Source organism: Leiobunum rupestre, chromosome 7 (genome assembly GCF_980474605.1).
Source record: "Leiobunum rupestre chromosome 7, qqLeiRupe1.1.hap1, whole genome shotgun sequence".
NCBI lineage: Eukaryota > Metazoa > Arthropoda > Arachnida > Opiliones > Sclerosomatidae > Leiobunum > Leiobunum rupestre.
In genome coordinates this window covers 37955317-38094773 of record NC_143390.1, presented here as the reverse complement: position 1 = coordinate 38094773, position 139457 = coordinate 37955317, and the positions used below count along the sequence as shown (strand labels likewise).

Below are 139457 nucleotides of genomic sequence, written 5' to 3'. Positions count from 1 at the left end.
AAATGGTCGCCTCGCTTTATGCCAGGGAATATGAAAACTTTACATACAAATATATATATATAACTTTATATATTTTATATATTTTATATATTTTATATCTATAATTTAATTAACAATATCGTTTTGCTGCCTATTTTCGGGAGCTTTAAAGTGTCAAAGCAATGCCGACCTACAAAAACAGCTATGCCAGATACAAAACCACAATGCCTTATAAATAGTGATTCCACTCCTTGGTTTACTTGCTGTAGTAGCATCGTTTACGGTAGGAAATCGACCTATGCCGGAATTATGCCAACTATGCCACCTATGCATTTTAGGGAGTATCGGAAAGGTCTTCAAAACGCGGGCACTGGCCATGCACTGGTACAAGGTTCGTAGAGAAAAATCTAGAAAAATACACCATTAGGTAAGGTTGGAGCATTCCCGCTTCGCTAAAATCGTCGAAAGCCGGTTTTTGTAGTCGGGGGGGGGGGGGGGACGTTGTGCCCCGATTTTGACGTCATCCGTGGGCGATAAACGGTAGTCGCGGTTTTTTTTATTTTTGGCTATTTTTTACGGTTTATAGTATAGTATATTGTAAAATAGATATTGTTTAGTAATGTTTTAGTGCTTCTCTTAAGCCTTTACCCGGCATGAAAATGTTTATATCAGGCTCAGCTCAGCTGTTACCGAATAGTGTTGATAATTTTTCCTAGCAGTTTTCTTTAATTGGCAAAGTAGATTTATTTATATCGTTAATTAATATATTTATTTTATTTTATTTTATTTCATTTAATATAATATTTGTATTTCTTTTAGGGTTTCGGTGATATAACTACAACATGCCAGGAATGTGTTGGGGTGTAAAAATTGTGTTGGGAAAACCAAAAATAAAGTCTCATATTTCTGTTTTCACAAGGATAAAAATTTAAAATCTCTTTGGCTTACAAGAACTTCAGTTTCAATTAGAAATGTGAAAATCGCAAGAATCTGTTCAGCTCATTTCACAGCTGATGAATACGAAAATAATCTCAAATCGGAAGTACTCAACACAAAAAACCCGCAATTATTTGGAAAAAAAAACATCAGTTCCTATTCTGAATCTGAGGTTGTGAAACGTTATTAGAAAATAATTCAGACAACTGGCTGTCACGCAGGAAATTTAAAACAATAACGGATTATCTTCAAAATACAAACAATGCAATAAGAAATCTTCAATCAAATCCTATCAGATTTTCGGGAATTTTAAATTCTAGTTATATTACTGTAACTTAAGACGTTCCTAATATTGTGAATCTTATCAAAGTTCCTAGAATTTCAGAAACCAACAATGTTACGTATGAAGTTCCTAGTATCACAGTTATTTTAGTGTCCTCGCTTATGATATTATTGTTGTGTTGTAATAAAGAAATACACGGAGTAGAGTCTGGAGATAATTTTATTTTTACTTTCCCGTTTTTAAAACCCGTCTTAACTTACCGTTTTTTATCCCTCGTTTTTTATTAAATTCTTCCACGCGCTCTTATTACTCGCGAGTTTAAATTATATCTCTCCTCGTGCTATTCAATTTTGTGATAGGCTAACGTTGAATAGAGAATGTTACACTCCTCCCTTTACCAAATAAAGAAATAGTAAATAAAACAAAATACACAAATAATGAATTCAATCTGTTTTTTTAAGTTGCTTTCCATCATGGCTTCTTAATGGATTCACGTGGTCGGAGGCTACGCCGATAATTTTGACTGCCTTGCTGCTTTCCTGGTGGGTTATTGAGTGGTGGTTGATTGTTTCCCGGTACGTTGTTAACTTGGGGTTGGGGTATGGCTGGTGCGTTGTTGAGTTGTGGTGTATTGTGTCCAGGCGCGTTGTTGACTTGTAGTTGGGGTATGGGTATGGCTGGTTGTAGTTGGGGGATGGCTGGTGCGTTGTTGCTTGGTGGGGGATGAGTTCTCGTTCTGTGGTCATATACGTTATTATAAATATCTTCCGCGTTTCCAAGTTCACGTTCTTTCTCTTGACCAGCGTTAAACGGTTTTAAGAGAGAGCAATTTCGCTTGAACTGTTTTCCTTCCTTGTTTTGAATAGTTATACTGGATCCTTTGACCGCATAGAGCGGATCAAATTTATTACGTTGAATCAACCTTGGTAAAACTTTATCTCCAAATTTGATTTTGTGATAGAAAGCGCGGCGCTTCTCATCCGAATAACTCTTCATTGCGGTTTTCTTATAATGATCTCTCGTGCGAACTTCATTATCATGTGGGGAGGGCGGTAAAATAGCAGGTAATTTGGTTTGGATGGATCTATTGAAAAATAGAATTGCTGGCGATTGTCCCGTGGTAGGGTGAGTCGTGGCTCGGAAATTCATTAAATAGTTAGAAAGGACATCTTGCCAGGTCGTGTGTTCCAGGAGTGCGGTGCGTATAACTTTAGCCAGCGTGGGCATTTGACGCTCGATAAGTCCGTTAGCCTGTGGCCATCGAGGTGTTACTTTATGATGAATAAACCCGTATTCGAGAGCAAATTTTTCAAAATCGCCTCCGCTGAATGGAGGACCGTTGTCAGTCTTTACATTCGTTGGTACTCCAAACATGGAGAAAATGTTGCGCAGCGCTTTTACGTTAGAACCGAACAAAGTGGACCACACCGTTGCTGCAATGGGATAACGGCTCAATTCATCTGCAACGGTTAAGATGTATTCTCCAGTGGGCGTTGGTCCAAAGTGATCGATAGCCACAGAGTACCATGGTCTTTCGGGTAGAGGAGTCATATGCACTGGTTGGTGTTGGAAGTGTGGCACCGTGGCTTGGCTGGCTATACAAGCACCGATTCGTGCTTGTACTTTATCATTGATTCCGGGGAACCAAAGTTTGTCGCGTATAGTCTGTTTCGTTCGAACTATGCCAGGGTGGCCCTCATGCGCTATTGTTATCGCTTTATCAACGAGCGAAGGTGGTAGAATTATTTTATCCCCACGAAAAATCAGTCCATTGTCTTCAGATATTTCTAGACGTACGTTTTTGTAGATATTCCACTTTAACAAGTCTGTCTCGGCAGGTTTATGCATCTCCCAAACTCGCGAGTTTAAATTATATCTCTCCTCGTGCTATTCAATTTTGTGATAGGCTAACGTTGAATAGATAATGTTACAGTTATCACGGAAACATGCAAAGTTTCTAGTACTACTGAAAACAACCTGAATAATCGAACTTCCTCCAAGTTAAATAGTAAAACTTCTGCCACTAGTTTTTCTTCCAATTTAAACAGTTCAAATATTGACTAGTTTTTCATTCAGTCGAAATAACTCGTCTAGCTTTTATCCAACCTGAGTGTTTCAACCTCATGAATTCAACGGGTGATGGAGATAGTGAAAGATGGAAAAAAATGAATGTTTTTACAAAAGCATCTCTGGAAAAACAAAGTTCTGATGCGCGGCAAAAAGTACGAAAACCATTACAGCAACGTAAGAAAACCACTAAATAAGTTCAAAAACAAAATTTTAATAACACGGCTATCACTCGAAAGAATCTCTAGTTCCAAATTAATAAAAGATGTGATACGACTTGGCCTAGGAAAAACTAAATTTGAGAAGCTGTATTATGGAAGCCGTTTTACACAAAGTTTTTTTGCCAAATAAAGCAGCTTATGGGGAAAAAGAAGGTTTACTGGAATAATACTTATGAGAAAAATGTACCTTAACGTCAAGTATTATTAAAAATTGTTATAATGAGTACTCGCTAGGTGGCACCACCTGACTAGAGAAAGAGGATAGAGAAATTGTATAGGAGGAGCTACGGACAGAACTAGCTCTAGCTCTCCTTGGCTAAGATGATCTCAATAAATGCTCAGTATTAATCCTAGTTAATCGTATTAAATACTTAAAAATATAATAAAAATGACTGATAACTCAATCAAATGTTCTCAACTTTATCACATGTATTTTTAATTAAGAACTGTAATTGTGTAAATGATTGTAATTGGAAATTAGTACATTTTTAATCCTATAGGAAATGTTTTGTTAAGTCATTTTACCATCTTCTTTGATTGAAACGTACGCTTAAATTAACAGTATTTTTAAAATTGTTAAAGATTTAATATTATGATTATTGTGATGAGCACAACCATTATGTTTTTATATTAAAATGTACTCTTGATTAAAAGGATATTAAACCAAAATATATTGAACTCAAGCTTCATATGTAACCATACCATAAACTATCTAATAAAAACCATTAGATATTTTAAAATTATTTAGGACGGTATAGGTAAAATTAAACATAAAAATAAATAGTATATAATATATAATAAAAAGTAAATAATATACATAAATAGTACATAGTATATATATAATTGTTTCGTGTGATTATGTTACATATGCTTTTACAGATTTATATTAATTAATATAAATGCTAAGAATAACTATAATACATTTCATATTATATATTAGGTTAAAAATAAAAACGTAGTTATAATTTACAATAAATATAACAGTTGTTCCTAATAATAATGTGCTTGAGCCTCTGCCTTATTATTTGGCTTTTGACAGACGCTCTTATAAAAAAAAATAGGCTACCCCATAAATGTGAGTCGCCCACGTATGACGTCACTATCTCTCTCTCTGAGCCGTTTCGGAAAATCGTCCAAAACGCGTATATTGAATGCGCCCCCCTTGGCACTGGTATAGAAACGAGAGGGCGGCATTACGGATTTTTGAAATCCAACAGATGGCGGTAGTATGGGGAAAATAGGAAGCGGGAATTTTCAAAGTTAAAATTTTGTTTCAAACTAAGCCTTAAAATATAAATGTAATTATGAAAATATAACAAAGTACTTTATCACTTAAAGCATTTTTGATTGCGAAAATATCACCAAATACTTTATCAGTTAATATATTTGATTTTAAAAATATTAAACAAGTGAATAGAGTGAGTAATACAAATACGCTGAGGTTCGTCTAAGTTCAAGGTAACTGGTTTATTTTCATTGTCATTAGGAATCTTCTCTAAAATTGTCCGTTCCCATTTCCGTCGAAGTTTTTCATTTTGAGGAAATTAGGGTGTTTCAAAAAGGGTGGTATGAGCGAGGGGTAAGACACTCTGCGAACTCGGTGTACAGTGCCGTACCTTTGACAGTGCTAAATGGAACTCGCGAACTCTTGACAATATTACCTTTAAAGGGAATATAACCTCAGGTATTTGGTGTGGAACACAAACGTTTGCAGCTCTGGCCGCTCTTGCCTTTAGATATGTTTGGCGCTACTGTACAGGGTAATTTGAAAAATTGAAGGGGTCTTCCATAAAGATCGCTTTGCGGGTTATATTCCCTTTAACAGTGCTAAATGCATGAACTCGGTGTACAGATTATCTGAGACTGTCTTACCCCTCGGGTATGAGCGAAGACCTACGGGTTCTACAGATTATTTTAAGACGAAAATGTTCTATGACATTTTTTCGTTTTGGGCCGCCGTTTAGAAGTTACGAAACACTTGATGTATGGATGACCCCTAATTTTAACGCTAGTTTTAATAAAATAATCAACGTAAATAAATAGTTTCATTCGTGGCTCTCTGCCCGCGCCCACCGGTGTTTTACTGAACGGCATTTTAATTTCGGGTATTGACGTCACGATAGTCATCGGTGAGACACCGAAGTCACCGAAAGAGATAGTCGGTTTTTCCGATGACTGACGTCATTACTGATGTAAAACTACTATTAATGCTACGCTATTTTAAAAAACACCGATGACTGAATAAAAGCGTTCAGCAACTTACGACGTAATTATGACGAAAAAGCTCAATACATTTTCTATTGCTTAGTTTCTAAAATATTTGAAGTAATTTGTGGCTTGATTGCGTTATATTTTTCTTCCGGTTATTTTTGCTTTGAAGCCTGATAGATTGAGTTATTATTATATATTTTCTATGGGTTATTTTTGCGTTGATGGATGATCGATTGAGTTATTATTATATATTTGTTTATGGGTAACAATAATATGTTCAATTTTTAAATTTACGGCCCGCTTTCTTATTTTTCTTTTCTAAAAACAAATTTATCGCCGTTGTAACAGTTTTGATTAAGCGTAGTTATAGTGTTGTAAGCCGAATAAATCCACTCCGAGGAGAGGTAATATTGTGGTCTTGATCGACTTGTTACTTCACACAATGGTTAATTACTAGGACTAGACTTCCAGCCCTCCCAATGGAATACGAATTTTTCTCGGAGTCACTTTGCTTAAAAATTGCTCTTTTTTGGTTGCCCCGTCCCTCGAGTAGGGGCAGCTCGGATCAATCCGCGAGGGAGCAACAGTGCCAATGGAAGACGTGCCTCCTTTTTGGAGTTGCCCTTTTTGTCCCAATGGAACACGTTTTATATTTAGGAGCGCTCCAGGAGCGCTCAGAGGACTCCAATGGAAAACGCCATAAGTCTAATTATTTCACCGACAATAACGGCACCATTTTGTCAAAATAGAACGTGAACGCTCCAGCTTCTCCATGAACCTACGCCGGAAATCGACTTCAGTGACGCCAAGTTTGTCCACATTGAACTAAAATTACCCGTAATTTTTCTATTCTCAGTATTAACGCGTGCTTTTAAAAGCTTAAACAGTGAGTCCCTTTAGATTCTTGGTCCATGGACATTCCAAGTGTATACTTCTATAGTTTCCTGGTTTAACGCTTATAACCTCATCTAGCGGCAAGATTTGGGTATTTATTTTTCATCTTTGAAACGATGGTTATTTAAAAAACTAAAACAAAACTAAAAACAAATGAATTAAAAATAAAATATTAATATTACCAGATATTACCTTGGTTTAATTTAAAACCTTAAGGCCAATGTAAAAAAATGTGTGAGGATTCAGCGGCAAAACTCCTCCTTGCGGTAAAATCCGTGCTCGCAGAATTACGTAGAATTGTATAAATGTGGGATATTCATTTTTTGTTATCACCCAGTACTGATTGTATAAACACCAAATACGTATCTTATTACTTACGTCTTCTCCCCAATCCAAATCCAAGAAAAAGGCTGGGGTCTCAAAAAATGGCAAATCATTTATTCTGGAGCATTTTTGGCTTTTAGAAAACGTTTAAATTGGCTTGCCCTTCTCAACGCTCTAGCAACTATCAGGGCTACTATGGATTTCCTTTGACCTATATTTTGCAAAGGTTTTACTTTAAAAAAAGCCACTTTTAATGCCCTTTAACACAGAAATCTAGCCGCTCTAGCAGTCGTAGAACGGTATAACAACTTGAAATAGACTGTTCAATAAAACATCTTCAAGGAAATTGCCAAGAAGTAATATTTTGCAGAGCCAGGACCTGCAAGCTACTTTTTAAATAATGCTTGTTAAAATAATGGACATTTTTCACCTATATTGTACAGAGGCGTACGGCTGCCCCATGGCAAAACCTTTTAACCAAAAATTTTTTGAAAAATTTGATTTTTACGCATAAGTATTACTAAGGCATGTACAAAAGTACTGTAAAAGTTTCAGGTAAAAGTCATAAATATTTAACTATTTATGACTTAAAAACCACATTAAAATCTTATAACTTACGTTTTGAAAAAGTCAAATATCTCAAAATTACGATCGTGTTGCTTAAAAGGTTTTGCCATGGGACAGCCGCGTAGCGATAGGGGTGCAGAGGGGGCGCAGCTCTACAGGTCTTCTGGGGGAGCACCAAAAGGCCCAAAATTATTCCAAAGTATATACGTCGCAAGAACTTAGTTATAACGTTTTTTTATGACAGAAAACTGTCAAAGGACGAACTCATCTGGATTTCTTTGAGAATTTTATCAGTATATAATTATCAGTAGAACCATAAGTTCATAATAAGGTATGGTAGAACATAACCAGCCTATAGTGCGGCGAGCATTTTTACGAACCTTGATAACCAGCGAGGTAATATGTAAGGGATAAAATAAAATGTATTCCTAATATATTATATTAATGACATACATCGCGGGCACCGTATCAAAATTTTTAACCGGGCACCACAACGACTACAACCCCTCGGTACGCCACTGGTACGGTATACAACAAGTGTTTCCTTTTAACCAGTTAGTTTTTTGACATATTAAAGCTTAGCAAAAACACAAAGTTCTGTTAACAGGTGAAAAGTTTCCATTATTTCAACAAGCACTATACAGGGTGTCCACTAAAAAATGAACCAGGGTGAATATCTCAAAATCTGTTTTAGGTACGATTTTGAAATTTTCAAGTCGTATACCACATGTAGGGGGAAACCTACTGTGAAACTTTCAATGACCTTGAACCATGTCTTCAAGGTCATCCTAAAACTAACTCGAGAACCGTAAGTGTTAGAAAGTTGGTTCCAATTAGAAACGGGTTCCACGTGACTTTTAAGTACAAGTATGTTTGACCTGATCGGATTTGACCAATAGGAAGCCGAGAAATTCTAGATGAAAAACCAGAAGGTCGTTAAGTTGATAACGTGTCGAAAGCGAGGTTCGGGAGCTGATAACTCTAAAGATACTCGTGTTAGAGTACTGAAATTTGCTACACATCCTCATCAAGATTGGGGGTCTTTAGTTTAAATATTTCAATGACCTTGAACCATGTCTTCAAGGTCATCCAAAAACTAACGCGAGAACCGTAATTGTTAGAAAGTTGGTTAAAATTAGAAAAGTGTTCCACGTCACATTGTAGGTCTAATTAGCTTTGATTCGATCGAATATGACCAAAAGGAAGTCGAGGAACTGTTTTTCAAAATCACAATGGTCGTTAAAATGACAATTGAAAGAAAACGCACATAACTCGAAACCAATTCGTGTTACATCGATATTTTCTAGACAAATTCATTATGGTGGGAGTTTTTCAAGTTTGTAAAATTGGATGACCTTGAAGACGTGGTTTAAGCTGATTCAGTTTCAAGTTATTTCTCAAGGTCATTTTTTAATGTCTTTGAAGACATGGTTCAAAACTACTTTGACGAGAAAGTGGTGATCAGCAAATTTCCTAATGAAACCTAGTTTTTAAACCCAATCGATCGCGAGATAATGTTTTCTAATTGAAACCAACTTTCTAACACTGACGGTTCTCGAGTTAGTTTTTGGATGACCTTGAAGACATAGTTCAAGGTCATCGAAATTTTCGCAGTAGGTTTCCCCCTACAACTTGTATACGACTTAAAAATTTCAAAATCGTACCTAAAACAGATTTTGAGATATTCGCCCTGGTTCATTTTTTAGTGGACACCCTAAGTATAAACAGTAACTTGCATTTCCTGGCTTTTGGAACTATTACTTCTTGAAGATTTCCTTGAAGATATTTTATTTAAAGGGTTCCATCACAGAGATGAGGGAAGTGAATTTGCGCTACTTTCTTTGGTGAACGGAGCAGTTTTAATGGCCAGAGATCTAGAGTCCATTTTAATCATCATAAAGCGCTTACATGTAAGATTAACAGATGCATTAAAAAGTTAATTTAATATTGGTCCTTGACATTTATACTTACAGAGTTACCGAGGATTGAAAAAACACGTAGAATAAAAACTACTTAAGTAGTTTTAGAGTAACGAACTTTCAAGATGGCGGCCAATCCTACTGGAATTAGGTCCTTCTCACATCATAAACCGTGCACGAAGGGAATATTTTTACTATTGCGCAGTAGCTATAGCGGCTATCCTACCCGATCTCATTTAGAGCCGCCCCGAGGCAAACTTAACGTATTCTTTAGACGTGAAATTATCCTTGAGTGAAAGAGAATTTTTTCTTCCCATTTTGGAAAAGTTTATTTATTTATTGATTCATTGCATGAATGTCCAGGTTCAGCTACTCATGATGAGTTGCTAAAACCGAGGGGTTGGTCACTCCGCGAACTCGGTATACACGGTCGTACCTCTGACTGTGCTAATAAGAGTTCGTGAACTCTTTAAAATCTGTACCTTTAACAGTACTAAGTACGCGAACTCGGTGTACAGGTCACCCGAGAGTGACTTACCCCTCGGCTGAAACTGTCTAAATGAGTAATTTTGAGGAGCTTTTGTTCACTAGAGGAATTAATAGCGATTTCAACTGGGAAGCTCCGAGAGCGCCCCGAAATCGATTTCGACGTCACAGCTCGTGTCGAGATTTCCAAGGATCGCGGTCGAGCGAGTCTCCCACTGAAATACAACCTCGTTTTAAGAGCAGCTCTCGGGGCGAGTATTTTCCAGCGAAATACGCGGAAAGTCATGGCGGACAATAATATTGTATTCCATAAACTTTATTAATCATCCATGGTTAGGCCTAGGCGTAAAGAAGAACTTACTTCATTTTCAGAGTAGGAATAAATCACATCCTCTATTTATCATATTATTTTAGGCCTTTATACTATTTCCGGCGTTTGCCTTAAAAGAATTGCCTCTATTTCTTCGTCGGAACTATCCGAAGACGATTCTATAAACAAATAAGCAGCCCGAATATTTATTGTCCTATCTAGTTCCGCCATTTTTAAAAATCACGAAAACCGCTCGAAATCTGTCGAGTGCTCTGAGAGCGAGATTTCCAGTGGAAGACACAGATCTCGCCACGAGCTGCTCTCGATTTCCCAGTGGAGGACGAAATCTCATCACGAGCGCTCCCGGAGCGCCCGAAATGCCCCAGTGGAAATCGCTATTAGAAATCGCCCGGATAAAATTAAATCTTAATTAATGTCACTATAAGACATCTTTCACTTCAGTAAGAATTAGATAACCACAAAGTCTATAGCGTAAAATATCTATTTGCTAATTTTTTTCCATTCTGATAATAATAATTAGTGTTGTAAGTCGGAAAATTTTCATTCCATGATTAGTCTAATAGCGATTTCCACTGGGAAGCTCCGAGAGCGCCCCGAAATCGATTTCGACGTCACAGCTCGTGTCGAGATTTCCAAGGATCGCGGTCGAGCGAGTTTCTAAGTGAGCAACTCTCGGGGCGAGCATTTTCCAGTGAAAAACTTGTCTAGGTTAACGGTAATAGTTAGTGTAGGGAGCTGTTGGCTCGATCTCGTGGCATGCAGGGCTTGCCACCACCCTCCTACGAATTGTAACCCGGCCACCTGAATTAAGGGCTTCAAAAGTCGCATGATGACTTAGTCCTAAGGTGGTACCTTGGGTATTAGCCTAGCTGATTATTAAAAAAAAAAAAGTCATGGTGGACAATAATATTGTATTCGATAAACTTTATTAATCATCCATGGTTAAGCCTAGGCGTAAAGGAGAACTTACTTCATTTTCGGAGTAGGAATATACCACATCCTCTATATATCTTATTATTTTAGGCCTTTATACTATTTCCGGCGTTTGCCTTAAGAGAATTGCCTCTATTTCTTCGTCGGAACTATCCAAATACGATTCTATAAACAAATAAGCAGCCCGAATATTTATTGTCCTATCTAGTTCCGCTATTTTTAAAAATCACGAAAACCGCTCGAAATCTGTCGATCCGTCGAATTTCTCGGATCAAAATTTTCGCTCTCAGAGCGCTCGCTGTAAGAGCGAGATTGCCAGTGGAAGACACGGATCTCGTCTCGAGCTGCTCTCGATTTCCCAGTGGAGGACGAAATTTCATCACGAGCGCTCCCGGAGCGCCCGAAATCCCCCAGTGGAAATCGCTATAATATATTGTTTGCAAATTGAAATAAAGTGGTATTTTCGCCTCATTTTTTCGAATCTGAAAGTAAAACTAAACCTCTAGACTAGTTTAAACTGATTAACAATGTAACACTATTAATGTTTTGTAGTATGTTTGCTGATATTAGACATTTTATATCGATAAAAAGATAAAAACATTAAAAACCCTTAAAAGGTATTTTATTTTTCCGATTTGCTGAAAATTTTCCGGAAACTTGTCTGGAAAATTTTCCGCATTTAATTTTTCCGGAAAATTAACAACACTAATATTAAAAATAATAATAAAATGCTTTTTATTGGAAACACCTTTTAAGTTTAACTTGTTTACAAAAGGGTCCGGATCCAGTTAGTTAAATTAAGTTACATTACATAAATAATAAATTATAAGTTTACAATTCTAAGCCCTGCATATATAAATATATTATATATGATCTTGAAATAAGAAACACGAGGACGAGCGGCTTTTGTTATCACAAAGTGTCATAAAATACACGAGCAGGTAGAATAGTCCATAATGAAATGGGACAAAAAAGCTACACCTTGAAGGGAAACGCAAGTGACCATGTAGGGGGGTGCTTGATTTGGAACTACGTTTTCTTCTACAAGTCGTAAGTTGGTTTTCCAAGGAGGATTATAACCGCGCGGAAACCTTATTCTCCTTGGTGTAGACCCCTGGAGTAATTTCGATCTCATTCGCAAATTTTTCGAGTTTTTTTAGCTCAACACCAACGGACCGAGGATTTTAGGCTTAGCTTAATTAATTTATTATGGAGGAAAGAACTGAGTTAGTTTCCGAGAGTTTGACGTTGATATTTTACGATTTTATAATTTTTTGAAAAAAATTATTTGTTAATTGAATATTTTCCCAGTGCCTCACACACTTGAATCTGTTCCTTTGCGCCGAATCCCATTCGACCGAACCCAATCCCATTCGACCGAAAAATCCGCACTTTGGCGGATTTAGGATTTGGTTTTATCCGTTTCAGCATCTGTCAGAACAGCATGCAGTGTTACCTAACCTAACCTAACCTAACCTAAAATATATTAAAACGCTTTCATAAAAAATCAAAAGGAGTAGAAAGAAAAACTATTTTTTTGCGGTCGCTCAATTGTGAATATTGCGTCGGTCGATTAGAAAAATACAAAACCCGCCTTTGGGCTAATTTCATCAAAAACATTGGCGGAATTCGGTCTAATGGGAATCCGGTCGAATGGGATTCGGCGCATTGGGAAGATACCACACACTTGGCCTTATATCCAGTCTCCCTTGACAATTTTCATATCATTATACATCGACAGAATCTTTATCTTTGTTTTATTAATTTTTTTGTATAAAGGATCCGATTTGTTGATAACCTCGAAAACTTCACTTTCCTCGGAATCAGTGTTGCCAATGTTCGAGACTCGAAAATCGCACACTTTCCATCTAAAAACTGCCCAATAGCCATACCGCCTTCCATTCATGAAAACTCCTCGGAAAATAGGCACAAGGTTTTGAGACAAACAAATAATTTTTGTTTTACTTAAAAAAGGTAATTATTTTATTTAATATTTTAGAGCTATGCAGTTCAAAGTGGCGTGGTTTGAAGGTTTGAAGTTGGAAAAGTTCAATTGAGCACTCGAAAATTCCTAAAAAATGGAAAATCCCATGAAACCCTTCAAATTTGTTAAAAAATCCCTTTATCCCATTTCCCAAAAATAGCCATTAAAAATCCCACGATATGGGCTTTATCCCACGATTTGGCTCGGAATGCATGGATTTTGCTATCGCATAAGAACCGTGAGAGGCGCATTTATACACTCTTTTACGAAGTCGGCCATTTCATTACAGGCTTAATTTAAAATAGTACAGGCAAGGGCGCCTGCAAGTGCTCATCAGCGCGAGACGTCGCGTGCACTTGACCACGTGAAGCGGCCTTGCATGCACTATTTGAAATCAGACCTGTAATAAAATGGCAGCTCTCGCAAATAAGGATATAAAAGAGTGTATAGAAAATAAATTCGGCTAATATGGTTCTGCTTTTTTACTGAGGGAAAGGCTATGGCAGATCGGTGCCTCCGATATTATTAATAATATACTTTGAATAGAGAGCGTCCTGGGGATTAGGGTTTTTTCTTTTTTACACCTTGTCCCTTTTGCGAAATCACTTGATATCAGTGACCACTGATCGTAGAGAAAGGACCTAGACCTTCGGTGGTCGGACTTGTCCCAGATAACGCGCGTTTCTTCATTTCGTTTTCTACTCCTGAACAAACAGGTAGTTCTCAATTTCGATTATCTTCCAGTCAAGGACTAACTTTACCAAACAGCCTTTTTAAAGGTTATTTAGCTGTTTTAAGCTAATTTTTAAACAGCCTTTTTCAAGGCTAATTAGCTATTCTAGCTAAATTATTCAAAAAGCTTTTTTCAAGGCTAATTAGCTATTCTAGCTAAATTATTCAAAAAGCCTTTTTCAAGGCTAATTAGCTATTCTAGAAAAAATATTCAAACAGCTTTTTTCAGGGCTTTGATATAGCTGGTATTATTAAAAAGTCTGTTTGAAGACTACATAGCTTTAACTAAGCTTTATTTTCTTAAACCTTTTTAAGGTTATTTCGCTATTAGTATATAATAGCAAGAACTAATTTATGTATAAGAACGATCTACTGTAGCTTTGAAGCCTGCTGCACTCATGTACGTTGTAGCTCCACCCTTTTTTTTAATTTTAAGTACAGACCGCCATCTGCCGAGCCACTGTGAAACTATTAAACAAGATTTAACATGGAGGAATCCGTTACATCCGTAGATACTTTATTCCGTTAACTTCGGCTTTATCGTTTCTTTTCATAAAAGGTGATATCTGTAATGTTGAGTTAATTCTTATTAGTGAAATTCCAAACAATTCCGGGATTATAATAAAAACTCGGTGTCATTTTCACTTCCCTATGGAAATCAGAATATCGCGGGTTCGCGCCCGGCTCCCGACCGAACAGTTTTTAGTGTAGAGTTTTATTAATTCAAATTTTATAAAACAAATTTAACATTGTTAAACATAATATATTTTACAGAATTATAATTATGAATTATTTAGAAGAGTTAAATTTCAGTTTTGTAAAATTTAATTTTAAAAACTCTATAGTAAAAACCGTTCCGCCCGGAGCCGGGCGCGAACTCACGATCTTCTGATTGCCAGAAGCGTGTGCTCAGTAACGAATGCCTGTGTCACGGCCCACTGCGCATGCGCTCGCGTTCTCTCGCCCCATATGGGGCGAGAACGCGAGCGCATGCGCAGTGGGCCGTGCCTGTGTGGAAGGCGGCCATAATTCCTCAGTAGATGGCGATGTCGAAAGTCCAAATACGAAACTCCGCCCATAAAATAAAAACAACTAGTACTTGACGCCTAGAAAATATGGCTCCTTGTTCGTTCTTATACATAAATTAGTTCTTGATAATAGTAGCATTTTGAAATATGAGGACCAGAAAATTTTTATCTGGGTCCCAAAAACGAGAAAAACGGAAAAGGGCAGATAGTTTCGTTAGTAGTCAGAAAGATGCAATGGCACGTTTTTTGAAATCGTCGGCGCAAAGCCATAACTATAGTTCCGAGAAAAACCTAGTCAAAGAATTGGGAAAGGGTTTAGAATCCTTGGGGACTGATAACAGTCACTGTTTTAGTAATACTGCTGAAGTTCTTCCAAACGTCAGTACTGATATGGAAATGGAACTAACTCATGAAGGAGAAATTGCAGAAGTAATTGCAAACCCCAACTCTAACCATGCACAAAATACATCAAACAACGTGTCCAATTCAAAAGAAATGGGCTTACACGCGTTGAATAACTTGGATATTAGTCTAGATAAAGATTGACTTCCAGTTCAGCCTAAACTAAATCCTTTTCCTAAAAGATTAATTGCCGGTAAAAATCGAGGTTTCAATTCTTCTTGGTATGACAAATATCAAATGATTGAATATTCGGTTGCAAAGGATGCAGTGTATTGTTTTTGTTGCCGTCATTTTTTAGGCAGTAGAAACACTGCATTTCTAAAGGGATTTTCGGATTGGAAAAACATGGGGAGACAATTCGAAGAACACTTCACTTCCAATAAATCTTCTCACCAACTAGCCTACAAAATGTACTTAGACTACATGGAATCCAAATCCCGTGGATCAATAGTTTGCCAGGTTAACGACCACCATAGACTAGACGTTATTAGAAACAGAGAGGTCCTATCTACACACGTGGAAGTTATTATTTTATGTGCCCAACAAGATTTAGCACTTCAGGGGAACACTTACACATCCGCCGACAATATTTGGATTCGGGGAAACTTTATTGCAATATTAGATCTTTTAAAAAGAAAATGTCCTGATTTAAAAGCCAAGTGCGATAATATGCCGAATAATGCCAAATATTTGCACAGCACCATACAAAACGAAATAATTGGCATTTGTGCAAGTTTAGTGAGAAAAATTATTGTTCAAGAGGTCAACGAATCCGATGGATTCTACTCTGTAATAGCTGACGAAACACGAGACAACGCGGGAGTAGAGCAGTTAAGTCTTTGTATTCGATATACTCAAGCAGAAATAGGTGTCGTAGAACGATTTATAGGTTTCACAGATTTACACAAGTTTGATTCCGAGAGTATCAGCTTGGCAATTATAAATCTTTTAAAAGAGGGTGGTTTCAAACTGGAGAATTGCGTTGCACAGACTTATGATGGAGCTAGTGTAATGAGTGGACACGTAAAAGGAGTAAGGGTTAAAGTAGAAGAAGCAGTAGGTGGCCATTGTCCGTACGTTCATTGCTACGCCCACCGCTTACATTTAGTTTTAGTTGACTGTTGCTCCAAAATATCGACAGTTAGGGAATTACTTGGTTTGGTTCAAGCCATTTACAACTTTCAAAGCAATTCGGTTATTAGAAGTGAATATTTTGAAAACTCTCAAAAAGATCTAGGGTACGACATACTGAAAATTCCACAAAGCTGCGACACTCGATGGTGGAGCAAAAAAAGGGGGATTCACTATTTCAGAAATAGACTCGATTCCGTAGTTTTAACTTTAGAGAATCTGATTGAAAACGGAAAACCCGATGAGGCTGCTGAGTGTCGTGGGTATATATCCCAATTACATAACTTTAACCTGACCATTAGCTTTACGTAAACGTAAAATTATCCCTAACAGGAGATTAAAACATAGTGTGGTAACAATTACAACGGGGACCAGGGAAACTGAAGCAAAAACCCTAATAGACCAGATGAGGTCCACCTATTTCGAATTAATAGAAAAATTTATTTCTGAAATGAAAATCCGGCTATTAGAAAACTCTGGTCTATATAATGGTATCATGGCGTCTGACCCTAACTCTGAGAACTTCCTAAACGAAATCGATATCCTAACACATTGTAACACATACGATAGGTTTCATTTCGACCTTGACTCCTTAAAAAGTCAAATTAAAATTGCGAGAAATCTAATTACCCCCAAAAAATTTAACAGCGTAAGCGACTGCTTCCACTATTTAAGGCCCATGGAAGATGGCTTACCTGACCTTGTTAAGTACTACAAGGTTGTTCAATGCATTCCTATCGCAAACACCATCTCAGAAAGAGGTTTCAGTTCCCTGAAAAGAATAGAAACACGTCTTCAAACAACTATGGGAGAATTTGGACTTTAAAATCTGGCTACGTTGTCCATTAATCGGGATTTGTCGAATTGTTGAAAAGAAAACCCTAATTTAGTGGTTGATGAACTTGGTAAAAGCTCTAATCGAAGAGTATCATTCTTTGATTAAATTGCGAGGGCAGAAAATTTTATCTTTCCTAAGAAAACGTTTAAATTAACATATTAGTGTCATAATTTTAAAATTTTAACTATAGTCGAGAATATAGATGGGGGGGGGGGGGGCTTTAAATCAGACCGGCCCTGTGTGTTAAAAATTCCTGGCGGGGGTACTGCTCCCTGGAACAAAGTTGGGCGTGATTGGTGAACTGTTTTTTGTTTGTTCTGCTTTCCACACCGTAACATTTAATTATTAATTTGTATACCCCCGTCCCGCTAGGCACTACGGGGGATACCACTAGAATTACAAATTAAATTTGTAAGGAATAGTTGAATGAATGCATAAGTCCCACTATTTTTCTTTTTTAATAAAGATAAAACCTAAACAGGGCAAGCCTGGACAACACTTATAAAAGCCCAATGAAAGGGCAAGAAGATAAAATAAAATAAAACGGCAAGTGTAGAATTAAAAAACAATAAAAAATCAGTCATCAACCTGGACATAAGTCCCCGAAGTGACTGATTATAAAGCGCATGATATTCTCGAATACAGTAATCTTGTCTGTGAGTTTCATATCTCCGAAGTTGGCTCTAGGGACCAGATGGAGTGTGAGAGGACAATTAGCTAAGTAGTGCTCAGAATCGCTTGTATCTGACCCACAGACACAGGCAGGACTGAGCACATGAGCTAAACTATGTAAGTAACTAGGAAATTTACCGTGACCACTAAGAATCTGCGTTGAGAAGTGGTTAGGGTTGACACCATTGTCGCCCACTCTAGGAATAAAATTCCTAGTAACAATGCCCTTAGTGCTGTCGCTCCAACTTCTCTGCCAATACCTCTTGGTAATGCCCATCAAAATACTTTTAATACTACCCTTTTCGGGTTTAATAGAGTGGACCACCTGATTTAGTAATGCGCCCTTGGCCAAAGCATCCGCTCTCTCGTTACCCAAAATACCACTGTGTGCTTTAACCCAATTAAGGTTGACTTTGGTGCCATGATTAAGAATCAAATCCCTTATGTTTGCACACATACCATTAGGGTTGGAAGAATTTCCAATGGCCCGTAGAGAAGATAGACTATCAGAAAAGATAGCTACCTCTTTATCGTGGGGTCGCTCCCTAGTGAACCACTTAATGCACTCCAAAATGGAGTAAAGCTCAATATAAAAAATACTAGGTTTATAACAGGTGTCTAGACGAAAAGTCTTAGACACCAGTTCCAAACCTTGGTAATAGACCACGAATGCCGCAGCTGCGGCATTTTCCGACAGCGAACCATCGGAAAAGATCTCTAGTCCTGCATTAGTGGGAAGAGCGTCTCCACGAGAAATCTCTACACGAGAGGCTGGATGACGGATCCAAGGGTCGCTCGGGTAAAGAAAATTTCCACCTACAACATTGTAATCGCAGTGTTTAGCTCCCATCTGTTGGTAAAATGACCTAAAAATGGTTGCTTCCTCACTTACAATGTACTCTATTGGGGTTAAGTTGGTAATTACCAATAACGCATCGGTAGAGATAGTACGATAAGCACAGCAGACTCTTAGAGCTGCAATTCGTTGGATTGACCTGAGCTTTCGAATCATTAAAGAACTCTCCACCTCACGCCACCATGCGTCAGCACCGTAGGTGACAATACGCTCAATACAACCTTTATATACCACTCTCAAGGCTCTATAATCCAGACCCCACTCAACCTTTGCAAAGCAGGCAATGGACTGAACAAGACGAGTAACCCTATTCTTAACCTCCTCTAAGTGAGGCAAGAAACATAAAGTTTGGTACAAGGTAACGCCCAAGACCTTAACAGTCTTGACATTAAGGATTCTCTCGTTGTTGAGAGAAAAAATTGGAAGCCGCTCCATCACCTTTGTCTTAGCAAAAGTGATAGCAACGGTCTTCTTTGCACAAAACTTCAACTTATAAATTGTGCTCCAACTATTGAGAATATCCAGAACTTCGTTACTGAGGACCTCAAGACCATGTCTTGAAGAACTCCAGACCATCGCCTGTAGATCATCCGCAAAGGCCTGAATAGCACTCGCAGCCGGGTATACCCGACTCAGAGCGCCATCCATCACTAAATTAAAGAGTAGGGGTCCGCTACAAGAACCCTGTGGGCACCCCTTGGTGAGCGACTTACTAAGAACACTACCGCCTATATCAATTGAAGTGACTCTGTTACTTAGAAAGCTCTTGTACAAATAGTACAGATTTTTCGGACAAGCAACCTGTTAAAGTCTCGACAGAACACCCGGAACCCAGACATTGTCAAAGGCCCCCTCTATGTCAAGAGAGATTAGACTGGAGTGCAGACCATTCTCTTTGTTATGCTTAACATTCTCGACGATGTTATATAAGACATGCGTCGTAGATCGGCCATGTTTGGACCCCATATTGGGCTGAGTTCATAAGACCTCTCATATAAAGAGAGTGGTACAGTCTTCTTGACAAGAGTTTATCAAGAACCTTACCCACTACTGAAAGTAAGGAGATCGGACGGTATGACCTTGCATTCCGCCTATCTCTCCCCTCCTTATAAATCAATGCAATCCTAGCCACCTTCCAAATTTTTGGGAAGTGACCAAGAGTCAAACATGCATTGTAGAGGCGCACGAAAACCAAGGGACAGACCAAGAACATAATCCTAAAGAATTCGATAGTGATGCCATCGAAACCCGGGGCTTTACCCCTTTTGAAGGAATCGATGACTTCAAGTACTTCCTCTTCTTTAAACTCAACATCGTCTGACTCGATGTAAGGAGTTTCGACTGACTCTCGGATTTCCTTGTGTAATTCAAGGTCATAGTTATGCGAGTCGTCCTTAAAAAGATAATTTAGAATAGTTTCATATGTTTCAGTGAGTCCCTCTGTCAGCGTGCCATCCTCTCGTTCCACAGTGGAGACAGCATTTCTACGTTTGGCCTTGCCGGTTGCCAATTTATAAGGAAGCGAGTAAGGATCCTCCCTCGACACAGAAGAGCAAAAATTCTGCCAAGACTCCAACTTAGAGGAACTGATTAGGCCCTTGTACTCTCGCTGGAGAGACAAGTAGTCTTGTTTGTAGCGTTCCCTCACCAAAGGATCCAAAGTCACCTGCATACGTTTTCGCGCTGTACGTACTAATTTTGGCTTCATACTAAAACCCTCGTTCCACCAGGGAGCCGAGTTATATGTCTTAGTATTCGGCTTACGTTTATTGCTAACCTTACTAGCATCCTTGAAATTGTCCTCAATGGAGGAAGCAACACCATCGATCTGATCTCTAGTGCCAAGAGTTACCTTACTTAGAGTCTCAAGAGGAAGACTGATCTGATCGCGAAAACAATCCAAGTCCAGATCCTTCAGCGTAACAGGCTTATCAAACTGAATAGCACTCGGGGCGCAAATGTTAAAGAAGATATAATTATGATCACTATTGGTAGTTTCATCTGAGACACACCAATCAGTGATCGTATCATAAAAATTCAAAGTGGAGAGAGTAATATCTATCCAGCTTACCCCATTCGTACTAGAAAAAGTTGGATCTGAACCAGGTTCCTTAATCACGCCCGGATCCATAGACTCAACGAATTCAACACAGGCAGCACCTCTAGGACAATTGTCCCTTGAGCCCCAGAGAGTATGATGAGAATTGAAATCACCGCCAATAACCATATTCCGCCCCGAAAATTTACGAATATGCTCTGTTATATTATTCAGGTGTTCTTCCAAGACCTCCGACGGGGGAGGAGGTATATAAATGGAAAACACCAAAAATGAGAGCACCCCCGCCTTTATGCCAACAATGGTCATATAGTCTTCACAGAGATGATTGATGACCTGAAATTGCACATTGAATATGGCGACAGCGGTTTTCGGGTTCGCGTCAGAGCACACCACCCTGGCCGAAAGCAGGAGACCCGCGACCCTCCTGTCCACCACATGAGGTTCCCGAATTATTGCGATATCTATTCCGCCCTCTTGGCAAGTTTGCCTGAGAGTAGAAGTGGCAATTATACTCTTGCCAAGGTTGACCTGGACTAGTTTGATGTTGTTGTCCATCAGGCTAAGATTTAAAATCGGTCCTTGAACGCAAAAATTGCAGTTCCCTCATGTAAAGCGGACAGAGGTTGTTCAGGGAGGAGTGCTCCGAGTTGAAATTAGTCTTTTTATCCCTATTGCTTTGGACACAGTTCACGCAGCCTCTAATGTCATTGGTACATTACTCGTACCCGTGTTCCTCGGAACCACAAAGAGAACTTAACTTTTTTTTCTGCTTATCGCAGGTTACCACTACGTGACCTATGCCCATACAGTTGAAGCATCTCGGGACAAAAAGATACTCCTTCCAACCGTGAATCTGCCACCCAATGCGCAATTTCTTTTTACCCTTCTTAAGGGTGTTGAGCACGGCATTCGGGACTTCGAGTACCCAATTTTTCCCGTCGCCCCGATCTATAATTTTTTTTTGTGTGGATGGAATATTTGACAGTGATTTCATCCTCCCCACACTCAAGACGATTACACTCGATTATCTTGCCAATGAGCTCCTCCTTTGAGATCTCAGGATCTACTTTAAAAACTAAAATTCTAGGTTTCCCAGAGTCTTCAATCGTTTTCTTAAGTTTTTCGACCTCCTCCACGGAATCGAACTGGACAACCATGCCCTGCCCCTTACACTCGAGGGATTGAGATCCTTCTCGAGTCTTCGCCTGAAATGGTCAGAAGTTTCCTCCTTATCCTTCGGGTACAGTAGGACCACATTCTCCTGCCTAGGAGGAATTTTGATTTTGGAAGCCTTAGGCTTAGAGGAAGCCGATGGTTTCCTAGACTTCGATTTGAGGCTATTCATCAGTATAACTTCCATCTCCGAGGAGAGGCTCAACAGCCGATCTTCAATACGGTCTTCAACTTCATTAACTTCAACTTCATCACCCTCAGTACGAGGGCGTTTACGTTCATTATAACCATAATTAACTTCTTCTCCCGTAGGAGATAGGGGTGTCAGTAAAACCTCTGACTGGTTATTGAGAGTAGCCATGAAAAAAGACTTAAAAATTCACACAATTCCCTTCCCACCCACCACGGAGCCCAACAGGGGACTTTCAACGAAAGCCACAGATAGGAAAAGTGCATACTCGGCGCCATGAACCCATCATGGACACCGATTGACCTACTCCCCCGCAACAAAATTACAAAGGGAGAGCCGCTTGATGCAGTACCGGCCAGCACGCACCATCTGTCTCACTACAGTCCGGAACCAAAGAAGCGTGTTGCCGAAGATTGCTCCGCAGAGCAACTTCCGCTCAACTTTCAGGGACTCCATTCCGTAGCTTACAGAATGCCTTTCACGGCAAACGAAAGGGCGAAAACAGCAGGTCCAACCAATTGCCTGAAAAACAGGACGTCAAGAAGAATAACCAAAAATACGGTTCCAAGGAAGAACTTCTGTCACACCCGAAAGGCGAAGCGAAAAAGTGTGTTCATAATTATTTGAACTCCCCATGAAATACTCAAGGAAGGGAGCTGCCATCAACAGAACTTATGAATCCCCCTGCGTGGACTTTCAGGGATGAAACGGTTTCATAATTATTTGTACTCCCCATGAAAAACTAACGAAGGGAGATGCCAACAACAGTACTTCATGAATCCCCCTGTGTGGACTTAAAGGGGATCAACTTAGGGCCAGACCAGCCACAAGCGACGACACTTCGGCGGAACCAAAAAATCCTAACACTAAGGCTCAAGAGCACCATACACCAAACATAAGCTTACAACACCCACTCCAGGAGGGTTGGAACCCATTGTATCCCGGAGGGTAGCCTTGTTGTAACTTCAACGAAGATCTCTCAACTTAAAAATAAGTCCCCAAACACAAGCAAAACCGCTGGGATGTCCGTGGACATAGAGCTACCTAAAGCGGAATGCAGACGACCTGGTTCCCCCCTAACGGGAACTACTAACTCCAAAGAGTTAAGGAACCTATGGGCCGAAGCGACTTACCTAACAGACCGAACATGCAGTTGGTCCCATAAACACATTATGCGGAGGGCACGACAGTTTACTGAGATGCTTAGCTGAAAAATTTATCGAGTAGATAACTCTACTCTAGATCCGCCAGTTTAGCTAGAGAAATTGTTTTCTCTACCCGGAGTCACCTCGGGAGGAAGCAGCATCAATTGATGACTACCCTGGACGGTCTTGGTCGAGGAGAGGCTTAAGAAGTATTCGCTTCACTCAGACCCTACGATAGAGGGTATTACCCGTCAACAGATGAACAAATGGGCCAAACGCCGTGGCAGACGATAGCCAGATCTCAGCCAATCAGAGCTCAAAGAGTGGTTCTGCCAAGAATTTAATGTCACCAGAGAGAATGACGTCACCTATCTCCCGCTATAGTAGCGGATCCAAGGAGGATTATTATCCTCCTTGGCGGAACCACTCTACAGCTTCTCATTGGCTGAAGGTTCAAGGCGAACTGGCGTCAAGCTCGGCCGTAGGCGGCAGCATTCTAGTTACCTATGAGATTTCTATGGGTAGACCTTCGTGTAACTTGAAAAATTCTAAAGGGAATTTATTCAATGGGCAACCGTTTTGCCATGGCAACGAAAAAGGTTTTTGATAACAACAAATGGAAATTTTCCCATTGAAAATAACATGGGATTCTGACCAATTCCTAGGACCCCCCTGTGAAAAAATTTAATAAATTTAAAAATTTCAAAAATGACAAAAATTTCAAAAATTGATAAAAATTAATAAAAAAACATCAAAATTGATCAACTTTTGAGCAATTTGAGGTCAAAATCCCATGTTATTTTCAATGGGAAAATTTAATATTTTGTGTTGTCAAAAACATTTCTCGTTGCCATGGCAAAACGGTTGCGCATTGAATAAATTCCCTTTAGGATTTTTCATGATACATGAAGGTCTACCAATCCCCTGAGTTTGAACAAAATCGGTGGGTTACACCATAGACAGTATATATCCCTAAGGGGACGAGAAAACGGTCTGATTTTTAGACCCTATCACAGTCGCTTTGCGGCCAGCTGCAAGAGTTCGTGTCGATGCTAGGGCCTCAACTGAATAAAGACGGCCGTACTTTAAAAACGGGAACTTTCAAGGTCATTTGAAGCGCTTAGAAGCTTACGTGTTTCCCCCCCTCTTTCAATAACAGAGCGTCAGTGAGAGAAACAGCGACGTTAATGCAGTGGAAGGTAGGCGATTTCTCGTCCCCTTAGGGATATATACTGTCTATGGTTACACTTCTGGATGTTATTATTATCCTCCTTGGCGGAATCACTCTACGGCCTCTCATTGGCTGAAGGTTCAAGGCGAACTGGCGCCAAGCTCGGCCGTAGGCGGCAGCATTCTAGTTACCTATGAGATTTCTAATGTCACTACATGTACCTTGCTGATGTTGGTGCGATGGTCACGCTGCCACATACACCAAATAAAATTTTTATTATATTTTGAAGAAAAAAAATTGCGGGGTTTCAAAACTTTCACCTGTTTCAGCAACTTGTGAAAATGAAAAAAATGCGAACTACGTCATTTCCATGAGTTGCTGAACTGTCTATTTGCTTCACCAAAATCCAAAAGGTGAAATAAGTTATAGACAAAACTTCAACAAAAACATTTTAATTTCCAGTACACAACAGTTAACAGAAAAACAGCACCATTGTAGCAACTACAAATTTATCTACTTAATAAAATAGACTTATTTTCATTTGTGTAAGCATGTTTTTTTAAACAAATTAAGACAGCGCTTTTGATTTTCAAATAAAAAATCACAGATAGAATTTTCTCTCGACTCTGAAAAAACTGTGCCTACAATGAATCACATTTTAACGAGCGTTACAAGAAACAATACTCTTAAATACGAAATGTAAACATGGAAAAAATCAAGGGGTGGTCACTTATTTCCATTGATTTTTTATAACTTTTCTATGATTTTTTTAAATGAATTATCCTGATTTGTACACCTAATTATTTCAGTGACTCCCCCCTCTGGAAAAATGCATTGATAGGGAAAAAATTAACAGGGTTTTTTTATGTTACCCATAAATAAAATATTCCCAGACTTGCGGTTACGGATTAAAAGCATAAATGGATGGTTTACAACAAACTCTGTAGGTATTATTGCACATCTTAATTTTATAACAACCGCAGTTGCCGCAGCAGCTTCCGTTCCTGCTTCATTGACTTCAATGAAGGATTTGTGGATAATTGTGGAAACGCTCAAGAGACGATTTCCATTTATTCCAGACAAATCTGCGTTGCTGTCAGAAAAGATGTCCACTATACCCATTTTTGATAGAATACTCTCTAAAGTTATAGAGGATTCAATTTTTAACTTCGGTAGATATACCTAAAAAAAAAATTATTTAATAAAATTATAGAGATTTGTTTAAAAAACAGCTTATTACTTGCACTTCGGAACGTTTGTACATAGAGTTTAATAGCTTCGTTAAAAGCTCATAATTCATGTTTTCCTCAAGTTCTTTCAAGCCATCAACTTCATCTGGCAATATTATCATCATCGAAAGGTTATCCCCCACATAAGGCAACTCAATGCAAGAGCAATGTAAATCTGGACAGTTAAGGTAATTAAAATCAGACGTAATGTGCATCATGTCCACTTCTGTGGTTTCATTGGAAGATACGTGAAACGGAGATTTAAAGGTGCGAGTAGGCTCGAAAGGTTGACTCCACAGTCCTAGAAAAATGTAAAATTTGTTATTTCTTTCCAAATAAAATGTCCTCAATAAAAAAATTATTATTCTTACCTTTAAAATAAACTGCATTAACAAGCACCAATCTTGTTAATGAATTTAACGTGCCACTAGCCAACAAATTCTTAATTTTATGGTTTGTAACTTTCTCAACCCAATTATTAATATATTCTCTCGACTCATCATTGCTAAAATCCACACTTTTCTCTTCAGCTAGGAAACATTGCTTCAAAACTGCACGGTATTTCTCCAAAATATCAAAGTCCTTTTGTAAGAACATGCCATTAGCGACTTGCAAAGCGCAAGTGGAAGTTGTGGATAATGATTCTTTGATTAAAGAATGACAAAATTGTTGGAGTTCTTCATCAGTGACATCTGCCATATTCAACGTGTTTAACATTTGGGTTTTGGAAGCTCCATTGGCTCCGATTGCTGTCATTGCCAATGCTGTTGAAATACTAAATGGTGAAAAAAATACGTTTTCGCTTTCTGAGGATCCGCATTGTTTCAGCAATGAGAAACTGAAGTTGGTAGTCGCAGGAATTAACTTCTCCATTTCTTGATTGACAGTTATATATTCTGTCAAGAAAGAGTACACCCACTTCGTCTGGTATTATTTGCTTATAAATTTAACTATAAATGGGCTAGGATAATATTTAAAAACGTCAAGTATCCCCCTTCAACTCACCGGCGGCGTTTGGCGATATGCAGCCAACTCCAAATCGAGAGAAAAGTTTCATCGTCTAATTTGGGGCGGAACGTCGATGATTCATTACCGAACAAAAACGATATCGCAGTTTTAACACGTACATATCTTTTCGTAAGCTCTTTATGACTATTTATTACTTCGAACGATTGTTAAGACGACAAATATGACAGGTAGACCTAAACAATGAAGGCATTGTGTGCATCATGATTGAAAGGTGAAAACGGGGGTGGAGCTTAAAAGTACCAGCCACTGCCACTAGATGGCACGGCATTATTTAGTGCGCCAAAGTTGAAATAAAGCTACTTTGCGATTGATTTTGAAGGTCCCTGTAGGCTCAGGCTGTAGCTTCTATTATTAATCCAAAATAGAAGGTTCATAAGTAAATCAGAGGGGATGGTAGTCCCCACAGCAAGGTCCGGGAAAGTGACTATCTTTCGAGACCGAGCTAGTATTATCCCGAAGCAACTAAGGGCCGATTTCAGCCCCTTGTATCTCCTCAACCACTCAGAGTAGCAAAACAAGCAATATACCATTGGAAAGACCAGGCGCACACCAGGGCCGGCGTTAGGGGGGGGAGTAAGCGGGGCAAAAGTACCCCGGGCCAGTGGCGTAAATAGCGCCCCCGCAGACCCCGCGGCGCGGGCGGGGCCCCCGAGAACTAGGGGGCCTCCAAACGTTTCTGATTAAAATCGGTGCTATTTAAAAGAGCTCCGAGTAGTTTTTCGCGGGGGGGCCCGGAGTTCTTAGTTACGCCACTGCCCCGGGCTAAGGCCTCCGAAAGGGGCCACCGGAACGGGTGCCTAACTAAAACTATCTGACTACTTCCAAAAAAAAACAAATTTTGGAGTAAAAATTATCTGGGGTCCGAAAATCCTAGCGACAGCCCTGGCACACACGACAAACATACAATAAAACTATAAATCTAGGGCTGTTATGCTAATAAAGCTTAAACCCTCTATTGTCTCAAAATTATTTAATTTGGGATGTAGAGGTTTTAGGATCAGATTTCCAAACCACAAAGAAAATTCTCTCGCGTTGTCTAATTCTTTTCTAAAGGCAATCTAGGTCCCAATTTCCCAAAGTGTCGGGATGATTGTTTGTAGTTTCTTATGGGAATTTGTTTTTTTTTACAACTAAATTTCCCGACACAAATATGCTTATAACTATATAGTATAATTTTAACTATAAATCTACCGGGGTGGAATAGTGGTTAAGGTGGGGTGGCAGAGGGGTTAAGGTGGGGTGGCAGAGGGGTTAATAGTTCCAAGAAAAAATAGATCTTGCAAATCATGAAAAATAAGGCCGCGCAAGGTCTAGCGTATTTGATGTCAAGTAGCGTGATATGCGGGCTTTTCTTTACTAAGAGTGATGAACAGGCCCATATAGAACTAGTCCATATTTCAAATTTAAGACCTTGCCCATGGTTTGATTTCACTACGTTCATGGGCTGAGACATAAGGACGTAGTGTTGGGCAGAGGACCTTGCGAATTTTCACCTTAAGGTTTTTGGCCAGATTTAGGTTTTCTGTAGGTTATTCTCCTTCCTCGCGCACACTGGCTTTCAATAATTTGCAGTGGCGGACTGGGTCTAATATTTTGGGCTGCCAGAAGACAAAGGGCCCCAGCTTTAACAACTATAACGCTATCATGTTTGAGGGGCCCACTTCATGAACGGTCCGTGGGGCCCACCTGCCATTGGGCAGGTTCACTCTATGGCCAGTCCGCCGCTGATCATTTGACTGATTTGAGTGGCGATGTTGTCAGAAGCGTAAATAGGGCCGCTCGCAGACCCCGCGATACGAGAAGGCCCCCGGTATCTTTTTGAAAATTAAAATTAAAATGATAAAAAAAACGACAATATTGAGGTATATTTTTACTAAATCTATGCGGTTAAATGGGCGATACTCTGTTTTTGCACAACTTTGAGAGGTGAATTCGGCATATCACTTAATAAGTATTATAGCTTTAAATGACCAACTTTCAAACCAACTGAACTGGTAAGATAATTTTTTATTTTATTTTGGGATAAGCGGGTTTTTTCTGGGGTGAAAACACCTAGAGCATAGGCGCTTTACTTAATCCGGCTTCTAGCTGGGTCAGTCTATAAAGATTCCTAGTCACGCTACCATTTGGTTGAGTAAGAGTGACAGATTTTAAATTAAAATAGTAATAAATGCATTACTGGCAAAATTTTTAAGAACCCCGCCAAAAATAAAATTAACTCATGAAAATCTCCCACTGTATGAATAGTCCAAATTCCCAAAAAAGTTATTTTTATTGCACATTTTTTTCAATTTCAATCCAATTTTTACAAATAAAAATGTGCAATTTTAAAAAAAAATAATTGAAAGATATGTCTTCGGGTATTCGAAAACTGCAAAAATTATTTTTTTGAAAGTTGGACCACTTCACATAACCAATAGTTTATGGAGTAAGACCATATGTAACATAATTGCTCATAAGTATGCCACTAGCTCTATTTCTTCACTAACGGTTTGTTTCACAGATTATGAGATATTGCGTCATCCGTATCCGACGTAATATTTGACGTCATATTTGATGTCATATTTGACGTCATCGAATCTCAAATGCCGATAATGCCGTCGCCCAATTAGCTCTACGACGGCCATTATTTTAGCATGGACGAATCAACTACTACTTCATTAATTTGAAAATTAATTACATTAACAGAACTTGACACTATATTGTAGTTCATTTTAGCTCTTAAGCCTTGGTTGTTCAAACCGGTTTGCTTACTAAAATCATGGACGAATCTGATTCGTCCATGATTTTAGTAAGCAAACCGGTTCAAGTTCTGTTAATGTAATTAATTTTCAAATTAATGAAGTTCTCGGAGACTCACGTTCTAAAATAAATTTGCATTGTCAAATAAAAGAAGCAGGTTTATTGGAAATAGTTGAAATTCAGGTTGAGCTTTTCTGGCGCATCTACAAGATTCTTTTGAGCCTAGGCCTAACTCTTCTACGCTTGATATGGGTTTTAATAACGCTGGTGGATTATTCCACTTCGACGACTTGTTCAATTTTCGGAAAGCGATCACTTATTGGTTATTTTCCCCATCCCTTTATTTTTCTAAATTACTCATAATTTAACTTCATCCGCACAAACCGAGCGAGTTTATAAATTTCAATAAAGCTACATTGGGCTGACTAAAATTCCGACGCAAAAAATTCCTTCTCACTTTAGAGGTTTCCCATTGGCTTAAATAAATATGTTACTAGCCAATAGTGTGATGAATAAAAAGATTAAAATCTAACGTAGTCCACCTTTTTACTGGTTCGTGGTGAAACAAACCGTTAGTTAAGATTTTTGAATGGAATAAAGGTACAGTGGCATACTTATGAGTAATTATGTTACATATGGTAAGACCAAAACCAGATAGCCAAATTCTTTATCGCATTTTACTTCATAAAATGAAATGTACTTACGGGCATTATAATTGGGGGATCTTAAAATTCATTTTGCACGGGAAAATACGCCGCCATGTTAGGGTATAAAAGCGGGTAAATAAGCCTGCTATACCTCACAATGTAAAGGTTCTGTCACGCGCAAAAACGTAATTTTGAGATCAGTCAATAACAATAATCAGCTAAGCTAATAACCAAGGCACCACGTTAGGCCTAACTTCCTAAGTCATCGAGCGACTTTTAAAGCCATGGTCGAATTTTCTCTGGCACGAGAAAAGGAGAAGACGTCAAATTAATGGAGTGGCGTAGAAACGGGGTGGTACAGGGGTACAATGTAACCCCCTTAAAAAAGGGGCGCTAAAAGACGGTTGAAGAGGAGGGTGCCCAATTCATTATACAAGTTATACCCCCTGGATCCAAAAAGTTCCTACGCGCGAGCCTTTTCCTCTCGACCAGCTCCAACATGAACTTGAAGTTGAAATGAGTTAACTGATAATATAATTAAAATTTTATTAAAAAATATTGCCTCAAAATTCACGTCTATTTTAAACCACTGTGTTAAAACTAAAACTAAAATAGAAAATTTCTGGATATTCTGTTTCAGGGTTCATACAACTATTAGCAAACCGATTTCCCTGATATTTAAATTTTTTCCCACTGATATTTTCCAGATTTTTCCAGGTGCAAAGGCACCTAATGTTGTAACATAACTTAGGTTTTATATTACTACTAGCCTTTTGTACCCGGCTTCGCCCAGGGAGAGTCTCGATAAATACCTTTGTCCAAAGATACCGTTGTAAATACCGTTGTTTTACTGAACGAAAATCCATAACCTTTGTAGAAACGTCTGTTGTTTCTGGGAAAGTGATTCGCAACTTCGCAAGCGCTTCTCAAAATAGCCGAGCACGTGGCGCAAATTTCAGCATCCTACCTATCGTCGTTTAAAAGTTATTAATGGGACATACATACATACATACATACAAAAGGACAAACATTGAGAAATATAGTATAGATAGTATAGATATAGTATAGATGTCGCAAACCCTGACCTAGTGTAAATCTCCATGTGATTGCTAACTCAATCAATCTTTTGACGAAGGGGTAAAGGGTTACTCATTTCATGATTGACATTTAAACTAAATTGGTTCTATATAATAATATATAAGAGAAGTAATAAAGTTCAATCTTTATAAGGAAACATTAGGGATGTAAATTTGTACTCTTTAGGGCAACTATCTGAACCCTCATAAATGTCCCTGATTTTTTCTAAATAAAAAATTGGAATTTCCCTGATTATTCCAAAAGATGGTAATTTCCCTGTTTATTGCAAAATATGGTAATTTCCCTGATTATGGCAAAAAAAATTCCCTGATCATTGATAAATATTGGGAATTTCCCTGATATTTCCCTGATTATTTCTAAAAATGGGAATTTCCATGATATTTCCCTGCTTGTTGCTAAAAACGGGAATTCCCCTTAGTATTGCTACAAAATGGGAATTTTACGGATATTTCCCTGATTATTGCTAAACAATTGGAATTTTACTGATTTTTCTAAAATATGGAAATTTCCCCGATATTTCCCTGATTTTTCTGTCCAGGTATTTCCGGTCTGTACGAACCCTGCGCGTGGAACAAAGGGTGGAACAGAATATCAAACTCTAATTCGCGAGGAAGGGCAACTAGGCGTATTCGCGTCTAGGCTCGCTTGTTTCGTCCATCCCTTTTAGCCGAGCTTCGACGATATTAGTGGGGAAAAGCGGCCCTAGATGTCGCTCTAAGTACGAGAGAGCGCGGAGGGAATTTGAAACTGGAAATGAGTCGGATTTGCGCGTCGCTGACTCGGCCAGCACACCGTAGTTTGTCACGAGTCAAATTCACAAGCGGCCCGTCCGCCAAAGACGACGTACGCGAATTGTTGTGAGGGACAAAATTAACGCGTATTAAACTGAGAAGCATTACTCTCTTTTTACGCGCCGCCGAAAAAGGCACACTAGACGATATCGCCGAAATAACTCGAGATAAAACGGGAGGCCGATATATTATATCATTCTTGGCGCAAAAAGATTGTAATCTCCGTTAGCGCGCATCTCCGGATTAAAATTGATCCCGACGACGGCGTCGGCTTCCTTTCATGTAGTTTAATTTTTCCTCCGCCGCGGCCAGAACCCAAAACCAGCGAATAATGATGCACGCGCTCGTCGTTGGGGCGAAACCCGCGCCGACGATTACCACCGAGGTCGCTCTCTCGGCTTAACACCGACGAACCGTTCGCGCTTACAATTATCTCTCGCCAAAAGAGACGACTTATTAATTGTAAATTGACATTTACATCTTGATCGCGATTCGAACATTATGGATAAGTTGAATCGAAATACGAAAACATTTCTCTTCGTTCTCGCGTTTACGAACTTCGTTTGGAGACCGGTCTATTCTCAGGTAAATAAAGTTATTGTCATTCATTTTTATATTTAACTATCTAAGTATAAAACCAGACTCGTGAAAACCTAACGATTCGTCGCGAGACTTCGATAAAAGTTTCTTAGACGGAAAGAAATTAAAGAAACGCCGCCAGACAAAACTTTATCCGTACGCTGATTCAACAACTAACAATAGCCGCGTTCACACTACGCACTTTGGAAACGTTTTGAAACGGTTTCGAAAGATCAAATTCAACATTTTCGGAGTCAACTGTATTAGTAGCCATACGATAAATACATTCGACATCCAAATTTTACAATTTGATATTTCGAAACCGTTTTAAAACGTTTCCAAAGTGTCTAGTGTGAACGCGGCTTATTTGAGTTCAAATAGCGGATCCCTATCGTCAGAAACGTTTACCAAGTTGAAACTGGTTTTTAAGATATTTAAAGCGAAAAGAAATATAGCAAAAAATAAAGAAAATACGACCCCAAAAAATATCAAGTACTATTTGGAGACAATATCTGTATCTATCGACCACTTACCATCGGTTTATCCAAAATCGTCATCTCAACGAGAAATTACTTAATTAGGATTTTATCGGATAATGTTAATTATTTTTTCATTTAAATTAACATCAAAAATCTAAATTAGTCAAATTATTTCATAATGTCTTGAAAGATTCAAAGGGTATTTTTTGAACTGTTTAAAATTATTATCAAGATGAGATCGAAGGTAGTTTTCGTAATCACAAATTAATTGGTAAAAGATCGAGATAATTTAAATTAATTTTCCAAATATAAAATGTTTCTTAAAACCAAGCATTGCATCTGCTAAGTGGTTCTAAACTTGTTAGACCCCTGGCCAGTAGCAATGCTAGCTTTTTAAATTTTATAATTGCAAATTTAAGGAAGTAATTTTATCGTTTAGCGCGATTGAAGGTATATAATGAAATTATTATTATTATTTAAAAGTGAAAGTTGTATTTAAAAACTTCGAATGCAAGAATACTTGTTTCATTGTATTTGTTTCGCAAACACAAATAGCGAAGTAAAGATAACGAATGAAAACACTCCGCGAGAACTTTAGCGAAACACCGTGAAATTCGTCGAGAAAGCACCACCCTGACAAGCGACTGAATATATTTCATTCTCTAATTGCCAGGGCACACACACACTCACAAAAAGGGGGGCCAATTATCGAAGTCGTCCTATAGGCCTTGACTTCACCCCGCGCAGTACGCTCGTCGGAACTGAATTTGGGCCCTGAGAAGACGCAAACGTTTTGGGCGGTAAGAAGTTCGCTAGAATTCTCACGGAGGGAGTGGCGAGTGCAAACCATTGAAAATTTCCGAAAGAAACGACTTCGCCGAATGTCAGAAGAGTCAAATAAAGGAATAAAAAATGAGCGCGCGCCACCCCTTTCGCGATGAAGAGAGGGAGGATAGCCCTAATCATAAAGAAAGGAGCAACATCTCTCGGAATGTAAAAACGAGCATTGTTCTTCGGAAAGGGTCCTGGATGGATGCTTAATACAATGCGGGGTGTTGAGGAATTTCCTTCAAAGCTTGGAACGCGGATTCTTCTGGAGCTGCCTTTCCGAACGGAACTCGCTGGTACACGGCCTTACTTGTTGTAGCGTAACGGACGGAGTGTTCTGCGTTTTGTACAAAGATTACATCTGCGTATCTTCCGTAAGGGCCGCAGGACAAAAGACTAACTCATACACAATGAAAAATGACATTTGAGTTTTCCGCAGTCGCGCGTACGCCAGTCCTACCCCCTGTATCTGCTTAATCGCGAAAGACATTTGTTCTTCGTGGGCCTTTATATATCCCGCGCTAGGTTTCTCGTCTAAAATCCCTGACTTTTCCAGGTTATCCCCGACCAATTATTGACAATATCCCTGACCTTTTTTATTGTTGGTCATTTTCTTAGGTGAAAGAACTACTTATTACTAATAAATAAATAAATATAACATTAAAGCCCCATTTTCATGCTCGCTGGTAGCGGGTAAAAGTCGTCAAAATCCGCTTCAGCTATACACTTTTTCACTTTCCGCGTCGATCTGTTTCAAACAGATATTTTAGCTTTATTTTCACGCCTGCGAGTGGCGGAAGCGAATTTTAACGATTTTTATCCGCTACCAGCGAGCATGAAAATGGGGCTTTAAGCCCCATTTTCATGCTCGCTGGTAGCGGGTAGAAATCGACAAAATCCGCTTCAGCTATACACTTTTTCACTTTCCGCGTCGATCTGTTTCAAACAGATATTTTAGCTTTATTTTCACGCTTGCGAGTGGCGGAAGCGAATTTTAACGATTTTTATCCGCTACCAGCGAGCATGAAAATGGGGCTTAAGAGATGCTATTCAATTTTTGCTAGGGAAAAATACACGCGAAGTATGGTTTGTTTGATAAGAAAATCAATGATTTATCCCTGATTATTCAGGTCCCTACGCACCCTGTGTATATGTGTAGTATGTGTCCAACATTTTCCCTCCGTTTTAAATTCTCATTTTCCTAGATTAATTTAGGTGTGGTAATTAGAACTAAAGAAAATTAGTAAAATATTTAAAAACCCATTAAATATTTGTACTGAAAATTCTGGCCAAAAGCTGGTAATTTTCACTGATAACACAAAAATTAAATAATTTATCAAATAACCTCATGAATAATTTATTACCTACAATAAAGACATCAATTTCAATACAACGGGGTAAATTGTAAATAGTATCCGTAGTAACGCTAATGTTAGTCATTAGCCGACACAAATTTCACATTTTATACCAAAATCACGTGCAATAATGAAGATAATGTCGTATATTTTCGCGCAGGGGAGGAGCGGCCATATTTTGGGACTTGCGGAGGCCCCGCGGCGACCGTGAACGGCACCTAACCCCCAACCCTATCACGCTCGACCCTCAACGGGCATCATCGCTAACGGTACGGAGAAGGTACAGTCGGCGTTGTCATAGCCGCGGCGATGGTCTGTTATGACGTAACATTCCGTACGACTCATCACAGCGGTCGGGTTGAATAATAAAACGAATTAAATGAATTACATTAAAAGTATTAGACCTAATAATAAAGGACGCCTTTTTCCACTTTCTTCAAAAGAAATATTTTGACTGATACGTTATGTATAATCTAAAAGGCGTAATTAGAATAAAAAAAGTAATTAGTAGCCCTTAATTACGTATTTCTAACCCAAATTGTTTTAAGGGAGAAATATATTGCATAACGTGGATACGCGGACATTTCGCTACTGGGAGAAAATGAAAATTTAAATTTAAAAAAAATGAAATCCGATTTCCACTTTCGTCTAAAATAACGCGTCAATAATAGGTTTTCGCGATCTTAGCTTCACCCGACGCGTAATAGAAATTCGATTTATTTTTATCATGTAAAAAATTAAAATACGTTTCATTCGGATTGTAAAAAATGGTAGAATTTAGTTACGTCCAAATTTAGATTGGAATAACCAAAATTTCGCGAGTTCCGCGTTACGTTCAAATATAGAGAAAGTAGAAGTAGTACATTTAAAAATTGTAGAATACGAATGTTTCTCCGAAACGAATTTTAATTATTTTGGAACTTATATAATTAAAATTCTAAGGAAATTCAATCTGGGATACGTCCTCCCAGATTCAATCGCGACGAAGTTACCCAGCGTTAATAAACAGGGAAAGTAAAGAATTTGAAGCGTCAACAACCCCTAAACGTATTTTGTTCGCGTTTCTTTCGTAACTAGACGCAATCAACACTCGATCAACAGCGCAACTTTAAAAGAAACGCGTTAATCTTAAAAATAACCACGACCACGAAGAGAGCGCGCTTTAAAACATTGTTGCCACTCAATGGAGTGAACCAGGGAGGGGGGCTGAATCCAGAGGAAATTCAATACCCCTAACTTGGAAAATAATAAAAAAAAAGCTCAAGACGGGAGAGATTGCGTAGACCGATTCGCAAACTGCTTACAGGGAAACAAATATTTAGAGCAAAGCCCTTAGCGGTTCGATTTTAATGCTTTTATTTGTGGCAGATGGCGCCAAATTAAACGTTTTGTCGCGGAGGGAATCAATAAATACTAACTTCCAAGGCCTATTTTAGTGGGTAACTCTGTCGTATTTCAATCGATCTAAAATTGAGTGTTACCCAAAAACCTTTAGTCTGGCAATCATTTTGGGTATGGTAAAATCGCTTTTGACAACAAAAGTTTTACAAATGCGGCATAATTATAAATTTTACCCTAATTTTGGTTACTTTTGGTTAATTAAAATAGACACTGTCAACTTCTCCCAACAGCGTTTTAAACGATATTGTATGCAGTGGCGTAGCAGGGGGCACAAGGGAACGGTCCCCCCTGAAATGTATGGTTATATGCATTTTTTGCATTTTTATTTATTTTATTGGAAGCCGATTAAAAAAATTCGGACGCATCTAGAATTTAGCCAATTCCGTATACGCCAAGATTTAGCCAGAGTATTCGGACACGGTTAGAGTTTTATTTAAAAAAAAAACGTAGCGAGCTTTCGAGCCGTGGCTGCTCATCAGAGTTGGCACTTTTTGTTTTTTTTAATAAAAATCAAAACAATCGATTTTTTTTATTTAAATTTTTTTTAATTTTTTTTTATTTTTTTTATTGATTTTTGTACAATTTATGGCATTGTATAATTAACTGATATTCTACTTTTAATCTTGAATTAAATGAAATTTTAATTAAATTTAATTACTATTTAATATTTTAGTCTGCTCAGATTTTCTTTGTATTTTAATTTTTTAAGAACCATTTTTTACCAATTTTTATTTCCCCATTGAAATACATTGTGTGATTTAAATCAACGATTTATAAAAAAACACTTGATTTAAATGTTGATTTTAATCACGATTTAAATAACTTGATTTAAATGTTGATTTTAATCACGATTTAAATCACTTGATTTAAATGTTGATTTTAATCACGATTTAAATCACTTGATTTAAATGTTGATTTTAATCACGATTTAAATCAATTTGATTTAAATCGTGATTAAAATCGTCAGGCTGCTTACACTGCTTTTATTGTTTAAATAAATTTATATCTTTTAAACCACATAGTATCCGTCATGTATATTTAACTTTCATCATTAAAGTATTTCAGTTTCACACTGTTGGCGCCATCTGTTATTTAAAAATTAGGTCTTTAATGGCGTTGCCCCTGTAAAAGGACTCTTCTCCCTCGTCAAACGCGTAAGAGTCTTATTGTTAGGACCATTCCTGGCAAGAAGAAACGTTAGACTCGTAGGAAAACAAACCCTTATCCGGCAAATGCCCACCCGACAAGAGAGAGGATTTAATGAGTTCGGAGTGCCCCCCCCCCCCCCTTTGAGGTAACCCGCGCTCTGCCCCTCCCTCCTTCCTCCCCGTCTCGGAAAAAGCCATTTTTCAAAATTAAGAAAAGACAAAAGGGAGTCTTGTTTCCTTGGCAGTCGCGAATATGACCGCGTTCACTCGACATTATCTGACGGTTAAACGCGAGTAGGGAGTAATAGGCTAAGTCTAGTCTACGTAACTATCGGGTAAGGGTGAACCGACTGTATGGTAAGCTCGTTGGTCGTCATCAGGCTCCCCGGACTCATTAATTTCTCCGTTCCTCAATTCCCCCGTTGACGACTATCGCGCGACTTTGAATGTATTAAAAGAGCGAGGATGTCGGCGTCTGGCAACACCGCTCGTTCGCCTTCCCGCGGCGTTCGTGATACGGTCGGCTGGTAGCGCCGCGTCGTCGGGAAATTCTCCGATAGCGGAGATGGGCCACGTGATCGTGTCGGCGGCGGCCGTCTTTGGAACGAAGTCTACTGTCGTCAAAGACACGTTGTTTAAATGTTCATTAGACACGTTCGCGGCCGCCTTCGGTTTGTTTAATTGGCCCCGTTTCTTCTAAACTCTCGAGTTAATTTTAGATATGGCCATTGTCCCAGTTATCCATTCTTTCGACCTATACGCGCGAAAAGGGTTTCCATACGAAACAAAACCAGCGTGACAGCGATTTAATACTGCCATCTATTGTTCAAATTAATTAGATATTCTGTAATCAGAAGGCTATAATCAACCTCCTTTCGGAAAGGAAGTGTCTAACTCTCTGTTCTCGCCATGTCACAAATAACGCGAATCATTCGACCAGGGGACACTTCATGACACAAATAACGCGAATCGTTCGACCAGGGGACACCATGTCACAAATAACGCGAATCGTTCGACCAGGGGACACCATGTCACAAATAACGCGAATCGTTCGACCAGGGGACACCATGTCACAAATAACTCGAATCGTTCGACCAGGGGACACCATGTCACAAATAACGCGAATCGTTCGACCAGGGGACACCATGTCACAAATAACGCGAATCGTTCGACCAGGGGACACCATGTCACAAATAACGCGAATCTTTCGATCAGACGACACCATGTGACAAATAACGCGAATCGTTCGCCCAGACGACACTACCAGAAGCTTATAAAAAACCGTTTTTAGAGTACGTATATAACTACACGTTTTCCTAGTAACATTCTTTCGACGCCGCCTTGCGCACTTAAAAAGATCGAAAAACGGCACAAAATAGTGCGTCAATTTTAGCACATTTTCCGTTTTCTCGACGCGTGCGCGATGAACAATTCAAAGTGACTTTTTTGGTCTTTGAGACTGCGCGGTTAGTTAGATACTTTTTAATAATAATAATAATAATACGTGACGTAAATTACCGCGAAGCGACTAAAATTGAAACACTGTCAATAAGTTGTATTGCATTTCTCTTCCGTCCGGGTTGCCACAATATTATCAGATTCAAATTCCCTGACTATTCCCTGCCCATTTTAAGCCCAAAATTAGACAGTTTTTTAGCTTTTACATTTATCAGAAGTTAATAAATTTAATCAACTTATATTTCAGTACAAAAGTTATTTCAACGATAAAAAACCTTTCAAGGATCTAAATAATAATAACAGAATTTGTCATAGATCTACAGACAAAAGTGTCAAGATAAAACTGAATTCCATGACTTTTTTCAAATTCTTAAAATTCCCTGACTTTTCCCTGTTTTCCCTGACGCAGTGGCCTAGCTAGCATGAGTGGAACCCGGTGCGGATATCATGGTGCGCTACTTACTAGTCAAAACGTGTAAAAATGTTTTTTCGAATTTCTCTAGTTTGGCAACCCTGTCCGTAAACATGAACGTTTAGGGTTTAGAAATATGTATTTTCTCAGACCATTAACCCTAAGTACGAGTCTTGAAGACATCACAACAAGTATATTTCGGGAAATTCGATAAAACGCTTTTAAAAACTGTTTATAAAACTTTGAAACGTTCCTCGTGAAGATTGGAGAAAATAATAATCATAAGCGAAGACTGATTCGCTCTGGAGAAATGGTCGCTAATAATAAAGTAACGTAAACTAACTTCATTCATTTCGAAATATGGCGTGCGCTGATCCTTCCACGGTGGTCTTTCATTTCTTAATTTATAAAGTTATTAAGCCGAAACGCTAATTACAGTTTAATTACTACCGGTAATTTAAAATTATGCCAGTTCATTCAAAAAATCCCACGTAATAGCGCGTTCAAGGTAAAACTCAGTCTTTAAAATAGAAATGACATTTGGATTTTTATATTTTTAACGATCAATAGGTCTACGCAAATAATGGGCCTCCGGGTTTCAAAGAAAACAACATCGACATTGAATACGTAATCGCTTCAAAAAGAGAAAAAAAACTAAGCCTAATCCTCTACAAAAATATTTATCCAGCTTCTCCGATTCGAACTAGAAAGTGGGCGAGATCTATAGAAAATTTTTACCATAATCAAAAAGTGCTTCTGGGGTTGATTTTTTCCTCTGGAAACTTTTCCATGTTTATTTGGTCTGTGTTGGCAGAGTCTAAACAAAGATGGCGCATTTCTCCTTCCCTAAACATTTTATAAGGAATAAAGATTAACTTTATAAAACCATCTTCGCCGAGAAAAAGCGTACGTACTATAAAGACGCAGACTGATTTTCCGCATTTAGATTGACTCGATCCAGTTAACGTAAGTCCTTCGACGAGGCCGTACTTTTTATAAGGACTTATCTAGCTTAATAAATCGACTTGATGACGTGGAAACTTTCACCGCCGCTTGGGTAAACACGTTAAATATATTTTTAAGGCTTCCTAATAAACTGGGCCAATTTAAATTAACTGATCGCGTACCGTTTACTAGTTTTAATGGAATCGGGACGATATTTCAAGGCCAAACAATAACGTCGGACTAAAATTAACTCCGGCGTAGGGCAAACGCGTTGGTACGGAATCATAAGCTATCTCGACTGAAAAATTAACGGGCCTAAGGAAAAACTTCAGAATTCTTTTTGGTCGATTTTCTTGGGGTCCCAGAACACGGCGGGTTGTCCATTTCCTCGTGAAAAATGTGTCCGCGGCCCCTTCTTTTCCCAAATATTTCTCAGGGTTTCGAGATTCCCCAACACCTCGGACGTCCCAGCCGTTTATAGCCTCCCTGCCCCCGTTGTAAAAATAACTATAAAAACGGAGACCAAATAACATAATGCGAATGAACGAAGGTACTAGCGCTTATTATCAGGAATCCACCGTAAGAATGGAATGCGAGACTACGTATAACAGATTCACGGGCTTTTTCTTCAATCTAAAAAGTGCGAGGGTTGAAGTTCATAGGCTTAGCAGATGTCTGGGAAAAGCCTATTAATCTTCACATATACTTGGACGTATTTTATTTCCTTAGCTTCGTTAATATTTCGGATTAAAAGCTGGTTTTCACTAGGGAAAAACATCTCGACGGTGATAGTCGACGCAAAAATTAGGTATTAGGCCTAAGGGATACTTTTTGCGTCGACGCAAAAATGAGATATTAGGCCTAACGGATACTTTTTGCGTCGACGCAAAAATGAGATATTAGGCCTAACGGATACTTTTTGCGTCGACGCAAAAATGAGATATTAGGCCTAACGGATACTTTTTGCGTCGACGCAAAAATGAGATATTAGGCCTAACTGATACTTTTGGCGTCGACGCAAAAATGAGATATTAGGCCTAACGGATACTTTTTGCGTCGACGCAAAAATGAGGTATAATGCATTTACGTGCCTCAAAACGTTTGTAGGCTACGTCCCAAATTTGAGTGACACGCCGTTACGCGCTCTATTGGAAACCAAGTAGAAAAGTCCATAATAAAAAGGGGGCAAAAAAGGTTAACCCTAAAAAATTTAAAGTAGTGATAAAACTTACGAAATACTCATTACTTTCAGTTTGTTAGGGTTAAACTTTTTTGAGCCCTTTTTATTACGGACTTTTCTACTTTAACTTACGACGTTAGTGGAAACCAAGCCTTAGGCCTAACGGAGATTTTTGGCGTCGACGCAAAAATATCGTATTAGGCTTGCCATCGTGGCGTTTTTGCCGGATTAATAAAATGACCAGGGTATGGTTAAACTTAAAGTATAACGGTTTACGAAAATAGGGGGTAGTATTTTCATTTCAAATCCGAATTCACAATTATATACATATATCCTCCACTAAGGTAGGAGGATCACGCGAATTTTGCAAAAGGCGGTAGGAATAGAGGCTCCTACAGACTTTTCACCCTAAAGGTCAATCAAGAGCGTTCCTTTCGGCAAAAACATGAAATCCGTGGCTCGAAAAAATCTATTGTATACTTCCTTTAATAAATCGGGATTAGAAGTATCGGGGATCGTAATGGTCTGAAACAGGGTCGATCGAGTCGTTGCAAATATCTTTATCCAACAGGGCGGTCTGCTGGAAATCGGGAGGGGAGACTGCTGTTTTTACAATAAATCCTTATCGAAACAAGATCGTTTCTGGGGGAGGGGACGCGGGGAGGGAAGTCGATCTGCCGAAAAAGGCGGCTTTCTTCAAGTTTCTGGACATCGCGCCGCGCATAGCCAAAAAAAGGCGTTCGGAAATTTTTAGCAATGGAATGTCGACGCTGTTTTTCAACTTTTAGTGTGGTTGCCGGTTTTTCCGCCGCTATTTCCAAGCAATTCAGAACCCAAAATAGCCAAATATCTTACCACCCAAAGGAGGGTTCGCCGGAAAATAGAAAAAATTTACTTTTTCAAAGTATCGTCGATTGAATTTCAACCCAAAACGCGGCTTTTAAGTGAAGTAAAATTCCGGTCAGTCGTCTAGCTTCCCAATTTATCGTTTTAGGCTTAGTCGCGTCGTTTAGACTCCTATAGGTAGCGCCGTATCATTCGCCGCCATCTGTTCGCTGCCACAAACGAGAAAAATAGCCAATTGGGCGATAAACTAGAAATACTGCCAAACGTTCGGTTTTTGCGGGGCTCATTTGAGTAGATATACGTTTTTCCCAGGCCGTACCCCCGACTGGGACGTTTTTCGGGGAGCCTTTTCTACCCATGAATGGTATAATTCATCAGCGCGGAATAGGGCACAAAAATTCACGGTGGCGTCTACGCAGAGAGAGAGTGTAAAAATTTATCGCTCGCTGAAATCTCCGATGAAGGGTGTAAAGAAACGCGGAACAATTTCCCAGCAAAGGAAACCTTTCGTAATTTGTTTTCCTATCTACAACACATACACGCTCGTCACTCACCCTCCGAAAACCACCGAAAGAATGTGGCGGATTTCGCGCTTTTCGCCACGATCTCGGAAAGGAGACTTTACCAATTTTCATCGCTTACATTTCAGTGTTGGGTAACTGAACGTTTCGGGGCTACAAAAACGTGCTGATTTGGGAATCTCGCGTTGCGTGTTGGGACTTATTTCAATCGTAAATAATTTGACGGATACGGAGGTCTGAACACCCTGGAGAATACATGGATGTCACGATACAAACGACTCCTCGGATCCAATCCATACTTAACAATCGCGTTCGTTAGGGAAGATTTAGAACTACAGAGTTCTCGTTAAGTTTCTAGGGGCATCACGGGAGTTTGAAATTAACACTCATTTTATTGGTAGAAGAGCCTTTTACAGGGGTATAACGCTATAGATAACGTTTTTTAAATACCCCAAGTGTTACCAGATGGCGTCAACAGTCTGAAACGTATTGATTTTAAATTATCTAATACCTAAACTCTAAAAAATATTTATTAATTTCGTTTTTTTTTGCCTTTTTTTTCCTAAGTAGAATTTTGGAATATAGGTGGTATTCACGAGAAGATGGCGGCCATTGCTCTAAGGTAGATAGTTATGGGGGAAAGGGGGATGACACTAGCCTTCCACTACAGCGATGATGACGTCACGAGAATACACCCTTAAAAATAGCTTAAGTTTAGTTTAAATAGTTTTAGGAGCTAGTTTGATTCCCTTTCCGGCGAAAAGTGTAAATTACCGGCATTTCTTATAAATAAAATTATAAAAATCGAACCTCTAATGGCTTCCCCATGAAATGTTTGTTTCCCTGTAAGCTTTTGAGAATGACTGCTTGATAGTATATTTTATAACAAATTATTTACATCTCAAGTTCTTAGATAACAATAAAACATTTCTACTGTATTTCGTATTATTCTTAGTCATAGTCGATGAGTAAAAAATCGTAAAAACAAGTTCGGTTGAACGGCATAAGTGAATCAACACTATAACGAAGATGAATCAACATTCTCAGAATTCAAGTGGAAAAATATCCGAGCTATTCTTAAAATTTTCGCGGTTTTATAAAAACGTTCTCCTATTAATAACTTCCCCGGAGGAGGAAAGCGAAGAGCGGAAGTTTAAAAATATTCTTCTTTTCACGATATACGAAACACCACCCCAAAAATGGTAAACAATTCGACGTAAAACCAACTCAATATTGAGTATACAGATAGCTCCATTTATAAAGAAGAATAGCGGGAATTATCTGACAACGAAAGCTAAATTTCAAAGAGCAAGCGCGTACCCACCGCCCGCCCTTCCGTAAACTACAAGCTAAACCGTAACTCAACTCTCTTAAAGAGGATCGTATCACGTCGGATCACTTCCGCGTAATTTCGAGTGTTTTATTTCTCCGAGAGGCGAGAGGGCGCTGTAGGTAGCTTTCGCGTGAAGTCATCCTCTCTAAAGCGAAAGGCTCGCGTCACGTCCATCATACATCGACGCAGCGCCTTCGAATAATGGCCGTCATCTTAACCAAATTCGGGAAGAAACCTTCATAAAAGTGACGCTTACACCAGAACGAATTTCACGTTGAAAAAGATTAAATGCCAGGGCAATAAATAATAAACCGAGATTGGAAAATGATTACACGCGGGGTATTAGAAAAAAAACGCCTTGTTCGCGCTAAAACAAATCTAAATAACGGAATTTGCCGAAAGATTAGATAAGTTTAGGCGAAAGGTAGCGCCTCCGCATTGAGGCCCGCGTGTTCAAATCAAAATGTTTTATGGCCGTTATAAAAGGTGAGTGGAAGAACCGGGAAAAAATGGAATGGCCTCGACGTGTCCACACCTCTCGCTCCGATGAAACCGATTTTTTTCTTCAATTATATTTTGGGGCCCAGTTGATTTTTAAACTGAAGGGCTATCTTCTCAAAGTACTCTCATGTATATCATCCTTACAGAGATGAGGTTTTGCCGGGTTATGAAAGATGAGGCTCTTCATTAGGTTAAGCTGGCGCTACAAAACGTCTAAGAGAAACTTGTAGACGAAGCTTTATCGTGTACAATCTACGCTCCTACAAGTTTCCCGCCACACGTTTTAGAGGAGTGGCTTAACCTAGGACTCAAAAATGAAAATTTACCTTCGAAGGCTTGATCAGAGGTGGAAATTTTTTGGAGGGGTACATAAATACAAACCCATTTGGATATTTTTTCCTCGTGTACTCTGCTTTACCACGAAATAACTGAAATCGATTAAATTTCTTGGTTCAAACGTTTATTCTTTCCCGTGTTTCCTCATTTACACAAATGTTTCGATAATTCGAATATATTTGGGAAATTATAAACAGAATAGTGTTCCCAAAACAGTGTACCCCCGTCGGGAATATGGGGAGGCTCATTGTACCACTGTATCCCCTATTTCACCACCACTTGGCTCGATGCAGATTACATTTCAATAAATCGCGGATGCATCACGGCTCAAAACTTAGCACGTGCTTTACTTACTATGTTAAATGGAAAAATTGCACTGTGTAATAATACGTACTTATAACATCATAAATGCAAAATTGCACTGTGTAATAATACGTACTTATAACATCATAAATGCAAAATTTAACCATGGTTAGTTTAAACTAGTAAATAGTATATTACTTACTATTTACTAGTACTTATAACATATTGAACCGAAAATATTCGTAATGTATTTTCTTTTCTAGCCCAATATGGCGGGATTCTGTTGAATGAGAATTTTATATACTGATTACCTTTCGTAGGTTCGATTTCACCTTTCCCTAATGAATTTGGGTGCGAGAAGTTAGGAAATTGGTAAAAGCGCGTTTGATTTATAAAATGTAATAGCGTTTTCCATTTTGATTGCTCGGAGCGTCTTCTGATTTGGCTTCTCGCTCGGAGGATCCGACGACCGACGTCGGACCCATGGGTGGACCGAGGGGTTAGTCACTTAAGAAATCTGGTGTACAAATAGTGAGAAATCGAAATAATTATTTCCGGAAATCTAGAAATACAGGATAAATATTAGAAATAATTCCGATATTTCTGAAAATCTTGAAATACAGGATAAATATTAGAAACATTTCTGATATTTCTGGAAATCTAGAGAAATCCAAAGAAATATTGGAAATACAGAGAAATCCAAAGAAATATTGGAATATAGAGAAATCCAAAGAAATATTGGAAATACAGAGAAATCCAAAGAAATATTGGAAATACAGAGAAATCCAAAGAAATATTGGAATATAGAGAAATAAACAGAAGTATTTTCGATATTTCTGCAAATCTAGAAATACATTAGAAATATCAGAACTCTAGAGAAATCCAAAAAATATTAGAAATCTCGAGAAATTCAAAGAAATGTTGGAAATCTCGAGAAATTCAAAGAAATGTTGGAAATCTAGAGAAATAAATGAAAATATTTTCGATATTTCTGGAAATAGGGAAATCCAAAGAAATGTTGGAAATCTAGAGAAATAAATGAAAATATTTTCGATATTTCTGGAAATAGGGAAATCCAAAGAAATGTTGGAAATCTAGAGAAATAAATGAAAATATTTTCGATATTTCTGGAAATCGGGAAATCCAAATAAATATTGGAAATCTCGAGATCCAAAGAAATATTGGAAATCTCGAGAAATCTAGAGAAATAAACGGAAATAATTTTGATATTTCTGGAAATCTGGAAATATTTAAGAAATATCGGATATATTTAAGAAATATCGGATATATTTAAGAAATATCGGATATATTTAAGAAATATCGGAAATATTTAAGAAATATCGGAAATATTTAAGAAATATCGGAAATATTTAAGAAATATCGGAAATATTTAAGAAATATCGGATATATTAAGAAATATCGGATATATTTAAGAAATATCGGATATATTTAAGAAATATCGGATATATTTAAGAAATATAGGATATATTTAAGAAATATAGGATATATTTAAGAAATATAGGATATATTTAAGAAATATCGGATATATTTAAGAAATATCGGATATATTTAAGAAATATCGGATATATTTAAGAAATATCGGATATATTTAAGAAATATCGGAAATATTTAAGAAATATCGGATATATTTAAGAAATATCGGATATATTTAAGAAATATAGGATATATTTAAGAAATATAGGATATATTTAAGAAATATCGGATATATTTAAGAAATATCGGATATATTTAAGAAATATCGGATATATTTAAGAAATATCGGAAATATTTAAGAAATATCGGAAATATTTAAGAAATATCGGAAATATTTAAGAAATATCGGAAATATTTAAGAAATATCGGATATATTAAGAAATATCGGATATATTTAAGAAATATCGGATATATTTAAGAAATATCGGATATATTTAAGAAATATAGGATATATTTAAGAAATATAGGATATATTTAAGAAATATAGGATATATTTAAGAAATATCGGATATATTTAAGAAATATCGGATATATTTAAGAAATATCGGATATATTTAAGAAATATCGGATATATTTAAGAAATATCGGAAATATTTAAGAAATATCGGATATATTTAAGAAATATCGGATATATTTAAGAAATATAGGATATATTTAAGAAATATAGGATATATTTAAGAAATATCGGATATATTTAAGAAATATCGGATATATTTAAGAAATATCGGATATATTTAAGAAATATCGGATATATTTAAGAAATATCGGATATATTTAAGAAATATCGGATATATTTAAGAAATATCGGATATATTTAAGAAATATCGGATATATTTAAGAAATATCGGATATATTTAAGAAATATCGGATATATTTAAGAAATATCGGATATATTTAAGAAATATCGGATATATTTAAGAAATATCGGATATATTTAAGAAATATCGGATATATTTAAGAAATATCGGATATATTTAAGAAATATCGGATATATTTAAGAAATATCGGATATATTTAAGAAATATCGGATATATTTAAGAAATATCGGATATATTTAAGAAATATCGGATATATTTAAGAAATATCGGATATATTTAAGAAATATCGGAAATATTTGGAAATCAGAAATCTGGTGTACAATTTTTTTTTCTAAGTGGCTACCCCCTCGGGTTGGACCTCTCAATGGACTACCAAAATTTTAAGGAGCACACTTGATCAGATACGCATCTCTCATTTCATTAGCTGCCATTTTTAAAGCTCAAATAAAGGGCACTTTTTTGGCGCCTCCGTCCCTCGAGCTGGTGCAGCTCGGAGCACACCGCGAGGGGGAATCAGTTGCTCTTTTTGACCGAATGGAATACTTCAGCAGTGCTCGGAGGTCCACAATGGAAAACGCTATAAGCGGGACCAGAGTTCAAAATACGGGTTTTAGGTGGGAAAGTTGTTATCTTTATGGGAATTTGGTGTTTCTCATTGGTTAGTTAGGTTAGGTTCTAAGGTTAGCTTTGTATGTTACAACAAAATAAAAAAACACAAAAAAATGCATTCTAAGTTTATTTCAGTAATACATATTACATAATTAAATGGTTATGTTATTAGCGATTCTCAACATTTTAAATTAGATTGCAAATGAAATGGGTTGACATAAATCATACATTTATATACTATGCAAATTCAATATGACGCGGAAAAGTCGAAAAATATTTTTGTTTTTAACCAGAAATGATCCCGATGCAAACGAAACCTTTCCTATTATTAAATTTAATTAAAACAGCCCAAAACGCGATTTTTTTCTAGAAATTTGTACTGTACATTATACGTGCCGGGGGACACTTTCTACTAAAATTGCATTTAAATCGAAAAATATTTTCAGGTTTTTTGAAAATTTAAATTTTAACCGCTAGGTGCTATAAGAAAATTGTCAATGAGAAAATTTTAGAGCGTCACCGAAATAGCGTTGGTGCGAAAAAAATAGACGTCTTTTTCACTGAAAAAATACGACTTCAAAAAGTGACAAGTTGGGCAAGCTAAAACAACTTTTTTTGAATTCCATTTGAGAGTAGTGTAACTTTATTAAAGTCAGAAATTTGTTAATCTGGTGTTTAATGCAATAAACACCGCTGAAAAATCGAGGAGACAATGGTGAAGAAGGTATTACACGATTTAATTTCGTAGGATGAAAAATGCGAATTTTTTGAAAAAACAAAGAGACATTTTATTCATCTACTTACAAACAAAATTTATAAGTACGTTTCTGGTAAAGATAAAAAAAAAAATATTTTATTTTATTAAAATTACCTATATGTTCAAATGATTCGCCATGGTTTCGCGAGATATTCTTCTTAGAACACTTCTGCCGCGGTAAATAGGTCAATTTTAGACCAAATTTTATTTACACAAATAATTTAATTCCACGTTTACCACCTTCCTCTACTTACCATCCGATTGAAGTCCATTTGCAAATAGTAACAGAGCCATCTTTTGTACAAAATTGTAGGTTTTCTTCTAGATTTTAAATGAAAGGAAATCGCAAAAATTAAAATCACCAGGAAAAAAAGCTTACACTTTTTCCCGGTAGATGGCTCTGATATAAAAAAACGTGGATATTCATAACGTTAAAGGACTGAATTAATTAAACTGACCATTTTAAAGCAAATTAACTAATTGCATAATGTAAACAGTACACCACGAGAATTGTACATACTGTAGAGACATGATTCTGAAGCGAAGCAAGCTAAAAGGGTAGTTTCAATCAACTGGTCTTTTTGTATATTTCGTAATATAAACGTAATAATTCTTATATAGCACATTACCTGAGTGTAAAACATCATACCTCGAGAAATATAAGTTTTGAGAAATTTAAATGTTTAAATTCATGTCAAGTACCATTGACCTTTATTAACTATACCCTTAATCGGTGAACCTCTTACCTCAAACATATCCGGTCACAGATTGAATTTCAAAATTTAGGCTTCGTCATTAGCTAGTACCTGGATAGTGCCAATTATAATAAAAATTTCAACAGAATTCGCACACTACACTCGCTTAGCTTCAATCATTTCTGAATACGGTGAAACTAAATTCGCATAGTGCGAACTTAACTAAATCGCGTGTTCAACAAAAATTGCGGATAAAACAAATGTTTTACTTTAAATACCGCGAATAGATATAAAAAGAAACTCGTTTACCTGTAGAAAAGCGTTCGAGTAAAGGTTTATAATCTGGCTATAAAATCTGCGGGAACCCCTGCCATAAGAAATAAGATAATACAGTTATCGAGGCGATAATATAAAAAGTGGCCCAAAATTATATACATTTTAGGTGTGCCTCGTAAAGCGAGTCTAGGCGCACCACCAGCCCCCCCCCCCCCTCTATGAGTCGGGGGTGGTTTCCAAACACGTATGCCACTATTACCAAAAAAAAAAAATGTAAAATAAGCTGTTACCGCCACAGTCTACCGCAACAAAAAGACCAAAATCGCTACGCAGACAAACCCAGATATGTTTATATTTGAACACTAAACTAACCAGAGTGTAAACCGCGTTAATTTGCCCGCGCGATTTACCTTCCAACGTAATATCAGTTGAGTTACCTTTTAAGCGTACCGTGGCGACCACGCATACGAAAGCGATACAATGGCCAAAGTGTGAAATGTTCTTCGCGCCGCACGATTTTTGGGGAAAAGACTATTATTATTAGGCACATGGCGTCGCCATGTTTAAACTGGCGCTCAGTAGCGCCACCTACGCGCGGCGCCTTTAAACAGCTCGGAGAAAATAAAAAAGACATAAATTGCGACGTATTAAGTTTTCATGGCGGCGAAAAGTAACAGGAAACCAAACTGAATAATAAAAAGATTTTTTTTTTCTTATTCAAAGACACGTGCACATTTTTTCTCGCCGGTCGCTTTTATTCAACCTCCGCCAACGATTTTGGAGTACAATAGGCAGAATTGGACATGGTGGTACCCCGCCTTCACCTTAAATACTCGCATTTCGATATAAAATGGGTTTAAATACAAAAGCACGATTTTAGGGCAAATCTATAAATTTCAGGTATAAAAGATGTATTATAAAAAGCGACAAATCCGCTGAAACGATTTGTATGGAATGGAAATCTTTGAGCTAAAAATAGCCTCAAAAGATTCATTTTGCAAAGAATCAGCATCGAAATCGCTCACCTTATTGGCCTTGAATTATATGGAAATTATCTCTTTGAAAATTAATTGGATATAATAGAAATAAAAAAGCGTTTAAGTTTAACAATGCGCTTCAAATGGAAATTATTTTAAAAGTTATTTTAAGTGGCCAGTTAATTAAAAGTCAAACAATTACTTTATACGACAAAAGCGTGTGATGTTAATTTCAAAAAGACAATTAACCAATTATTTCGCGCCTTTTCAGTTACTCTGTAATTTAAATATTTCTATAAAAAATGGGTTGCGCGAATCTATTGTTGCCTTGAAGATATATTATTAGAGAGGTTTAGAACGCCCTAGAAAACCCGTAGGGAGAACGGGTTGAGAAAACAGTCTGTGCCAAAGGAGTACGCGTTTTATTAAAAAGTTCCACGAGACATTTGGTCAATATGGCTACTTGATGGGGGAAACAAACATTTAGGGGTTTAATTTCAATGCTTTTATTTATAATTTTAGAGCCCGGTGGAGAGACGTTTTTATCGCAAATTAACAGGATTGCGTTTTGTTTATTTGGCGAGTGGTCTAGTGCAGTCACTAGCCGCCAAAAAGTGCCCCACAACAATGGCGAATTATGTCCCGTTAGCCACTTTGCGATGAGCTCGGGAAATAAATTGAGAAGTAAACGCTCTTGAATCTAATTTAAAAAGATAAATAATATATTACGATAGGTCAGATTCTTGGAATTTGTTGGAACGTGAGTTGCTAGCTCATTATCGCTTACGGAATTTTTATTTTTTGACATACGCTTGTCAGAGCCAAGGCCCAATCTTGATCACGATTCACGAAAGGGATTAAATACTTATCGATGTATTCCAAAAAAGAAAAACTCTAACATTATCTTATTTTATAAAATAAAAACTGTTCGTAACTTGCTCTTGGGTGTGGCCTATTTTCGTTACCATGGTAACAGGTTTCTGTCGGCCATGATATTAAGACGCCCATTATGGCCATGTTTGTTATTTGCCAAAACAGACTTGCCTCGTGTTCGGTGACGTGAAAATTCTGAGCAACTCCTTCGGCGTGGAGTTTGCAGGTTATCTTCCCACTGGTTGATGATGTTTTCCCCGAGTTCTTCGGATTCCCCTTTCCATTAAAAGTTGATGAGGTTAACGGTAATAGTTAGTGTAGGGAGCTGTTGGCTCACGTGGTGTGAAGGGCTTGCCACCACCCTCCTACGCACTGTAACCCGGCGAACCTGATTTAAAGGCATTAAAAGTCGCTAGATGACTTGGGCCTAAGATGATGCCTTGTTCTTTAGCCTATAGCTGATTACTATATGGTCATAGCGGCTTTTTAAGGCGTGGCTTAGCTACGACGTATGACCTACGATGACACGAGCAAACTTTTTTTTTTAAAGAACACAAATGGTGTCGGCATGAAGCCTTAGACACCACCAAACACCGAACACAAACTAAAGACACGAGAAAACACAGAACACAAACTAAAGACATGAGCAAACACAGAACACAAACGAAAGACACCACCAAACACAGAATACAAACTAAAGACACCACCAAACACAGAACACAAACTAAAGACACGAACAAACACAGAAAAAACCCAAGAAACGTTTACATTTTTCGCGGTTTTTGAAGTGTTGTTGGCGCCATCAGGTGAAACTTCGGATATTTAAAAATTGGCATTTAACGTATTATTAAAATTTCTAACGTTTGTTCCTCGTATTTTTCTTTTTTATCCGCAGTTCCCGATATCGTCCGGCTCAGACTCTGGTCAACCGAAGCGAAACGCGGGAAAACTGTCCGGAGATTTGCTCTTCTTCCAGAACCGGGGTCACGTGGCGATGGCCGCGGCTTCCGGTCGGACGCTGGGCAGGTCGCAGTCTTCCATCAGCTCGCTGTGCGAAGAGGCGCTGGACTGCTCCGAGGAGAGGCGCAAGCCCATTTGCGCCACCGACGGGAGGACCTATTCTTCGCGCTGCGAAATCACCAAGGCCAAATGCGGAGGACACCTGGTCGACTTCAAACACAAGGGGAAATGCCCCGGTACAGAATCCTTTTTTATTACTACCATCAATGTCCATCAAACGTAACATAATCCCTCATAGTGGGTAGTTCTTTCGTATTTGGGTAGTTGTAAAAATCAGAACCACCCAAGATTTTCATTCGGGAAGTCATTTTGGGTAGTTCAAAAGTGCAATTTTTACAATAGGCGTTAGCATAAATTAATTACGTCTTGTTCAACTTGTTAAACGTTCCACGCGCTTCTTGATATTTTAGCGTTAATGGGCTCGAGCGATCTTATTATTTCAGGGAGCTCGAGCGAAATCGCTCGAGCCATTTTATACCAAAATATCAAGACGCACGTGGAACTTTTTAACAAGTTGAATAAGACATTAAAAGAGTTTATGCTAGCGTCTATTAAGTTATTGTTCTAAAAAATTATAAAATACTCTGACCAGCCATAGTTTAACTCTAGCTACAACGCTATCGAAGGATAACTAACAAACCCGAGGTGTTTATTGCCGATTTTGTTCCAAGTCGGGCGTAATGTAGACCTATATGAGATATGATATTTCCCAAAAGGAGACGTTGCACTACCCATTCGATTTACCATGGCAACCAAAAAGGTTTTTGACCACATAAAACAAAAATAAGATTTTTTCTTTATTTTACGTAAAAATTGTTTACAATTTTACCCCAAAAATGTGCCAACTGCCATGCCAAGTTAGTTAGTAAGTCAGCCTGGTAGCTAATCTGTAAAAGCAGTGCCGGATTAAGGACTAGGCACTGGCCTATGGGCCCCCACCACTGATGAAATCCATGGATTTTTCACTGATTCGGTTTAAGAAAAAACATATCAGGCCTGTTGCTTTATCATTTTAAAAATCATTATTCTCGTGACATAAGCTCAGGTTCGGAACACGCGAGTTTTGCGTTTTTACGCTTTCCTTACATAGGCCCCCACCAACTTAGTGCCTAGAGCCCCACCTTCAGTAAATCCGGTACTGTGTAAAAGGCAATAATGAAATTTGCGCGTATCTTCAATGATCTGGTTCGTTGTGCTAGTGGCGACCTCTGGGCGGTGGGCTAGAAAGCAGAATCGCATTTGGGTACTCCTGCCTCATAAGTATGCCGTATTGGGTTTTCCTATAATGAAATCTCGTTAACGGGATATAACGAAAATTACGTCACTTCCAACGAAAAACACGTCATAAATTTCACAAATGGGAAACGGAAGTTAGTCAAGCGGATTTTGAAAAGCCGCGTTCAGTAATTCTCAAAGAAGTATCTGAAAAATTATTTTCGTTGAGACCGTTGCTAACGTGACGTAGGATCTTGTTGAACGCTTTTTACGCTTGTTGTAAATTTAGCAAAATATCGTCTGTTGCGGCGTCTGCAGCTAGCCTTACACCGTGCAGCGACGTCACGTGACCGTTGAGCAACGGAAAAATCTGCTCAAAAAACGATGACTTCGTTGCTCAACGGACGGGCAACATGACGTCAAAACCGGAAACCAAAAAACCCGTTCAGTAAAAAACCGCTGAGCTTTTTTTGAGTTATAAGTGGCTAGATGGCTTGGGCCTAAGGTGGTGCCTTCATTAGTATTATTTTAGCTTAGCCTTTGTCCAAGAGGGTCTCGATCAAGAAGATGTTTGAAAAAATTTCTGTACGAGTCAAAATTGATGACGTCACCCAGATGAGCCTCCGTTGATTTTCAATATGATCTCATCTGGCTGACGTCACGATTTTACCTAGCAACGCAAAAGCCGTAATATTTTGATAAAAAAAACCATGCGATCGAGGCAACCTTATAGTTCCATTTTTTACGAACCTTGGCCTTTGACAATGTATAGCTTAGCTCGTGACCGCGAGATTTTGTTTCCATGGTAACCTTTTCAATAGCGCAAGTATGATAAGAAATTTCTATTTTTGGGTATGAGTGATTATATAACATATGCTACCATCCATCTCTCAACTCCCTCTTTAGAATGTTAATAAGCCGATCCCGCCCTGTCGTGGCCACTAGCGCGTGGCACCAGTAAACGTGGCGCCGTCCCAAGATTCATTGCTGAACTATTAATTAACCTTTTTCGTGAACCTAGCAGCCAATGGGAGGAGTTAAAGAGCAACATAAGTAGCTTGCTCAAATTGCAAAGTGACATTAAAGCCACTACCTTAGACTTAGACGCGAGGTACGGCAGCGCCATTGGTGTTTTTCCACTGAACTAGATCGTGCAACTGCCTTCAATCTTTCTACAGTGTCACAGTACAGTTTGAGCAGGTTCCGCGTTGCTCGCTAGGTGGCCTTAGGTGGACTTGAATGTAATTTAGAACGTAACTACCGAGTAACCAAAGACTATATATACGCTTCGCTTACTAGACAGGCGTGTTCCTAGGAAAAACCTGTTAACACCTCTGTAGCACTGTAAAAGCTGGGGTAATATTTTGACCCACGGCTAGAGGCGCCACTAGTAACACAGCTCAAGCTAGGGGAAAATTTTGACCAGCGTCGAGATGGAGCCACAATCGGTATGCAGTTGAGCCATAGAACACGCCTGTCTAGTAAGCGAAGCGTATATATAGTCTTTGCGAGTAACTGTAGATGGATTCTTCTCGCCTGTTCTCGGACTAAAAGTGTACTCTTCTTACTCTAACACGTTTTATTCTCCTGTTCCGGGGATGAGATTTACTCTGCCCCATAAACTATATTAGCTACTCTTTCTACCCGTCAACTAGAACGAGAGTAAAGACAGTAAACTGATAAATTCATCTGCTGCTTATCCAGAATGTATCTGCTAATATATCAATTTTACTAATACATTTTTACCCCGATTCGAACTAGTCGCCACACAGAATCGGAGTAAAATAGCGTCATAGAGTTACTCTTCTTACCCTACTCCGAAATCCCAGCCACCACCTTGTGTCGTTACAGAGCCTAAATTTTAAATTTCAATCTGCGAGATATTCGAGGTTAAAAATTAAAAAAATTGTTAAATTTGGATATTCAACGTGCTGATTACTGAATTTTAATATTAGTCGCATCGTGTGAAAACCCGGTTTCTTAAATTATGTTCCTTGTCGGTTTCACTAGAAACAAACTAGCATATATTGTGTTGGGCGATATTCGACCTTACTAACTAGTCCAGCAGTTTCTCAGCCTGCTAATTTAACCTATTTAAAAGTCCGATAATTTTCCATATTCAAACCAACAATGGCTGATACAATAGGTGGTTCCTTTTCGCCAATTCTCGGACTAAAAGTGTACTCTTTTTACTCTAAAACGTTGTATTTGCCTGTTCCGGGGATTAGATTTACTCTGTAACATAATCTATTAGCTTGTACCGGAATATTAGGGCTACTCTTTTTACTCCTTCTGAAAAGGAGGTGTTAAGGAGTAAATTGGATTTGGTCGTCTGCTAGCCAGAATTTATCCGCCAAAATGGCCACAAGCAGCCATTTTGGAAAAGCGTTTTGACTCCGACTCAAACTATTCTCCGCCACAGAATCGGAGTAAAATGACGTCATAGCCTTACTCTTCTTACCCTACTCCGAATACCCGGAACAAGCGAAAAGAAAACACCTAATAATATCGTGTCAATCTAGCCTGCTCCAGACAAAACGTAACAATAGCCAATTCCCGAAAGAAAACAAATACAACAAATGAAACGAAGCTTTTGTATCCTTGGCGAAAATGACCTCCCCTATCAAGATAAATTCGAGAGGACGGATCAGACGTCTAACAGTGAAGGATGAAGCAACGAGGGGGGGGGGGAACTGAGCCAAAGATTAAAAGAATTGAGGGGGGGGGGCGAGTAGAAGAAGTAAATAAAAAGGATTAAAAATAATTCGTCTCCTGTAGGCTGTCGGCGACGCATCTTCGGCGAGCCTAGGCGCCCCGAGAACTGGCGCCTTTTGTCATCGGTGGGCGCCGGCGACACGCGGCCCAACAATACCCGGCTAGATCCCGTCATTGGAACGGAAAGCCTGTTGGATGGATGGTGGCGAAATGAATGAAAAATTGCGGGCGGCGGCGAAATATTCGCTGTCTCGCGTAATTTATCAAATTTTTTGGCGGGAGTAAAGATAATTGAATTGGAAGGAGGCACCCCCCCTCCCCCCGTTCGCGCTCGAGAAACAGCCACTTGATTATTAACCCAAATATTTTTAACACCCCTGCCGTATCAAGAATTAAGAAGAAGAAAATGGCACTCTCATCCACATCGGAGAGGAGTTTTTCACGCGACAAAAATATTTAAAATATGTCCTCGGGTGCTCGTAAATCACGATGCGCCCGACAGAGAGAAGCCGAGTTCACACATACCCTCTGCAACGTTGCGAGTGCTCCCGCAACGCTTGTATCCCGTCGTGTGAACAGTGACCGTGGCGCGTCCCAGATCGCTTCGTTGACCATTTTGGCAACGATTCGTGACGTCATCGAGTCGGTTTTTGCGAACCATGAGCCTTTTTTTTTTTTACAAAAATCGTCAATCGTGAATTTTTTTGCGCCTAATCAAATTTTTATGCCTTTTTAGAAGAAAATGTCTCGCAACTTTTTGTCTTAAAAAATACAACAAATTTCTTCTGGGTGCATTCATTTTAATTAGAATGTTTTGAAACGTCACTCAAATGCGTGAGCGGAGGAACTTCTAATTATATTTATATACTACGCATGCCCAATTTTCTTCCAAACTCACTGGAAATCAAACGTGTGAACAAACAGATTTCCAAACGCTAAGAACCGCAGCGAGATCGAAACGAGGCAAAACGTTTCCCAGGGTACGTGTGAACGTGGCTAGAGAGACGCCAGGCCGGGGGGGAGGGTTAGGAGGAATATTTAACCCTATTGCAGCCTCCCCATCCTTTGCCTATTAGAACTTTTATCGTCATTAGCGCGACCGTGAAATAACAACGGGGACCCTATTCGGTATTCACTCTCTACCGGCACATTCGCGATATTAGCCAACATTGCGATAGAATTGAATTATTTTAAAATTCATTTAGAGCGTGAATACAAACCCACTACATGGTTCAGTCAAAAGTCGGAATAAATAAGAACCTGTTGGGGCTAACAATACAATGTTATAACTGGGTGGTTTTTTTTCGGCTGCTCTGGAATTTCGGAGTAGGGTATGAAAACAAAATCCACGTATCTTTTTAAGATTTCAGTATAAAATTACGTGGATTTTGCTTTCAGTTGACGAAATACTATAAAATAGAATAGCCCTATTCGTAGCTTGCACGTGGGTTGCCATGGTAAAGAGTTTTGGTTGGCCATGACATTAGAACGCCTATGGTGGTCACGTGATTATTTTATCACAGTTAATATGGTCACGTGGTGTTTGCCTCGTGATTTGTGACGTAGTAAAATGTAATGGCGGCCGTTTTAAGGCGGAGCTTAGCTATGACGAGCAAGTAGATAATAACCTCATTTTACTCCAATTCTAGGTTGGCGAATTGTTCGAGTCAGGGTAAATACGTTTTCCCAATTAGGCTGTCCGTAACCATTTTAATTAAATTCGGGATTAGCAGACGAATTTATCAGTGTACTCCCACTTTTTAGGAGTAGAAACAGTAGCCCTAATATACTCCGGAACAAGCGAATAGTTTACGGGGCATCCCCGGAACAGGATAATAAAACGTTTTAGTATAAAAAGAGTACACTTTTAGTCCGAGAACAGACGAATTTAGATTAAAAAGAGTACACTTTTAGTTCGAGAACAGGCAAAAACGTAATAAAGTTCTTAATACCAAGAATTAATTCAGCTACCCAAAAAGATGAGGAAATATCATTTTTTCCCCATCGATAATCGTCGTCTACATTCACGTTTTGAAATTAAAAACTTACCTAGATCAAAATACATTCTTAATAGATTGAATGAATGCGATCCTAGCAGTAAAGAGAGTACGAACTAATTTAAAAACGCCAACTAACGCACTCTACGACTTGTTATTAACGTAACTAGAGTCTAGAGCCCATCATCCCTATCTTCTCTTAATAATGGTAGAATAAATGCGAAATTCGTAATACAAATATGGAAGTTCCTACACGGTGCATCCCTTCACGAGTACGCTAAACCACGACTTTTAGGAGCTTTAACTCTAAAAAACAAGCTGGAAACGTCGCTATGAGCAGTTTCACAGCGTTAAGAAAAGCCCTGGTGAAGTTTGAATTCATTCAAATATTTTTATCATAGAAACTACAAGAGGAATAGAAAGAGTCGATGAAAAGTGTTACGGGCAAAAGGTTCTCCGTTCATTTCCGCTTGAATCTAATTGGCCGTCATTTCCAAAGCTTTTTTTTGATTGGACCAGAGATAACTGGAAATGAAGGGAGAACCTTTTGCCCGTGTCATTTTAGTAAAGCACGTACGCCTTCTATTCCTGTGGTAGTTTCTATGTTTTTATAAACTGACCATTTAGCTTAACGAAACGTCGTGGGGCAGGTCACTTCCATTTTGGATGCGTCTTAATCATAGTAAAATGATTAAATCAGGGTAATTAAGATTAAAAAATCTAATAACGATTTAATCAATTTAACCCCGATTTAATAATTTAATCATGATTAACCCCGATTTAATAATTTAATCATGATTAAATCAGATTTAATCATTATAATTATGATTAAATCAAATTTAATCATTATAATCATTAGTAAACGTGATTTAATCAACATAATTGTTATTAAATTGAATTTAATCAAAATAATCACGATTAAATCGTATTTAATCTTTCGAGGGGTGCGTTAATCAAGGAAGTGAGCTGTCCCTCGCGAATCGTTTGATTCACTTCTGTGACATTGATTTATTATCTATTCTCTTACGTCGTTAGTACATCCAGAGGTATACTGTCTCCCGCTGATTTGACAACACGAAACCAATCATATACTGACTTTCTAAAATTATTATTATTATTACATCGTCAGGCGCAGTAATAAATGCGGTAAACATTTGATTTTGGTAGTCTAGATGGATAACTTCTTTCGTTAGAAATAAATTATCTTTCTGATACACCAAAACAAAGAAATTGGAACAAACTGTAATTGCAACAAAACTGTCGTGACGGCTGACCTAAAGTGTCTAATTTAACGAGCGATTTTAAAACGTCCACCTCTTTTTATTTATTTTTGTCATAGAGAGCGGACGATGCCTGGCGCAACGAAGCCAAGCCATCGACCAATCGCGCAAGTACACGAACATGGGGATCTTCGTGCCAGAATGCAAGGAAGACGGCACTTTCAACGAGGTCCAGTGCCACGAAACCACCGGTACGAATCGCCTCGTGTGTCGTACGCAGGGTCGTGCAGAGGGTCCTGTAGGTGGGGTGGCGGAGTGGTTAGCAGCGAGAGGAGCCGGGTTCGATCTCAGCTTGTGGCACTGGGTGAAAACTCGGAACAACTCCTTCCGCGTTGAGTTTACAAGTTCTCTCCCCACTGGTTTATGGGGTTTTGTCCCGAGCTCTTCGGATTCCCCTTTCCATTAAAAGTTGATGAGGTTAACGGTAATAGTTAGTGTAGGGAGCTGTTGGCTCGCGTGGCATGAAGGGCTTGCCACCACCACCCTAAGCATTGTAACCCGGCCACCTGAATTAATGGCCTAAGGTGGTGCCTTGGGTATTAGCCTAGCTGATTAAAATGCCCCCCCCCCCCTGGACAATTCAGCCAGTAGGGCCCGCAACGACATAATTTGTCCCGGGGGCCCGAAATTTCTCCGCATGGCCCTGACCGTACAGATGTTGTTTAATAACACTAGCAATTAATAACGATGTTTGCAGGCTACTGTTGGTGCGTCGATGAAAAGGGCAAACCCATCGGACGCTCCTCGGTCCGGTACAAGAAACCAAACTGCGAACAGCAAGGTTTGTACCGAGTCAAACTTTCAGAATCAAATACTTAGAACCTAGAGCACGGTGATAGAGAGGTTAAGCAAAGTCATTTACAAGTTTCGACGGGAACTTCGGAACGCTTTGACAGCACTGACAAATTAACTTGACGAAACGTCATTTGCTTAACGTCTCTACTAGACCGATTCACGGCGTAATAAACATTAGAGAGAAGCCCTTAAAGATTTGTCTTTATGGCGGGAGGGTAATAAATACTTAATCATTTATTACCAAAAACAAGTTGTAACTCGATTTTCACGTTTAAACTATAAACAGAAGTTCAACTTGAAAAAACAAAATTAATATTTTTCGTGGTTTTTAAAACTTCAACGTATCAGACTGTTGGCTCCATCTGGTAAGACTTCTTTAAAAAAGTTCTTCTAATGTCGTTTAGCGGCCGTGAAAGGATCTTTTCCCTCGTCACTTGGGTATCGAAATAGCGTATTTGAATTGCAATTTAGCCGCTTCGTTGTATAACTTACGGCGCTGATGTTTTTGCTTCTCTTTCCGCCGCTTCGGCTGTCTTCCCCGCTATGTCCCGCTGCTTGAACCGTATCCCTGACGGCACCCACTGTCTTAACCAATCCTGGACCGCTTCTAAAACGGTCGCGACCAATCAGGAAGCCGCCGTTTGAACCGACGACGTACGTCATCGAAAGGACCCAAGCAAAATAAAGGCACGTACATTTCATTCTCAAAAATTTCCTTCGTAAAAACCCAATCCTATTGTTGTGTCAAGTTCGCGAGAAAAGCGCAATTGCTGAAGCTTTCGTATAATTTTCCCCATCATACCATGGAGGAAAAGTAAGGAGTCGTGCTGTAAGACAATTTTAGTTTGATAACGTGACGCCAACCGGAAAATGGGGGTCACCACCAACGTTTTCTTTATTTGAACTTCAAACCAAACGTCAGCTAGCGAATCTAGCGGCCACTTTACCTGAACAAAAGACCCGGTGTCGTTCTTCTGTATTGTCAGCCCAGTGGTAATATAATATCACACACTAATTAATAGTTAGGTTAGCAGTGCTATATGCGTTCTTAAATTGTAGGTTAAAATAAAAACTTCGTTAAATTTGCATATATTTCAAACTTTTATTAAGGCTTAAGCCTTAGTCTGACTAGTTTCGGCTAGCTTAGCAGGCCATCTGGCAAATTTAACGAAGTTTTTATTTTAACCTACAATATAATATCACACCGCGACTCCTTACTTCTTACTCCATTCAACCGTATTTCTCCTAAGTTTCAAAAAATGGAAAAACTTAATTATTTCTACAAGGTTAACTCGATTTCGAGGTCACCGGAAACGGGGCACCCCTTATCGATTCGCTTCACTTCCGGATTTCGAAGAATAACTCTATACAAGGTCTCTTGTGTTTAATTGATTAAAATAAAGTTTACGTAATAATCGCGCAACAAAATAAACCCCGGGTTTCATTATCAATAGGAAGCTAATACGATTATCAACTATTAGAAGCCGCGGTTTTCGGAGATACGCTCCGTATTTATCAATTTCCAAGCGTATGATGTCTCGCTACAAGTTTTATATTAGCAAGAAGGGTTAAATGGCCTAAGCCGCGTAATCAAAACAACGTGCGGTAGAGGAGCGAACCGAATTTTTGAATATTTTTCGTACAATGTAAAGAAAAATTATGTCTAGACTAAAATTTTCGTTTTTTATTACTGGGTAATTTAACCCCCCCAAATATTCTTAGATACAGTCTATTAAAAAACATGCGCCAAGAGAGGTTTTCGGAAGACAATGGAAAGATAGACAAAATGATAAAATATATGTTGTATACAGACGAGAAACACACCCCAAACTGGGAAAACTCGCAGTGAAAATTTCATTTTGCCGAAGAAAAACACAATTTTTAGTTATTTTCAAGATTGTATTTATAATGAAAACCAACTCGCGTAAAATCGAAGAAAATATCCAGGGATAATAGTAACTGTGGTTTCAAACTAGACGTTTTGCGTTACGAATTTAGGGATCGTTTTTGCTTGTCAGTATCTTAATTCAAAATGAGTTGGGAAATTTTAAAATGACATAAAAAAACAGGCGAAATAAATTTTTAAAGATGTATAATATATTAAATATTTTGCCAGATCTTACTTCAAACGATTTGGGTACATTTGTTCGAATTTCATTCGTCCGATCGGTGGTACAAATGTCCGAATGGTCATTTGTCCGAATGCCGGAAAACATGATCGTATGTCCGAAAGCGTATTTCATTTGCCCGAAAAATTTATCACAACTTTTGTTGGTGATTCAATTTATGTTAACTTTACTGGCGAATTTCATTTGTTCGAATAATCGTTTGTCCGTTTTTTCGAACATTAGGAATTGGTTGGTTTTTTTTTAAATATTGTTAATATAAGAAAATAGTAACATTAACGTGAACCTAACCTAACCTAAAATATCCACAACATTGATCGATATTAAAACGAATATTAAGTAAAATATACAATATATAGATATAGCAGCAATTAAGAAAAAACAACTTGAACAAACAACGATATTTTCAATGTAGTTTTTTATTTCAAATTCTTGCACTAAAAAAAATCCGGACCAAAAAAAACAGCAATAAAAAATACTAATTTAGCGACAGAATTCGGACAAGGTATGCTACCAAAGACTATATATACGATTCGCTTACTAGACAGGCGTGTTCTATGGCTCAACTTGCATACCGATTGTGGCTCCATCTCGACGCTGGTCAAAATTTACCCCTAGCTTGAGCTGTGTTACTTGTGGCGCCTCTAGCCGCGGGTCCAAATATTAACCCAGCTTTTACAGTGCTACAGAGGTGTTAACAGGTTTTTCCTAGGAACACGCCTGTCTAGTAAGCGAAGCGTATATATAGTCTTTGGATGCTACCGATTCGGACGAATGAAACAAACAAGTTATCCAATTCGAACAATTGAAACATTTGTTATTCGGTGGTTCGGACGAATGAAATTCGAACATTTGTTCCATCGTTCGGATGATTGAAATTTGAACAAATGTACCTACCTACTTCAAACCATTCATTTATTTATTCAATGAAAATGGTTAGGGAAAATTGGGCAAATTAGTCAGGGAAATTCATCCCGGAAATTTTATACGAACCCTGAATGAAATGAGAACAGTATATAATAGTTCTTTTTATAAAATAACCTTGGCCACCTTGTTGAAATGTTGCCTCCCCGCTTTAGCTGTGGATCCGTTTTCTCTCCCACTAAAGAGCTTATGAACTCATTCTTAGGCTTTGGCTGAACTATTCCGGGGCAACATTTCAACTAGTTGGGCAAGCGTAAAGACATTTTATCAAATCAACTATTGGTTGGCCAACACGTGACCGACCGTGTTGGAAATTGTGGGCCACGAATGTAAATTAACTTTAAAACATTTTTAATTCCGATTTTCAAATGCTGCGCGTATTTTGTAATGTTCTCGTTATTTCCGTGAATAAACAGCAGCATCGTAGCCTTGAATTTTCCCTCTTGATAATTAAAAAAAAATCCTTATTTCTCAACCTGTTTGGGAAACGTTTTTCTCGCGTCGTCTGCTTCTTGGTATGCTACTATGTTACGACCGCGGGTCCGCGGCACTGCCTTCTCTAATACTTCTTTTATATTAGAGAAGGCAAGAAGATGATATATTAAAATCTTACATTTCATGAAAAATGGACTGAACGGTGTTATTTTATTTTGCTAAAAGACAAATTTTAACAAGTTTGTGGCTCGAGACATATTTAGAATTTTCAAATTTGTCCCTTGAGCTGAAAAGGTTGTCCACCCCTGATCCAGACTCAAATTTAAGTAAAAATAAAGAAAATAGACAGGTGAAACTACCCCTCGTGTAGCTGAGCGTAGACTTAATTTCAAACTGAACAATCTAAATGTCTATTCTTAGTATAAATAAATGTTCTTGGTATTATTAAGCGTAATCTTCGCAGAGGCGGCGCCAGGAGATTTTTAGGTGTATGCTAATATTGTTCCACGACAATCATAACTTTTCGAGGTATATTCCCGTTAGATAGAATCCTATTGGGTCGAATTTCCAATGGATCGAATCAAAAAATATACTTTCCCAATTGATCGAATTCTAATTTGCAATCCCATTGGGTCGAATCCCATTTATTCGAAAAAGTTTATAGAATATTTTTACCTGTCCAATATAAAATTTAAATCTTGTTTATTTCGTTAGGTTAGGTTAGTTTAGTTTAGTTTAGGTTAGGTTAGGTTTCACGCCTGAGAAAACAAAATGTCGGTCGAATGGGAATGGGATTCGGTTGAATGAGAATCGACCCAATGGGACAAAAGCCTTTTCGATCCGTCGTTGTTAGCAGAATTTCCAAAAATAAAACCTGCCTACTTACTCGCAACGTTAAAATCATCAGTATTTCTACCACTAATTTTGCGACAGTCTTGCCTGTCAATCTGCCAATGTTAGTAAATTCGAAAACGTTACGTTGTCTAGTAACTCGAAACTAACGACGGCAGAATTCAAAATATAGAAAATTTCGAATTTGTGAGAGCTAAAAGGTAATTTCTAAATTGTAGGTTAAATCGATTAAAACTTTTAGTATTTCGTTTTTTAATTTATTTTATTATTTTTATATTATTGCGATTTTTAAACTTTTACAGTATTAACTATTATCAAATATTTAATTTTTATTTTAGGCCCCCTCGTTGATTTGTGGGCCCTAAGTGAAAACAACGTAGGCTATAGCCTATGTCGCCTACCCCTAGCGCCGCCCCTGAATCTTCGACAAGTTAACTTCTACCCGTTAATGCTAATATTTCTACTGGCTTAAAGGCTTAAAAATGTATCGCATTCCGCTGTTTGGATGGAACGGCTAGAGAAGCGCTCAATGTGAGGGAAATAAACATAACACGTGTCATTTTTGGGAAAACAACTATAAAAGGGGGCTATTTTTATCTTGGCGAAACCGAGTTTAGACAACCGAACGACTCAGACATATTCGATCATAATCTAGTTCCGACGATAGACGCGTGGGAGACAGAAACTTTTGGCAATGCTTTTCAGAAAGAACTTCAAAACAGAGTCTATATACGCAATCAGAAGTTTATCATATACGCTTACGAAAGAAGTGTCCGTTTAGGCCATTATGTACCATCGCAGGCTAGATACACTTTTCAATAACAGCGAGTTTCCCTATCGCTGATGCGTAGACCGATTGTAGAAATATTTATTTACATAAAAAACATCTTTCCCAAATGTAATAGCTCGATTAAAAAAAACCAGTGGGTGAAATTTCCCTATCTTGCGAAGAACCACTTCCCCTTCTCTACAACTCTCTCAAGCTTTAAAGGCTAATTTTCATTAGGGAAAAACACTACGACGGTGAGAGTCGACGCAAAAAATGTATTAGGCCTAACAGAATTTTTTTGCATCGGCGGAATAGACGATGTTATGACGTACGGGAAGTGAGTCTTCGCAAGATAGAGATAACAAAATTTTAACCCACTGACTTTCGGAACACCATTTAAGGTTTTAGAAAGCTTTCGGAACACCATCTATGGTTTTATAAAACTTTCGTAACACAATCTATGGTTTTAGAAAGGTTTCGGAACACAATCTATGGTTTTATAAAGCTTTCGGAACACAATCTATGGTTTTAGGAAGCTTTCGGAACACCATCTATGGTTTGATAAAGCTTTCGGAACACCATCTATGGTTTGATAAAGCTTTCGGAACACCATCTATGGTTTTATAAAGCTTTCGGAACACCATCTATAGTCTTAACCCACTGTCTTTCGGAACACCATCTATGGTTTTAGAAAGTTTTCGGAACACAATCTATGGTTTTATAAAGCTTTCGGAACGCAATCTATGGTTTTAGAAAGCTTTCGGAACACAATCTATGGTTTTATAAAGCTTTCGGAACACAATCTATGGTTTTAGGAAGCTTTCGGAACACCATCTATGGTTTGATAAAGCTTTCAAAACACCATCTATGGTTTGATAAAGCTTTCGGAACACCATCTATGGTTTTATAAAGCTTTCGGAACACCATCTATAGTCTTAACCCACTGACTTTCGGAACACCATTTAAGGTGTTAGAAAGCTTTCGGAACACCATCTATGGTTTTAGAAAGTTTTCGGAACACAATCTATGGTTTTATAAAGCTTTCGGAACACAATCTATGGTTTTATAAAGCTTTCGGAACACAATCTATGGTTTTAGGAAGCTTTCGGAACACAATCTATGGTTCTAGAAAGTTAGTATATGATACATTTAGCCCCTCACTATTTATATTCCACATTAAGAGAATAGGGAGATAGACACTTCTCTCGTAAGACGTATGTTATACACTTCTGATGCTATATAAAAAAAACGTGGCCTTTGCAGACGATTCTAATCATTCATAAGGTTACGTTGACGAGTCATTGTAGTCGCAATTGGAAGCTAAAAAAGTCAGGGAAACAAGGAACTCGCTAGAACAAGGACGCGCCTAGACGCCAGTTGAGCGACGCAATAATTTACATTTTCTTTCGTTGACAGCTTGCGGCAACTCGGACAGGTCCACGTTCAATCATAATTTGATCGACATTTTCCGTTCCGAGTACACCAGGAACATCCCCAGCACAACGGCAGGTAACTAAATATATTTCATTCTTTTTGGTTAGGTCAAAAAAATATTATTCTTTGTTTCGCAATTCATTTTCGGTATAAAATAAAAGAGGTTCAGTACGAAAACATAATGTCTAACAATATATCGGGGTTATCATATGTTTTTATGATTCTACAAACTAGTCAATTGGTTTCAATTAAAATAGAAGAACATTTTATTGATTTTTAAATATTTGATGACACCGGAAGGGAATGATGGCATATATCTTGTCTAATTATTAATTTATATTTTGCTAGTATCGGTAACGTAAACAAATATTAAAATTAACTTTAAAATTATTTAAATACTACTTGTTATTCGATGGTACTTTGAACTGAAATTAATGAAATTTTCATATGATAATCGATTATTTTATATTATTATAATATCAAAATATTAAATATTGTATAATACATTGAATACTATAAAATAATAAATATTGTATAATACATTGAATACTATAAAATAATAAATATTGTATAATACATTGAATACTATAAAATAATAAATATTGTATAATACATTGAATACTATAAAATAATAAATATTGTATAATACATTGAATACTATAAAATAATAAATATTGTATAATACATTGAATACTATAAAATAATAAATATTGTATAATACATTGAATACTATAAAATAATAAATATTGTATAATACATTGAATACTATAAAATAATAAATATTGTATAATACATTGAATACTATAAAATAATAAATATTGTATAATACATTGAATACTATAAAATAATAAATTAGATATTAATATATAATAAATTAAAAATAAATTAGATATTAATATGTAATAAATTTAAAATACATTAGATATTAATATGTAGTAAATTAAAAAATAAATTAGATATTAACATATAATAAATTAGAAATAAATTAAATATTAGCATATAATAAATTAGAAATAAATTAAATATTAACATATAATAAATTAGAAATAAATTAAATATTAACATATAATAAATTAGAAATAAATTAAATATTAGCATATAATAAATTAGAAATAAATTAAATATTAACATATAATAAATTAGAAATAAATTAAATATTAACATATAATAAATTAGAAATAAATTAAATATTAACATTATTCCATTGTCAAGGTCTTAACCTTTACAATGTCATAATGTTATGCCGAAACTATAGTCGGTTTTTAATAAATAAACCTTTTACTTACGCATTTATTCCGTGTCTATTATTATATTTTAATAAAAAATTTAATTAGATATTATCATATAACAAATAAGATAAAAAATTAAATTAGATATTATCATATAGTAAATAAGAAAAAATAAACTAGATATTATCATATAGTAAATAATAAAAAATAAACTAGATATTATCATATAGTAAATAAGAAAAAATAAACTAGATATATAATAAATAATATTTAAATTAGATATTATCATATAACAAATAAGATAAAAATTAAATTAGATATTATCATATAACAAATAAGATAAAAATTAAATTAGATATTATCATATAACAAATAAGATAAAAATTAAATTAGATATTATCATATAATTAGATAAAAAATTAAATTAGATAATATCATATTAATTAATATAAGAATATAATTTTAGATATTGTCATATAATAAATATAACAATATAATTTTAGATATTGTCATATAATAAATATAACAATATAATTTTAGATATTGTCATATAATAAATATAACAATATAATTTTAGATATTGTCATATAATAAATATAACAATATAATTTTAGATATTGTCATATAATAAATATAACAATATAATTTTAGATATTGTCATATAATAAATATAACAATATAATTTTAGATATTGTCATATAATAAATATAACAATATAATATTAGATACAATCTGTATGAAAATATATAATTTATTTAAAATCAAACTATTCGTGATACGCTCGCCGTTTATTAGCGTGTACTCACAAATGACAAAAAGGAACATTTTGTTTCTCTGGAGTAAAAAAAGAGGGTCAAAGTGGGCCAAAGCGAGTCTTTAGTTGTAGAAACGAGGAAGAAGGCGGTTGCGTCGTTCGGCGGCAGCGTGTCCCGTCGTGAGCCGCCCCAAACAGCCTCAACCAGCAGCGCAATTACTCCCAGTTATCAATGAGAAAATAATTATCACGACTTTTCACTCTCTCTGTGCCTCGGCATTTGCATTTGTTCGGGAATTTGTATACCGACGTCATTTGAAGGTTTTTGAAAAGGAGGAAGCGACGTTTTGATTAATTGAATAATTGCCAGTCGAAGTTGTTTCGCTACTCGACAAAGAAGGATCCCCCGCGGGGGCTCGTAATTGTTCCGCGTTTTAAGGTAATGGCTTAGAAGTGGGTGCAAAGTCGAATAGGTTCACTTACTTCCAAAACCAAGTATGCCAAAAATTAAATTTCAGAAAAATCATTTAAATATTTTATATTGCCGGGAGTAGTGGCGTACTCCTGTAATCCCAAGCGTCTGAGAGGCAGAGTTTGTGGATGGCCGTGTGAGGATGACCACCAGTCCCCCAACGGGTGGTCGGAATACTTCCGCCACGGGTGTCCCCACCCCTGTCCCCACATATCTCCATGTTGGCGTGGCCGTTACACATCCCGCCCTGATTAATCAGGTGGACGAGCGGACCGAATTGTCCCACACGTTACAATCCCGAATAAAAAAATAAAAACAAATATTTTATATTAGAAATATCATACCGCTAAACATAAATTTATATTGGAAAAACTTTGATAACTTCGTGTAATGGAATTATTATAAGTAATATACTAACAATAAGTTAGTTGGTTTTAATGCTAATTTCATGACCGAACGTTTTTCGATACTGACGTTCTCTACAAGCTCCGACTTGGACTTGAACTCGAACTGAATTAACGACCTTGGTAGTAATATATTTCGCCATAGGCATATTTGTACATTAGGGGGCTCTGTGCCGATAACTAAACCTAGGCTACGCAATAGCTCTGAAAATCAGTTCAATTATAATTTTTCCTAATTTACATACTTATTGTTATTATGTTACTTATGGTACTATTAAATAAAATAAATTGAACAAGAAAAATATTAATATAAAATGTTTATTTTACGTCACTAGAAAGAGCTTTATTAGTATAATCGTAGCACGCGTGATTTGCACACGCGCTAGAAAATCCGAAATTCCTCTGGCGACTGTAGCGCACTTAGACTGGTAAAAGTAAGAGGCAGTGACCTAAAAGAATCATTAAAACAAGAAGACCAAGTTACTTTTTAGAAAGACCTTTAAAATTTAAAAAAAAAAATAAACTAGTATAAGTGTATTAGAAATATCATTACCACAAGTTAATGAACAGCGTAGATTAAAGGTTTAAAGAACTACGTGAAATAGGTACGCGTAAAAGAAGGCTATCTAGAATCCATCGTTAAAAAGCACCAAAACCAAAAAGATACTTAATTGGTTTTGGAAGTAAGGTCGCGAAGTATTCATTTCATTTTCCAAACGACATAGTTTATTTTTGGAGACGGAATTCCAGAAAAGAGGGTTACTTTTCTATAAATACCTAGTCTACCTTCGCTACAGAATTTATTAGTTGTAAACGAAACGTTCAAGTTCGATGCGGCATAACTCAAAGCAGTCTAGAACGCTCCAGTCATGGTGGATCCATGAAACTCACGTTTTCCCCCCGCTAGGAGCGCTGTGGACTTTTAGAGTGAAATTCTACGTGAGCTTCTATTCCTACCACCTACGAGTTTGAAATGTGCATTTGAAATTAAATTAGTGCCCCCTACAATTTAAAACAAATATTTATACTTTGTTCAAACCAACAGGTAACCATAAGTTTATAACATAGCTCTTAAGAGTGAGGAGTATCAAAATTAAACTTGTACAAAGACGAGCACGCGCGACAGTAAAAAATGTATTGTAGAAGCTGGCTCGCGCACGGTTTTTATTTTTATATTTCGTAAAATTAAGAGTTTTTACACGCTATTTTCTGTTTGCTGTAAAAAAAGCCGAGTCATTTTGATACACCTTCTATTCGAGGTTGATGCGAGTCCATTTTGGGGTAGATGGTCCTTGGAGAAGGGAAGTATTCTGGAGTGGAAAATCCCATAGCGGTAATAAGAACGTCCTTTCCCGCCTATTGCTGTTAGAATTACCCAGACTACCCCGGTTTTTGGTCGGACGTCAGCTTTATCTGCCATCATTCTGGCTTGATGACGTCCGACCAAAAAGAGCATGATGGGAATTTTACAAAGCCGCAGGTGGCGCCCGACTTTTCCACTCCAGAATACTTATCTCCTCCAAGGAGGGTCTATGCTCTATGTAAACAGAAATGGCTAATTACACCGCATCGCGCCGTACTTATGTAAAAAGTAAAAATTTACAATACGTATGGATATTGGGTGCTTGCTCGCCGCGTCATAACTAAAGCCCCGCCTTGAAACGGCCGCCATGACATAAATTTCACGTTAAAGATCACCCGCCATACGATCCCGCGAAATAATCACCTGGCCGTCATAGGCCGACCTATACGCGTTACCATGGCGTATTCAAAATCCCCAGCCTTTTTAAGGCCAAAATTAGACAGTTTTAAACTTTTACATTTATCAGAAGTTAATAGATTTAATCAACTTATATTTCAGTACAAAAGGTATTTCGACGTTAAAAAACCTTTCAGGGATCCAAATAATAATAGCAGAATTTGCCATAGATTTAGAGTAAAATTACCTTAAAAAAGTGTCAAGATTAAACTGAATTCCCTGACGTGTGTAATAGTTTTAATAGTATTTCAGCCCCGGCCTATTTTTTCTAACCGAAACTCATTTTGATAAATCAGCGGGATCCCGCGTCGGTACACGTTTCCAGAGCATAAACATTATCGGAAGAGGGAGATGGTACTTGTTTCGTAAGATATTATACGTACTACTGAAGTAACTAACACCGGAAAATAAGTAGATATATACAGGGTGTTTCAAAAGTTGATGCAAAAAGTTTAAGGAGTTGTAGGGGGTGAGTTGAGAAGTATGCCTGTTTCCCCCCATTTTCCTACGATGAGTGAGAAAAGCGCTAGAGAGCTTCAAAGTGTGGCCTACTAGCCCCTGGAAGTAGGCTGCAACAAGCGCAAAACCAAGCAGCAGGGATGGGATTTCAGGGGTACGATGAATTTGCGAGAAATCGTGGTCCATCACGACTTTAAATACTGTTTAAGTTTACTTTTTTTACGCTGGTTACCTCGATTTGTTTACAAAGTCCTTTTTTACCTATCACACGAACCCAAACCTTAATGTTCGCGTTTCCCTGCTGCTTGGTTTTGCGCTGGTTGCAGCCTACTTCCAGGGGCTAGTAGGCCACACTTTGAAGCTCTCTGGCGCTCTTTTAACTCATCGTAGGAAAATGGGACAAAAACTGGCATACTTCTCAACTCACCATTACAACTTCTTAAGTGTTGCGTAACCTTTTGAAACACCCTGTATAGGCGGTGGTCGGTTGACGGGAGCATCGGTGTCAGAATATTTACGTTCCCGGGAAGTGCCAAAGAAGGAAGAATTTACGGCTCGCGCATTTCATTCTTTCTTTATAAAAAGAGGCTAATAAAAATAAAGCGGCGCAATCAAAAACATCTCTCTTTCTATTAAGAACGCGTCCGTCGCGGCCTGTTTAAAACGGTTCGTTTTGGGACCCCCACTGAGCGCTTCGGGATGCCACCAGGAATACGCCTGATCTACAGACATTCAGACGGCAACAGGTGAAATGGCCGGCGCCAAATGCTCATCAAAAGAGAAGGAGGGGGAGAAGAGAGTGGATGGCGCTGGCTGGGACGAAGTTTATTCCGGCCTTTTTCGGAGTGTGTCCGATAACGTAAGCGCCGCGGTCCGATTGCTAACAGTTAATGATACTACTTGCTCCTCGAGGTTTGCAAATCAACCTTAAAACAACGTAGGACTTGGGGTTCATTTTATAAACACGCTAAATATTTCAATACGCGATTTATTTTACATTAATCTATAGTTCTGAGTTGGGGAAGGTACTACAATTGTGGTAGTAGTGATATCGACGATTCAATTTATTCCATTGACGGATTTTGCAATTTATTTTTCCGAATTAAATTTATTGGACCAGTTTATTAACGAGATTTATTCAAAAACTTTGTGTTAGTAAACCACATTATTAATTCGAAATTTTTGCTGGTCAAAATCTAATTTATTAATTTAGTTAATTTAAAAAGTTTCCTTGAGATTCACTGATCCCAATAGAAATTCGAGTCAACTGATCACTGGTCCCAATGGCAAATCTAGTCAACACTGATCATTGGTCCCAATGACAAGTCGAGTTAACACTGATCACTGGTCCCAATGACAAGTCGAGTTAACACTGATCACTGGTCCCAATGACAAGTCGAGTTAACACTGATCACTGGTCCCAATGATAAGTCTAGTCAACACTGATCACTGGTCCCAACGACAAGTCGAGTTAACACTGATCACTGGTCCCAACGACAAGTCGAGTTAACACTGATCACTGGTCCCAACGACAAGTCGAGTTAACACTGATCACTGGTCCCAACGACAAGTGGAGTTAACACTGATCACTGGTCCCAATGACAAGTCGAGTTAACACTGATAACTAGGCCCAGTTAAGAAAAAACCTTATTTCCAAGCTTGCCGCACGTTTCTTTTACGTTTCATCAATCTTGTAGCAGACGAAAAACCCATTAGAAAAAGTGCTCAATATTTTGACCGGGAGATATATCTGAGGCCCTTTTCTGTAAAAAAAAATCGGACGGGAATTTGATTTCGAAACCCTCGACCATCATCCACGTCGTGTTCGATTTGTTATTTTATATTGATTTATGCCCACTCGGAATTTTTACAGAATGCCATTTGCCGAGTTTACGAATTTCTATAGTTTACAGAATAGGGTCTCCAGAGACCAGAGTCAAGCGAATTATCCTTTACTCTGAATATGGGACGGTGCAAATTCTTGCGAAAGTGCGTCTGCTTTAGATTTTTCTTTCACACAAGGCGGATGCTTTTCCGATAATTTTCCATATACAAACAAACAATGGTTGATACAATAGGTGGTTCCTTTTCGCCAGTTCTCGGACTAAAAGTGTACTCTTTTTACCCTAAAACGTTTTATTCGCCTGTTCCGGGGATGAGAATTACCCCAGCCCATAAACTATTCGCTCGTTCCGCGGTATTAGGGCTACTCTTTTTACTCCTTCTGAAAAGGAGGTGTTAAGGAGTAAATGGGATTTTATCGTCTGCTAGCCAGAATTTAACCGCTGAAAAGGCCACAGGCAGCCATTTCGGAAAAACGTTTCTACTCCGACTCAAACTATTCGCCACCACAGAATCGGAGTAAAAGGACGTCATCATAGCCTTACTCTTCTTACCCTACTCCGAAATCCCGGAACAAGCGAAAAGAAAACACCTAATAATACCGTGCCAATCTATCCTGCTCCAGACAAAACGTAACAATAGCCAATTCCCGAAAGAAAACAAATACAACAAATGAAACGAAGCTTTTGTATCCTAGGCGAAAATTGTATAGTCTTCTTACTCGAACACGATTTATTAGCCTGTTCCGAGGATTAGATTTACTCTGTCCCATGATCTATTAGCTTGTTCCAGAGTATTAGGGCTACTCTTTCTACTCCTCCTCAAGAGAGTAAACTATATATACACACCATCTTTGATTCCATTTTGCGATGAAGAAGTTAGAGGACGAACTTTCGCTGCGAGGTACGCGAGGGTGTCCGCTACAGGCTTGGAAATAAGGTTTATTTCTAAAATGGTCTATTTGGCCAGTGACTCCCAACTCTTGAATTATTTAAGTGGTCACGTAGACCAGTTGGTTAATAATACGGTAGATAATTTTAAATTAATAAACTGGACACTGGACCAGTGAACCCCTAGCTTTTGAATAAAAAAACTGGTCCGAGCAATTAATAAACTGGTCTTTGACCCAGTGACCATCGCTTATTTCCAAGCCTGGTCCGCTAACGTCATTGTCCCACATTCTTAGATACCCGAATACATTCTGTCGTATAAATCAAGGATCCTATATGTTAGAAGGATAGGTAGCCCTCAAAACGCTGGCAGCGCCGTCGATATTAATAGAGCTTCTAAACGTGGGACGTCTTGTTTCTATTCCCTCAAGGACAAATTTTGGCGGTGCTTTCTCCATGTTTTGTCCTTGACGGAATCTAAAGACGGATTCTCTATCGCGCATGACCCACCGACGGCGCTGCCATTTTTCGTCCCTCGCCTCATATCCTTCTAACATATAGGATCCTTCTCGTTGTCTCGAGCGAACCCAGCGTTGCCAGACGTACGATAATTATCGCACAGTGCGATAATTTAATCAAAATTTTTAGGGCGTACTATAGTTTTCATGGCGTACGATATCGTACCATTATTTCGATAATTCTACCTCAACGTACTATAATGTACGATAATATTTAGATTTTTTTAAAAACCTACGAACGATTTATATTTTATTATTAATTTATATAACTTTTCTACTTAAAAATGAATGATATACATTTTCTGTACGCGTAGTCCAGAGTGTGAGTTTATTACTCCTAACTATTACCGCATTTTTTAAAACATTTTTAAACATATTAAGTTCAGTTAATAATGATAATAGACATTTTGTTTATTTCCCTGAAATAAAACTCCTGTAGTGCTTTAAAAAATCATCTAAATTCAACGCATTTATGTATGAATTAAAATTTATCGCCAAAAAGAAATGTACGATAATTTTCCAGGAAAATCGATAATTTTTTGGCCTAGATACGATAATTTCAGATTTTCGATCTGGCAACGCTGAGCGAACCGGTTGTTCGGCTCATTTTCCGCGAGGCGTCCATCAGTGTCAGGCGGGAAAAGAGACGCTGGCCCCGTCCGGCCGATCCCATCCAATCGTGCCATCGCCGACAGAGGTTAAACCCTTTTTTTTCCAGAATCGAAACTTATTATTGAACACGTCGGAGGGATCTCCCCGCTTGGAAAAAGTTCGAACGTTTCTCTATCGGCGTTCGTCATGACGGTTTATTATTTATAAGATCGTAAAACAGCGGCCCGATAAGATGAACAGCCACTGAAAGATTAGGCTTTTTTTCTTCTGGGAAACGACTTCTTAATAAGCGTTTATTACAAAAAGGGACCGAGCCCCGATTATTCACGGAACGCTTATCTCGATGCCGACTTTATTTATTTAGCTATAAAGAAAGTCGGTAGGATTGAGTTACGCGCGTGGCCCGACTCTCCGCTGGCGCCCTCTTCCCGAGAATTTTATTAACGCAGTCTCTAATTTAAAAAGGCCATCGTAGGTCAATCAAGGAGATAATTTGTTAAATTTAGAATAATCTAATTCCTTTGACTTGTCCGATTGCTAAATTTGAGTTTTCAGACATTGATGAATGAGTTTCTCTGGAATATTTTCTAATTTAGTTTAGTTTAGTTTCTTACTCGTTTACTAAGAAACACCCCGCTTCTTTGAAGCTACGAAAAGAGCGCTTCTTTTTGGAGACCAATCAGCCCCATCTCGCGTCACCAATTGTGGGATTACGTCATTGCCATAAAGAGCTAGCCAATCAAATAAGCAATAGCACGGAGTCATTGAGTGAAATAGTCCAATTAAGAGCCGCGTATGGATTCAATTCGATTCTAATGTTGTTTTAAGTAAACACATTTTACCGAGAATAAGCCAATTCTAACCTAGACCTGTGAAAATACATTAGAGATTCAACCTACTGTAAATTTCTGTGAAAGTGGACAAAATATTGTAATTAAACCAGCGCCATCTCTAGATTCGTTGATGAATCACTATTTAGCAGAAGACATATTCTAAAGTACCTAAAGCTTTGCTAATTGATAGTTCAGCAACGAATCTTGGTGAGGGTTGGACATAAGGATATTATTTTAGTAGTCACCCTGACTAGTGAGCCTCCTATCTTAATTTATTTTAGTAGTCACTGACTAGTAGGGGTAAAAAACGGGGTATAAAAACCAGAAGGACAGCCAACATTTAGCTTTGCCCGTCAGAATTAAAATAGGAATTTATTATCACTCAAGTTACATTCATGACTTTGGCCGATCACAATTTTTTTTTAAAATAAATTGGGATTGATGAATGATGAATTTATGATGCGCCATATTCGCCATTATTTATGAATATTTAGGTCAATTTTTCACTTGTCAAATTGACTAGTGAGCCCCCAGATTTCGATTACTTTTAGTAGTCAGAGCATTTATTTTAGTAGTCAAATGCCGTGACTAGGCCTTATGTTCAACCCTGGACATGGTGATATCGACTTATTAACGTGTGTATTTCGAAATGCCTTAACAACTCTCCGTGATTGTAAAATATTTTCAGTGCCATCGCCCGGTTTGGAGAGCGACCCTTTGCTGGACACGGAGCAGAAGCGGGTGGTGCAATGGAAATTCTCGCAACTGGACCTCAACTCGGACAATATTCTGAATAAGAAAGAAGTGCGCGATTTGCGTCGAATGGTCAAGAAGATCGTTCGGCCGCGCGCCTGCGCCAAGAGCTTCACCAAATACTGCGACTTGGACCAAGACAAGAGAATCACGCGCGGCGAGTGGTCAACCTGCCTCGGGGTGGACATCAATAGTAAGTGTACGAAGTTTTTCCTGTTCTAAAATGGGGAATTAAATAAACGGTGATGGTTTTCATACGGCCAACTTTTGTATCTCGAGTGCCATTGAAATTGGACTTCCACGTCCAATCACGATGGCCCGCGACGGATTAAAAAGTTGGTTGAATAGCGCGCAATTAGAAATAGTTCTTAAGCCGATCAACTGAGAAATATTTCGTGCTATAAGGAGTTTTGTTTCTTTCTCGACTCTCTTTGACTCTGAGAGAAGGAAACCAATCATTCTTTCCACCGATTTTCCATTTTCCCCTCGACAGAGGTGTCACGATTTAATGTTAATTCCTGCAAAACACTCAATTAAATCGGCGGCATTTACCGTGTTGGCTTCCGCATATTAGCACCAACTCGCTATAGTCGTTCGATGACGTCCGCTCCGTGTCCTCGCAATTCTTGAACAACTCTAGCTCAAACAGGGAACAAAATATACCGTAGAGGACCTTAAAACTTCAATGTTTAGTACCTGGAGAAATAAAGGCGCAAGGAATTAGCGGTACAGCGCTTTTATACCAAAATTTATCCCCGTTGGGAATAGTATTAGGACACCAATACCCTAGATTTTCAAAAGTACGCCCTCTACGGTACATTTCTTCCACACCCAAACGCGTCCATCTAAAACTATAGCTATACCTGCACGATAAGATTGTTCGGATGAAACCCGCAATTTTGAGCTTTTTGTCGCCATATTCAAGTTGACTTAGGGACACGAAGTAGGTCTAACCATAAAGTGTTTGGTATAAACAACTACGATGGTTAGCTTAAGAACTTCATTGTTCGCGATACCATTCTATATATAAAACCATAAGTCTATAATATTGTTCCATAAGTTTGTCACTTTGGGGAATATTTTACTGAGAGCTAATAACGGAGTGACGTCATCACCAGAAGAAAATCTCCCCCTAGCGAGGCGCTGTCAAAGGCTACGTGTAACGCGTTCGCGAGGGGACGCAAAATGGCGACGAATCCCGTAATGCAGTCTGTCTCGCGAATAGCTCTCAGTAAAACCTTTTCACGTGAAGAATAGGAAGTGTCACGCTTATGTAATAATACAACACACTTATGATAAAACTGAACTTCCGGCCACGTCCTTAGTTGAGAGGGACGCGAAATCCGCTTCCGTTAGTCTGTCTCGTCTTTCCTATCGTACTTCTTTCTCTTCCGCTTCACTCTCTGTCCGATTGACTGTCGAACGCGATGTCAGGACCTTATACGTTTCTATTCGGGACTGACTTCGCGAGTGGTCCCGAAGAGCGGCGTCTAACCCCTCGTTGACGTGTAGTCTCGTTTCGCTTGTTCATGTCGTTGAACTCAGACGAACAATTGGAAGAAGGCGGCCCGCTGCACCACGACCAGCGACGCAGACCGAAGCCACATCGGCCGCCGTCCGCCGAAGACTCGCACCAATTAACCGACGACGAGCAGGGAGACGACAAAGGTATACCCGACAAAATCCCCTCCTCTTTGCACTCCTCCCTTCGCTATTCCCGGAGTGTCCTCGTTGTACGGATATGTTCACCGTCGAATGGCGCAAAGCATGAGCACGCACTCGTATTGACACTTTGACACCCCCGAGGAAGAAGGTCAGTGTTGTCCTCGCGATTTGTTGGTGCCTGTCTTTAAGGTGAAGGGTTCCGACGTAATTGCGCTTAGCGAATAGACGCGTAGGTTCCAAAGCTGGTTGGTGGCCGTTTGTATTCGGCTGGTGTTAATGGGTTAAGGGATTGAATGGCTTCGATTATCAAGCTTAAAGCTTCCAGCTTCGGAGCGTTCCGACTTCCGGAAAGTAGATCCGAGGGCTTCCTTCGGTGGCGGTGATGGTGGTGGTTGACTTTTGGTGATGGGCTTGACGTACCAATCGAGTTAAATGACGCGTCGTTGCGACTCTCGCAAATCTAACGCCGTTCGAATCCGTTTCTTTATTTTTGGCGGTGGCTTTTATCTCGGCGGCGTTGGCCCGGAAATTTCAGACGAGAGCGATGATGACGACGACGCGGACGATGTCGTCCACTCAATCGAGACGGAGGACAGCACCTCCTCGAGCCACGAGACACTCGCCGTTCCGTCGGCCGAACACGTCGGTACGGCATCGGCGGAGCAACCTTTCCGCCCGTCGCGAAGAAAGGATTCTTCGTTCGGGGTGTCCACCGATTCCCTGCTCAGGAAGACTCCGTTACCGATCAGCGACGGTGGCGTCGACCCGAGTTGGGCCAGACCATCCATGTTCGACGAAAGAGTGTCGGACGCCGGCATAGACAGCAAAGAAGAAGGTAAGCTATACTCCTCACCCGGGGCCCAACCAGAAATCTGAAATACATAAAATACTCATCAAAGTCAAATATGTAGTTTGTGCCAGCTAGGAGCAACAAACACAAGGAGAACGCAGCTAGCCTTTAAACACGCTAACGAAGGGTTGTGTACGAATTTCATTAGAAGAGCGTCACGAGCCTTTACGCTGAACGTTTTACGGGTGGGGGGGAAGACAATTTCCGAATTTTCCCCTTCCGACAGCAGCAGGCGCTAAAGCGTCTAGCCAATGAAAAACGTACGCAAGAAAATCCACGACTTTTGACGGGTTGCGTTCTCCTTGTGTGGGGTGCTGTGTTTGCTGCTCCTAGGTGCCAGCGTGACTGGACTTACAACCGGTTTCTCTTTATACTGCCAAAGCTGTTGTCCACTTTCTGACAGCAAAGTTCGATTGTCAGTCAGTCAGGCTTGATTTCACGGAAAGAAAAGAGACGTTTTACGATATGAATAGGGTAAATTTGGAAGTGAAATTTTGGGAAATAGAAACTAAATAAGAACCAATGTAAAACCAAAATGATGCCTTTATTTTGAGGGGATGATCATGGCTGTAAAAGTAACGGTAGCTTTGACTGTACTAAAGTGATTGCTTTACTGATTACAGATTTAGCATTAGCAAAGGTAGAACTCAGTTTTATATCCCGATAATAGTGTAATGAGTTTTAGAAAGTATTTCGAAACTGACCTAGTTTTTAATTACCACATATATATAACTATTGAGTATCTCTAGGAATTTGAAATTAAGTTTAGAAATATTTTATTTTTATTTTCCGTGGATTTAATACGAAATACCGATTTTAGAGGCAGATCGCTTTTAGAAGAAAAGTTGGAACTTTTAGGTATTTTAGGGCAGTGGTTCCCAATTTCGTTTTGCAATGGAACCCTAAACTATCCACGTAATTCTGGCGGAACCCCAACTAATTTGTTTTACTTATCTTAAAAGACTCTTGACACAAACAAAGATGGCCGCGCTGCGAATTCTCGGAACCCCCGGGTTCCGCGGGACACCATTTAGGAACCGCTGTTCTAGGGACCCAATGACCAAGGTCATCAAATTGACCAACAACTTATAACCGTTCGCAGATTTCTCGGACTGTTTTTCGGCTCGTCGTTCGGCCACGGAGCAGCACCAGCAAGACCCGGGCGGCGGCCATTTCATCCCTAACTGCACCCCGGATGGCGGCTTCCAATCGGCCCAATGTCACACGGGCTACTGTTGGTGCGTCCACGAGAAGAGCGGCAAGACCATCCGCGGGACCGCCACCAAAGGTTACAAACCGGACTGCGAGGCGGCCAAAAGAAGCGCCAAAAATTTCAAAGGTCAGTCACACTCTTTCCAAAAACGTTCAATCCATTTTTTTAACTCGCTCCTAAGAGTCCTACATACCATCAAACCCTATCTTCACTTTTGTCCGTACACTTTTTTATACTAAAAATGGAATAATTAAAATCTAATGTGGGCAGCCTGTCGCCGAGTGCTTCCCCCCAGCCAATAATAGCCAAGTGTTAAGGAATTCTTAAAGGTTATAGGTAGAAATTTATATAATATATATCCTCCCTCGTTGGTGCTGGAAGAAGATATTTGAGAGATGAGTCGGCGGCACCTACGCCCATCAACCCGCGCGAATTCCATTAAAAACCAATTGAAAAGATATCGAAATGTCAATGATTTCTTAATCATTTTCGTGGGCATCGCTGGAATGCAAATAAAATGTGTCGTAACAATAAAGGCTTATAACACGATCACGTGACGTATGGTTAGTCTCTGTGGCTTTCCTACAATATTCATTAATACCTTACTTTGGCGTCATCTACGCCAGTTTTATTATTTAAGTTTGGTTGAAACGGGATAAATGGAAACTGAACATTACTCATTTCTGATAGTAACTGCGCGTTTACATTTGACGAAGAGGTGCATTATACACTTTATGGTAAAATCTATTGTTGTTAATTTTTCGGAAAAATAAAATGCGGAAAAATAAAAATTGAAACATAAATTACTTTTTAAGGGTTTTTAATGTTTTTAACTTTTTATCGATATAAAATGTCTAATATCAGTAAACATACAACAAAACATTAATAGTGTTACATTGTTAATCAGTTTAAACTAGTTCTACTTTCAGATTCGAAAAAATGAGGCGAAAATGCCGCTTTATTTAAATTTGCAAACAATATATTAGACTAATCATAGAATGAAAACTTTTTTATTTTTTTTCGGAAAAATACGGAAAATTTTACACTGGTAAAATCTTTTACTATTAAAGGCGGTGTTGCCAGAAAAATGTGTGTAATGACGTTGAGAGAAAACTCCATTTACGTAACACCAGAAGTAAGTAAATTAACCGAAGTTATTGAAATAGCGCTCAGAATCGGAGGGCGTTTTCCATATGAAAATGATGAGAAAATCGATGCAAATAAAAGCTAATTTCCATCCCCGTCTTTTGACGTGATAAATTGCACTTGGAAATTGTGGGTATTGCTATTTCTATGTATAAAAAATGGTTTCATAAAAACAAAAATTTAAAATTCGAGGTAAAAATGTAACTTCATAAGGAAAACGCCTCCCACATGGGGAGTAAAGCAGTCTAATAACTTTGGTTCACTTTCTTCTGGTAACATCATAAGTAAAATATTTACACGTTCCGATAAAGGTAATTTATTAATGCATTAGATTTTTCATACCAACGTGAATACGAATAATCTGACGAGTATTGTAAATTGATTGACCAATAAAAGAAATCAGATAGACTTCAAATCTTATAGATGACCCTAATCCTTATTCTTTCTTTTAAGTAAGTGACGAAAATTGTAGTAAAAAAATTATATCTAGCCCGGTTTGTATCTCATTGGTTTCCTAAAACTCCCAACGCGATTGAAGCTCACAACGGTGACGTCCCCCCCCCCCCTCTCGTGCCGGGGGTTAACAAAATGCGCGGGCAAGGCTAGAAGATAAGGCGTCATACCATAAGTGTATAATATTATTACATAAGTGTGACACTTCCTATTCTTCTCACGCAAAAGTTTTACTGAGAGCTATTCACAAGACAGACTGCATTACGGACTTCGTCACCGTTTTGCGTCCGCTTACTAACGCGTCACACGTAGCCGTTGACAGCGCCTCCGTTACTTGCTCTCAGTAAACTATTTCCCAAAGTGACAAACTTATGGAACAACATTATAGACTTATGGTCATACTTACGCTAAATTATACGTTACTTATGTTGAAATGAGAGTGGCGTATTGGAGTTCATATACAGGGTGTTTCAAAAGGTTATGCAAAAAATTTAAGGAGTTGTAGGGGGTGAGTTGAGAAGTATGCCTGTTTTTTCCCATTTTCCTATGATGAGTTGAAAGAGAGCTTAAAAGTGTGGCCTACTATCCCCTGGAAGTAGGCTGAAACCAGCGCAAAACCAAGCTGCAGGGAAACGCGAACATTAAGGTTTGGGTTCGTGTGATAGGGAAAAAAGGACTTTGTAAACCAATCGAGGTAACCAGCGTAAAAGAGTAAACCTAAACAGTTTTTAAAGTCCCTGCTGTTTGGTTTTGCGCTTGTTGCAGTCTACTTCCTGGGGCTAGTAGGCCATACTTTGAAGCTCTCCGGCGCTCTTTTAACTCATCGTAGGGAAATGGGGAAAAACATGCATACTTCTCAACTCACCCCCTACAACTCCTTAAAATTCTTGCATAACCTTTTGAAACACCCTGTATAGCGTGTCATAATTGACGCGAATATGAAGGGGAATTGAGCGCTCATTTCGAAAGGAGCGTCGCGTCCCGGAGCTTGGCGAGCGGAGGCCGCGGACACGGGCTGTCGAATGTTGATGGAGTGTGAGCGATCCTATCAAAGAAGAGCGAAAGAATGAGCCGAAACGAGAAGAAGATCCGTCTTGGCGACTAGCTGCCGCGAGAGAACCGCTGGCGACACGACGCCGCGCATTGGCCACAGTCTGAACGCCTTCGTCCATTATTCTATAATCGCCCTATTATAATAAATTAGAAAATCAAATGCTCGCCAGACTACCACTCGAAAATTAACGTTTGGCGCCATTTAATTAAGACGTTGTTAACGCGAACGTTAACAATTACGACTCGGCATACTTCCGTTGAAAATTGCCCCGAGAAGCCCCTTTCAGAAACGTCAATAAAAAACCATACGTGTATTGTTTTCATTTTTACTTTTTTATTCTTGTGAAAATTAAAACCTTATAGTTTGAACCCATAATGGCTGGCCGGCCTGTTGGCTCGGTGGGACGGGAATGACATTTTCCACCCAATTACGCGTTAATCGTTTCTACTCGCTTCCCAGACCGAGAAAATTCCCATTTCATTATAGAATTGGACGATATATATTCGTCACTTTTAATCAGGTCTCGGGGCGAAATTTTTTAGAAAGTTGTAAGGTTGAAAATATACGGTAGAGAGATTTAAATAATTCATGATTTGTTTTGAGAAAGCGATTTGGAGGGGAATATATAAGAAAAACCGGACTGCCACTTCGGATTTAATTCCGATCTCGTATTTCGGAGAGAGGGGAGACTAATTAAGAAATATTATGCAAATGTTGAGGTTTGGGGCTCGCCAATGCGCCTCTCTTACTCTCTTAATCTTTATTATCGAACGGGTTGCTCTCTCCCTGATTGACGTTCTACTTATCGGTTTATCGATACACTTTTTTTATTTTGAGTTATTATTATATTAAATTAAAGATAAGTTATATTAAAATTTATTTATATTAGTCGTTGACGCGCGATAAAAAGCGTATTAAATCCGATATTCGCGAGATCAACGTCTCTAAATAATAAACCGTTAATTTGCTTCGAAGAGACGAGCGTTATAAGTAAGCCGTCAGCGCGCTAAAGCAGGACATCTTGTTGAGCAAATTTGTTAAACCGGGTAAAGGTTCTAGCACCGCCACGCGATGAAAATTAAGTCAATTAAAAGATATGGAATTTTCCGGGGGAATTTTCATTGAACACGGAGAAAAATTCAGCCGATACTAATTTTCGCATGCAAACTTTAAGCAAGTTTTGATATTTTCAGAAATAGCCAACAGTTTACAAATCAGATACTAATTTGCGCAAGATTTTTGAAAAATTTATCAGATATTGATAATTTCAATTCTATTTACCTCAGATATTGATAATTTCAATTCTATTTACCTCAGATATTGATAATTTCAATTCTATTTACCTCAGATATTGATAATTTCAATTCTATTTACCTCAGATATTGATAATTTCAATTCTATTTACCTCAGATATTGATAATTTCAATTCTATTTACCTCAGATATTGATAATTTCAATTCTATTTACCTCAGATATTGATAATTTCAATTCTATTTACCTCAGATATTGATAATTTCAATTCTATTTACCTCAGATATTGATAATTTCAATTCTATTTACCTCAGATATTGATAATTTCAATTCTATTTACCTCAGATATTGATAATTTCAATTCTATTTACCTCAGATATTGATAATTTCAATTCTATTTACCTCAGATATTGATAATTTCAATTCTATTTACCTCAGATATTGATAATTTCCATTCAATTTACCTCAGATATCATAGTTTGCAAAAATATACTATCAATATCTGATAAAATTTTGCCAAAATATACTATCAATATCTGTTAAAATTTGGCAAAAATCTTGCTCAAATTAGTATCTGATTTGCAAACTGTTGGCTATTTCTGAAAATATCAAAACGTCCCGAAAAATTCCAAGATTTTATCCCAGAAAATGACTTTAAAGTATTATAGAGGTTTCTGGCAGGATCGCAACGTTAGCATTCGAGCGAAATTAATTTTCGTGAACGAAGTTAAAGGCGCGTGTTGACGTCCACGACGGGCCTCTCGACGACGCGCGCGTTAAGGGGAAAATAAAGACGCGAAAGAAAGGGAAGCGCAATTTGTCATTCGCTTAACGACTTCGGACCACCAACAGACTGAGCCATCCATTCCATTCGCAGCCCGTCGCACGCGCGCCATACGAGCCCACGGAATAAACCAAATCTCTCGAGAAATGTAAAATTATCAACGAGTGGCTCGACATTTTGGCCCTATCACTCAAAAAGAACGACGAAAAGAAATACACTTTGAAATGAGAGCCGGCCGATAATTAGTATCGCTAGTAGCGCGCGCCTTCGCCGAAGTAGCGCCTCCGACGACGGAGACGAAAGTTTTTGGCATTGGTCGTAACTATCCCCGTTGGCTGGTGTACGCTTTTGAGACTCTCAGGCGCCCCATTGTTGTTTTGTTCTACGGACGAAAATTAGCGTAACGTACTTACGAGCGCTAACACTCATTAGCTACGATAACCAGAGAACTAAATTGACGTTCCAACCCCCCCTTCTCCATCGTATTGGAATTACTCCAAATTGAAATAATATTTTAATTCGTGACGGAAGTATTTTAAAATGGAAAACGCCCCCAAATTTAAGTTCCAAACTTTAAATCATGTGAATTGTACACGCCGTAATTTATTAACCTCGATATTGAGAAATTACGTTAAAAGAAAACTCCTAAATGGAGTGGTAATTACCTTCTATTTTGACTTCATCAATTAAGCTTACCGAGGGGCCGGACATTTACCAAAATCCCGTACACTTTGTCTCAAATCGCCAAATCTTTTAACTCTATCTATGGTAAATGAACATTGAAATCCCAAAATCACTTCAAAAAGTAATGATAAAATCGCCAAAATCTCTACGAAATCCCGAAATACCGTACAAAATAATGGCAAGTGTCCGACCCCTCGAAGCTTACGCCATTGATATTTCGAGACAAGATCGCGAACGAAACCGCGAATCTATTTCCAGATAAAGAAAAAGAGTAAAAAAAATTATAGTATAACCGTAAACCAACCAATCGTTCATATTTTATTATAAAAAAAATGATGAAATTACAAGTTTGTAACGGAAATTGAGACGTCCAATTTTGATGAATTCCGCCAGCTCCAACGAGTAAAAACTCCCCCCCAAAAACGGTAAAATACGGAAGCGGATTAACTTAGCGAAAGAGAACCCCTTAGGCCTATTTTCCTCTCCTTTTATCGCCATTCCATCAAAAGCAATTAATAACAGCATTAACAACAAAAAACTCCATCTAATCCCAACCCCTTCACGAGGAGGCCGATGGGGGGGGGGGGGGGGGGGGATTGAAACCAAAAACCGTCCAGTTATCTCAGGATTCGATCTAACTTTGTAAGAGAAGGCTTCGCCGAACGTTTTATTTTTACTCGCAACATCAATAGTTTATCAGAAGGCATTCCAATTCTTAAGAGATATTTTTCGCTTCCCAAAGACGTATCACCTTGGAACGTCAGACTGCGCAACCCGAACCCCACCTAGCAGTTGAGGCAAGCCGGCCATTAGCCTTTCGTTAATGTCAATCGAACTGTCGGGTTATCCCGGGTTAAAACGGCGAGGTCTTAACCTTCCCCCTCGAAAAGACGGATCGAAGGATCGCGAAAGGTCTTCGTACTCGAATTTTAGAAAGCATTCCAGTTTAAATTAAATTTTAGCCTCGATCTTCGTCCATCCGATAGAACGCCGATGACGTAAGAGGTCTCATCCTTTCGCCTAATTCAGAAACCCATTCGCGAACGGCAACGTCTAGAAGCGTCAGCCGGATTATCGTCAAGCTATCTTAGCGTTTGACTTTGACGTTTTAAGGCGAAGACCACTTAGCTTAGCCTCTTTAATGACTATGAGTAACGTTATAATTAAGTCGTGTCGTCCTCGAGATGTGTTCCGTAAGAGGACACGTATACCATCATGTTAAATTACCAACAATTTAAATTCGTCGCTTTTAGTAGAGCCCATCTTCGCTCAACTATGGGCTACCCGGGGCTTAATAAGAAAATAAATTTACAAATTATTGGTCACACGTCTCATCGAGAAAAAATATCGCGGAGGTTTACGCTGTTTCGGATCATTGTCTGTCCGTTACACTTTTATTTCCCTCGTATATACGTCCCAAAATTAGTAGGACTTCAAAAGTTTTGACAACAAATGTGCTTTATTATAATAACTCTCGCGGTGGACTTAGAAAATTCTTAAATAAATTAAATTACTTATTTTTTACGACAGATCGCAGCTTGGATAATAAAATAGTGAGTGTAGGGAGCTGTTAGCTCGCGTGGCATGAAGGGCTTACCACCACCCACCTACGCATTGTAACCCGGGCAACTATTTAGGGCATTAAAATTCGCTAGATGACTTGGGCCTAGGGTAGTGCCTCGGGTGTTAGCTTAGCCTATTAGTATTATTAATAGACAAGTATCATTAAAGATGATACTTCAAAAATAGGAATTAAAAAAAATGGGTACAAAGCCCCAAAGGATTTCAATAACGCCTTAAAAATATATCCCCTTTTTTTCAAATTATCGATTTAAAAAATAAAAATAAAATTTCACAGTCTCGTTTCGTAAAATATTATAATTCCGAAAGCCTCATTTTCGGGAGGTTCACGTACGACAGACCAACTTCGTCCGTTCGCGGTTTTTGGCCGCGCGAAAGAATGGCTCCGGTACCATAGACTGGGAAAAGGGCTCGCGACATGTGGCGCCAATGGACGAGCCGAGCGTGGCGACGCCGCGTCGGCCCTCCCGCCTTCCAGAGAGAGAGACTCCCCCACCAGCGCGCGCGGCGACCTCTAGGGCCGCCTCCCGACAGCGCTCCCGTAATATATCATGGCGCGCGTTGTGGGGAACAAAAATAAAAATCTCCTTTGACTACGTAACGCCACTTTCTTGTTCTTCGGAGTTTTTCCTCGGTTGGCATCATGACGATAAAATTGCGTTTAGGCTTCTCCAAAAAATGCTAATAGCTTCGGCCCTCCGTCCATTCCCCGCCGAAGATGATCCCAAGGCCAGCCGACATCGAATACAGATATTTTGCGGTTTGACATTCCGAACAAGTGCTTATTATCATTGCGGAATTTTCCGTGAGGAATGAGTTGCCTCCATTAGATCGATAAGCCCCTCCCCTTTCTTGCAGTGTTTTAATCTCTAAACTCCGCCCATTTCATTTCCACCGCTAGGACAATAGGTTTGAACTGCTGATTATAATTCGTAACCAAATAAACCGATACACGAATAGCAAATTCATAACCAAATAGACCGGTACACGAATAGCAAATCCGTAACCAAATAGACCGATACACGAATAGCCAAATCCGTAACCAAATAGACCGATACACGAATAGCCAAATCCGTAACCAAATAGACCGATACACGAATAGCAAATCCGTAACCAAATAGACCGATACACGAATAGCAAATCCGTAATCAAATAGACCGATACACGAATAGCAAATCCGTAATCAAATAGACCGATACACGAATATCAAATTCATAACCAAATAAACCTATACACGAATAGCAAATCCGTAAACAGATAGACCGATACACGAATATCAAATCCGTAACCAAATAGACCGATACACAAATAGCAAATCCGTAACCAAATAGACCGATACACGAATAGCAAATCCGTAACCAAATAGACCGATACACGAATAGCAAATCCGTAATCAAATAGACCGATACACGAATAGCAAATCCGTAATCAAATAGACCGATACACGAATATCAAATTCATAACCAAATAAACCGATACACGAATAGCAAATCCGTAAACAAATAGACCGATACACGAATATCAAATCCGTAACCAAATAGACCGATACACAAATAGCAAATCCGTAACCAAATAGACCGATACACAAATAGCAAATCCGTAACCAAATAGACCGATACATACTGCATACATACACAGTTATTTTCCTTTTGATTTTCAAACCCCTTTTGAAGCAGGTGGGAAACCATTTAAAGATGGTTCCGCGGATACCTAAATGGCAAAGTTAAAGACCCTTTCACAGGGGTAAAGCCATAAGAGGCCGATAATTAAATAATAGAAGTTTTACCAGATGGCGCCAATAGTACGAAAGGTCGAATTAAAAATTACACAAAAGCCCAGACAAATATTTTTTGTTTAATATTTAGTGAGTTTAACTTTATTTTTATAGCTTTTACACAGAAAAAATAGCTTGAAATAAAAAGTTGTTTTTAAATAAATCAGTAACTATTTTTTTGCTTCTCGCTAAAATATTTCAATAAACACCCTATATTATACATAAAAACATAAAAATGAATTGAAATAAATAAAACACTAAGGCCAGAACGGTTATTATTGATTTAATAAACAATAAAATGAAACCTATTCTAATGGAGGTTCGCTCTAAGTGTTGGTTTCCCTGTACGAAATATGTAAATCGGTCTATCAATAGCAATAATTCATATTTTCCTAAAAGAAAAAAAAACAAGTTGTTGAAGACCACGATATTAACTTTTTGTCTCAAACTTTTTTGATTTATATTTAATTAGGTTGTTCCTTGAAAAAGAAACAAAAATTCACGGAGGACTACCTGGAATTTCTAGCTCAAGAAATGGCGGAATTCTATAAAAACAAATCACAAAGGTAAAAACCAATAGCGAAATAGCTTCTATAAAACCAAATCACAAAGGTAAAAACCAATAGCGAAATAGCCCGCTAATTCTAGACACACACACACAGTCAGTGATATCCAGGGACCAATTCCCCCCTCCCTCCCTATTAAAATTCTCGGTATTTAAATTAATATCCTTCTTCGAGAGGATCTTCTCGTTAAAAAATAAATGTAAGGCAAGACGAATAGGCCAGTCACCGTACAGTCCAGACAGAGGCGGACCGGGCACCGTTATCGCCTTGGAGCGGACTATCAGGTGGCCCCCTCGACTTTGACATAAATTACGAGCTATTTTGACCCCCGAGGTGATGTTATTATAAAAAGAAACGCGATTACGCGAATGATTCCAGAGAGAGAGAGAGAGAAAGGCGGGCGTTATGCCTTTTCCACTTAAGCAGTGGTGCCCTCCGACAAGTCACCCGACTGCAAACTCGTTTACCACTCGTCAAAATGTCGAAAAAACAATTAAAAACCCGGTATCCGTGAGTTGAATAGCTAACGCGGAACGGCCTATGATTTACGATGGTCTAAAGAGAGAATACCAACTCCATCTATAAACATTTAACGACCTCTAAAAACGCTTTTACACGAGGGCCTCGCTTTTTTATCTAATTTTAGAGATGTCAATGTTGATATTTTAAATCGACCACTTTAACCAACTCTCGTTAAAACTAATCGTTAATATTTTACGATAGTAAATTTAATCGTATATATTCTTCCCAGCGTGATGACGGACCAAGTTACCAAAGACCAATTAGCCCGATGGAAATTAGCCGGGTTGGACTCCAATAAAAACCAGGTGAGTCTCATTATTTCCAGATTAAAAATGGTAATTTCAATCTTTAAATTGGGGGATTTCTTCCGCAGGTTTTAGATCGTAAAGAATGGAAAGCGTTTAGGAAAGACTGGAAACCTTTCCGAAAGGGGAACCCCAGACGAACCAAGCTTCGCAAATGTTGGCGCAATTATTTGCGCTATTGCGATTCTAACGGGGACCACAGAATCACCATGCCCGAATGGTTAAGTTGCACCAATTCTAACGTCGTACCACCAGTCGTCCCGGGAGGACAAACGCAAACGGCGGCCGTTCAGGGATCTCCAACAATCGCCAGAAACAACGTGACCGAGAGAAGTAAGCGCCGCTGTCATTTTTAGCCTCCGTATACCAAATGCGTAACAGTAGGTTATGAAATGCGACTGTAGGTAGGCGCTCTGTTCACGGATTTATAATTATGCCGAGAATGTGTGTATTTACGCTTAGGGAGAATGAAGACGTTGACGCGGTCTTAAACGTCAATCAAATCGACACGGTATCTCATTACTTACGGGTTGAAACATATTGATTCTCCCTAAGTATTAATAAACACATTTCTGATTATACTTCACCCCGAAAAAGAGATATCACGCAGTAGGTTATGAAGTCGATTAATATGTTAGTTGGGATGTTCGTTGTTTATTTATAACGTAGCGCCCGAAATGAGGCGTATCGGTAGCTTATGAAATGACGTAATATGTTATTGATTTATTTGCAATTTTTCAGAGTTTTATCTTGGTTGTTGTATCACAGATTCCGAGGGCGGGGCTTCGGTAAACCAAAATCGTCATCCGATCACTACTCCCCCACTTTTTGGGGCCCTTAATGGGCAATAACTGGTGGCTTTACCGGGGAGTCGGGGTCCAGCTCTTGTAACTCATAAGGGCGGTGACGCACTGGGAGATGTTAGCTCTAATCAAATGGTCCTATTTCCACCTCCGACTTCGGTCAGGTATGGGCTGGAAACTGAGCTTCGGCTCAGGCTAACGGAGATGGTCCAGGCATCCTGGCCGATTCGAAGGAACTGGTAGCCCGCTGTGGGGCGGAGGGTCTCCGTATGAGGCGCAGTGACCCTGTTTGCCGGCCTTTTGGGACACACCGGGAAATCCGGTACCAGCTATGCCGGGTTACGTGGGTCGCTGTGCGCCGTCGTTCCCCTTTAGGAGCCCTTTCTAAGGGATATGCTCTCTACCCACGTAGGTAGGGTGTCGGCTATAGAGGTGCTATAGCATCCACTCTCTATCCCACAGCTGTGCGCGAAGGGGAAACTGGTCGATCCATTGCTGCGCCTTTTGTCGGGATGAGTGGCTCGCGTCGAGGGTGCGACCGTCAGTGGTAGGGTACTACTACCCATGGCGGGATTTGTCACCTATCCGGGCTTGTGGACTTTCGCGTAGGGCCTTGTGATGAGACCTCGGTGTAGTAGGCTTTAAGAGATATATGCTGGGCTTGGAGCACAGGTTAATAAATAAAAAATATCTGATATACTCCCCCACTTTATTCCTCCAAGCTTGGATCACTTTTTCTGTTTGATTTGTAATTCAGATTACGAGATTGGAGAGCGGTTAAAGGAAAACGCAAATAAAATTTATTTAGTAAAGTTTAGTTCAAGCTCATACAATTAAACACATGGAGATATCGTGTAGATTAGTGGACAATTAGTTTGGATTGTGTTTCAAATACCGAATGTGAACGGGACACCAAATTAAACGGTCAATTCTTAGCATATTATCATGGAGAAAGCTAAGGAGTTGTGGTAAGACCATTTTAAGGCAGCATCTTTACGCCAGCGGGATCTTTTTCACGAGTGAATTGATGACGCCAAAGCAATAAATTATCCTGCTAGCGTTCTATCTTTGACGTCATCCGCTCCTCACGCGCGCTCGAAAAGACCCGGTGTCGACCCTCTTCGTTTTGTTCACCCCTTGTCTCCCGCTAGCATTGCGGTGACGCGTTGAGTGTTTTACAGCACGACTCCTTACGGTTACAAGTACTACTTGTAGAGCATAGCGCCGATTAGAATTGGCGGCGGGGCGGCGCACCGATTTTTCAAAAATCCTCGGCGGCGGCGGCGGCGGCAATTGTTTCTCCCCCCTTTTGAAAATTGGGAAAAAAAAATTCCAAAATGTATTAGAAGGAAAAATAAATTAATTTACAAAAACAATTCGGCAGGATCAAAATTTATCGGCGGCGGCGTCGGCAGCGCGCCGAAAAGTAAATGACTCTAACCACTAGAATTTTCTTTTGAGCTAACGCGGGACTCTTGATTAAAGATATATAATTGTAGATTATACTAAGCCAAATTACTATAACTATATAATTTTTTTATCTATGGGCACGTCAATTTGGTCACCCCAGCGGCGTAGCTAGCACGGGTGACACCCGGGGCGGATATCATGGTGTGCTGTGTAAGGACTGACAAAGCAATTGGCTATTGAATTTACGATTATATTAGTTATTTTCAAATTTGAGATTTGAACGCCTTTCACTCCTATTAATAGCCATCAAACTAATTGGGCAGTAATTTCGAAAGCAAAGAGATAATGAATGGGCTAGTTTCCGGTTACGCGACTTCCTATTACGCAATCACTCTTCGACTAACCGTAATCGTTCGGTGTCATACTTATGCGATACGTTACTTATGCTAATAATAATAACTGTTCTTTTTGACCTGGCTCTTCATCCGAGATAGGTTATGAACACTAATTATGAGAGTTGAGTTGTTCTCAAAATATTTTCGCGTTTTGGGCTTGTTCCTTTTTTAACTTGGCGACCGTAACAACATGGCAATAGCTTATGAAATTGCGTAGTCTATTAGGGAAATATTCGGGACCTTTTTTGGAATTTTCACAAAAATGCGTAACTACTAATTACCAAAAATATGGGATTAGTACAATAATTTCGAATATTTTTATTTTACTATCTTTCTATGCAAGTTTGTAAGCTCGTAGAATTAAAAATATTTTGGACTTTGCAGATAACGGAAAGCGTCGGGGACCGAATCCATTTGATAAAATATTGAGAAGTGATTAGTGAAGAATTGAACATTTACGTAAATGGGACAATACCTCCGAAATTTCAGAGGGAGAAAGAAGTGTGTTAGGGTAAAAAAAAAATCGTTGCCATATAAACAATTGTTTTGGTGCCGCATATACTTAAAAACCAAAATGTTTCCCTTCGTATTTCAAGAGTCAAGTATCAAGATTCTAGTCCATAATGGTGCGCATTTATTAAAGTGGCGAAAGATTGGAAGCTTAATATTTTGTGGCATTTTTTTTACATATTAACAACAGTGTTTTTTTTGTAAATACTCACTTGGTTTTCTCTCCGACAAAAACCCCTTTAAATGTGATATTTCTGTATTATCGTTCCTAAGTTGTTCACTTCAGATTGTATTTTGTAACCTGTGTTGCGAATTTTGTACATGCTTTTTTTTAACTAATTGGGGGCTATGTACCCTGAAAATTGCCAGAGACAACTCAGGGTTTAATTTTTGGATTTAGTTGTTTTGGGTGTATTTGTTGAATTTCAGAAATGAGTTACGAAAAATGGGGTCTGAGAAATTTTTCGAATTGCTCCCACAGTGGCTAGAGGGCAAACAGGGTTGCCACAGTTTTTTCACAATCAAATTCCCTTACTTCTCCAGATTTTCTCTGACTTATTTTGTGTCAAGATTTTGTACTTTTTAACCTATATTTTAGAAAAAGTTTCCTAATTGTAACCGAAATTAAATTCCCTGATTTTTATAACCATATTCAAATTCCCTGACGTTTCCAGGAATTCCAGGTACCATGGCAACCCTGTGTAAGCTTTTAATTTCACCTAAATTTGATTTCTAACTAAAATACATAGGTCATTCTTCCACGGAACAGCTGATCGGTTGAAATATTTTTTTAGGTACTAATAATTTTGGTCAAGCGAAACTGAGTTTTATTTCACGACATAGTGGCGAAATATTTAGGCAAATTTGTATATTTTTCTATATGTAGATCTGTTATTCTATTGTATATATTTCTCAAGTAGAATAGTTGATTCTATTAGACTGACACTGGGAAGTCTATGCTTTAAAATTTGTGCCAACCTTTTTTTATAAGTGCCTTAGATTAGAATAGTGCCGGTATCTTAATAATAAATAAGCGTGTAGATTGTGACTGTAACGCGCTTTTATACATATTTTTTGGAAGCCAATGCAAATAAATGTAAAAATTACGCATGTAAACCAGATTTTAAATTATTGCATTAAATCAAATGAACCCAAAAGTTTTGCTTTTTTTAATGCTTTTGGGCAAACAGATAATGGTTAGCCCAAATAAATGTGGGTGTTTTTTTTTGGATTTTTTTCTTGGACAAGCAATATCTTCAAATATCCAACAGTATGAACATTTTCTATTTTTTTGGAGATTTTTTCACTGGTTTTGTGTGGATTTATAAAAATCCAGCTGTAAAAAACCCAAAGATTTGTATTTTTGGTGAGTTTGTTTTGTGAATTTTCTTCGTGGATTTCAATGATAATTTTGTGGATTTTTCTCATGGATTTATTGAGAATTTGGTGGCTTTTGTAGATTTGTTAAAATTTTTTGATTTTTTAAAAAAAAATACCAAAGCATTGCCAGATTTTTCATGGATTACATATTTTTTCAGTGAGTGTACAACCAGTTTAAGAGCCCAAAAATATATTTAATATTTAATAGCTAAAGCATATACAATTTTCTCTAAAAACATTACCAATGCAGCAAAAATGTTACATTAATAAGATCCTTAGTCGGTTTTTGATGAATCATTTGGTTTATTTGTCCGGCCAAATATCAGTTCAATTTGCTGGTCTTTACTATTTGCCCTTAAATGTATAAGTAACATATAACCAAAATGTGGGATACGATTGTACAACTACCAGTGTGTAAGAAAATTTCATACATTGCTTTTTTGCGCGCTTCAGTATAAATTGCATAGTTCTTTATCTCGTTTTCTTTTATCCTGTTTTCGTTATATTGTGACATCAAACTATAAATTTTGAACCAGATTTAGGCGTCAGACACATACTTTGGGAATAGGCCTGGTATTTTTCTTACGTGAAAAACATGGCATACAGCAGAGAACCCATCATAAGAACGACTAAGCAAAAGAAGACAGTAAGTGGTTTCCCCATATATTCCTTACCAAAAGGTCCATAATGAGATTTTCCTTGATAAAACGCATCCCGGGTCTTATCTCTCATTGACCACATTGTTTCGTCATATCTGGTTCTATACATTTAGTAATAAGTATTTAAGAATTTAAAACATGAATAGGCCTAAGCTTTTCAATAATTACTGTTGGGTATGCGTAGCGCCATAGTTAGGGTATGGTGAAGGCCTTGTTAAGTGTGATTCTAAAGTAGCATCGTATTGCCTCCTCTTTTCGGGTTTGGACAATACTACATAAGCTTCATTCAAATAAACAAATTTGCGGTGTTGATTTGCATCTTGGGGTTTTTTGTCAGGATGATACTATGGATAATTTACTTATAGTTAGATAATTTACTTATTTACAACCCTGACACCGTTTTTACCTCTTTGCACAATTTGACATACGCTGTTTTAATTTCTTTCGTAGAACAATTTTGCTTCACCCCCAAAATATCGTAATAGTTTGAGATTCTAAAATTGAATCATTCATAAATTATAAAATATGAAGATACATGGGAGATATTCCTTCACAAACAAAGATAAAAAAAGACATACTTGAACGTTTTAACTCCTATCGTAAACCATCGTTTCGTTGGATTTGATAAAGCCAGAGCAGCACGGAGAATTGGATTACAATTCATAACACTAAACACATTCATTAAATAAAAAGCATATTTACATTATAAGGTCCAACTCGTAAGTTGAAAAACGCGTACTTACTCTTTCTGAAACTGAAAGATTGTTAGGTTTTGCAGCAGACGAAAATAAACTTTCGTGACATCTGTCGGGCAACCTACGAACAGACAATTATTTTATAAACGAACTGCTCACGTGGTGGTACCGGTCTGAATGTAGACTTATTCAAATAGTTATTCCATTAAATAAATAGCCAATTTATTTATTCCGTAAAGTTATTTGTACCTGTTTTCGGCCTGTAGGCTCAACAAAAAAATGTTTGAAGTCCTTTCGACTAATTTCGAAGAAGTATTGCCTAAAGTTTTAGAATCAATACGAAAATCAACATTTGTGGCGATTGATTCAGAATTTACAGGTTTAAATGGGTTAGAAAAATGTAGGTTGTCTGACACAGCTGATATACGTTATGATAAATTACGAAATAATGCCACTGCTTCCAAGTTTATAATCTGTCAGTTTGGTTTGACAGTATTCACGAAAGATAACTTGAAAAATAATTTCATTTCTGAATCCTTCAATTTTTACCTCTGCCCAAGAGCATTTGGAAGTCTTGACAAGAATATTTCATTTCAACCATCATCCATTGATTTCCTAAGAAACAATGGCTTTAACTTTGAAAAGTTTCTGACATTTGGAATCTCTTATCTCAATCAGGAGGAGGAAGAATTGGTGATTCAAGAACTAAAAAGCAAAACTTTTCTTTTCAACAAGGAGAGAGAATACGATGAATGGTATTTTCAAGAGATTTGTTCTGAGGTTTCAAAATGGGCTATCCAAGCAAATGATAAGGATGTATTGCCATTGGAATATCAAGCTTCTAAACATGACTTGGGAATTCCAAAATATTCATTGATAAATGAATTGCGTACCAGATTTCAATCAGTTTGGGTTACTTCCCCTAATGCAGAAATTATTTTAATTCAAAAAGTTAGTCCTGAAGAAAGAGCCACGTTAGAAAACGAAGTAGATAATGAAGAAACTAGGATTTATGAAGTATTAATGGGATTTAGTTTAGTTTTCAAAGAATTAGTTACCTGTAAGAAACCCATTGTTGGACACAACTTATTAACTGATCTCATCTTAATGTACCATCAATTTTGGAAACCACTTCCGAACAGTTACACAAAGTTTAAGAGCCATATTTTGGATTTATTTCCCACAATTTTTGACACAAAACACATTTCATCAGAAGTTCAAAGGCTCAATGGGAAACGAAACCAAGAGTTATCAAAATGCCTCAGTTTGTTAGACCTTTACCAATATTTTACAAACACCATTACGTGTGGCTTCACTGTAGAATTGAAAGATACATCCAGAGATCAGATTTTCATAAAGCCTCATGATGCGAGCTTTGATTCTTTTGCCTGCGGTGTTGTCTTTATTAAGTAATGTAGTAAAAGATCAAGTAATAATAGCATAAAGAAAATCTGACTAATTAGGATTACAAAATCTTTTCAGACTAGCTTATTTATCGGCAAAAGCTAACTTATCAGAACATGATCAACATGAATTAACCTGGAGTGAACTCTCAATTGCAACTGAAACATTTCAAAACAGAATAAACTTAATTAGAGGAGCTGCTCATCATGCAAACCTTGCTAGCAAAGATGTAACCAAAGACCGACCACCTGCACTTCATGTCCTAATGAAATCACATTCGCTAGATGTATTAGAATTAACCAAGTTATTTGGCGCTTTTGGTCGTGTAGATATTATACAAATAAGTGATGAGAGAGCCTTGGTTGTGGTGCCCAATATTGGTTGTGCCAAAGACATTTTACGTGAATTTAAACATAATGCCAATTTTAAAATTTCCTTCTACAGGCCTATTTATCATTCTCCTTTAGTCCGAAATACTTTGTTGATGAGCACTTTTGCATTTCTAAGCATTATTTCTTGTATAGTCATAAAATTGTGGTAACAAAATGTATTTTCTGCAAGAAAAGGGCAAATTTTTTTAATAACTAAAAAAATTGTTTAAAAAAAACATTTTTGGTCAATTTTTATCAACTGAACAGGGAACATAAACCAGTATCTGCAGACGTTTCCAACACATTACCAATGTGTTTATTTCTTCGACGGAAAAAGCCACCATCCAAATTTTTAATTTTTACTTCATTTTTAAACATGTCTCCAATGTTTTTCTGTAAATAAAAATTATTATTCCTATCTGCATCCATATAAAATTCAACGATTTAACAATTTCTGATGAAAGAAGGTGAAATTCTCAACGATATATTTTAAAAAAAGTCCCAATAGCTTGAAGGAGAAGAATTGGCACTATCAAAAAAAGTATTTAGGTCTACAAAGAATCTTGAACAAATGCAATAGGTGAGTAGTCCAGAGAGAAGTTAAAGGGTTCATACGACTGCTGGTTTATTTAAAAGGGGTCTGAACTGACAGTACTTCTCCATGTTTAAAGTTGCCCAAATAGCAACTCATCATGTAAAACTCTTAAGCTGACAGGACTTTGGAATATTGGTGAGGAGAACATTAAACAGGACTTAAATGGAGCACACAACTACTGATGTCACACCCTCTACCCTCACAACTGCTCTTGGAAGGTTTAATAAGCTTCACAGCCTATGGTTTAGATTTCTTTTGAGTGCGTTTTCATCAAGTTTTGGCTGTGGAGTGCCATGATTGATAAGTCCTTTTAATTAATTAATAAAATATTATTTAAGCACGGCCATTCTGAAAAGTATCAGCGTGGCAGCGGGAGCCAATGTTCCCATTAAAAGTTATTAGGGACCTAAATACTTTCTTGGCACTATCTACTATAAGGGAATATTTATAACTTTTTATAACTGAAAATTTTTTAGGTTCCATTTTTAATCAATAGGCACTTCAATAAAACCCTCTCTCGCCAAGTCAGGATCACTGGTCAAAATATTTCCAGTCATTCGGTTAACATACTAGCAGAGCTAGCCAAAGAAGCTAGCTTCAATCTATACTCAAGTCAAACAAACTCAACTATATTCAACAATCATTTTAAGGGCACAATTTTTTCCTAAGTTTACTTTACAGAGATATTAGTTCAATCTAACAAAATTCAGTAGAGTTGATGATCGCCATCGTGGCATTTTAATAACCCAGCCCTTATTTTGGGTACTGCTTTGAGCCACAGGCTGTGTATTAATACTTCCTAGCAAGTCGCTAAATGAGTTTTATTGAAGCTTCTATATAATAATGTATGGGTAGTTAAAACTTACACCAATAACACATGAGACAAAATTCTTGAAAATTTCTTTCCTTTTTTTCTCTGGTAATTTTTTCTCTCCATCTAACAGTTTTTCTTCCAACATCTATTTGTAATTGAAAACATTTCACATTGTTTCTCCTTGTAGAAATAATTTCTACATGAGTAGCGCACAGATGGTAGAGTTTGGTTTCATAAGTGGCTGGAGCTTTATTCCAAAGGAGGGGGCTTCAAACTCTTATGGTGTGACCTCTATATGAAGGAGACCACTTCATTCTTATTATTCCATTAGTTGTCTCCATCTTATAGGAATGGTGCAATAGAGCCTCTCTACTTTTGAAACAAAACTTACCATCCATTTGAAAGCTATTTTCTACAAGGTATTGCATTTTTTCAGGAAGAAAGGTCTACTTACAATTAAATCTTGACTCTGGCAGCTAGTTGCATTCATTAGAACTTGAGATAAAATGGGAAAATTTGGTCGTAGCAGTTCGTAAACTTGTAATCCCAAGTTATTTAGCATGGCGCAATTGGCATTGTCTTGTCCTAAATGGTAAAGTCCCCTCATAATGCATAAGAATATGTAGCTAGCTTCACTTTCATTACGTAATACATTGTCATTAACCATCTAAAAGTAGATATAAATATCAGATGGATAATTTTTAACTTTAAATTAACTTAATAGTATTAAGTTAATACCTGTTTCAAAACAGGCCAACAAATTTGACCACTTTTGAGAGATGATTGACTATCTAACCAATGCAAACCACTGAAAGCAGTCATGGCTATTGCTGAGCAAATACTCTATATAGTCAAAAACATTTATAACTTAAATATTATAGTCATACAAAACTATAACTTGACCTTCGGAAAAGACAGAAACTAACTTCATTCCTTAAAAGTTTGACACCCAAATTTGATAGAGTTTCTACAGTTGGGGGTTTAGGTTGGTCCATATCATCATCCATCAAGTCTGGATTGCAAACAGTTGTTCCCTTTTTATTGAATAATATTGCGACTGAAATTATTGAAAGGTTAATAAAGAAATATTTAAAAAATGTACTGAGAATACGACATACTTAGCATTTCAATATATTCTCTAGTTAAGAGCCTACAAATTTGGTCTTCGAGTATTTCTTGTGTTTCAGTCATTTCATCTTCGTAACTGGCAACGTTACTATATCGCTGACTAAAGGTTTCCCACCTCAATGCTAATTTCTAAAAATAAAAACCTTTACAAAAGAATCTAACCCTTTACATAATTAATACATACATTAAACATAAAAGGGCAAAATTTTTCTAATACAGGTAAAACAATGGTTTCTTCTAAGAAAGATGGGCAGTTTTGAGTCAAAGGTTTCCAAAAGACTCGTAAAAAATTTAAGTTAAGTCAAATAAGGGATAAATGTGCATTAAAATATTTTTATAAACAAAAAGGATATGAATCATGGTTCGTAGTCTAAAGTCTGAAACGTGTTCTAAATTTACAAAGACAGATTTCAAAATAATGTCAGATAACTGTGGAAATTGGTAAAACTCAGTTCCAAGAGATGTTCCGGCTGCTCCTAATATTGTGTAGCTGTAAAAATAAAAATAAGTTTGAATGTTTGTTTTATATCTTTAGAACTAAATAAAATACCTCGTCTCAAAAATTGTAGCTATGAAATTCTGCATTCTCTCCAAATTCGTTTTTAATTTAAATTCAATAACTTGTCCTGGAATGCCTAAAATTACGTTCTTCTCCGTATCTTTGAGCTCCAACACATCACCGTGAGCTGGATGGAAGCTTACTCGTACGTCTGGAACCCACAAACTGTTTAATGTCCTATAAAAGCGTAATAAATTATTAACTAAGATATCATACACAATTAAAAGTGCATTTATACCTGATCAAAAGAAATAATGATTCAAAAATGGGCGATATAGATGAAGCGACAGGATTCTTGTAAAAAACTTTGCCATCAGAGTCTTGGTGGAGGACAAAACCACCTTTACGGGCGAGTTCAGGATTGTCAGGCCATTTACTACGTTTAAGTAAAGCCAAAAAGAATGAAAGGCAGAAAACTATTTTGGCCCGACAATTGCTGTTAGGATCATCAGGTTTGAATTCGAGTATTGGTTCTTGATTTAAACCTATCGCTTGTACAAACTTTTCCACTGAGCTGCTTAAAAATGTTAGTTAATTAGTTGTTTTTTTAAAGAAAACGCCAAAATCTTCTAACTCGAAAAACTGCGGGCTCAACCAAGCTTCTTTAACAGGGTACACAACTTGCTCCAGAAATTTCTTTTGGCGGTTATAGTCATTAAAATCATTACTGAATAAAAAAATTGTCAAATAACACAGCTGCAAAATTTATAAATTTGACAAACTAACCTACTTGATCATAACAACCATTTCGTAAAGCGTGCATTTTTCCATAGATGACAATTGATCTAACTCATCCCCTAATTTTTTTACATGTTCATAAATATGCTCAAACATGGGCTAATAAATTCAAATTTATTAGAAAAGAATAACTGTATACCCAATAGTTTTGCTAAGCCCGTGCTAGAAAATGAGTAGAAAGAAAACGTGTAGGATTGCTTTCCCATACTTTCTCCTGACTCATTTTCAAGAAGGGGCTTAATCAGCTTAATTTATTTTACCAAAAATAAGCTAGACTGTTGTTTGCTGCATATTTTGACTAAAGCCGAACAGGCGTGTCTCCTCACATTTTGTACCGCTTTAATTCTTACTCTTCTAGTTTCACCTGGTAAAGTGTAAACAACGGCAGCAAAAATCTGCTCATGATTTAAAAAAGGTTTGTAAAAGACATCTTTAGATTAATTATGTTGTTTACTATTACTTTTTGTAATACAATGGGTATATATTCAGGTTCGAGGGAGACGTATGAGAAAAGGGCAGAGATGCAAGATAGTGCTGATGATAATATAATTGGATCCTATTTAATAAACAAATGTTTAGTTTACTATTAGCTAAGTAAAATCCAATGAGGAAATTTTGTAATTTACCATGGTTTGAAAGTTGATGATGGCTTTCAATAAAAGCAAACCTTCAGAAGCATCTGGCTAAAAGATATTTCTTTAATATAAAGCTTTCTCATTATTGGCCCTAACATTAATGTTACTTTTGGTTCGCTTGCCATTGACATTTTACTTTGAACACACTCCAATAGAAGGGCCAAGACTTCCCACTCAATCGCACTTGGAGAGAAATTTGTGCAAAGACCATTTTCAGATGAATCTCCCAACTCACATGGTTTGTTTAGGGTTTCTTTCAAACATTTTGCGCTAAAGTTGAAACATAATGTTGGATCTAAGATGGTTATCATTCGAATTAAGTTGCCAAAATCAGTTCTAAACTCTATAAAAATAAAGTAAACCATGAGAATTATCATCGCAAGACTAAAGAGGCATATTAACAATGTACTGTTGAAAAAATGGAAAAAATCTTCATCATTATCAAAATCTATTCTTGAATAATCGCAACTTAGCGAGTCTTTCCGACTGGGTAAGCCAACCTAAAAATATAGAAATATTAGTTAAAATTTATTAGAATACAATAATATCGTACCTTGGCCAATTTTCCTGCACATATTTCTAGTAATGTTGGTAAAATAATGGTAAATTTAGGATCTTTGCTACATGTTTTGTGTTGAAAACATGTGATCCACAATGGAACAGTATAATTTGATAACAGCTAAAAGGGATGATAAGTATAATCGATGACGTTTTCTAGTAGATTGAGGGGTAAGTTTATTTACTTGACTATTATGTCCCGTGAACGCTAAAGCAGTTTGTAAAAAAATATTGAAACTCTCTGGACAATTAACATCATCAAGAGCTCCCTGTTTGGAAAAAGTCCAAGATCTCAAAATGTTTTAACACATTTTAAAGAATTTCAATATAGGACAAACCCAAAGGGCACAAAGTTGATTCCCAAGTCCAGTTAAAACTTGGCACAATTTCTTTAAAAAATCGTAATTGGCTCCCACTAATGGTTTTGAAGCTGATGACTTTGCTGATTGAAAAATGGCTTCCATTGCTTCAACACTAAACAGGGTGAGAAATGGTTTTCGTTCTTCAGCTTTTCCTTTCCGGTTGACCAACAAAAGAAGACATTCAGCAGCTAAAATTTGTAACTCTTCATCTTTTAAGAGAAAGCAGAGCTGTGCTAAGAGTTGATAGCTTTCACTTTGCACATACGAGAGTGGGATCCACTCTAAATAACCACTTTTTAACGTTTCAAGTAAAGTCTCCACTAAACGGCAATTTACTAAACATTTCTACAAAGAAAAAAAAATTGTATTTGAATATTTTACTGAAATAAAAAAATTTTACAACTAGCCTGTTTATTCCCAGGAGACTTTTCCATCCACAAATATTCCTTATAACTTTTATAATGTTCTTCCAGAGTTTTTAAGAAAAAAACCCAAATATGTGGTAAATGGTACGTTAATTCCTTTAAGACATCTCTCCTTCGTTGTTGTTGCATGTTTTGTAGCACCGCCACATCTTCAGCTAATCTTGAAAATATCCGTAGAACCAGCTCTTTTTGTGTTTCCTATCAAATATTTAATATAACTATGTGACGTTATCAATGGTGATTAAAATATAAAATACATACACCCATAGCGCAAACTGTAGTTAATTCACTCAAGAGAGTTGTCCATTGCTGAGGCCATTCTCTCTTTATCATTTCAACAACGATTCTAGCCAATACATCTTTTATATGCCCTTCTTCTTCTAAGATTGACTTTGTACCCTTCAAGAAATGAAAAATTAAATGAATTCTATACAAGGATTCATATGAAATAACTATTTATCTTACAGATGCTAATAATTCCATGGCATTATTTTTAATAAACAACTTCTCCTCAGGACTCATAGAATTCCATCTTAATCTTTAAAAACAAAATTTTTATTAAAATCACACAGCACAGTGTTAAAAAGTTTTACACTTAAGCTGTACTTTATGCAATGTTCTATTAGTTGCAAACCAAAATGCTTTATAGCCGGAGGATTATTTTTTTGAGATATGTATAATCCACATTGAGCACAAAGTGGGGAATTTTCCTTAAAAGCCTCACATATCTATTGTAAATTTAATATTAATCAAGAGAAACGAGGTACTACTTAGAAAACATGTTTATATTTTGACGTTTAATATCTTAAGCCTCGGCTTACTTGATAGGCTTCCAATCTTTGTTGATGACTTATTGATGGATTTAACGTCAGTTCAACCGCATTCATAAGCCGTTTAGATATAACTTCTATCTCTTCATTCATATTTCTTGGTTTTAAATTTTTTTATAAATAAACTTCATTAGAAAATTACAAAACACATCCAATTTACTGGTCACCAATTTTAAGGAAAAATCTCTATGGGAAAAACTAAACTTTATTAACAACATGGAGACTAAAACTGCGATGAAGTAGACTTTTTTATGCTTTTAATTTTGGCCCTGATTTTGGTGGATAGATTTTTTTTAAATAAAAACTACGTATGTGTTGTAAAAAATATTTACTTCATATTTATTTTTTTAGATTAAGGAAAAGTAAATTGGATTTTATCAAAGATAATTTAAACTCGTACGAGTTTAAATTATCCTTGATTTTATCTAGGATCATTCTAGCTTCGTAACTTGAATTTTTCTTAATAATAAATAAATAAATAAAGCTCATAAAAGTGTCGTATCTTTAGTCGGTAAATTATGAAGTTGCGTCTGCTTGTAGCGTGACCGGCAAGTCCGGCTTATGACAGTATTCGGGAAGATTTTTGTCCCTGAAAAGGCTGTATGTAACTTATTGTAAAACTCTATAATTTTGAAATTTATATTATTTTATAAAATATAATTCAATTTAAATTTGGTAGGATAAAAATATTATTTTAAATTTTGATCAACTTCCAATAAGCCTTGGCTATTAAAATGTTTTGTTGATTGTCTTCTAGGCATCTATTCTAACTGTACTTCCTCTTCTTCAAGTGATTATATTTGACTGACCTAAGCAACAAAAATGGAATGTGATATCTTAGATTCATTGGAAGATTTGAAGTATATCAATTGCTAAATATATTTAACTGCCTAATTTTTCCAAAACAATGTTTGGTAATTTGAAAAAAAAAGCTCCTCTCTGAGCATTAGGGTATAGAAACTTACTGTATAGATTTTCCTAATTTATGGTTTTGATTACCGATTTCGCCATTAGCTCCTCTAGTTGATAGATCCAATGCCTAATGGAAAAAGTGATTTCTCTCTGAAACCTCGCTTGGAATAAAACTATAAATCAACCGTTTGATTAGAATCACTGAAATAAAAATTGCAAAGGAAAATATATCGCATCTTTTGACATCATTATTACCACTATCCTTAAAAAAATTAGCCATCTTATGTCAAACATATAAAATCATTAAAATGTTGTGCAACGCCCTCTTACATCATGATAGTCATTGATGAAATTAGGATAACCTTTTTTAGAAAGATCTTTTTTAAATGGCTTGGAATTTTTGAACACATGGAATATTTTTACCTGTTTTCTGTGTGTGTATACCACCCTAAAACCTTTCGCATTCTAATATGCCTGAATTTGTACATTTTGTCAAATATAAAATTTTCTTATTTAGTTATAAAGGACCATTATTGAATGAAGATTCTTTAAAAAATGCAATTGAAGTTGGTTTGAATTCTATTGAATATTCTAATCTGATAGCATGGTTATCCGAGGAGATCCAAGTCATTTGCAAACTTGAAGAGGCAGTTAATCCTATGAAAAGTATTAAATTAATTCAAAATATTGAATTTAAGAATAATGAAAAATGAATAAATTTTCTTAGGTCCAGATGATATTGGATCATTTGTATTGGAGTTAAATTCTTTTCTGAAGGAATTGGGCTGCCCTCATGCCTCTCTAATGCAAGGTCAAATGAAAGACAGGTTGCCAACTTACGATAGTAGAGCATTATTATTAGGTATAAAACATATATATATATATATATATAACATAAATGTAATCTATAGCTAGTGATAATTGCAATTTGCAGATTATTTATGTGGAGAGTTAATGGCAGCGCGAATTACATTTACAAATTGTCCTAATGATGCCAGTATGAAAGTAGAAATGGTAAATGTTTTTTATCAAAGTGCGTTTCGTTAAAAATTAGTATTTGGTTTATTGTATCTTTCAGAGTGAAAGTTCTACAGCTAAAAACTTGAAAAACTTGCTTATTGCTTTAGGATTTTCTAAACCTCCCGCTACTGTTACTACTGAAGAATTATTTGGAAAAGTAGAAAGAAAAGTAATAAAAGTCATTTTTCATATTGGATTTTTTTTGTGTGATTTTAAGAAATTTCTCTTTCTGTAGATCAATGAAATAGTGGCTAACCACTCTTCAAATGTAATAGGAAAACCTTTGTTTATCGGAGTCCTAACCCAAAAACAATGGCACTCATTTGAGAAACTCCGAGAACAAATGCATAATGAATATAAAATAAGGCGGGAATTACTCATTAAGAGGATGGATATCACGATAGAGTCCTTTTTGTGGGGAGAGGAAGCCAAAAAGAAAGCCGTTGAAATTGCCAAAGTTCATAATCCACAGAAGGAATCTCTAAAAATTGAGCCTAGTGTCTTCCTTTCAGGCGTCCTTTCAGCTCGGGAAGGTAGGCACAAACAACCCCTAATTTTTAATTAAGTTGAATCTAATTATTTATTTGCATAAAGATTTACTACAAGAAGAGAAAACCAGCAGCGCTAATGTTAGGAAAAATACTCGCAGCCAAATAAATAACGTCATAATAGGCAGGGTTCCTGATAGAGGTGGCAGACCGGAAGACCAACAACCACCTCCTCCTGAAATGCCCTCTTGGCAGAAAAGAACAGAACCATCCGGTGGTGGTGGAGGAGGACGAGGAGGTATTTTGAAGCGGACTTCATTTTGAAAAACAGGTTACGATAATTATTTTGACCGCGTTGCAGGTGGTAGGGGCGGCCGAGTCCAAGGAAATTGGTCCAATCAAAGTGATAATACTAATTTCAAAGGTGGGTGGGATAAAGGCAATCAACAGGCGAGTTACCAACAAGGTGGTAATCAAAATCAAGGAGGTTATCAGCAAGGCAGCCATCAAAATCAAGGAAGTCATCAGCGAGGTGGATACGATCACCAAGGTGGTTATCAGCACAGTGGCCATGAAAACCAAGGTGGTTATCATAATCAAAGTACGTACAATCAGCATGATGACAGGCATCGCAGTGGGCGTGGAACAGGTAGAGGGGGTGCCAGAGCACGTGGAGGAGGAAATCCGGGGGGGTATTTTGACGCTGCTGGCTCCTATGGAAGTGGCAGCGCTGGAGGATATCAAGGAGGCAGGTACTAGAAGATAATTACCTCTAAATTGACTCTTTAAATAAATTAAAAGGGTATATACACCTTTTTCATTAAACATTACAAACATGTACCGGTACTCAACTATTAATTATGTTAATAGTATTGTATTTAAGTTTCTAATAAATTCCTGGCAATGCTAGGGATGAGATTGCAATTTTTATATTCATATTTTTGGTATGACCTTACGTAAAGCATATTTTCAGTGGGTCCAAAATCATGTCAGCTTTTGTTGGTTTTTTAGTCTCTTAAACTGGAATTATAGCGCCAGCGTTCAGACTGTTGGTATCTTTTTTACCAATATCCCATTTATAATTTAAAAAAATGTAAATTAAAATTAAAAGAAATAATACAGTTCAACAGATTTCTTTTGATTCCTAATTCCAACTTTGATAAAAAGTTATCACTAAGAACTCTTTTTCCTAATGCTATTGGCAGGCTGCCCTCTTTATCCTAATTTTTGAGTAATATTTTATTAATGCTCGAAAATATTAATCTTTGAGCTTTTCATCACTTATGGCAATAAATTTAATGTTTATGAGGAGGCAAAACACCATTGAAATTGTAGATTACATTTTTTTTATTTTAAAATACACAAAAAATCTAAAATTTTAAATACAAAAGAACTACAACTGAATTGATTTTTTGGCAATTAGTAAATTAAAGGACAAATGAGTTAAATCAATTCCGTTGCGGGTGAGTTTGTCCACGCCCACTCCATCTTGCTCTATTATTCGCAGCCTGCGGTGGTGCTCTTCCTCTGACAGGAGTATCATCATCAGAGTCAGTGATCACTATAGGTTCATTAGGCCTAGCGGGAGCTGGCATGATATTTCGAGCCTGCTGAGCCAAATTCAAAACACTCGCCCTTCCTCTATTAGGAGGAGGGTATTGAGGTAGATGGAGTGTAGGAACTGTGCCGGCATTTGAAGTTTGAGGCGGGTTAGTTCCAAATCTTCCCATTGTGGCTGGTAAAAGTCTTTCAAGTTGAACTCTGGTTTCTGGAGGATTAACCGGCATTCTGTAGTTACCCACCACTCTGACTATAGTGTTAGCATCAATCTGAATGGAGTGACTATTGGCATTTGGTGCGTTTGAAAAGATATAAGTTGGTCTGGTTGTTGGTACTGTTTGATTTGGATAAGTGGTTTGGATATTTCTGGGTTGTTGCGGAGCACTGTTGTTTTGTTGGGTTAGGTCCAAAAACCCTCTAGGTCTGGCATTAACAGGTAGTCCCGTTGCTATTCCTAAACGATTAATCACTACTGTTGGTTCATTAGCTCTTGCATTTAACATTCCCAAATAATTTGCAATGTTGTTAGCAGCTACATTTTCCTGAGCAACTACAACCGCTTTGTTTTCTTTAGCTTTTTGCTCCCGTTCTTTGACCAAATTCTTTCTATGAGCTTTCATTTCCTCTGGCAAATCTTCAACCATTTTTTCAATGAAATTATTGATGACCAAAGCTTTAGCTTCAGTTTCAATCTTTTTCCTACAAATGGGACAATCTTTCTTTTTCTGTTTCCAAGTTGTTATACATTCTTGACAGAAAGTGTGACTGCATCCCAAGGTTACTGCTACAACAAATAATTCTGAACAAATTATACAATTCATTTCAGCTTCAATGAGCTCTGAGAATCTATTAAGCATCTTTCCTCTTTCTTGATCTTTGAGGTTCTTCGTTTCACTTAGTTTTGTCTCGAGCAATGCTGCTTTCGCTTCACTAGCTGCTAATTCTTTTTCCAATCTCTTCTTCTCTTCTTGCAATTTTTCTTGGAAATCTTTGTCCCGGTCATTCATTACTTGAAGTAGAGATTGTTCCACTTTACTTTTCTCATCCAGTATAGTTTGCCTTTGATTAGCTACAATTTGTCTGAGTCGCTGTTCATTTTCTCTATTAGATTCCTGTAAACGTTCTTTAAAATTTTTCTCCACTTCAGCAGCTTGTTTCAAGATTATTTCTCTTTCACGATTTAGTTGAATTTTGTGTTCCTTTTCTTTTTCCATTAGTTTTTCCTGCATTAGTCTGTTACTTTCCTCTTTTTCTTTGTCTTTTTGCATTAGTTTTTCTTGCAAACGTCGTTCATTCTCTTCTTTCTCCTTCTCTTTTGCCAGTAGCTTTTCATGCAAAACTCGTTCATTCTCTTCTTTGTCCCTCAGTTGTTTTTCTAATACTTCAAGTTTCTTCTTTAGATCCACATCTTCAGAATGACTGTCATTTTTTGGAATTTTACAAGGTGGTGACATGCAAAGGGAACTAGTCGCTTTATATTGGTCTTGATTTCGTTGCTTTACTTTTAAAGATAATGTGTCTTCAGTTTCATTATTTGGGCCCAATGTGAACTGATCTCCAATTTTTAACAGGAAACCTTTCTCCGGTACAAGTTTTGTGCCCTTTATATAAACACCATTAGTACTTTTTGTGTCCTTAATAAACCACCCATTAGATTCTTTAGTAATCACTGCGTGATTACGGGATACATTGGCAGATACAATGTTTATATCAGAATCGGGTGCTCTACCAATTGTCATTCTGTCTTTATTAAGGATAAAATCAACATTTTTCTTTAGATCATGTGATACTTTTTCCAAGTAATAGGTGTAATCATTGTCATTAGAAGTTAAGAAAACAGTGGTATCTTTGAGAGATGATTGAGCTACATGATCACTTGCTGTTGAATTATTTAGCTCATCAACATCAATTACTTCCATTTTTGTTACCTTTGAAGTAGAAATAAAATAAATTGTCACTTTCACATTTATCTCCAATTGGAAATTTGTTATGTTGAAATTAATCACAATGTTAAAACACTAAATCTGTTATTTTGAACTCGAAGAAATTAATTTAGCATATAGGAACAGTTATCCTTCTATACGAAATTTTTCATTTTTAATTTGTGTATAAATTCAAAATCTACAAAATCTTTTATCTAATCCTTATCAGTGGTTTATAGTTGCACAAAATAAAACAAATACTCTTAAAACAAAAGTTAAAAATTGGTTATTGCAAACATATTACATTATGAAATAAATCTATGCTAACCCTATTCCTATTGCATTTTGAGAGAAAGATAAAAAGTTGACAATCCACTAAAAAATCCATAGAAGAACCCAAAAATATATTAAAATGTTTCTTACGTAAAATTCATGAATACTTTCCAAAACCGTTCGTAGAAAATTTGAAACACGGTAAAATAAAAATTACAAGAATATTTAGTTTTTATTAACCTATAATACCATCAGAAATATCAAAAATTAAAGAATTTGACCATCACCCAAGCTGCCAAGCACTCCTATAATAAATATATAGATATTTTTTTTTTCAATTTTCGGCTTGTAGCGTCTGCTACTTTTTTAAAATTAAAGTTTCTAAAAAAAAATAAATAGATGGCGATATTGAGCAAGGAGTTGGTAATTTTCTCTGAGTGGTGTGTGGTGAAAACTATTAGCCAGTTCCGAACCGCTCGAGGCTATCCTTGCGCAGTCTATTCGCCCGGAACAGTATTCTTGAACTGTTCCTGCGCAGACTATTGTCTACCAAGAAACCGTTAAGCAGGTACCATCAAGAACCCAAGTCTGAGCTCTCTTATGGCGTTTTCCATTGGGACTGCTCCGAGCGTGATCCGGATTTGCCTTCTACGTCATCGCTCTACCACGGAGAACTCCGCTAGGTGCTCAGAGGACTAGACTTCCAACCCTCCCAATGGAATACGAATTTTTCTCGGAGTCACTTTGCTTAAAAATTGCTCTTTTTTGGTTGCCCCGTCCCTCGAGTTGGGGCAGCTCGGATCAATCCGCGAGGGAGCAACAGTGCCAATGGAAGACGTGCCTCCTTTTTGGAGTTGCCCTTTTTGTCCCAATGGAACACGTTTTATATTTAGGAGCGCTCCAGGAGCGCTCAGAGGACTCCAATGGAAAACGCCATTAAATTCGTCTGCAATAGTTATAATAATAATAATAATAATCAGCTAGGCTAATACCCAAGCATTGAGTTGGGAATAATACTATCTAGAGCCCCAGTTCAAATTTTCCCCATAGGCTTTAACACAGCATTAGTGAAGATAGGAACGAAAATCATGGGAGGGTTATCAACCAGCCTTGGAAATAAGGTTTTATTTTAAACTGGTCCTTAAGACCAGTGACCCCCTAGCATATGAATTATTAAACTGGTCTTATATAAAATGTTCTAATGTCATTTATAAGCCTAAAAAACCTATACTACATTAACTTTACACGTATTCAAAAAAATTAACTTTATTTTATGAGTACCACAAGAGTAGTACGTAACAATAGGCCCCGTAACTCCAGAGTCTCCGGTCCGTTACCGCGTAGCCAGGTAGCCTACCGTACTCCTGGGAAAGTGAGACTAGAGGATTGAGGGTTTGAGGCCAGAGGGGGGTTAGACAGTTCGACTCGTTCGAGAGATGCGAGCGAAGGGACTCTACATAAAACCTGGAAGGACGTTAGTATACGTACTTCCAGATAAAACCTCGACGTGCGGCCGCGGCGGTAGTAAGCGGAGTCGCTGTACATATAAATCCAGTGAATAGGGAAATCAAAATTGATATAAACTTTAAATTAATATGTCATCTCCTATTATTTGGAATTTTTAAACTGATCACCTTCTGTTTTTTGTTATTATTTCGAATTAATAAACTGGACACGGTGACCAGTGACCCCCCAAATTTTGAATAAAAAAACTGGTCTGAGCAATTAATTAACTGGTCTTTGACCACCTGACCACCGTTATTTCCAAGGCTGTTATCAACTACGACAAAAGCCACCTATGAGCGAAAAATTCAACTATTTTAATGAAAAATTCTTCGATGGCCCCTGCCGACACCTATTAGCGACTTTAACTTTTGAATTGAAGTGGGAAAGCGACGCGTTTTTAAGAAAAATTTTGAAAACGCGTTTTTTTAAATTGAAGTCATGTATATCTGAAAACTCTTTATTCACACAATAAAGGTTTATTTTCTGAGTTCTTTACTATTTTGTAATAGATTTTGAGTGAAATTTTAAGCATAATGGGTAGGAAATGCGCAGTTTCGTCTTGCGAAAATAATGGAAGAAACAAAAAAGTTTCTTGGCATAAGTAGGAGCAGCACTAAAATTCCAAAAAAATAGAAGACATTTTTATTCTAAATTATTCAAAATTACAATAAGGTTTCCAGGTAAAGTGAATCCTCTGTTGCAAAAATGGCCCCGTAACTCCAGAGTCTCCGGTCCGTTACCGCGTAGCCAGGTAGCCTACCGTACTCCTGGGAAAGTGAGACTAGAGGATTGAGGGTTTGAGGCCAGAGGGGGGTTAGACAGTTCGACTCGTTCGAGAGATGCGAGCGAAGGGACTCTACATAAAACCTGGAAGGACGTTAGTATACGTACTTCCAGATAAAACCTCGACGTGCGGCCGCGGCGGTAGTAAGCGGAGTCGCTGTACATATAAATCCAGTGAATAGGGAAATCAAAATTGATATAAACTTTAAATTAATATGTCATCTCCTATTATTTGGAATTTTTAAACTGATCACCTTCTGTTTTTTGTTATTATTTCGAATTAATAAACTGGACACGGTGACCAGTGACCCCCCAAATTTTGAATAAAAAAACTGGTCTGAGCAATTAATTAACTGGTCTTTGACCACCTGACCACCGTTATTTCCAAGGCTGTTATCAACTACGACAAAAGCCACCTATGAGCGAAAAATTCAACTATTTTAATGAAAAATTCTTCGATGGCCCCTGCCGACACCTATTAGCGACTTTAACTTTTGAATTGAAGTGGGAAAGCGACGCGTTTTTAAGAAAAATTTTGAAAACGCGTTTTTTTAAATTGAAGTCATGTATATCTGAAAACTCTTTATTCACACAATAAAGGTTTATTTTCTGAGTTCTTTACTATTTTGTAATAGATTTTGAGTGAAATTTTAAGCATAATGGGTAGGAAATGCGCAGTTTCGTCTTGCGAAAATAATGGAAGAAACAAAAAAGTTTCTTGGCATAAGTAGGAGCAGCACTAAAATTCCAAAAAAATAGAAGACATTTTTATTCTAAATTATTCAAAATTACAATAAGGTTTCCAGGTAAAGTGAATCCTCTGTTGCAAAAATGGCTCAAAGCCATTGGAAGATCAGACTGGGTTCCAAACGCAACAGATGCAGTTTGCGGTGATCATTTTACAGAGGAAGACTTCTGGAAAAACACCACTTTTAAAATCCTTACAAACACCGCAACACCTTCACTTTTCTTAAATACAAATTTTAGAGCTGGCATGGTACTATTTAAGAAGAAAATAAATTATTAGACCATAAATTAGATAACTTTTTACAGAAAACGTAGAGTAGAAAGTGGGGTGACAGAGTGGTTAGCACTTTCGCCTCGCAACAAGAGGAGCCGGGTTCGATCCCAGCTAGTGGCCCTGGGTGAAAAGCCGGAACCACTCCTTCTGCGTAAGGTTTGTAAGTTCTCTCCCTATTATTTAAAGGGGTTTTCCCCCGAGATCTTCGGTTTCCCCTTCCCATAAAAACTTACTGAGGTTAACGGTAATAGTTAGTGTGTATTATTTATATTCATTATTTATTTATTTATATTCATTATTTATTTATTTATAATCATTATTTATTTATTTATATTCATTATTATTTTTTGTATTCATTTTTTACATACTTTATTTTGTTTTAGTGCAATTTAATCTTTTAAAATACACTAAATTATTTCAAAATGAAATATGATTTACCAAGAAACTTCGTTGTTTTGTTTTTTAGCTTTAAATTATAATAGTTCACAAAGTCGCTAATAGCTGGCGGCAGGTGCCATCGAAGAATTTTTCATTTAAATAGTTGCATTTTTCGCTCATAGTTGGCTTTTGTCGTAGTTGATAACCCTCCCATGATTTTAGTTCCTATCTTCACTAATGCTGTGTTAAAGCCTATGGGGAAAATTTGAACTGGGGCTCTAGGTAGTATTATTCCCAACTCAAAATACCCAAGGCACCACCTTAGGCCTAAGTCATCAAGCGACTTTTGACTTTGTATATTATTATAAATCTAATCTAGTGCGGATCTTCTTAAAAGTCGTTTTTCTCATAATTTTACGGTTTTGGAAGAACCACCAGTTTGTACTTAGAATTGGAAGTTGTACCGAAAAAAGTACAATTGTACCAATTATGGCAACACTGAAACAGTTATCATTAGCATAGAGATAGATATCATTAGTCGATGGCGTCATCTACTACAAGTTAGGGTGCCGGGTGAGAATAATTCTCGGTATAATTTAATCCAGTGGCGCTATCTATCACTAGCGTAAGACGAGTATAAGCAGACGACATTTAAAAAAATTATATTACCTTTGAAAGATAGGTGACGCCACCGCCTAGTGATAACTGTTTCAGTTCGTACATGATTTAAAGAAAGTGTTCCTCAAGACCACAGCCATAGCAGGTATAAAATAGTGACTCTAAAAGTACTATATTCCCAACTCGATTGGGTGCAGCTTTTGAAACGCTTAAATAAACTGAACACGCAGAACAATAACATCCCATCCTATCTTGGTATAAAAAAATTCTGGTGATTATTTGAATATTGCATTACTAACTGCGTAGCGGACTAGCGGCCGTCTTTTGTCCGTCCCCGGTGCCCCAATTAAGCTTTCACGTTATCAACTTATCATGCCCGACAGTGAAACCTCATCCTACAAGGCTCTGCAGACTATTTTAGAGGAAACTATGATGAGTTCCATCATAAGTGTATAATATATTAACATAAGTGTGCCACTTCCTATTCTTCACATGCAAAGGTTTTACTGAGAGCTATTCACAAGACAGACTACATTACGGGCTTCATGTCTTCGTCACCTTTGACAGCGCCTCGGTAGGGCGAGATTTTCTTCTTGTGATGACGTCACTCCGTTACTAGCTCTCAGTAAAATATTCCTCAAAGTGACAAACTTATGAAACAATATTATAGACTTATGGTTCCATTCATACCTACTACAACGGAATTGGGTAGAAGAGGTAGAGTCATGTTGGCTTAGTTTCGTTGATACGGTTAACCTAGCCATTGAACTATTCATCCCATACCGACGATCTAACTTCCCGCTCCAGCACACTTCTCCTCACGTTTCGTAAAGTCCCGTCAGTTCAAAGCTACCGCATGGCGCCGATACATTAAATAAAAAAAGCAATACCCCATGAAGCAAATCGACTCGGATTACAATAACGTAATGCGGTGACAAAAATACCTCTCGAAATTTTAATTGGAAGTTTGTATCCAACCTTGCTAACAATATTACTAACGACCCAAAAGCTTTCTTTAAGTACGCTAATGGCCTTCGGAAAACTACCTTTACTGTGAATGAAATCAAAGGCCGGGATGGGACCACTACTTCCGACCCTACTACCATGACTGACCTCCTTAACAAGTATTTTGTTTGTCTCATCTAATGTGGCCTCGATTAAACCGAGTTCAGAACCGTCCCCATCATCTAGAGGAACGCCTGATATGGGCCTTACCAGAATTGGCCTTACTGAGTTCTCTTGCACTGTCACCTCCGTCATCCAACAACTATCAGCTTTGAACCAGAATCTGTCTGCAGGACCTGATGACCTCCATCCTTTCATGTACAAACAACTAGTCCATTATATTACCCTTCCTATTTCCAATATCATAGACAAGAGCTTTAACACTGGTGTCGTCTCTCGATCATGGAAGTATGCAACTATCACCCCTATCCAAAAGGCTGGCGTGAGTTCAAACCCGTCGAACTAAAGACCAATCGATAAAACCAGTCATGTCGCTTGTGTTGCAGAACGGCTTGCAGACGGCCCCCTCCATTCACACCTCGACGATACTAAATTCCTACACCCTGCTCAACACGGTTTCCGCTCTCAACAATCGTGTGTATCCATAGAAATCTTATAACTTGGGCTACGTTCAGTGAAGCTTAACGGTCTTACGTTTGCGTTAATTCCGTTGAGACTTTTGCTGAACGCTTTTTTACGATTGTTGTAAATTTTTTGAAATATCGTCTGCTGAGTCGTCCGCAGTTAGCCTTCCCGTGTGCTGTGACGTCACGATTCCGTTTAACAACGAAGAAACCTGGGCTACGTTCAGCAGCAGTAAACGGAAAAAAACCCGATGGATTTGATATTTTCCACCGATGAGCTTTTTCGTCATAATGACGTCGTAAGTTGCTGAACGCTTTTATTCAGTCATCGGTGTTTTTCAAAATGCCGTAGCTTTGATAGTAGTTTTACGTCAGAAATGACGTCAGTCATCGGAAAAACCGACTCTTCCAGCCGATGACTTCGGTGAGTAACCGATGACTATCGTGACGTCAAAACCGGAAACGCGACAAAGCGTACAGTAGGAAACCGATGTCACCGATTAGTAATCGGTGAGTCCGATGAGCTCTACTGAACGTACCCCTGCTCTTTCAATCGGTGAGTTCGTTGAGCTAACGTTGCCAACGTGACGTCAAAACCGGAAATTACAAAAACCATTCAGTGAAAAAAAGTTGTCAACGTTGAGACCGTTGAGCTTCACTGAACGTAGCCTTAGATCATATGATTCCGTATAAATACAAAATGGACCAATTACATTTTCGGAGGTTTCGTCATTATCAGCCAATCACGATTCAAAGAGTGACTACGGCAACGACTCGTTGCCATCTAGTTTGACTTACTGAAAATAATAATTCGATTATGGATTACGTCACCTTAAGAACCCGCATTTGATTGGCCCACGTCAATCGAGTCACGGCCCCCTGCACGCGCTCACGTGAGCGCGTGCAGGGGGCCGTGATCGAGTTTAATGTAGTTTTTAAACATGGTAGACTGTTTCTTTACTCGTAAAGATTTTTCTCTTATATGCAAACGTGTTGGATAACTATTGCGTTGTTTGTTGTTATGGATCCTCGATGTTTCATTTCCACATGTAGTAAACGATTTGCGGTGGACGGTAATGTGTCATTGTACAGGTAAAAGTTTGGGTTTCCTTAAGCCTCTGGGCAATTTGAAATGTTAACAAACGGTGGGCTTTCAAATTGATGATTTGGTAAAAATTACTTCAGGAAGTTCAGTGATCCTAGTGCAATATCCGTTTTTTTAAAAACACTTTATTTAACATTGTAAATATCGGTCTTCGTTGAGTACTATCTCTTATTTTGTTTAACAGTGGAATGTTGAATTTAAGCAGAGTGCGAGACATTTATCTTATTTATTATTAAGAAAAATACAAGTTACGAAGCAAGAATAGCTTGTATATAACCCACAAGTGGAAAAGCAAGAAAAAAAATTAAACGGTAGAATGGAGAAACTCCCGAGTGCATCAGCGGAAAGTCCAACGAGATTGAGCAGAAAGTACATCTGCGGGGAGGGAGTTCCAAGTTTGGATAGCACGGAAAGCAAGGTGCCATTGACGTTGTTTGGTCCGGGCCCGTGGTTTGAATATTTTTGCTGCATGACCCCTGGTCTTGCGAAGAGTGTCTAATTTGAAGAAAGTGGACAACTGGAGAGCAGACTGACCCGACCACATGCTCCAGATACACACCAGGTCATTAATCGCGTGTCTGAGAAGCGGGGAGTCCAGCTTGAGGGCCTCATTCCGCGCAACCGGAGGAAGGCACTCGAGGCCCTTAGTGAGTTTAGTAAAACGGTTGTGGGCTTTTTTAAGGTTGTCCCGGTCACCTTGAAGGGGCGGGCTCCACACTTCGGATCCAAAGTTGATATAGGGCAAGACAAGGTAGTTGTACAGGGTACGTATCAGCCGTGGGGAGCGAAAATAAAAAGAGCGACGTGTCAAGCCGGTGATATAAATAATCTTTTTAACAGCTTTTGTGCAGTGGTGACTGAAGTTGAGGGTGGAGTCCACCCAAACTCCGAGATCGCGCACCGGAGAATCACTGGTCGAGATAGTAGAACCACCCAAAAAGTACGAAGTACAGGGATTAGAACGCCCAAGGTGGTTCACTCCACATTTAGAGACATTAAATTCCATTTTGTGAGCTTTAGCCCAGGCCGCCACAGCCTGGAGGTCTTGATTGAGGCGCTGTTGATCTAATGAGGTGGAAACATGGTTTGCTAATTTTGAGTCGTCGGCAAATAAGTAGAGTCGAGAGTGCTGGACCACCTGCGGCATGGAATTGATGAAAACGGTGAAAAGGATCGGACCAAGCACACTCCCCTGGGGAGCCCCTGTGAGAGGAGTTTGTGGTGGTGAAGCATACCCTTGAAGGACAACAGAATGCCGACGCCCGATGACGAAGTTGGAGAGCCATGTGAGAGCAGCTCCCGTAATACCAGCTTTCTGCAGAGCAGCAATCAATTCAGGATGGGGAATGGTATCGAACGCTTTTCTGAAGTCTAGATAAATGACATCGACAGGCTTCCCCTCATGCAACCAGGTGGTCCAGTCGTTGTTGGCGAACAAGAGATTAGTGGTGCAAGAATGTTTGACGCGAAATCCATGTTGAGACGGATGGAGAAAACTGGTGGCCTCCAGGAAGGCACGGATGGGTTTATCAACCAAGCGTTCTCCAATTCGAGCAACGTGACAAATGTTGGCAATAGGGCGGTAATTGGCAGGGTTGTCACGGGCGCCAGCTTTATGAATCGGAGTGATGTTGGCACTCTTCCATTGCTGGGGTACAATCCCTGTAGTGAAACTCATATTGTACATGATGCATAACGGAGAGGCGAGCGCATTGGCTAGGAGTTTAAGCAGGAACGGGTGTAGCCCATCGGGGCCAGCAGATTGGGTAGAGTTCAACGACAGCAGTTGTTTGTGTACATCAGCCGCAGTACAAGAAAAGGAGTCGAGAGAAGGCTGGGTACTGCCAGGTGTGGGAGGCACAGTAGAGGGCGAAAATGATTGATTGACAGTAGAGGAAACAGAGATGAAATGGTTAGTGAGGATAGTAGCCATCAAACTAGGTTCAGTGACAAGTTGGCCATCAGAGGCCCTCATCACTGTAATGGTGAATTTAGTTCGCCGCAGTCTATTAACATGACTGTAGAAGACCTTCGGATTGGAAGCAATTTGCGCAGTGAGGTCAGCTTCAAATTTGCACTTAAAGTTCCGACTAGCATTAGTTACGGCATTCCTGGCATTTTTGTACGCAGCGTAGTCCTTTTCAACCCGAGATTGGGAGTACCCACGGCGTTTAGAACGCACGTACTGCGCCCAGGTAGTGGTTTTAAAATGTAAAGATTTCTGGAAGCGTGCAGAGAAATGAGCCGGACGAAGAGGACGGATGACCCGAAGCGGAACAAAACGCTGAATACCGTCATGAAGGATGGCCGAAAAACGGGACCAGCAGAATTCAACATCGCCAGAGCCAAATTCAGCTCGCCAGTCGACCTGGGAGATAAAGGTACCGAACGAGTCGTAGTCCCCTCTGTAGAAGTCACGACATTGGCGGTGAGGCACCGATGGTGTTGGGCAGGCTATGCATAAGAGAATGACATTGTGGTCACTTTTACCCAGTGGAGGGAGCTGTTTGACATCGTAGACAAGGTGTTCTTCAATAGAGAAGACAAGGTCCAGTGTACTAGGGCGCTGGAAGACATATCCCAAACGGGTGTGACAGTAGATGGACTGTGTTAAGTTGGCGTCAGTGACCTTTCGAAAAAACGCTTAGTGGTGGCATCAGCTGGGGGAACAGTGCGTCCTAAGGACCAGTTTACGTAGGGATAGTTAAAGTCCCCCAGCAGTATTAACTCCGAGCGAAGAGTTGCATTGAAGCGGACAGTGGCTTGTAGGACGTCTAGCAGTTTAGTGTGGTTGTCAAAGGAGGGAGACCGGTAAAGAAGGCAGAACAGGAACGAACGTCCCGGGACGGAACACTGAACAATCAGGAAATCCAGCCCGTACTGGGAGGAGAGGGTGTCTGAGTCAGATGGTGACAGGATATGGTGCTGCAGCACAGTGCAGGAAGTAGGAAACATGAGAGCGACACCCCCTCCCTTTTGGGAACCAGAGCGGTCCCGGCGGAATATATTAAACTGCGGCAGCCTCAGTTCGCCATCAAAGACCTCAGGTTTGAGACCAGTTTCCGTGAGAGCAACTATATCGACGTGGTTGGTGTAGATTATAGAGGCAAGTTCCGACGTCTTGTAGGTGGTTAGAGTACAGGGGTTGGTCAGCAGAAGCAAAAGCGGTTGACGTTGGGAAGAGTCACTCAGTGAGTTGGGAATAAACAGCCCCGCAAGGGGGTTCAGACAAGAAGATTGAGGAGTATTAGCAGTATTTACAGGATCCTGAGTCGAATCAATAGCCGCGACAAGAACATTATCGTGCTTGGACGAATCCACAGGGTTAGTTAGAGATTTCCAGTCAGTTTCCGGGCAATTTAGTAAAGTTGGCAAAAATGATAGCTCACCTCGCTTTTCACATGTACGGAGGCTTCGAGCGTTTAAAAGTAGATAGTTTGAGGAAGGGTAAGGCGCAGGAGGAAGGTTACCCATCGGGTGCGAATGTGGCTCCAGAATGGTTGTTTGAGTAAATGAATGTGGCCCAGGAATGGTTATTTGAGTAAACGAATGTAGTGCAGGAATGGTTGTTTGAGTAGATGAATGTGATGCAGGAATTGTTGTTTGAGTAAAAGAATGTGGCGCCGGTATGGTTTTTTGAGGAAATGCTTGTCAGTATTGTTGAGGGAGCATTGTTGCCCTGAGTTGGACGATGCCGACGGGAGTGAGTATTGTTCATACCCCAAGGGTACAAAATTTGGGGAAATAGTTGAGCAGTAACTGTGTGGTTGAGGAATGGTAGGCCTGACGAATTGTGGGAGGTTCGATAGGTGTTGAGGATGGTGCGATGCATGATGGGACCATTGGGGACTTGGTGGAAAGTGAGTAGGTGATGAATGTACCCCTAATTGTTGAGGTTTTTGAGAGTTGAAGTGTCCATGGTTTCGGTGGGAAGGTACTTTGTGGATAGCTCCGGTTGTATGAGTAGGGGGAAATGGGAGACGTGGTGTAGCATTTCGATGAGGTTTGGAGGCTAACGGTATTGGTACAACTTTGTAATTCCAAACGCGAAGATTTTTTTCACCATTCAAAAGGCGTCGCTGTAATTCACTTACAGAAGAGTGGTAAAGGCACTGTTGGGTTATTGTACGATCAGGGCGAGTATGTAGTTCAAATGTTGGATCTTGGCGAAGGTAGGATATATGTTGAAGGAACTTAAGATTTATTTTGTCCATTGTCAAATAAAAGTTTGAAAGGCCTAGGATGACCCGAGAGCGAAGGACGGTCAGGTGGGAGGCGAAAGTATTTGATCTGCTGGGGTAGCTCGCAACTTGAGCGCGTCCTGAACAATCATCAGAAGATTGTTGATATTCGGGGACGTTAAGTAGTAGCACATTATTTTTCCGTAAGTCTTCTTGACGTTTGTCAACAATCTCCTGAACCTTAGCGTTAACTTCAGATAAGTGGGTCGTTTCTCGTTTTTGAAGAAGAGGATCAATAGACGGTAAAATAAATGGGGGTGGAATTTTAAACCGTCATTGCCACTTAAAAACTGGACACTAGCCAGGAAGGGAACACCGGATTGGTTGGTATTGGAGCATGCGCAGAGACCAATTTTTAACTGTAGCCGAGTAACCATGGAGGAATAGCTATTCCTCTATGGAGTAACAAATATCTAAATCATGATTCTTCGTAGAGCACGTGGCGCCATCTAAGTAAACTGACCATTATATTTTGGGAATAAAAGCTAGACAAAATGGTTGTTTAACTTTAATTTACCTATAACTTGAAGTCTTTAAATTAAAATACAAATTATTAATTGAGATCAATCGTAATAGACGTGAAAAACGATTGAATTGACTTCAGTGACAATTAAAGTCGCGAAGTGGGGAGGCTGGCAGCCATGCTGTCACGAAACGTTTGATAATTACGTCGATCTTCGTAGGGTATATACCGAAGTTCACTCAAAGGGTTGAAACGAACCATCTGAAATTAGCGTTTTACGAGCATTTTCATTAAATGTTCTACCTCGAGGCGTTTGATGGTAAGAGTTACGATAACGTCGCCGCCGTGTCCCTCGGGGGTGGTTGTGGGTCCGCCGGAGATGTATTTTTCGGATGGCGGGATATCTTGACCCTCCAAAGCGGTGGGTGACGGACAGTTGGGATAAAATTTGTCGTGTTCCGCTTGGGGTACGTCGCCGGTTTCCCAACTGCCTAACTGTCCGTGGCAGAGGTAGCATTCGACTATGCCGTCCGAGTCTACAGCGAAAAGTCCGGCGTGGGCCAAGTCCTCTTTGTTCACGTGTACGTTGTCCCATTGCTTGAACGTTTCTAGCCGACCGGTTACGGTGTTGAGATCCTCGTGACTAGCCATCCCGATTCTCTTTGAGCTACGGAATAATATTTCTGGGTCTAAACCCCAAAATGACGTAATCTATAAAAATGACGTAATTTAAAAATGACTCACTAAAGATGACGTAATCTACACCATGAAACGTAAAGATTACGTAGATGCGTTGCGGTTTTCATAAGCCAGCCGCTATGGGAAAGAGGAAGATATCTCCGCTTAGGGTACCAAAGAAATGCTGGATATGCGCGGAAATATACCGGTCCGTGAGAGGTTTCAAACAACATTTAATAACTCATTTATCGTGTAATACAATGAAAGAAGATTCGGATCTGGCGTGTGATTGTGATGCGAGTGAATCTCTCCATTACACGGAGGCCGAGGAAATGTCAGATGATAAAATTATCGATTATCTTAACGAACTTATTGGAGCATGTAAAAAGCGCGGTGCCACAATGGTATCAACCGAACCAACTACATCTAACCTGACAGCCGAATTAAAAATGCCGACTGAAAAGGAAATGGCTGCTCTGATTTATTTTCAAGAATATTGTAAAACTAATCAAATTCATAATATTAAAACCGCTGTAAAGAAAATGTGAATAAACGTTTTTATATTGAATACATTGTTATTTTTAAAGGTGACCGTATAAAGTAATTTTTACATTGGTAAATTGACACTTAATATTTTTAAAATTCTAAAATACGTTTATAATATTTTTCCAACGTGGGCGAATGAATGGACACAATGAACTATTAATTACGTAATCTGAAAAAATGACGCGAGCAATGATAAATAAGATAATAAAAAATATTTATTTTTACAAAAAAATTTTATAAGATGATATATTACAAAAATTATTTTTCTTTTACGAGTCAAAAAAATATTATAGGGTGATACAAAAAAAATTAAAATGGACATCGTATTTGACTGTCTATTTCAGCGCGGTTCTGGGTAATCCAGTCCGCGAAAAGTAGACTTCGTTCCAAAGAACACGGTTGTTGGGTGTTTAGAGTTTGATGTCGGAATAGACAGTTCACTGGCGGGGGCGTATCAAAAGTCGCAGCTCGGGGACAGTCAAAAGTTTCCAAATCGGTCTCAGTATAATCGGCTAAAAATTTACACTTTACGTCTCCTTTTGTAAAAATCATATCCGCACTCGATACAGCTGATATAAGGCAGGCGGGTAGTTTATAATATTTTTCTAGAGGCTTCCTCCGAGAAATCACCATAAAGTTGCATTTCTTGATGTTGAGAGAAATGTTATTGGCAAAAGCCCCATTGGAAAATTAGACTGATATTATCTTGCAAGATCAAACGGTCATTCACAGATCGAATCGCCAGCTATATGTAGCTGTTACATACTGATAAATCGAACATTTTATAGGATGTCAGCGCAGGTGGTCCCAAAATAGACCCCAGAGGAACCCCAGAAAGAACTGGTCGGTAAGTGCTGAATTCGCCACGATAGATAACTCTTTGGAAGCGATTGTACAAAAAGTTCTTTAACCACTTCAAAATTTCATCACTGTTTCCAATTCTCTCCAGTTTAAAAATCAACCGCTTGTGGCAAACGGAGTCAAAAGCCTTTGACCAATCAAACTAAACCACGTGAATATCAGCCGAGAAACGCTCATCTAGAACGAATGACCACTCATGGAAGGATTGTAGAAGCGGGTGGGTACAAGAACGGCCCTGACGGAAGCCAAACGGTGAGGTAGGCATAACGGAATTTACAACTAGGAACTTTTTCAGCTTCTCGGGAACTATCGATTCCAGTAACTTGCCAATGATAAACGTCAGAGATATACACTCTAAGAAATTGGGGTGTTGATTGAACTTGATTCAAACCGTTTTAACACTACTTGTACACTTTTTCATGAGTCGAAATTTGACACTGCTAGGGGCGTTTTATTACACAAATCAAACCCCGTATCAACACCCTCAAGATTTTTGTCTTAAAAATACGGTGTAAAAAATGAGATTTAAAACTCCTTTTCCACACTATTTAAACACTGTTTTATCATTCTTTGTTTGTGACACAAAATATTTCCAATAACCGTGTAATAACACACCTTTAAATAGTCATTTTGCAACTTGTAAGCTTTAAATCACACCTTTAAAGGTGTTAATACACTCATTTCAAGAGTAAAATCACACCCGTGAACGAGTTAAAAGTAACCTTTAGAGGTGTAAATAAGCCATTTTAAAGAATAAAATAACACTCTTAAAGGTGTAAATTCGCACTTTAAATATAAAAATTGTACCGGATGAGAGTTGAATCACACCTCTAGAGGTGTAAATAGGTTCGTATAAAAAGTAAAATCACACTTTTAAAGGTGTAAAATCAGACTTTTAAAGGTGTAAAATCAGACTTTTAAAGGTGTAAAATCAGACTTTTAAAGGTGTAAAATCAGACTTTTAAAGGTGTAAAATCAGACTTTCAAAGGTGTAAATTCACTTGGTAAGAGATAAATAACACCTATAAAAGTGTTAAAATGCCTTTTTGAAAGGTACATTCCACCTACAAGAGCTCAATAACAATTTTAATGGTGTTACTATGTCATTTTTGTAGTGTTCTAAAAACCTTTAATTAGTTAAAAAACCATAGGAAAAAGTGTTGCAGTTTACAGCACTACAAACCGGGCGCAGCGGTAAAATTATGCAGACAATTTACAAAAACGTTAACTATAACTATAGCATCGCCACAACGAACATGCTTTGCCTTAGACGTAATTTTAACTGCGACAAAGAGGAATCATGCCCGGGTGTTTTATACCGAAAACCAAGAGTGACAAAAAGTATTCTTATCTGCTAAAAAACAGAAGGACAGAGAGATAAAATATGCATAAAAAACTATTGATTATTGATAGCTTAAGAACAAAAAATGCCTTCATCTCATTTTTCTTAAGTGATCACCCTCGATGAAGATATTACTTAAGGCGTAATGGCTGATCGTTTCGGACCAGGTCTGTTGTATAGAATTCACGGATGTTGATATGCTTTGCGCGATGGTCAAATTCGGGGTTATGGATCATTTCATTGGCCCAGGCGTTGTAGATTTAATATTGTTATTTAACTATTAAAAATTGCGTATTAACACTTTTAAAGGTGTGATTTCACTCTAACAAAAGGGCTTATTAACCCTTTTAAAGGTGTGATTTCACTCTTAATAAAGGGCTTATTAACACTTTTAAAAGTGTGATTTAAATCTAACAAAAGGGCGTATTAACACTTTTAAAGGTGTGATTTAACTCTAACAAAAGGGCGTATTAACACTTTTAAAGGTGTGATTTAACTCTTAATAAAGGGCTTATTAACACTTTTAAAGGTGTGATTTAACTCTAACAAAATAGCGTATTAACACTTTTAAAGGTGTGATTTAACTCTAACAAAATGGCGTATTAACACTTTTAAAGGTGTGAATTCACTCTTAATAAAGGGCTTATTAACACTTTTAAAGGTGTGATTTAAATCTAACAAAATAGCGTATTAACACTTTTAAAGGTGTGATTTAACTCTAACAAAAGGGCGTATTAACACTTTTAAAGGTGTGATTTCACTCTTAATAAAGGGCTTATTAACACTTTTAAAGGTGTGATTTAACTCTAACAAAAGGGCGTATTAACACTTTTAAAGGTGTGAATTCACTCTTAATAAAGGGCTTATTAACACTTTTAAAGGTGTGATTTAAATCTAACAAAAGGGCGTATTAACACTTTTAAAGGTGTGATTTAAATCTAACAAAATAGCATATTAACACTTTTAAAGGTGTGATTTAACTTTAACAAAAGGGCGTATTAACACTTTTAAAGGTGTGATTTAACTCTAACAAAAGGGCGTATTAACACTTTTAAAGGTGTGAATTCACTCTTAATAAAGGGCTTATTAACACTTTTAAAGGTGTGATTTAAATCTAACAAAATAGCATATTAACACTTTTAAAGGTGTGATTTAACTTTAACAAAAGGGCGTATTAACACTTTTAAAGGTGTGATTTAACTCTAACAAAAGGGCGTATTAACACTTTTAAAGGTGTGAATTCACTCTTAATAAAGGGCTTATTAACACTTTTAAAGGTGTGATTTAAATCTAACAAAATAGCATATTAACACTTTTAAAGGTGTGATTTAACTTTAACAAAAGGGCGTATTAACACTTTTAAAGGTGTGATTTAACTCTAACAAAAGGGCGTATTAACACTTTTAAAGGTGTGAATTCACTCTTAATAAAGGGCTTATTAACACTTTTAAAGGTGTGATTTAAATCTAACAAACGGGCGTATTAACATTTTAAAGGTGTGATTTCACTCTTAATAAAGGGCTTATTAACACTTTTAAAGGTATGATTTAACTCTAACAAAAGGGCGTATTAACCCTTTCAAAGGTGTGATTTCACTCTAACAAAAGGGCGTATTAACACTTTTAAAGGTGTGATTTCACTCTTAATAAAGGGCTTATTAACACTTTTAAAAGTGTGATTTCACTCTTAATAAAGGGCTTATTAACACTTTTAAAGGTGTGATTTCACTCTAACTAAAGGGCGTATTAACACTTTTAAAGGTGTGATTTCACTCTAACAAAAGGGCGTATTAACACTTTTAAAGCTGTGAATTCACTCTAACAAAAGGGTTGGACTTATCAAATTGAGTGGAAATGGTGTTAGAACGGTGTGAAATGAATCCCAATTTCTTGGAATGTTTATCTTATTTAAACATTTGTATAGTGTTGTCACACTCTTTTTACACCTTTAAAAAGTTGCTCCGTTTTGGAAGTGTTAAAACGGTGTGAACGAGGTGTAACACTTTCTTAACACCTTTTAAACACCCCTATTTCTTAGAGTGTAGGGCGGTAAATCGAAAGATCATTACGTTTTCCAGACCCTTTAAAGACTGGAACGACATTAGCTTCACAAGGGGCTCAATAATAGTTTGAGTTATCATCTTGAGTTATACCATCCGGTCCGCACGCTGAGCCGTTCTTTAATCAATGTAGAGCCGAAGCTACATCTGTTGCGTGACTTGCGTCAACTGAAGAAAACGAGAAGCAATTCTCCGAAGGTCTAAGGGAGTTTAGAGTAAAGTCAGGGTCCGATTTTGCGTACTCAACACTGATAAAGGTACAGACTCTAAAGATTGTAAAATTGTCATATTTGAAAACCGCGCCTAGTCTACTACCGCCATCTAGCATGTGATAAGTTAATGGCCTACGTTTTCTTCTGCCTGTCAACCTTTAAATTTACTTTCCTTCCAAACAAATACCCTGGTGGTAGGTCAACGTGTACTCTTACTTTTACAAGTCTTCGAGCGCGCGCTACAGTCGCCAGACGAATAAAGGTTTTTCTAGCGCACGTGCAAATCACCCTGATTTGCTCAAGTGATCCCCAGATCAGGGCCGCGTTGCCGCCTAGGAAATATAGGAAATTGTCTAGGGCCCACACAACACGAAGGGGCCCTAACATTAAAAAATCTACCGTTTTTAAAGTACGGCTGTCTTTATTTAGTTGGGGCCCTAGCATCGATACGAACTCTTGCAGTTGGCCGCAAAGCGACTGTGGTGGCGTCTTAAAATTCGAGCCTATTCTCGTCCTTTTTTTTAACTGTTCTGTTTTTACTCAATCTCTCGATGCTCCAGGAATCCGCGGCACACAGGTTGACAACCACAGCACTACTGCATTCATTAATTTTGCGAAGATGTGTAGGAATAACAAATTTAGTTTTTTCAAATGATATTTCCAGTCTAAAAGGCTCTTTTGGAAATTGGTTGAGGCATATTTTCCGAATAGCAAAATCAAGATTAGCGGGTTTTCTTGGATAAATCTTTCAGGGGCGAATACAGGGGCCCATGTCTCGGCCACGTCCCACTTCTTCCTTCCGTGTGTACTCTCATGAAATAACAGAAAATGATGACTTCAAATGTATCCAATTGCGCAAAAGATTCGAGTTCAAGTTCAAGTTTATTGGGATTCACAAACTATGTTTACATTTGGGAAAGGGCTAAGTCATTCTTGAATTGTAAGCCCTTTTTGGACCCATCAGGCCATTCTTAGCAGAGTGGGCGTGGATCAAGTATTGTAATTATATAAGTAGTCAAGTAAACTAATTGCCCATCCACTGGTGTATTATATTTGAGTCTTACCAATCTTCTCTGAATCTCTAGTAAATTTAGGTTAACCTTTGTTTTCAATCACCGGTTGGCAGGCTCTACCTACCTTTGATAAGTTATGACTTGTCTGAGACGCTTTTCATTTTCGGTAGCTTTCTGTAAATTTATTATCAACTTCCGCAGCGTATTTCACAGTGGCGTAAATAGCGCCCCCGCAGATCCCGCGCCGTGGGGGGGGGGGACCCGAGAACTAGGGGGCCCCCCAACGTTTATGATTAAAATCAGTGCTATTTAATAGGGCCCCGAGTTGTTTGTCACGGGGGGGGGGCGGAGTTCCTAGTTACGCCACTGGTATTTCAAGATTATTTCTCTTTCGTGACTTAGTTCCTTCTATAGTTGTTAATTTTCCGGAAAAATGAAACTCGGAAAAACTTCCGGAAAATTTTTCATAAAATGTATATATTAAGCTAATCATAGAATGAAAACCTTTTTTTTTTCTTTTTTTCGTAAAAATATAGAAAATTTTCCGGAAAGAAGGCCTCGGTAACTTACCACGGAAAATTTTACGACTTACAACTGTATAGTTCCTTCTCTTTTTCGAATAATTGTTCCTGCAATAAGTCTGTTACTTTCTACTTTGTCCCTCAGTTGTTTTTATAATAATTTTTATTAACAACTTTCCGAATGACTATAATTTTTAAGAATATTGGAAGGTGGTGACGTGGAAAAGTGTTAATTTTTGATGTGACTTTTAATGTTAAAGTATCTTCAGTTTCATTTATCTCCAATTTTTAGCAGGACAAATTTTATGGTAACCCTTTTGTGCCCTTCAGATAGACACCATTAGTACTTTTTGTGTCCTTAATACAACATTTATATCACAATCAGGTGATCGCCCAATGGTCACTTTGTCTTTGCTTAATATATATGAGGCAGTTGTTTTCTTTGGCCACTGAGACACTTTCTCCAAGTCATAGGTGTCAACATTATCATCAACATAGTTTTACTTTCATTTTTGTTATCTTCGTAGCAAAAATCAAAGAAATTCATATTCAAAATCCCCAAAATCTCTTATCAGTCAAATATTGAGGTCGAAAGTTGTTCTGCCTAAAAGAATGAAAGTAGTCAGTAAAAGATATTCTGCCTAGAAGAATGAAAGTAGTCAGTAAAAGATGATCTGCCTAGAGGAATGGAAGTACTCAGTAAAAGTGGTTCTGCCTAGAAGAATGAAAGTAGTCAGTAAAAGTGGTTCGGCCTAGAAGAATGAAAGTAGTCAGTAAAAGATATTCTACCTAGAAGAATGAAAGTAGTCAGTAAAAGATATTCTGCCTAGAAGAATGAAAGTAGTCAGTAAAAGATGATCTGCCTAGAGGAATGGAAGTACTCAGTAAAAGTGGTTCTGCCTAGAAGAATGAAAGTAGTCAGTAAAAGTGGTTCGGCCTAGAAGAATGAAAGTAGTCAGTAAAAGATATTCTACCTAGAAGAATGAAAGTAGTCAGTAAAAGATATTCTGCCTAGAAGAATGAAAGTAGTCAGTAAAAGATGATCTGCCTAGAGGAATGGAAGTACTCAGTAAAAGTGGTTCTGCCTAGAAGAATGAAAGTAGTCAGTAAAAGTGGTTCGGCCTAGAAGAATGAAAGTAGTCAGTAAAAGATATTCTACCTAGAAGAATGAAAGTAGTCAGTAAAAAATATTATGCCTAGAAGAATGAAAGTAGTCAGTAAAAGTGGTTCTGCCTAGAGGAATGGAAGTAGTCAGTACAAGTGGTTCTTTCTAGAAGAATGGAAGTAATCAGTCACTCGACTCACTCATATTTCTAAGTTCTCGGGTTTATTTTTCCTTTTTGCGTTTGCACAGTTTGATAATTGGTTCTTAAAAACATATAAAGTTTAAAGGTTTAGATTCGAGCTTATGAAATACAGCGCAATTTGCCTCAACTTACATCACACCTGATTTGGTAACTAAGGTAGCCTTATAGTTTTCTCTTATAGGTACCGCTGTAACGACTCCTTATGTAGCGTCTGCTTTGGCTTTAGTCCATCGCATAGAGATATGGTGTGAGGGCGGGGCTTCATACGTTTAATGATTTTTAAGTAGGCCGGAAGATAGACAAGGAATCTAAAATCCACTAGCTTCACCCATTTCTTGACAACAATGGTTTACTCTGCGTAGGAGGGCGTTTGTCCTCAGCCTCTTAAACTTATCGAGAGCGCCATCCATGGATCCTCTCCTCACGACATCGTTTATCGGAGCTGATTGCCTACAATTAGTAAGAAAGATTGTTACACTCTGGGGTCAACGACACCCTTGTTGAAGTTCGATAACACTTCTGGATTCCTAGCGGACGTCAGCTAGTCAAAAAGGTGATAAACCACTGTTACCATTGTCGCTGGACTCGTAGAAATGGCGCCACTACCGTCATTTCGCATCACTCCGGCCCCAGTCTTCGAAATCTGTGGATCGGATTTGGCCGGACCTTTATACACCAAGGACGGTCAAAAGTGTTACATCGAATTATTCACTTGCGCCGTCACAAGAGCCTGTCACTTAGAACTGATCAATGACATGTCCGCTGACAGTTTCTTCCAAGCTTTTAGGAGATTCATTGCACGCAGAGGAATAGTGAAATCGATCTATTCAGACAACGCCAAGTCATTCAAAAGAGCTGAGCTGGACTTCAAGGAACTGTTTAAAGTATGTCGCTACCTATAGATATCCTGGCACTATATCGTGGAAAGAGCCGCGTGGTGGAGAGGATTCTGGGAACGTCACGTCGGGTCGGTCAAGGACTGCCTTAAAAGATCTATGGGTCGGAGTCGCCTCACCATCGACGAAATCACCACCTACCTAACGGAAGCCGAAGCTGTTATAAACTCGAGGCCAATATCGTACATTTACCGAGACGCTGAAGAACGAGCACCTCTGACTCCCGCGCACTTCTTAGTAGGAACTAGGAGGACCGCTCACTGCTTTATCTTCAAGGTCCTTCCCTGAAAACGCACCAACTCCAGCTACGCGTGTCCAGCTGACTAAGCACTAAAATCAGGGCCGGATTAAGACCTTGTGGGGCCCTAGGCCCAAGCTAATTTTGGTGCCCTCTTCAGTGGCGAGATCCCGCAATTTATAATTGACAAATGGATGGAAAATACAATCTCAATGTAGGCTTTGTGGATATTTAGTGACGTTAATAAATAAAAAAACTATGTGAAAATTAAATGATAAATTTTAATTTTTTCGAAACTTCCTGGTGCCCTCTGTAGACTTGGTGCCCTAGGCCCAGGCGGCCTATTGGTTAATCCGGCCCTGACTAAAATTACGCCAACGTTTAATCGACGGATTTTGGTCACGATCGAAAAAAGGATTACCTACTCGCAATACGATCAGCTCACTACCGTGTTGGTCATGATCCTACCCCGAGCTGAAGCAGGGCGATGTTGTGTTAATTAAAGAGCCTAACTGACCGGGTCTTTGCTGAAAGATGGCACTGGTTGATGAGGCTATTTGCAGTCACGACAAAACTGTTAGGTCGTGTTGGGTAAAACTCGCGAATGGCACTCGATTAAAAATAAACATTCCCCTTGTTTACAACCTAGAGTTAAATTAAACTTTCCTATCTTGAACCAACTGTTCAAGGGGGGGAACTTGTGTAAAATGATATTTAACAATATATTTTCTTTTATCTTTATTACCATGTATTTTAAGTAGCCTTCTCGGTATTTTAACTTTAAATTACTCTTTGCCCAATCAATTACAAATGTATACCTGGAATTCTAATTGTATTTGCTAATTCTTTGTGTTTCTCTTCTTTTTGCGATACATGTATGATGTAAATCCACCTATATATATAGTCTTTGATATTTGGGGTTTGTCCATCGGGCGCTTCACTCGTAAAAGTCACTTTGTTGGTATGTGGCCTTCGGACTAGCCCATTTCCTCAACATGGTGCAACTCTCACTTCTCCACCCTCTCGCGGGTTATTAATAATCACGTGACGACCGGGACCAGGGCAGTCAAAACCTCTAACCCCAAAAATCTCCGTGCCCCTCGAACTTGAGGGCATCAACAAATTTTTCTTTCTGCGTTCGGGAAGATTTTACATCCCTTCCTCGGGACCCATTCGGGTGGGCGAACCAAGATGTATTTTTGATTTTCATCTTTGATAATTGTTGCTTTAATGTATCAGTTATTTTTTAATTATTAAAATTTAGTATTAAAAATTCACTGTGCTTGCTAACGTTTGTAATCGAACCCTACTCATTAATTAATTCGCGCTAGAATTAATTAGCCCTAAAATCTTTTTCAGTCGGGATTTTAGTAACACTATAGTTCTCCCACTCTGAGCTAAGACTACCCGAAATTTCCCATCACATCATCCACTGATGAAACCAAACTCTGTTCGTTTACTACTCCTGGAGACTCAAATTATATAATGTCAGACTGCTAACAAATTATAATAAAAATGTCATGGTCTGCCAGTATAGTATGTTCATCCCCTTAAATTTCAATTGAACTGCACCGGGGTCCCATTGTTTCTCTAAAAGCTATTTCTTCAATCCACGCCAGTGACATGTAAAATAACTTATTTTAAATAAGACTGTCTCCGTTTTTCCTCCCACCTCTCGGGACAAGGGAAATCTAGACCAGTGGTTTTCAAAAAAAAACCCGTGTTATTTTCCGCTAGAGTGTTGCTTTGAATGACTGAAAATGTGTGGTATCATTGCACTCGGGTAATTTTAAGTTCGTATATCTCGGCCACTATTAAGGGTATTTTCTTGTTTGGTACTTAAGTAGATAGGTAATTAAAAGGTCTTCAAACAATGACCAGTAAAGATTTTTTATAATTGGTACCATCTAGAGGGGAAACACTAAAAAATAATTTTTCTTGGGCAAAAATCGATAATTTGGCTAAATTGGTGTAAAGAGATTTGCTACTTATTTTTTTTATAGTCTTCCCAATAAATCCCCTCTTAAGAATCTGTCCTTTAACTATAACTTCATTGTTTTGCAGAAAGGCCAGGTAATTGAGTCCATTGAGTCGAGACCATTCGCTCTTATCTCCTACGAGACCTGCCCAGATATTGACTCGGAATTATTATTATATCGTAGTTCTGGTGGTTGAATGGCCCATCTCTCGCAAACGAGCACTCATCGCACACTAGTAGATGACGCAGAAAATCCTGGTCTCCATCTGACATGATATTGAACCAGTTGCAAAACTCGTAACGTCGTTGCATGTCCCCATCGCGTAGTGCTTGGTGGAGGATCGCAGCGGCTTGGTAAGGATGGTTCTCGGATAAGCCAAGGTCGATGCGCGCAGTTCTTATATCTGATCGAAGATAAGTACGCCAAGCCCACATCTTCCATGTCGATGTTGTTTCGACCTTGTCCACGGAACCTCGGGTTTTATGTTTCCGGTATTATTTAAGTCGTTGATCACTTGGAAAACAGTTATGTGACTAGGTCGACTGTTAGGTAGTTAAGTGTGTCAATCGGATCTATTTCTGAATGAATAACGCCTCGTAGTGAGGAACGGAGTAACTAACAAGGAGACGACCCGAGGTGTAACACACCGATTTGGTTCAAACTCGGGGGTTTGGTAGACCTTCATGTAACTTGAAAAACTCTAAAGGGAAATTTCTCCATAGGCAACCGTTTTGCCATGGCAACCAAAAATGTTTTTGACAACACAAAATGGAAATTTTCCCATTGAAAATGATATGGGAATTTGACCAATTTTGAGGATACCCCCTGTCACAATTTCACCCCCGGTATGTATTTTTACGGTACGGGGGTATATAAATCCATTAATCCATGTCACAATTTTGATAAATTTCGAACTTTTCATTATTTTTTATTTATATTTTTTATTTTTTAGCATTTCCAATTTTTTTTTATTTTTTCACGTACAGTGTAGCCGTTGCCGCCGATGCCGCCGTGTCGCGCTTATCTCTTCAATTTAAATTTAATTTCATAATTACTTGAAACAAACCAGCTCCTAATCAAGTACTCGATAACCGGACTCGTTAAAAATATTACTCAAGGTTTTTTCAGTTACTCGACTCGAATAATCGGTGAAAAAATATTTGATACTCGATAACCGACTAAAGATGTTTAAGAGAGAAACAATTTGAAGATTTTTTTCGTCTCGTTATGAAGAGGTGAAAAAGTGGTCTCTACCAAAATAAAAGTCGTTGACTGCGGAAACTACTTCGCTCAGTTATCTAGAATTTGCCAGCTCCGAAATTACTCTTGGCAATTTTGGAGCGGAGACATTTTAGAGAACAAGCTCTTCCTTTATATCTCTATTTACGTGATATCAGGGGAAAACGCGGAAGTAACAGTTCAAGACATTGAAAATTACGGAATTCGAGTTTTTGAAGAAGAGTCATCTTTGGGTAAATTTTGCAATATCGGTGAACTATCGCTAATTACGTACGAGGAATCAAATATTTACAGTCAAGCCCTTTTATTTTTACTAGATGGCTCCGATTTAAACTTTTGGGTGGCAAGAAAGAAATATTTATTACTAAAACAACTTCTAACCAGAGGACTGTGGGAGATTAACCAATAGGCTTAAGCATAGTGGACCAAAATTTGTCAAAAGGAAGTGGGCCCGCAACGAGGTTTTAGAAGGAGCGCAGACAGCGGAGCCAGGGCCGGATTAACCAATAGGCCGACTAGGCCTGGGCCCATGGCACCAAGTCTACAAGGGGCACCAAGAAGTTTCGAAAAAATTAAATTTAAATTTACTTTTCAGAAAAAAAATTATTCCGGAGTAATTTTAGTATATGCGTCCACATTTTTCAATACCATGTAAAGCAATATCATTTATTAAAGTATACATTGAAATTGTATTTTCCATCCATATGTCAATTACAAATTGCGAGAGCGCCTCGCTCGCTCGCCACGGAAAGGGGTACCAAAATTAGCTTGGGCCTAGGGCCCCACAAGGTCTCAAGCCGAGGGCCCCGCGTGCTAGTTAATCGGCTTTTAACACTATTTTAAAGGCCTAGTTTCACAAATTTTCGTCCCCAGTATCGAAAAGGATTCAAACATATTTTGTCCTTACCCTTCGTTATCCCTCTCCTCATAGTGACGGCCAGCTCGTAATTCGGTTCTCAAGGGCATTGTAACTACTGACAATTTTGACAGCGCTTACAATGTCTGAGTTAATCCTACGACATGGATTTCATCACATCATTTCTTCCGATCCATCTCCCGACTAAAAATGCGTAACTCACTCGGCGCATGTGCGAAGGTACCACAAGGAGAAACCATGTTTAAAAATTATGCTGATGCCAACTCGTCAGGTCTATCCTTCGAGTGGAACCGCTAGATTACTCAATTTGGATGCGAGTCCAAGTCGGAGCTTGGTGAGAATGTCAGTGTCGAAAAAAGGTTGGGTCAGAAAATTAGCATTAAACAATAGGAAGTGCCATACTTATTGTTATTATGTTACTTATGATGGAACTTAACCTAAAATGACGTTACCCCTGTTAAATTATCTTATCATTGTGTATCTTTGAAACGTGTATCTCTATATGCAATCAGTGGCGGAGCTAAGATCTCTGCCCCCCCCCCCCCCGTTAAACTTTTATAGTGTTGTAAGTCGGAAACTTTTTCGGGAAACGACCGAGGCCTCTTTTCCGGAAAAATTTCGGTATTTTTCCGAAAAAAAATTAAAAAAAGTTTTCATTCCATGATAAGTCTAATATATTGTTTGCAAATTTAAATAAAGCGGCATTTTCGCCTAATTTTTTCGAATTTTAAAAGTAAAACTAAACCTCTAGACTAGTTTAAAATGATTAACAATGTAACACTATTAATGTTTGTGAGTATTTTCACTGATATTAGATATTTTATATCGATAAAAATCCTTAAAAAATAATTCAGGTTTAAATATTTTATTTTTCCGAATTTTATTTTTCCGGAAAATTAACAACACTAAACTTTTACGAAGATTTTGGTTGAGTCAAGACCCAAAGATAGATAGATAGATAGGAACTTAGGGGCCCTGAAACCGGAACTTAGGGGCCCTCGCGTTGCGGGGTCTTTGGGGGCCTATTAATGCCACTGCATACAATAGATCTAGGAAGTAACATTCACTATGAATCACGCCAGCGTTAACGTTTAAGGTTAAATTGTTTCACAAAGAAAGCGAAGGTTATTTTTTTCTTAAATTTATAACTTTCTTCAAGGTCAAGGCCGAAAAGAAGCGCGTGTCTTTCCGGAGTGATATATTAGTTTTGAAGCAATTTGAAAGCGGGATTCGTAAACATGACAACGGGAAGTTAAAATAACGACTTAAAACGGGTTGTCGCGCGTATATTTCTTCCCGCCCATAATTTTCGGGGACCGACAGCCGAGGCTTAAGCCTTATTATTAGCCCCGACCATTGGAATTGTAAATCGACGAATTTCGAAAACGAACAAGAAAGTCATAATCCTCGCG

General features: G+C 38.1%; 8 protein-coding genes across 13 annotated transcripts; 3 read left to right on the top strand and 5 right to left on the bottom strand.

Annotated features, from left to right (window-relative positions):
* Positions 1-17849: 17849 nt before the first annotated feature.
* LOC149936205 (uncharacterized) lies at positions 17850-19442 on the bottom strand. The gene has a single exon (XM_090153651.1). It carries the CDS (start codon positions 19440-19442, stop codon positions 17850-17852), a length of 1593 nt encoding a protein of 530 aa, XP_090009777.1.
* A 5550-nt stretch (positions 19443-24992) lies between these two features.
* On the bottom strand, positions 24993-40482 carry LOC149936204 (iris-like). 2 transcript variants are annotated; one of them, XM_090154506.1, is made up of 5 exons: positions 40467-40482; positions 26767-26963; positions 26133-26657; positions 25773-26062; positions 24993-25714 (listed from the first exon to the last, which is right to left on the bottom strand). In XM_090154506.1, the coding sequence occupies exons 2-5, from the start codon at positions 26816-26818 to the stop codon at positions 25382-25384; spliced, it is 1200 nt and encodes a 399-aa protein (XP_090010632.1). In that variant the 5' UTR covers positions 26819-26963; positions 40467-40482; the 3' UTR covers positions 24993-25381. The 2 variants fall into 2 exon arrangements, with proteins under 2 accessions (XP_090010632.1, XP_090010631.1); XM_090154505.1 differs by lacking the exon at positions 40467-40482 and having other exon boundaries at positions 26767-27006.
* On the top strand, positions 32071-96361 carry LOC149936203 (SPARC-related modular calcium-binding protein 1-like). 3 transcript variants are annotated; one of them, XM_090154500.1, is made up of 14 exons: positions 32071-32653; positions 53088-53388; positions 60479-60610; positions 61117-61200; positions 61845-61901; positions 67737-67829; positions 78215-78472; positions 79792-79947; positions 80480-80779; positions 81897-82133; positions 91207-91300; positions 92052-92127; positions 92196-92460; positions 95120-96361. In XM_090154500.1, the coding sequence occupies exons 1-14, from the start codon at positions 32570-32572 to the stop codon at positions 95173-95175; spliced, it is 2193 nt and encodes a 730-aa protein (XP_090010626.1). In that variant the 5' UTR covers positions 32071-32569; the 3' UTR covers positions 95176-96361. The 3 variants fall into 3 exon arrangements, with proteins under 3 accessions (XP_090010626.1, XP_090010628.1, XP_090010629.1); XM_090154502.1 differs by lacking the exon at positions 61845-61901; XM_090154503.1 differs by lacking the exon at positions 79792-79947 and having other exon boundaries at positions 78215-78478.
* A 439-nt stretch (positions 96362-96800) lies between these two features.
* LOC149936202 (dnaJ homolog subfamily C member 4-like) lies at positions 96801-98046 on the bottom strand. Its single transcript, XM_090181064.1, has 7 exons — positions 98028-98046; positions 97863-97952; positions 97691-97778; positions 97453-97628; positions 97212-97385; positions 97057-97143; positions 96801-96979 (listed from the first exon to the last, which is right to left on the bottom strand). Exons 2-7 carry the CDS (start codon positions 97946-97948, stop codon positions 96901-96903), a joined length of 690 nt encoding a protein of 229 aa, XP_090037190.1. The 5' UTR covers positions 97949-97952; positions 98028-98046; the 3' UTR covers positions 96801-96900.
* Positions 98047-98196: 150 nt separating this feature from the next.
* Positions 98197-100160, top strand: LOC149936201 (pre-piRNA 3'-exonuclease trimmer-like). The gene is made up of 2 exons (XM_090181063.1): positions 98197-99388; positions 99462-100160. Exons 1-2 carry the CDS (start codon positions 98259-98261, stop codon positions 99922-99924), a joined length of 1593 nt encoding a protein of 530 aa, XP_090037189.1. The 5' UTR covers positions 98197-98258; the 3' UTR covers positions 99925-100160.
* LOC149936200 (exportin-5-like) lies at positions 99927-106575 on the bottom strand. Of its 2 annotated transcripts, XM_090181061.1 has the most exons (25): positions 106390-106575; positions 106175-106296; positions 106034-106106; positions 105830-105967; positions 105551-105766; positions 105120-105488; positions 104967-105050; positions 104777-104902; positions 104633-104723; positions 104331-104566; positions 104215-104271; positions 104049-104144; positions 103849-103983; positions 103581-103687; positions 103425-103517; positions 103089-103364; positions 102842-103027; positions 102646-102781; positions 102476-102574; positions 102282-102420; positions 102090-102220; positions 101902-102006; positions 101618-101830; positions 101216-101308; positions 99927-100147 (listed from the first exon to the last, which is right to left on the bottom strand). In XM_090181061.1, the coding sequence occupies exons 1-25, from the start codon at positions 106489-106491 to the stop codon at positions 100010-100012; spliced, it is 3561 nt and encodes a 1186-aa protein (XP_090037187.1). In that variant the 5' UTR covers positions 106492-106575; the 3' UTR covers positions 99927-100009. The 2 variants fall into 2 exon arrangements, with proteins under 2 accessions (XP_090037187.1, XP_090037188.1); XM_090181062.1 differs by lacking the exon at positions 106175-106296 and having other exon boundaries at positions 99928-100147; positions 106390-106483.
* A 362-nt stretch (positions 106576-106937) lies between these two features.
* LOC149936199 (protein FAM98A) lies at positions 106938-109745 on the top strand. 2 transcript variants are annotated; one of them, XM_090181069.1, is made up of 9 exons: positions 106938-107073; positions 107156-107258; positions 107828-107976; positions 108038-108172; positions 108245-108324; positions 108389-108499; positions 108566-108863; positions 108925-109116; positions 109180-109745. In XM_090181069.1, exons 2-9 carry the CDS (start codon positions 107221-107223, stop codon positions 109575-109577), a joined length of 1401 nt encoding a protein of 466 aa, XP_090037195.1. In that variant the 5' UTR covers positions 106938-107073; positions 107156-107220; the 3' UTR covers positions 109578-109745. The 2 variants fall into 2 exon arrangements, with proteins under 2 accessions (XP_090037195.1, XP_090037196.1); XM_090181070.1 differs by having other exon boundaries at positions 106983-106998.
* A 408-nt stretch (positions 109746-110153) lies between these two features.
* LOC149936198 (uncharacterized) lies at positions 110154-112877 on the bottom strand. The gene is made up of 2 exons (XM_090153162.1): positions 112724-112877; positions 110154-112306 (listed from the first exon to the last, which is right to left on the bottom strand). Exon 2 carries the CDS (start codon positions 112295-112297, stop codon positions 110267-110269), a length of 2031 nt encoding a protein of 676 aa, XP_090009288.1. The 5' UTR covers positions 112298-112306; positions 112724-112877; the 3' UTR covers positions 110154-110266.
* Between the last annotated feature and the right edge of the window lie 26580 nt (positions 112878-139457).

Excerpts from the sequence above, each read along its gene's own strand:
- LOC149936201 (XM_090181063.1), top strand. The coding sequence starts at position 98,259 with ATGTTTGAAGTCCTTTCGACTAATTTCGAAGAAGTATTGCCTAAAGTT. Across the intron at positions 99,389-99,461 it reads TGCGGTGTTGTCTTTATTAA|ACTAGCTTATTTATCGGCAA; the intron begins GTAATGTAGTAA and ends AAATCTTTTCAG.
- LOC149936204 (XM_090154506.1), bottom strand. The coding sequence starts at position 26,818 with ATGAAACTTTTCTCTCGATTTGGAGTTGGCTGCATATCGCCAAACGCC. Across the intron at positions 26,063-26,132 it reads TAATGCAGTTTATTTTAAAG|GACTGTGGAGTCAACCTTTC; the intron begins GTAAGAATAATA and ends ACATTTTTCTAG. Across the intron at positions 25,715-25,772 it reads ACAAACGTTCCGAAGTGCAA|GTATATCTACCGAAGTTAAA; the intron begins GTAATAAGCTGT and ends TTTTTTTTTTAG.
- LOC149936205 (XM_090153651.1), bottom strand. The coding sequence starts at position 19,442 with ATGGATGGCGCTCTGAGTCGGGTATACCCGGCTGCGAGTGCTATTCAG.
- LOC149936198 (XM_090153162.1), bottom strand. The coding sequence starts at position 112,297 with ATGGAAGTAATTGATGTTGATGAGCTAAATAATTCAACAGCAAGTGAT.
- LOC149936199 (XM_090181069.1), top strand. The coding sequence starts at position 107,221 with ATGGAATGTGATATCTTAGATTCATTGGAAGATTTGAA. Across the intron at positions 108,500-108,565 it reads TTGGAAAAGTAGAAAGAAAA|ATCAATGAAATAGTGGCTAA; the intron begins GTAATAAAAGTC and ends CTCTTTCTGTAG. Across the intron at positions 108,864-108,924 it reads CGTCCTTTCAGCTCGGGAAG|ATTTACTACAAGAAGAGAAA; the intron begins GTAGGCACAAAC and ends ATTTGCATAAAG.
- LOC149936203 (XM_090154500.1), top strand. The coding sequence starts at position 32,570 with ATGGATAAGTTGAATCGAAATACGAAAACATTTCTCTTCGTTCTCGCG. Across the intron at positions 67,830-78,214 it reads CATCCCCAGCACAACGGCAG|TGCCATCGCCCGGTTTGGAG; the intron begins GTAACTAAATAT and ends AAATATTTTCAG. Across the intron at positions 92,461-95,119 it reads AAACAACGTGACCGAGAGAA|ATAACGGAAAGCGTCGGGGA; the intron begins GTAAGCGCCGCT and ends TGGACTTTGCAG.
- LOC149936200 (XM_090181061.1), bottom strand. The coding sequence starts at position 106,491 with ATGAATGAAGAGATAGAAGTTATATCTAAACGGCTTATGAATGCGGTT. Across the intron at positions 106,297-106,389 it reads AAAGATTGGAAGCCTATCAA|ATATGTGAGGCTTTTAAGGA; the intron begins GTAAGCCGAGGC and ends AATTTACAATAG. Across the intron at positions 104,145-104,214 it reads TCATCAACTTTCAAACCATG|GATCCAATTATATTATCATC; the intron begins GTAAATTACAAA and ends TTTATTAAATAG.
- LOC149936202 (XM_090181064.1), bottom strand. The coding sequence starts at position 97,948 with ATGAATTGTAATCCAATTCTCCGTGCTGCTCTGGCTTTATCAAATCCA. Across the intron at positions 97,386-97,452 it reads GGCGCTACGCATACCCAACA|AACCAGATATGACGAAACAA; the intron begins GTAATTATTGAA and ends CTAAATGTATAG. Across the intron at positions 97,144-97,211 it reads CTGTATGCCATGTTTTTCAC|TTTGATGTCACAATATAACG; the intron begins GTAAGAAAAATA and ends CAAAATTTATAG.